We start from the raw sequence: 127,803 nt of genomic DNA, 5'->3' as shown, positions 1-127,803 counted from the left end.
CAACGTGCCTGCCCTAGCACCAAATGTGTGCGACTTCTGTAGACACGCACATATGCAAATGCAATGCATACAGCGATACAGGTTACACTGACGGTGCACGTATAAATATCTTTAACACTGTTAGAAATATGCGCCACACTATGAACCCACACCAAACAAGAATGACAAACACATTTCTGGAGAACATCCGCACCGTAACACAACATAAACACAACAAAACAAATACCCAGAATCCCATGCAGCCCTAACTCTTCCGGGCTGGAATATACACCCCCGCTACCACCAAACCGCCCCCCCCCACACACACACACACACACACCCCGCCCCTCCTCTGTGCGTCGGTTGAGGTGGGCTGATTTGGTCTTTGAATAATATCGCTATGTCTGATAATGTTACTGTATATATTTGTTTTTCTGAAAAATACCACTTAATATACTTTGGGTAACAACAGTCAATATTTATTTTATTTTATTTTATTTTTTTAGGGGGGTAACAGTCAATATTTATTTATTTATTTATTAGATTTTATTTTTTTCTTATATAATAAAAGTGAGCTTTTGTTAAACCAAATATTGTGTTTTTTTCCATATACAACAACCTATCTGGATTCGATAAGAGAATCGATAAGGAATCGGTTCGATAAGAGGATTCGATAATAGGCTCAAACTCGATAATTTCTTATCAAACATCATCCCTAGTTATTAGTTATGTCCACTCTCGGTTGTCAATTTTTGTAGACTTTGACAACGATACATAACGCTTCTTTGTAGACTTCTTGACCTGGCTGGATGTTGCAAAAATGTTTATTTTCCCCTAAGAAAATAGTTCTGTGATCACTTACTTTAGTTGTCCTCAGTGGTCTTTCAGGTATTTTGGTGTTGCTGTGCTGGCCAGTACATTCTTTCCAGATTATAGATTTTGTCTCCTCCAATTTCTGCTTATTTTGGGTCTATTCCACGGCTTAATGAGCTCCTTTCACTTGCATTGACACCTCTTTGGACCACATATTGAGAGTTCCCCTGCTACCACATGCAAATTTTTCAACTTGGAACCAATTGAAGACCTCTGACGAATTTGTGGTTAGGAAATTTGCATCTGTCGTCAAGGGAGCGTTCTCTAGACTTGTCTCGCAACATCTGTTGCAAGCAGCGCAGGAAGGCCGTTGAACTTCTTGTGAATGTTGTGGGACCTCCAAGTTTGAACGATAAATACGCCTTAAATCAGAATAGCTCTTGCTAAATATTTACAGAATAAAATCTGGTCCACATGTGCGTAGTTATGTTAACAATGACCAAATTTTACAATCTTTATTACTAATACAGTTCACGACTCTACTACCAGACTGTAACTAAATGAAACTGCTTACAGTTCACATGGTCTTGTTTTAGGCTTTTTGAAGAGGTTTCAGAAAAACAAAACTGTTTGGACAGTCTTAAGCATTAATTTTCAAGGAAAGCATTAAATATAATGTTTTATTGCCTTACTGGCTTGATGCTCTTATGATGTAACTGAGTAGGATAACACCCATCTTGACTCAATTAGTGTCCTTATCTTAAAAGTTTACTCCATTTTTATATCTTCCTGAAAACTAACTTGTAACAGGGCTATTTTTCCACTGGTTTTCAGTAGGACGTACAGTATACTTTTTTTTAAAGGGGAACATTATCACCAGACCTATGTAAGCGTCAATATATACCTTGATGTTGCAGAAAAAAGACCATATATTTTTTTAACCGATTTCCGAACTCTAAATGGGTGAATTTTGGCGAATCAAACGACTTTCTAATATTCGCTCTCGGAGCGATGATGTCACAACGTGGCGTCACATCGGGAAGCAATCCGCCATTTTCTCAAACACCGAGTCAAATCAGCTCTGTTATTTTCCGTTTTTTCGACTGTTTTCCGTACCTTGGAGACATCATGCCTCGTCGGTGTGTTGTCGGAGGGTGTAACAACACGAACAGGGACGGATTCAAGTTGCACCAGTGGCCCAAAGATGCGAAAGTGGCAAGAAATTGGACGTTTGTTCCTCACATTTTACCGACGAAAGCTATGCTACGACAGAGATGGCAAGAATGTGTGGATATCCTGCGACACTCAAAGCAGATGCATTTCCAACGATAAAGTCAAAGAAATCTGCCGCCAGACCCCCATTGGATCTGCCGGAGTGTGTGAGTAATTCAGGGACAAAGGACCTCGGTAGCACGGCAAGCAATGGCGGCAGTTTGTTCCCGCAGACGAGCGAGCTAAACCCCCTATCGACCCTAGCTTTCCTGGCCTGCTGACATCAACTCCAAAACTGGACAGATCAGCTTTCAGGAAATGAGCGCGGATGAGGGTATGTCTACAGAATATATTAATTGATGAAAATTGGGCTGTCTGCACTCTCAAAGTGCATGTTGTTGCCAAATGTATTTCATATGCTGTAAACCTAGTTCATAGTTGTTAGTTTCCTTTAATGCCAAACAAACACATACCAATCGTTGGTTAGAAGGCGATCGCCGAATTCGTCCTCGCTTTCTCCCGTGTCGCTGGCTGTCGTGTCGTTTTCGTCGGTTTCGCTTGCATACGGTTCAAACCGATATGGCTCAATAGCTTCAGTTTCTTCTTCAATTTCGTTTTCGCTACCTGCCTCCACACTACAACCATCCGTTTCAATACATGCGTAATCTGTTGAATTGCTTAAGCCGCTGAAATCCGAGTCTGAATCCGAGCTAATGTCGCTATAGCTTGCTGTTCTTTCCGCCATGTTTGTTTGTGTTGGCTTCACTATGTGACGTCACAGGAAAATGGACGGGTGTATATAACGATGGTTAAAATCAGGCACTTTGAAGCTTTTTTTAGGGATATTGCGTGACGGGTAAAATTTTGAAAAAAACTTCGAAAAATATAATAAGCCACTGGGAACTGATTTTTAATGGTTTTAACCATTCTGAAATTGTGATAATGTTCCCCTGTAACAGTTTTTGCATGTTATTATGGCATTATTATCTTTAAGAAAATCAGGCATTAGCTAATACAGATAAAATAAGAATGCATTTCTGAAAGTAGCTTATTTATAAAGACTTCCAAAATCAGCCATCAGTGTCATTATTTTGTAACAAATACAAATGGCTCCATTTAAAAATATATCTTTTAGTTATTGCAGTCCAACATGAAAGATAAGTGGACACTTTCAAATGACTGACAGAGGCATTTGGACAGAACAAAACATTTTAATCCATCAGTCAACACCATTTACAAAAGTATATTCCATTTTATATACAATATATACACAGACATATAAACAACAATCATTTTACCACATGTATGCATTCATGCAGTAACTCGACAATGGCACTATCATAAAACACATCACTAATATTCTGCAGGGATGCTGTAGTGCAAAAGTGTGCAAAATCTATAGTGCTGTTGCTCTGTGAATACCTTAGAACTGTAAGCCTAGAACAGGGGCCGGCAACCTTTACTGTCAAAGGAGACATTTTGCTCCTCTTCCACGATAGAAAATAGTCTGGAGCTGCAAGACATAATTTCTCTCATATATATATATATATATATATATATATATATATATATATATATATATATATATATATATATATATATATATATATATATATTAGAGATGCGCGGATAGGCAATTATTTCATCCGCAACCGCATCAGAAAGTCGTCAACCATCCGCCATCCACCCGATGTAACATTTGATCAGAACCGCACCCGCCCGTTGTTATATATCTAATATAGACGATGCAAGGCATTAGTGAGGTTATAAAGCTTTTGCCTGTTAAAGAAAGGAGACTGATCCAATGCAGCACAGACATTCGCGTGCCACGCTGTCACGACCCAGACGCACACCAGTGCGCAATCATATGGGAGCCGCGCTGAGCGCACCTCCAAGCGCATCTCGCTGCCGGCGACGGCCGGGTATGGGCCCGACGCTCCAGCGCCATCCATTTTCAGGGCTAGTTGATTCGGCAGGTGGGTTGTTACACACTCCTTAGCGGGTTCCGACTTCCATGGCCACCGTCCTGCTGTCTATATCAACCAGGGTGAGCCCCACCCCTTTCGTGAGCGCACTGCGTGCGGAGTGACCCCTGTTACGCGCCCCCGGCAACAGGGGTGGCGGGCAGGTAAGCTGCGCGGGCGGAGCGCGCGGAGTGACCCCTGTTACGAGCCCCCGGCCACGGGGGTGGCGGGCAGGTAAGCTGCTTACCTGCTGCGCGTGACGCCGGCCGCGGCGAAGGCGGACGAGGCGGGGTGTTGGTGCGGTGGGCGCGGTGGTGACCCTGGACGTGCGTCGGGCCCTTCTCGCGGATCGCCTCAGCTACGGCTCCCGGTGGGGCCCTCTCGGGGGAAGGGGCCTCGGTCCCGGACCCCGGCGAGGCGTCGGGGGCCTTCTCCGCTCTGTAAAAGTGTCCATCCCTTTTTTTTTTTTCTTCTGTTGTGGCATATGCTGCAGGTGCCTGCTCGTTTTTCGTATGTGGGTAACAACATTTAACTATGTATATATATTTCCGGGGCTTCACGGTGGCAGAGGGGTTAGTGCATCTGCCTCACAATACGAAGGTCCTGAGTAGTCTTGGGTTCAATCCCGGGCTCGGGATCTTTCTGTGTGGAGTTTGCATGTCCTCCCCGTGACTGCGTGGGTTCCCTCCGGGTACTCCGGCTTCCTCCCACCTCCAAAGACATGCACCTGGGGATAGGTTGATTGGCAACACTAAATTGGCCCTAGTGTGTGGATGTGAGTGTGAATGTTGTCTGTCTATCTGTGTTGGCCCTGCGATGAGGTGGCGACTTGTCCAGGGTGTACCCCGCCTTCCGCCCGATTGTAGCTGAGATAGGCTCCAGCGCCCCCCGCGACCCCAAAAGGGAATAAGCGGTAGAAAATGGATGGATGGATGGATATATATTTCCGAATTGGTTTAACTGCCACCCGCCTGAATCTATTTAAAATCTTCTTTTTTTTTTAATTTCAACCGCCCGACCCGACCCGCGGATAAAATCTAATTTTTTTTAATTTCATCCGCCCGCGGATGAAATTAACCGCGGATTATCCGCGGGCACAACCGCGGATAATCCGCGGTTGTGCCCGCAAACCGCGCATCTCTAATATATATATATATATATATATATATATATATATATAACATCTATATAAAATTTACTGTAAATGTAATTTTTTTTATAGACAAATACCGTATTTTCCGGACTACAGAGCGCACCAGTATATAAGCCGCAGATATGTTGCGAAATAAGTCATTTACACACAAAGATTTTTTAATATTTATTTATACATCTTAATTGTTTCCAAACGGTTCCTGTAAGGCAGGGGTCGGCAACCTTTACCAGTCAAAGAGCCATTTTGACCAGTTTCACAAATTATAGAAAACAATGGGAGCCGCAAAAATTTTTTGAAATTTTAAATGAAATGACACTGAATACAAAGTTGTTTTTTTTGCTATGTATAAACCAGGGGTCTCAGACTCGCTGCCCACACCTTTTGTGGAATTTTTAAGCTGTTGCGGCACGCGGGTTTTAAATGAATAGCGGTTGTCAGCGTCATGCGTGTCGTGATGATACAGCATTTAGTGCCCACTACATCCAGCGTGTCTGATCAGCCACATGTTGATTGGGGCTTCCGCTTGCTCACGTTGGCGACAGCAAGGCTTACTTACTCAACAACCACACAGGTTACACTGACGGTGGCGGTATAAAAAAAAAACACTTTAACACTCTTACTAATAATGCGCCACACTGTGAACCCACACCAAACAAGAATGACAAACACATTTCGGGAGAACATCTGCACCGTAACACAACATAAACACAACAGGACAAATACCCAGAATCCCATGCAGCCCTAACTCTTATAATAATAATAATAATAATAACTGGGATTTATATAGCGCTTTTCTAAGTACCCAAAGTCGCTTTACATGTAGAACCCATCAATCATTCACACCTGGTGGTGGTAAGCTACTTTCATAGCCACAGCTGCCCTGGGGTAGACTGACGGAAGCGTGGCTGCAATTTGCGCCAACGGCCCCTCCGACCACCACCTATCACTCATCATTCAATTCACCGGTGTGAGTGGCACCGGGGGCAAAGGGTGAAGTGTCCCGCCCAAGGACACAACGGCAGCGTTTTTTTTTTTTTTTTTTGGATGGTAAGAGGCGCGGAGCGAACCTGCAACCCTCAGGTTTCTGGCACGGTTGCTCTACCCACTTCGCCATGCCGCCCCAAACTCTTCCAGGCTACATTATACACCCCCGCTACCAAACCCCGCCCACCTCAACCGACGCACAGAGAGGGGGGGGGGGGGGGGGGGTTGATGTGTGAGGGAGCAGGCTTGGGGTGGGGGCGGGGTTTGGTGGTAGCAGGGGTGTATAATGTAGCCCGGAAGAGTCAGGGCTGCATGGGATTCTGGGTGTTTGTTCTGTTGTGTTAAGGTGCAGATGTTCTCCCGAAATGTGTTTGTCATTCTTGTTTGGTTTTGGTTCAAAGTGTGGCGCATTATTAGTAAGAGTGTTAAAGTTGTTTTATATGACCACCGTCAGTGTAACCTGTGTGGCTGTTGACCAAGTATGCCTTGCTGTCACGTACGTGTGCAAGCAGAAAATGTATATTGTATAACAAGTGTTGGGCTGGCACGCTGTTAATGCAGATTGTAAAGGGCGCCAAATCTTGTACCATCATGGCACGCCCTTATTATAGCTGTAAGGGTGAAAATCGGTGAATATTAATCCCGGGAGTTTTCTGCGAGAGGCACTGAAATCCGGAAGTCTCACGGGAAAATTGGGGGGTTCAGCAGCAAGTAAGCTGCTGAGCTGCATCAGAGTGACCAAAGAGCCGCATGCGGCTCCGGAGCCGCGGGTTGCCGACCCCTGCTGTAAGGCGACAGTAAAAAAGGATGACCAAACAAAACCGAAGTTATCGTCATGGACCCACTAGCTGCGGGAGATCGCTTTCCAATCAGCTAAACAGACTCAATAAATCCATTGTCTTGGTGAATCACTGAGGAATTTGTGGAACTGAAAGAATACAAAATGAATGTCGTTCTAAGTTATTATACTAACACAGACGCTTGTAAAAATGTTAGCATTTTAGCTAATGCTAGCGACAATAGCTTTATTACATTACAATAGCACGTACAAGTATGTATGAAAACACTCCGAGGGTCATCACACATGGGACGGTTTAATAAGTGTAAACAGTTTAATTTATATTGTAAAACTTACAAACATTGCTTGGCGTGATGAATGGAGAGTCCATACGAGTTAAAACGCTAGAAGATTGAACGGCACTTCTACTTCCGGTTGGAAGGACTAAATGAAATAACGCACCTTATCAGTGTGTTTGCTTCTTGTTATTTTTTTTATACACGCATTATGGCCGTCAGCAAGGAAAATACAACTGAGCCGGACTGTTTTAGAAGCTGCAGGGTCCAAAACGTAGGAAAAAAAAGTAGCGGCTTATACAAACCCTGTTTCCATATGAGTTGGGAAATTGTGTTAGATGTAAATATAAACGGAATACAATGATTTGCAAATCCTTTTCAACCCATATTCAATTGAATGCGCTACAAAGTCAACATATTTGATGTTCAAACTGATAAACATTTTTTTTTTTTTTGCAAATAATCATTAACTTTAGAATTTGATGCCAGCAACACGTGACAAAAAAGTTGGGAAAGGTGGCAATAAATACTGATAAAGTCGAGGAATGCTCATCAAACACTTATTTGGAACATCCCACAGGTGTGCAGGCTAATTGGGAACAGGTGGGTGCCATGATTGGGTATAAAAGTAGATTCCATGAAATGCTCAGTCATTCACAAACAAGGATGGGGCGAGGGTCACCACTTTGTCAACAAATGTGTGAGCGAATTGTTGAACAGTTTAAGAAAAACCTTTCTCAACCATGCAGCTATTGCAAGGAATTTAGGGATTTCACCATCTACGGTCCGTAATATCATCAAAGGGTTCGGAGAATCTGGAGAAATCACTGCACGTAAGCAGCTAAGCCCGTGACCTTCGATCCCTCATGCTGTACTGCATCAACAAGCGACATCAGTGTGTAAAGGATATCACCACATGGGCTCAGGAACACTTCAGAAACCTACTGTCAGTAACTACAGTTGGTCGCTACATCTGTAAGTGCAAGTTAAAACTCTCCTAAGCAAGGCGAAAACCGTTTATCAACAACACCCAGAAACGCCGTCAGCTTCGCTGGGCCTGAGCTCATCTAAGATGGACTGATACAAAGTGGAAAAGTGTTCTGTGGTCTGACGAGTCCACATTTCAAATTGTTTTTGGAAACTGTGGACGTCGTGTCCTCCGGACCAAAGAGGAAAAGAACCATCCGGATAGTTATAGGCGCAAAGTTGAAAAGCCAGCATCTGTGATGGTATGGGGGTGTATTAGTGCCCAAGACATGGGTAACTTACACATCTGTGAAGGTGCCATTAATGCTGAAAGGTACATACAGGTTTTGGAGCAACATATGTTGCCATCCAAGCAACGTTACCATGGACGCCCCTGCTTATTTCAGCAAGACAATGCCAAGCCACGTGTTACATCAACGTGGCTTCATACTAAAAGAGTGCGGGTACTAGACTGACCTGCCTGTAGTCCAGACCTGTCTCCCATTGAAAATGTGTGGCGCATTATGAAGCCTAAAATACCACAACGGAGACCCCCGGACTGTTGAACAACTTAAGCTGTACATCAAGCAAGAATGGGAAAGAATTCCACCTGAGAAGCTTAAAAAATGTGTCTCCTCAGTTCCCAAACGTTTACTGAGTGTTGTTAAAGGAAAGGCCATGTAACACAGTGGTGAACATGCCCTTTCCCAACTACTTTGGCACGTGTTGCAGCCAAGTTAATTATTATTTGCAAAAAAAAAAATAAAGTTTATGAGTTTGAACATGTTGTCTTTGTAGTGCATTCAATTGAATATGGGTTGACAAGGATTTGCAAATCATTGTATTCCGTTTATATTTACATCTAACACCATTTCCCAACTCATATGGAAACGGGGTTTGTAGTTCGGAATTTACGGTAAATTTGTCCGCGCAGAATTCAGAATTTTTGGGATAAATTCATGGGAAGTTAACAGCTAGGGTTGCACACTCAAGACGCCAACATCTCTCTTGTACGGCACACAACACAGGCTCCCTCTTTCTCACACTCATACAATCACTAGTCAGGACTCCGGCCTCAAAGTTATACAACTCTTTTAAAAAAAAAAATGCACACTCCCCCTGTCTGGCGTTTTATAAAGGACACAAGAAGAAGGTTGCCGACCAATGCCCTAAAGCCTTTTTATGGCAAACTACACAACAGTAGCTATCTATTTTATATAGTTACATTAACTCTAAAAATATCACAATTTGGAATTGCTTGTTTTTTTAAGCAATACAAAAATGATTTGGCAGCGATCAAATGTTTGTATTAAGCACCTGTGTGTGCAGTATCCTTCCTTGGTATAATGAGGGAGAGATGCAGGTGACTTTACTTGATGAGCAAACAGACATTCAGCTCGTCACGGTCAATAGCACTTGCTCAGTGGAAGCACGAGCCTAAAACAGTCCGTATTGTCCTTCTTACTACAGAGTTGTGGTACTGTTTTTAACTTCATCACTGCAAATTGCCATCCTGGCAGGATCTCAGAGGCCAATGCTGCAAGCTTCTAGACACCCATCTAATCATGACGCATAGAGGTGTGAGATTGTGTAGTTATCAATTCTGCCCAGCAGATGGAGCCTCCCCTAGTCTGACACTTCCGAGGAAAGTGGTGTGGTTGGTCATACTGATGAGCGTGTCCTCATAGACTATACGGATGGAGATCCTCTGGCCAGCACGCAGCAGGCTCACCCCAGCTGTGTAGCAGGTGTTGAACTTGCGCTGGCCCGTCTCGATGCTGCAGGTGCAGCAGAGGAAGGGGGTGGAATCCACCATCACCTCGTAGCTGGCGATGTCTGTGAAGTTGAGGTAGTACACCTGGTGGAGAGGAGGGCAACTTTATGAAAGACGACAAGGGGCCGTCAATTCAAGATATACTGTGCCCAGCTGAAACAGTTAGGACAGTGGTTCTTAACCTGGGTTCCATCGAACCCTAGGGGTTCGGTGAGTCGGGCTCTGGGGTTCGGCGGAGGTCAAAACACACCCGACTCATCGTGTTAATACAAACTTCTTACGGATACGGCAACAGCTGACTGGTTTGCAGGTGTGTAATTTGTTGTGAGTTTATGCACTGTGTTGGTTTTGTTCTTTGAACAAGGTGATGTTCATGCACGGTTCATTTTGTGCACCAGTAAAAAAAATATTGTAACACTTTAGTATGGGGAACATATTCACCATTAATTAATTGTTTGTTATCATGCAAATTAGTAACATATTGGCTCTTAACTAGTAATTATTAAGTACTTATTAATGCCTTATTCGGCATGGCCTTATTATAACCCTAACCCTAACCAAATAACTCTAAATTTAGTCTTTGTTACTTAGAATATGTTCCCCTAATGTCCAAATAACTCTAAATTTAGTCTTTATTACTTAGAATATGTTCCCCTAGTGTCCAAATAACTCTAAATTTAGTCTTTGTTACTTAGAATATGTTCCCCAATTGTCCAAATAACTCTAAATTTAGTCTTTGTTACTTAGAATATGTTCCCCTAGTGTCCAAATAACTCTAAATTTAGTCTTTGGTACTTAGAATATGTTCCCCTAGTGTCCAAATAACTCTAAATTTAGTCTTTGTTACTTAAAATATGTTCCCCTAGTGTCCAAATAACTCTAAATTTAGTCTTTGTTACTTAGAATTTGTTCCCCTAGTGTCCAAATAACTCTAAATTTAGTCTTTGTTACTTAGAATATGTTCCCCTAGTGTCCAAATAACTCTAAATTGTGTCTTTGTTACTTAGAATATGTTCCCCTAGTGTCCAAATAACTCTAAAGTTAGTCTTTGTTACTTAGAATATGTTCCCCTAGTGTCCAAATAACTCTAAATTTAGTCTTTGTTACTCAGAATATGTTCCCCTAGTGTCCAAATAACTCTAAATTTAGTCTTTGTTACATAGAATATGTTCCCCTAGTGTCCAAATAACTCTAAATTTAGTCTTTGTTACTTAGAATATGTTCCCCTAGTGTCCAAATAACTCTAAATTAAGTATTTTTTACTTAGAATATGTTCCCCTAGTGTCCAAATAACTCTAAATTAAGTCTTTGTTACTTAGAATATGTTCCCCGAGTGTCCAAATAACTCTAAATTTAGTCTTTGTTACTTAGAATATGTTCCCCTAGTGTCCAAATAACTCTAAATTTAGTCTTTGTTACTTAGAATATGTTCCCCTAGTGTCCAAATAACTCTAAATTAAGTCTTTATTACTTAGAATATGTTCCCCTAGTGTCCAAATAACTCTAAATGTAGTCTTTGTTACTTAGAATATGTTCCCCTAGTGTCCAAATAACTCTAAATTTAGTCTTTGTTACTTAGAATATGTTGCCCTAGTGTCCAAATAACTAAATGTAGTCTTTGTTACTTAGAATATGTTCCCCTAGTGTCCAAATAACTCTAAATTTGGTTTTGTTACTTAGAATATGTTCCCCTAGTGTCCAAATAACTCTAAATGTAGTCTTTGTTACTTAGAATATGTTCCCCTAGTGTCCAAATAACTCTAAATTTAGTCTTTGTTACTTAGAATATGTTCCCCAAGTGTCCAAATAACTCTAAATTAAGTCTTTGTTACTTAGAATATGTTCCCCTAGTGTCCAAATAACTCTAAATGTAGTCTTTGTTACTTAGAATATGTTCCCCTAGTGTCCAAATAACTCTAAATGTAGTCTTTGTTACTTAGAATATGTTCCCCTAGTGTCCAAATAACTCTAAATTAAGTCTTTATTACTTAGAATATGTTCCCCTAGTGTCCAAATAACTCTAAATTTAGTCTTTGTTACTTAGAATATGTTCCCCTAGTGTCCAAATAACTCTAAATTTAGTCTTTGTTACTTAGAATATGTTCCCCTAGTGTCCAAATAACTCTAAATTTAGTCTTTGTTACTTAGAATATGTTCCCCTAATGTCCAAATAACTCTAAATTTAGTCTTTGTTACTTAGAATATGTTCCCCTAGTGTCCAAATAACTCTAAATTTAGTCTTTGTTACTTAGAATATGTTCCCCTAGTGTCCAAATAACTCTAAATTAAGTCTTTGTTACTTAGAATATGTTACCCTAGTGTCCAAATAACTCTAAATTTAGTCTTTGTTACTTAGAATATGTTCCCCTAGTGTCCAAATAACTCTAAATTTAGTCTTTGTTACTTAGAATTTGTTCCCCTAGTGTCCAAATAACTCTAAATTAAGTCTTTGTTACTTAGAATATGTTCCCCTAGTGTCCAAATAACTCTAAATTTAGTCTTTGTTACTTAGAATATGTTCCCCTAGTGTCCAAATAACTCTAAATTATGTCTTTGTTACTTAGAATATGTTCCCCAAGTGTCCAAATAACTCTAAATTTAGTCTTTGTTACTTAGAATTTGTTCCCCTAGTGTCCAAATAACTCTAAATTAAGTCTTTGTTACTTAGAATATGTTCCCCTAGTGTCCAAATAACTCTAAATTTAGTCTTTGTTACTTAGAATATGTTCCCCTAGTGTCCAAATAACTCTAAATTATGTCTTTGTTACTCAGAATATGTTCCCCTAGTGTCCAAATAACTCTAAATTTAGTCTTTGTTACTTAGAATATGTTCCCCTAGTGTCCAAATAACTCTAAATTTAGTCTTTGTTACTCAGAATATGTTCCCCTAGTGTCCAAATAACTCTAAATTTAGTCTTTGTTACATAGAATATGTTCCCCTAGTGTCCAAATAACTCTAAATGTAGTCTTTGTTACTTAGAATATGTTCCCCTAGTGTCCAAATAACTCTAAATTTAGTCTTTGTTACTTAGAATATGTTCCCCTGGTGTCCAAATAACTCTAAATTTAGTCTTTGTTACTTAGAATATGTTCCCCAAGTGTCCAAATAACTCTAAATTTAGTCTTTGTTACTTAGAATATGTTCCCCTAGTGTCCAAATAACTCTAAATTTAGTCTTTGTTACTTAGAATATGTTCCCCTAGTGTCCAAATAACTCTAAATTTAGTCTTTGTTACTTAGAATATGTTCCCCTAGTGTCCAAATAACTCTAAATTTAGTCTTTGTTACTTAGAATATTTTCCCCTAGTGTCCAAATAACTCTAAATTAAGTCTTTGTTACTTAGAATATGTTACCCTAGTGTCCAAATAACTCTAAATTTAGTCTTTGTTACTTAGAATATGTTCCCCTAGTGTCCAAATAACTCTAAATTTAGTCTTTGTTACTTAGAATTTGTTCCCCTAGTGTCCAAATAACTCTAAATTTAGTCTTTGTTACTTAGAATATGTTCCCCAAGTGTCCAAATAACTCTAAATTTAGTCTTTGTTACTTAGAATATGTTCCCCTAGTGTCCAAATAACTCTAAATGTAGTCTTTGTTCCTTAGAATATGTTCCCCTAGTGTCCAAATAACTCTAAATTTAGTCTTTGTTACTTAGAATATGTTCCCCTAGTGTCCAAATAACTCTAAATTAAGTATTTTTTACTTAGAATATGTTCCCCTAGTGTCCAAATAACTCTAAATTTAGTCTTTGTTACTTAGAATATGTTCCCCTAGTGTCCAAATAACTCTAAATTAAGTATTTTTTACTTAGAATATGTTCCCCTAGTGTCCAAATAACTCTAAATTTAGTCTTTGTTACTTAGAATATGTTCCCCTAGTGTCCAAATAACTCTAAATTTAGTCTTTGTTACTCAGAATATGTTCCCCATACTAAAGTGTTACCAAAAACATGTAACTTTGTCTTGAATTTGAAAAAAAAAACTTTTTATTTTTCACTAAAGAAGGGTTCGGTGAATGTGCATATGAAACTGGTGGGGTTCGGTACCTCCAACAAGGTTAAGAACCACTGAGTTAGGATAACTGAGTGGCTGACATGGATTTGCATTACGAAATGATACAATTAGACACAGATGGTAGAATCCAAATGAGCAGACATGTATGGCTGGGTGAAGTGAAGAGGATTTTGGTGGTGAATTACACCAGTAAGAGTTATAAGAGTTACGTCAAGGACCGTACTCACTTCTACCTGACTATATATGAAGTAGACGCCATCCATTAGCACCTCAAGCTCTCCGGAGCGAGAGTGCATTTTAAACACACGGTGATGGATGGACACGGTCTTCCAGTTCCTGAGGATGCCTTCAGAAAGATCTAAACACAGCAAAAAAAAAAAAAAACATTCAATCAATCATCGGGGGGCGTGGTTAAGATACATATATAAGAAATACTTGACTTTCAGTGAATTCTAGCTATATATATTTATTTTATTACACACACACATATATATATATATATATATATATATATATATATATATATATATATATATATATATATATATATATATATAAATAAATAAAAGAAATACTTGAATTTCATTGATAATTTATTTACACATATACACACACATAACACTTATCTACTCATTGTTGAGTTAAGGGTTAAATTGTCCATCCTTGTTCTATTCTCTGTCACTATTTCAGAACACACACATTATACAAATATACATGATAAAATCAATAAGAAAACGGGAGCTCTAATTTGGGAGTCTGAATTAGGATCAGAAGTTCCTATATAAACATTGCGCACTCACGTCGCCTTTTTGTATTGATTACTGCAGCTGTGCACTGGATTCATTCACAAATACAAACTACAACTCACAAACACTTTAGAGTTAGGCTCCACCATCAGAATGTGTACTTAAACTTATAAAGATCACATGGATATTATTCAGTGAGTTGATTCACCAAAACTAACCTGTTATACAGGAGGAAAAAGCACACAGGACGTTTCAATTGTTCACATACTGGTCGCGCTCATCAGAATGACAAGACACTTCCGGTCTGCAGGTGATAGCATTCAATTGGGAAGAAACGCCCTACTGCCCCCTACTGACCAATGTGAATACTGATAAATGTGTAATGACAGCTCCAAAAACGAATTCAAACCACAAAATAAAATAAATAAATCAACACAAAAATGTGACACATTATGGGTGGGTCACATATGCATGTACAGTAGATGGCAGTATTGTCCTGTTTAAAAGTGTTACAACACTGCAGACGAACTGCTTTACGGTAGACGAAAACTTGACTGCTGTAGTTGTGTGTTGTTACCGCGCTGGGAGGACGTTAATGAAACTGCCTAACAATAAACCCACATAAGAAACCAAGAACTCGCCCTCGATCATTAGCTGTTTATATTGTGAGAAAGCGGACGTGTGAACAGGCTGTCAACGCGTCACTCAGGTCCGCATGGAGCTGGAGGGGGCGTGGCCTCCAGTTCCGCCTGAATTTCGGGAGATTTTCGGGAGAAAATTTGTCCCGGGAGGTTTTCGGGAGAGGCGCTGAATTTCGGGAGTCTCCCGGAAAATCCGGGAGTGTTGGCAAGTATGCCACTCACCTTCTCTCACTTGGATGGTTGTCTCCTGCCCTTGCAAATGGACCACTGCGGGCTGAAAAACAAAGATGTCAGGTGAGTGACTGGGCTGAAATAGTGTTCAAATCAACGGTATTGCGTGGGGATATACTTTTGTTTTGTAGGTGACATATTGTACCTGGAATTCTTTTGTTTTTGTCCTATCAGTCCTAACAGGAACCCCTGCAACAAAAAGGGAGACACAGTTCTGAGTGCACTGGAAGCAAAACCGACACCACATTGACTCAAAGAAAACAAGCAATGTTCTAGACTAAATAAAGATCATTGCTATCCCACACAATTTTTTGACACCTTGCATTAGGAATTCCCACTGTAAAGTGATAGGTTTATTCATTTTGACAACTTGAGCCTTCTCTGAACGTGGGAACATGGCTACAAACAGGCTCATGCTGTGTAATACAAGAATGGGGTTTGAGTACCTGCTGGGCCTTGAGCGCCTGGAGGCCCCTGTGGCCCAGGGGGGCCGGGCGGTCCTGCAGGACCCACGGCGTTGCTTCCTGGGATACCGGGGATACCAGGAATGCCCGGTGGGCCTTGTGGGCCCTGGGGACCTGGAGGACCAGGGGGGCCTGGTATTGCTCGTTTTTTCCCTAAGAAGACAGAATCCAAAATGAGTGAACTGTATTTGACAGCAAAGTTGATTTTATTAATGGTCTCAGAGGCGAATTGGTTTAGCATTCACACAAGATGTATGGTAAACTAGAAATTAAATTGAAGATAATGAAGCATGGATAAATGGTGGAACTGCCATTATCAAGTTTGTATTTGTAGTTAAAGGGGAACATTATCACAATTTCAGAAGGGTTAAAACCATTAAAAATCAGTTCCCAGTGGCTTATTATATTTTTCGAAGTTTTTTTCAAAATTTTACCTATCACGCAATATCCCTAAAAAAAAAGCTTCAAAGTGCCTGATTTTAACCACCCGTCCATTTTCCTGTGACGCCACATAGTGAAGCCAACACAAACAAACATGGCGGAAAGAACAGCAAGCTATAGCGACATTAGCTCGGATTCAGACTCGGATTTCAGCGGCTTAAGCGATTCAACAGATTACGCATGTATTGAAATGGATGGTTGTAGTGTGGAGGCAGGTAGCGAAAACTAAATTGAAGAAGAAACTGAAGCTATTGAGCCATATCGGTTTGAACCGTATGCAAGCGAAACCGACGAAAACGACACGACAGCCAGCGACACGGGAGAAAGCGAGGACGAATTCGGCGATCGCCTTGTAACCAACGATTGGTATGTGTTTGTTTGGCATTAAAGGAAACTAACAACTATGAACTAGGTTTACAGCAAATGAAATACATTTGGCAACAACATGCACTTTGAGAGTGCAGACAGCCCAGTTTTCATCAATTAATATATTCTGTAGACATACCCTCATCCGCGCTCTTTTCCTGAAAGCTGATCTGTCCAGTTTTGGAGTTGATGTCAGCAGGCCAGGGAAGATAGGGTCGATAGGGGGTTTAGCTCGCTCGTCTGCGGGAACAAACTGCCGCCATTGCTTGCCGTGCTACCGAGGTCCTTTGTCCCTGAATTGCTCACACACTCCGGCAGATTCAATGGGGGTCTGGCGGCAGATTTCTTTGACTTTATCGTTGGAAATGCATCTGCTTTGAGTGTCGCAGGATATCCACACATTCTTGCCATCTCTGTCGTAGCATAGCTTTCGTCGGTAAAGTGTGCGGAACAAACGTCCAATTTCTTGCCACTTTCGCATCTTTGGGCCACTGGTGCATCTTGAATCCGTCCCTGTTGGTGTTGTTACACCCTCCGACAACACACCGACGAGGCATGATGTCTCCATGGTACGGAAAACAGTCGAAAAAACGGAAAATAACAGAGCTGATTTGACTCGGTGTTTGAGAAAATGGCGGATTGCTTCCCGTTGTGACGTCATCGCTCCGAGAGCGAATATTAGAAAGGCGTTTAATTCGCCAAAATTCACCCATTTAGAGTTCGGAAATCGGTTAAAAAAATATATGGTCTTTTTTTCTGCAACATCAAGGTATATATTGACGCTTACATAGGTCTGGTGATAATGTTCCCCTTTAAGAAAAACAATCATCCCTCAGTTGAACAGGTTCATTACCAACAAAGGGTGAGTCAAAGGCATCTAGACTTCTTCTTGGTTACTTCTTTTGAGGCCCGTTCAGTTATTTTCAGAACTAAAGACGTTTATTCCTTTTTATTACTGATCCATTTTTTATTGATTATCATGACCTGGAGTAGTGAGGTAATCTACACAGACAAACATGGTTTAGTCCAGTCTCCCTCAGTTCAACCCTTCCTTAGATAACACAGGTAACATAGCCTGACTGAATATCCGATTACCTTTTTTCCTCTCTTTTCTTCTTTCTTTTCCTGTCGATTCTGAAATAAAAGAAAAACAAAGTGATTTAGCATCGAAATACTCCACTGATGAATCATAATCGCCTCGGATTGCATCTCAAGAGTCTGGCTTGTTGCGCACAGGTATCTTCTCTATGCTGACATGTTGGGCGCTGAGCACTGGAGTAAGTCCTGTGGGTTTGTCTAGTGTAGCAATTTGTAAGTGTGGTTTCACCTCATCTGTATGAACAAGTGCCTTAAGCATTCACAGGCAATGGAACTGGAGAAGATCATTAGAGAGATACTTTATCCTGCCAAAATCCCTTTCTTTGAATTAAGCCCAGATGGAGAATGCAGATGAAAGTGTGTAAATGTGCATGCGTTTATGTGTGTCTTTCTTTTACGGCCGTGTGCACATGTGGGTCCGTGTAGATGACGGTGGGGCATCTATGTCAGTGTGTGAAAGACAACATGCCCGTGTGCATACCTTCTTTCATGCAGATGAAGAATCGTTTTCAAAAGGCCGTCTCGCTGATCTTGTGTTTACCATGCCATTACAACTACAAAGGCCATTTAACCTTAAAACCTCACAGTTTGAGTCCCCTGTGAACATATGGCCGCAGTTTTTCCTCTGGCTATATGACTGGATGCACCCGCATATATTTTTCCTAACGAGCAGCCCTATCTAAAATCTGGTGCCCGTTAGGAGGGCAGCGAACACACACTGACGCACCCATACATACACACACATCTCAGACTTGGATTAGAAAAGTCTTTGTCTCAGTGCACGCAGAGGAAAGAGCTGGGAATGATTAGTGTTTAGAGGTTCGGGACTTTACTGATTTATGTAGGTATTAGAAAGTCTCAGGTGAGTTTATTCTTCTAATTTAACCACAATCATCAATTCATCTCCTTACATGTAACGCCACAGACTTCAGAATGCCTTGTGATCAATGTACTAGTTGCACGTCCACATGAAACTTCAAAGACTTTACTATTTTTTTTGTTTTTGCATAGCTCAAATTCTAAGCAAAAACAGCTACTAAAGCAAATTTAAACATATTGGCCCATGTGGTCTGCCATTGAGTCATCGATTATGATGAATTAGTTCCAGCGGATTTAATTTATGAAAGCCACAACAGTCCCAGATGATGACCTCCTTGGAGGAGTGCATGGTTGATTGAAAAAGTGCATGCTATAAAAAAAAAAAATCATCGCTTTTATATCGTATCTATTGAAAGGGGAGATTGATCCACAACATTGAGCCTATATGCTCAGTAGAAATCTCCAAAATATGTTTCAGGGACATAATATTATTCTAGGGCGGGGAAATAAACATAGGTTTTTCTGTCTTTCAAAAATGGTGAACCTCCTAGTAATAATGTCTATTAGGGATGTCCCGATCCAGGTTTTTGCACTTCCGATCCGATACCGATATTGTTTTTGCACTTCCGATCCGATACCGATACTGACCGATACTGGCCTATCCGAGCATGTATTAAAGTTTAAAGTTATTTAGCCTACTTAGTTGTCAGAATCATGTTGAAAAGGGTTTTAGTACTCTTGATAACAACTAGCCAGCTGAATTAGGGGAGTTTGAATAATACACAATGGTTGGTAACAAGAAACTGACCTGTTTATTCAAGGATAAACACAAAATAGACAAAATTATACATGACAAACAGAAAAGGCATCATTGAAACTAGGGCTGGGCGATATGGCCTTTTTTTAATATTGCGATATTTTAAGGCCATATTGCGATACACGATATATATCTCGATATTTTGCCTTAGCCTTGAATGAACACTTGATGCATACAGGTAAAAGCCAGTAAATTAGAATATTTTGAAAAACTTGATTTATTTCAGTAATTGCATTCAAAAGGTGTAACTTGTACATTATATTTATTCATTGCACACAGACTGATGCATTCAAATGTTTATTTCATTTAATTTTGATGATTTGAAGTGGCAACAAATGAAAATCCAAAATTCCGTGTGTCACAAAATTAGAATATTACTTAAGGCTAATACAAAAAAGGGATTTTTAGAAATGTTGGCCAACTGAAAAGTATGAAAATGAAAAATATGAGCATGTACAATACTCAATACTTGGTTGGAGCTCTTTTTGCCTCAATTACTGCGTTAATGCGGCGTGGCATGGAGTCGATGAGTTTCTGGCACTGCTCAGGTGTTATGAGAGCCCAGGTTGCTCTGATAGTGGCCTTCAACTCTTCTGCGTTTTTGGGTCTGGCATTCTGCATCTTCCTTTTCACAATACCCCACAGATTTTCTATGGGGCTAAGGTCAGGGGAGTTGGCGGGCCAATTTAGAACAGAAATACCATGGTCCGTAAACCAGGCACGGGTAGATTTGGCGCTGTGTGCAGGCGCCAAGTCCTGTTGGAACTTGAAATCTCCATCTCCATAGAGCAGGTCAGCAGCAGGAAGCATGAAGTGCTCTAAAACTTGCTGGTAGACGGCTGCGTTGACCCTGGATCTCAGGAAACAGAGTGGACCGACACCAGCAGATGACATGGCACCCCAAACCATCACTGATGGTGGAAACTTTACACTAGACTTCAGGCAACGTGGATCCTGTGCCTCTCCTGTCTTCCTCCAGACTCTGGGACCTCGATTTCCAAAGGAAATGCAAAATTTTCATGGTTGGGTGATGGTTTGGGGTGCCATGTCATCTTCTGCTGTCGGTCCACTCTGTTTCCTGAGATCCAGGGTCAACGCAGCCGCCTACCAGCAAGTTTTAGAGCACTTCATGCTTCCTGCTGCTGACCTGCTCTATGGAGATGGAGATTTCAAGTTCCAACAGGACTTGGCGCCTGCACACAGCGCAAAATCTACCCGTGCCTGGTTTACGGACCATGGTATTTCTGTTCTAAATTGGCCCGCCAACTCCCCTGACCTTAGCCCCATAGAAAATCTGTGGGGTATTGTGAAAAGGAAGATGCAGAATGCCAGACCCAAAAACGCAGAAGAGTTGAAGGCCACTATCAGAGCAACCTGGGCTCTCATAACACCTGAGCAGTGCCAGAAACTCATCGACTCCATGCCACGCCGCATTAACGCAGTAATTGAGGCAAAAGGAGCTCCAACCAAGTATTGAGTATTGTACATGCTCATATTTTTCATTTTCATACTTTTCAGTTGGCCAACATTTCTAAAAATCCCTTTTTTGTATTAGCCTTAAGTAATATTCTAATTTTGTGACACACGGAATTTTGGATTTTCATTTGTTGCCACTTCAAATCATCAAAATTAAATGAAATAAACATTTGAATGCATCAGTCTGTGTGCAATGAATAAATATAATGTACAAGTTACACCTTTTGAATGCAATTACTGAAATAAATCAAGTTTTTCAAAATATTCTAATTTACTGGCTTTTACCTGTATAATCACAGCAGTATGATGATTCTATGTGTCTACATTAAAACATTATTCTTCATACTGCATTAATATATGCTACTTTTAAACTTTCATGCAGAGAGGGAAATCACAACTAAAAAAAAATCACTATTTTTTTCATACAGTGTTGATGTGGAAATGTTTGCCTCGGCATTTTGATGGTGTGGACGTGTGGCACCGAATGGAGATAAGCGTCTCGACAGACGTTACAATATTTGAACAATGATGAAGAAAACCGTTTTCTCTGTCGTGTCCGTGTGTCGAAAATTGTTATGCGCTTATTTTTTTATTTGATTTTGTGCGTGGCATGGATTTGCCTTGCGCGGAGGACGCTGGTGCAGGCGCGCACCTTAGCGGCTGCGCTAGCATCACAGCTAACGTTAGCCATGCTGCTACCTCGCTCTCTGCTGGGAGAGGGCGTATACGTATGTGACGTATGACGTGACAGTATGTGATGTGTGTAAGAAGGTGCGCTCGCTGTCTGTAAGAGGGAGACACAGGAATGAGTGAGAAGAGCCTGTCGTGTAATGCCAGCAGCTAAAAGTAACTGCGTGAGAATCCACAGACCTGTGGATGTGTTGAAGGTGTGCTGGAAAATGCGGAACGGAAATTAGGGAGCAGCAGAAAAGTGGAATGTATTATTTAAATCGGTGCGTTGGAAAACACGGACCAGAGTTTTTTAAAAACTGGATCTGGATCGGCATTTTCCCATGCCTTGCCGATACGCATTTTTTTGCAAATATCGGCGGCCGATCCGATCCAAATATCGGATCGGGACATCCCTAATGTCTATGAAGGTTCTCCTTCATCCAGGTCATTGTCATCTCGGGGCATTCAATCGATTTCAACTGGACTACCGTATTTTTCGGAGTATAAGTCGCACCGGCCGAAAATGCATAAAAAAGAAGGAAAAAAAACATATATAAGTCGCACTGGAGTATAAGTCGCATTTTTTGGGGAAATTTATTTGATAAAACCCAACACCAAGAATAGACATTTGAAAGGCAATTTAAAATTAAAGCTGCAAGCAGCATTGGTCGGGCCCGCGTATTTGGCAGGTGCTAGTCCTAAGTGTCCCAATACTTTTGTCTACTTTTAGTCTTAAGTGTCCCAAGACTTTTGTCTAGTGTACCTACCTTGTCTGCATTGTGTGGGCACGTTGGTGCTTCCTGCTTTTAAGCAGCCATCTTAAAAAAACAGCAGCGCAGCAGCATCAGCGCAGCGGGTCTTTGAAGGGTCATAAAATCAAAACCGGAGCAGTTAGAAAAAAAGCGCTTCTGTCATTGTAATCACAAGGGTTCAATCTCTCTCCTGTGTTAGTTTGAAGGCGAAACGACAAACGCGCTCAGAGGAGTTCGTTTTAGAAGGAAGGTGACCGGTTTTTACAAAAAATGTGTTTTGAAGGGGGAATAGCAAACTTCCTGTTGATTTTTGCTGGGGGTTGTCAATTTATGAAATGTAGGTCTAAGTGAGACCTACGGAGAGGTTTTTGTTTCATGTCTCTCCGACCTTCCCAGTGGGAGTTACAGGCAGTTTTGTCATTTTTTTCTTCCGAGGAGCAGTTTTTTCTCCGTTTTATTCAAAAATTGCTCTAGAGCGCAATTTTTAAATTTGGGGTTAGGTTTTTTTATTAGATCGCAATTTTTGCCAGTCCTGATGTGTGCGTTCAGTTTGGTGAGTTTTGAAGCGTGTTAAGGGGGTCAAATTACAACTCAAAGAGGCAAAAGTTACTGTTTTTAGCACTTTTTTGTCTTGAAGCTGGAATTGCCAACTTCCTGTTGATTTTAGCCCGACAATGTACTATTATGAAATGTAGGTCTAAGTCAGACCTACATAGAGGTTTTTGTTTCATGTCTCTCCGACCTTTCTAGTGGGAGTTACAGGCAGTCTAGTTATTTCTTTTCCTAGGGGGCGCTAGAGCGCAATTTTGAGTTTTGTGGTTCGGTTTTTTTAAAAAAAGGCAATTTTCGCAGGTCCTGATGTGTGGGTCAAATATGGTGAGTTTTGAAGCATGTTAAGTGGGTCAAATTACAGTTTAATGTGGCGGCGGAAGAATAAAGAATAAAACCTTACAAATACAATAGGTCCTTATGTCCCATTGCATTCGGGAGTCCTTTTGCAATGGGCCATGCGGGCCCTAATAAATAAAGAATAGTGAACAACAGGCTGAAAAAGTGTACGTTATATGACGCATAAATAACCAACTGAGAATGTGCCTGGTATGTTAACGTAACATATTATGGTAAGAGTCATTCAAATAACTATAACATATAGAACATGCTATACGTTTATCAAACAATCTGTCACTCCTAATAGCTAAATCCCATGAAATCTTATACGTCTAGTCTCTTACGTGAATGAGCCAAATAATATTATTTGATATTTTACGGTGATGTGTTAAAAATTTCACACATAAGTCGCTCCTGAGTTAAGTCGCACCCCCGGCCAAACTATGAAAAAAATTGCGACTTATAGTCCGAAAAATACGGTACTTGGTTTGTCTTGGAAGACGTTACGGCGCTCATCCGAGTAGGCTTTATCAGTTCATGCTCATAGACTTAGAATGGTCAGATCTAGTCCAGCGGCTGGTGCCTAGTAATAATCGACCCCATTTCATTTGATCTCTTAGTGCATAACCTCAGTAAAATAACACGGAACAACAGCTTTATTCAGTATGAGCAGAACAATCGATTCTGCTCATAATAATGTGAGAACCCATTAACAATCTCTTTTCAATATTTCATATTCTAAATTTGTCACACTCTTCATTACTGTATACTGAACCCCCTCCAAAGAAACATTAAACCAGGGGTGCTCATTACGTCGATCGCGAGCTACCGGTCGATCGTGGAGGGTGTGTCAGTCGATCACCAGCCAGGCATTAAAAAAATAGTCCTAAAATGAGCGATCATAAAGCTTCACTATGACGTCACTTTCGTCACTTGATTGACATTCACGGCACCCGAGGGTCTTCTGAGATGACGCTGGCTGCTGCCAGCTCATTAAAATTACCGACTGGAAGGCGAGAAACACTTTATTTCAACAGACTCTGGCGCCGTACCTGTCGTCAAAACTCCAAAGACCGACTGCACAGTTGCACAATAAAAGTGCTGCTTTATCCTGCCTGCCTTACAAAATAAGAGTCTCAGAAAGCTGGCGTGCACAAGCTAGCAAGCTACGGAGTTTGCCAACAATGTATTTCTTGTGAAGTGTATAAAAAGGAGTATGGAAGCTGGACGAATAAAATGGCAAAAACCAACCACTTTCATGTGGTATTGGACAGAAAGGAGGACTTTTTTTCTCCTCCATTCGAAAATGCGGACATTATCAGCACCACTGTCTGATTCCTATCAATGCAAAAGTCATCAGAATCAGGTAATACACCAACTTTTATTCTTGTCTTCATGAAAGAAAGGAATCTATATGTGTTAAACATGCTTGTATTATCTTTAAACACTTTTAACTTATTAACAATATTAACTATATGTGTTAAACATGCTTGTATTATCTTTAAACACTTTTAACTTATTAACAATATTAACTATATGTGTTAAACATGCTTGTATTATCTTTAAACACTTTTAACTTATTAACAATATTAACTATATGTGTTAAACATGCTTGTATTATCTTTAAACACCTTTAACTTGTTAACAATATTAACTATATGTGTTGAACATGCTTGTATTATCTTTAAACACCTTTAACTTATTACCAATATTAACTATAAGTGTTAAACATGCTTGTATTATCTTTAAACACTTTTAACTTGTTAACAATATTAACTATATGTGTTAAACATTCTTGTATTATCTTTAAACACCTTTAACTTGTTAACAATATTAACTATATGTGTTGAACATGCTTGTATTATATTTAAACACCTTTAACTTATTACCAATATTAACTATAAGTGTTAAACATGCTTGTATTATCTTTAAACACTTTTAACTTGTTAACAATATTAACTATATGTGTTAAACATTCTTGTATTATCATTAAACACCTTTAATTTATTAACAATATTAACTATATGTGTTAAACATGCTTGCATTATCATTAAACATCTTTAACTTGTTAACAATAGTAACTATATGTGTTAAACATGCTTGCATTATCTTTAAACACCTTTATCTTATTAACAATATTAACTATATGTATTAAACATTTTTGTATTATCATTAAACACCTTTAACTTGTTAACAATATTAACTATATGTATGAAACATGCTTGTATTATCATTAAACACCTTTAATTTATTAACAATATTAACTATATGTGTTAAACATGCTTGTATTATCATTAAACACCTTTAACTTGTTAACAAAAACATATATTTCATAAATAAGTAAATATAAATTATATATATGAATGAGGTAGATCCCCACGACTTGATCAATTGAAAAGTAGCTCGCCTGCAGAAAAAGTGTGAGCACCCCTGCATTAAACCATATAAATAATTGATCTATCACTAACCCATGTATTACCAGCCCAATAAAGCTTCAGATACACTTGCTTCTCTTTTCAAAAATAATAAAAGGCAGGCAGATTTTGCGAAATCAAAACAAAAAAACATCCCAAACTTTTGGGTAATAAGGATCCTTAACATACAGTACCTGTGTGTAGCTGCTTTCCTGGACTTCTTTTTGCCCTCTGAGTTATGCCCCTGTTATCTTCTGTGGCTAGTAAGTCTCTGATTTGATGCAGTGAGTTATCCTAGGGAACAGAAAATAAGCAAATATTACACACATCTTTACACAATGTCCCTTTTCTTTCATTTATTCAATGGAAACTGTTCAACGATAACAAATCTCCCTGTCTGCCTTTTCAAAGGTAATAAGTCAACACTGTTCATTTTGCCTATCCACTTGGTCAAGACACGGCAGGTTATACAGTATTCAAACAGTAGTCATACTATATTGGCATTGACAAATTATACAAGGTATGTCTCAGCTGATTGAAAGTCGTCCTATCCGTACTGTTGCGTTCGGACCAGATGTTCCTCCCAGGGAATTTAAGTTGCTGGTCACTCCCAAGTTCTTTTGATGACACATAAGCTGAGTTCAATTTGACCACCAGACAGAATAGGTATTTTGTGATTTATTTTCAAAGCTTTGAAAATAAACATGAGACCAAGCCAGTACAGCAAGCGTTCCCTAGCGCAGCTAAAATGATCTAATCTCAAATACGGAAACCTTCTCATCTATAAAGTGTCTCTTGCTCCCACCCTAATTGTCTCTTCCTCCAGCCCGAACACTTACCCCTTGTCCTCCTCAGCTGGGCACAGGAACAGATAAGAGAAAGGAGTTATGGCTACTCCCTGCATACCACAAAATCAAGGTTGACACATACAGTACTTGCATACAACCAAAAGAGAACACTAGGTGTCTTGTAATATGACTATAATAAGTAAAGAAGTAACACTTAAATATGGATATATGTAAATATCTGCCTCCGACAGTACCCAAGTTTTTGGTCAGGGAATTCTGAAGTGCTGATGCCTAAAGTCGTTGGTTAATGTCCAGGTCTCACAGGTGCATGATACATGAGCAGGGCGGAATGTGAGAAACTATAAGACCATAAGGTAGGAGTAAGGATTGAAAAAAGGATTCATGCTTGAGACAATGAGCCACTTTGGACAAACTTATTATAAATGATGGTGATATAAAATTTGAGAAAGAAGCCTGAGCAAAGGCTGTTTTGTTGTTTTTAACCTTTAAGGTTTGTTCTGTAAACTCAAGGCATTTGAGTGTGAAACACTCAAGTCATTGTCTGTCCCACTGGGTCTGTAACTTACCCTGTAACTTAAGTCACCTTTGTCTGTCTGCTTTAGACATCCGCCTGGTCACAAATAATAACTCACGTTCATTTACAAAAGAAGGACATGAATTGTGTTTTGTCTGAGATCATTGCTCATTCACATAGCACCTGGTCCCATGCCTGCCCAGATGCAGCATTAATGGGCTAAAATGTGAGTCAACAAAACGGCTGACGTGGTTTGGTGAGCCCATCCTTTGAAAGAGTAAAGCCACTCCCAGGGGTCATGACTAACTCCTGCCTTTGTATCTACATTAACATCAAGTCTTTTGTCAGCTACGATGACACATTTTTTTTTTTCAATTGCTCGGAAGCAAACTGCATACCTGCCAACTTTTGAAATCAGAAAAACCTAGTAGCCAGGGTCCAGGGGCCGCAGGCCCCGGTAGGTCCAGGACAAAGTCCTGGTGGGGGGTTCCGACGCAAAATGATTATTAGCATTCAGACAGGTTAAAATGTTGCTAAAACCATCACTTTTCTATCAGTCACAGTGACTTTTCAAAACAAAAATATTACAGCAAAAATCATATGGGTTGATTGACATGTTTATTCTGTAAGCTAACTTCAATAGTTTGAAATTATTTTGACAGTTAATGCCAGTTATCCTGTCAACCTTTCACAAGACTTCAATTTGTTAATTGAAAGTATAAACAGTATAAACACTTTTTACAGTAAACAAATGGTAAAACAGTACTAAACAATTCCATAAAAAAAATAATTGGTGTCATTATTAACTTTCTGTCCAAGCTTGTATAATCTACTGCCTTGTTCAATTGTAAAAAATATTCTGTGCCTAAAATTCACATTTCTATCACAATTATCATACTGTAAACATGGTAAACTAACTTCATTAAAATTAATAGTCCTGTCAATAGCATGGAATTACAATTCAAATGTAGTTTTTTTGTAAGCCTTTCAAAAGAATTCAAAATATGAAAAATTAATGAAAATTAATTTAAGCCATCAGACACTTGAAAAGTGGCACATCACATCTCTAATGTAATCATTTGAACTTTTCAACAGAAATAGCACTGCAAAAATATTAAGGACATACTTCTGTATTTTGGTAGTTATGCTGTCAACATTTAACAAGATTTCTTCAACTTGGACTTGAAAGCATAAATAGTATAAACACTTTTAACAGTATAACAGTACTAAACAATTCCAATAGATAACATTGGTGTCATTACCTTTTTGTGGCTAAAATCCAAATTCTTCGGCATTTATCACATCCAAAGAATCTGTTTGGGCGACGAAAAACGTTGAAAGTTTTCCACTTGTATCGCTAGCAACGGCATTAGACTTGTGTTTTTTTGTCCCAACGTGGTCTTTTACTTCGCTAATTCCTCCGTGTCCGATCGAAAAATCTTGTCTGCACAAGGTGCAATTCGCGTAGTTTTCACCCTTTTTGGAACGGATAATTATTCCCGGATAGGCTTTTGAATATTCTTCACGGAATGACTGCAGTTTTCTTTTCGGTTTAAGACTCGTTTGCGATTTTTCTCCGGCTGATTCCATGATCGTTCGCTCGTTTGGAAACAATGGCAACTGATGCCTCGTGCTTGGCAGCGGTGCTATAAATAGCCTCGCGCATGGCATTCGGAATGGCTCGATAGGAAGTTACGGGAAGCAGTGTCGATTGTCGTTGTTACGCGATTTCCTGAATAAAACTTTTAAAAATATATATTTTTTTAATTAATGAAAAACTGTATTTTTTATCACTGCAACCGTAACCCGGAATAGGTTGATGAAAACCGTACTAATTACGGGAAAACCGGAGTAGTTGGCAGGTATGAAACTGGCAGCAGTCTTAATGGTCATAGCAAGTCTTTTGCTCAGTTTTTTATTTGTCCATTGTCGGCCACCTCCTGTTCCCATAGAAATATTCTGAGGGTCCTTACTGCTGTCCAAAAGAATCTGAAAGTGAAGAGACTAGCTGGAAACTCAATAGACCACCCATAGCTCAACTAAGAGGTGGGTTGCACTTTGTCAGCATAAATGATGGTCCAACAGTGAGAGGCTTAACATCTGCTTGGAAGTTGTGCAATAGACATCCCCAAAGCAGTGACACGTGCAGCGTCTAAACATGGTTATAAAGGTCGTAAATAACTCTGCATTATTTAGTCATCTGGCCACGAATAAAGTTAACATAACTCAATTTAATATTCCTAATCTCCAATGGAGAAGAAAAAGTATTCTTTGTGTTGGATGAACTTCCAGAGCCTCTTTTTGTGGTTGCATGCAGAGCAACCGAAACGCCGCAATAGGAAAGTAGACAAGAGCTCACAGTAGTTAGATGGTGTTTGTCAATGTCAATGAAGGATCCTCAAGCAGATGAATTTCAAGGATGACGCTATGTAACAGAATCCTGCCAACGGAATTTCCAGGGTCCTTCGAAATTGACTGACAATGTGGTCTTTTTTTCTGAGAATGTTTAAGGACGCGGCCTTTGTTCTTGGCAATGGTAAATCACACACGATCCTCTGAGCACCTTAACAATTCTGGTGCAAGTGAAAGGGAAGCAAAGCTGATTGTGTATCGCACCTTGGAGGTTTTATGTTGTGCAGTTTCCTTTTCCAGTGAAAGCCCAACTACTTCTTTGTGTTCATTAATTTGAAAGTCATATGACACTATCCAGGAGTTCAATGTTATCATGACTAGGGATGTCCCGATCCAGGTTTTTGCACTTCCGATCTGATACCGATATTGTTTTTGCATTTCCGATCCGATACCGATACTGACCGATACCGATACTGGCCTATCCGAGCATGTATTAAAGTTTAAAGTTATTTAGCCTACTTAGTTGTCAGAATCATGTTGAAAAGGGTTTTAGTACTCTTGATAACAACTAGCCAGCTGAATTAGGGGAGTTTGAATAATACACAATGGTTGCTAACAAGAAACTGACCTGTTTATTCAAGGATAAACACAAAATAGACAAAATTATACATGACAAACAGAAATGGCATCATTGAACTAGGGCTGGGCGATATGGCCTTTTTTTAATATTGCGATATTTTAAGGCCATATTGCGATACACAATATATATCTCGATATTTTGCCTTAGCCTTGAATGAACACTTGATGCATATAATCACAGCAGTATGATGATTCTATGTGTTTTGATTGGTTGATTGAGACTTTTATTAGTAGGTTGCACAGTGAAGTACATATTCCGTACAATTGACCACTAAATGGTAACACCCCAATAAGTTTTTCAACTTGTTTAAGTCGGGGTCCACTTAAATTGATTCATGATACAGATATATACTATCAGATATATACTATCATCATAATACAGTCATCACACAAGATAATCACATTGAATTATTTACATTATTTATAATCCAGGGTGTGGAGGGGGGCGCCTGATGTAAGTGTCAAAAAGACAGCCAAAAGAGTTTGATATGAGAATAAATCTAAAGTTAAAATATAGGGTAGAAATGCACCCATTTGCAGGAAATGTAGTCTTGATTTTCAACATTTTCTTTCAAGGCTTGCATGTCTACATTAAAACATTCTTCTTCATACTCCATTAATATATGCTACTTTTAAACTTTCATGCAGAGAAGGAAATCACAACTAAAAAAATCACTAATTTTTTCATACGGTGTTGATGTGGACATTTTTGCCTCTGCATTTTGATGGTGTGGACGTGTGGCACCGAATGGAGATAAGCGTCTCGACAGACGTCACAATATTTGAACAATGATGACGAAAACTGTTTTCTCTGTTGTGTCCGTGTGTCGAAAATTATTATGCGCTTATTTTTTTATTTGATTTTGTGCGTGGCATAGATTTGCTATGCGCAGAGGACGTTTAAACAGTGCACAATTGCACAGGCGAGCACCTTAGAGGGAGCGTTGCTTGCACGGCTGCGCTAGCATCACAGCTAACGTTAGCCATGCTGCTACCTCTCTGCTCGGGGAGGACGTATACGTATGTGACGCATGACGTGACAGTATGTGACATGTGTAAGAAGGTGCACTTGCTGTCTGTGAGAGGGAGACACAGGAAAGAGTGAGAAGAGCCTGTCGTGTACTGCCAGCAGCTAAAAGCAACTGCGTTAGAATTCACAGACCTGTGGATGTGTTGAAGGTGTGCTGGAAAATGCGGAACGGAAATTAGGGAGCAGCAGAAAAGTGGAATGTATTATTTAAATCGGTGCGTTGGAAAACACGGACGGGAGTTTTTTTTTTAAACTGGATCTGGATCGGCATTTTCCCATGCCTTGCCGATACGCAATTTTCGGCAAATATCGGCAGCCGATTCGATCCAAATATTGGATCGGGACATCCCTAATCATGACACAATTCATGATTCAGTTATCCGGAAACTATTCCACTTTTTGTTATGTTATAGTTGTATTCCACAATAGAATACATTCATTTTGTCCTAAAAAATCTGCAGACAATCCCTTTTATGATGTATTAAAAATAAAAAACCTGAAAAATCACATGTACGCAAGTATTCACAGCATTTGCTCAATACTTTGATTCACCTTACGCAGCAATTACAGCCTCAAGTATTTTTGAATACAATTCCACCAGCTTGGTACACCTATCTTTGGGCAGTGTTGCCCATTCAGTGTTTCCCACAGGGCAGGCATCTATTTGTGGTGGTGTGGTCGGGGGGTGGCGGCGGCAGCGGCGATGACCAAGAAGAACGCGGAGTTGGAATATAATTAAATACAGATTTGAAAAATTAGTTATTCACTGAAATATATTTATTAATTGTGGTTCTTACAAAAAATATATCTTATAAAATATAAAAGCTAAAATGTCTCTTAAAGCTCTGCCCCTTTAATTAGTGCATACTAAATAATTTAACTTTAGCCTACTACTACAACCATATTATTTACCAGCAACATAAAGTGAAACAGAGGCAGAGGTGTCCTGCCACAGTCAGTCAACCTCCTCCTCCTCCTGCTGCTGCTGAACAGGTCGCACTGGAGCTAGTCGCTCTATGTTTTGTCGTGGTCCTCTCTATAAGGCACATAAGAATATAAATTAGGACCCTTTTCATGAGAAAAGTGCATTTCTGATCTGACCCTGCTTTATTTTTCAGTGTTTGCTGAGTCTCACCTGTTCCCTCCGCCCTAATTTTTCTACTTGCCCGACTTCTCAAATCTACTTGCCCCAATATTTTTACTTGTCCTGCCTAGGTTTTTTTCTGGCTGTGTAGTGCTCATGGCTTATATCTTACTAAAATCCTCCCCGTTGACTATTTACAACACTACACAGTATTTATTATTATTATTATCTATAATTACATTTAAATGGCATTGCATACATGTAAAATTAAATGCTATTTCACATTATTTGACCAGTAGCAGTTACACCCATCTGAACAGGTCAGCCACCTGTTTAAAGCCCGATCACAGTTGAAATCTTGAAATGAAGGGCCTTTAATGGCCAAAACATTAACCTGGACAACATTTTAACAGCTGGTTGGCTCAGATGTTATTCTTTTCATTGCATTCACATGCTGCAGTGAACAGTGGACATTTTAGCTTGAGTATTAATGTAGTATCTGAAGCACCGTCTCCACGTGTGTTTATTGACAACAGGGTTATAACCTGGACACGTTAGCTCGTCGGTATGAAAACAGGTGATTGTTATTACGTGCGTCTGCCCCGGCCCCCGAGTCAAACAGCGGCGGTGTTAATGAAGCAGCGTCAGGCTGCTCACCGTCAGTGAAACGCTCGGTGAAATCGCGGATTAACGTTAAATATATGACGAGCCGCGAGCGATGCAGCTAAAACCTATCTACCTCCATCCATCCATCCATCCATTTTCTACCGCTTATTCCCTTCGGGGTCGCGGGGGGCGCTAGAGCCTATCTCAGCTACAATCGGGCGGAAGGCGGGGTACACCCTATAACCTATATTACCCTCGTATTTTGATCCCGTCCGTCCGTCCGTCCGTCCGTCCGTTTTCGTCTTCGTCTTCTGGCCCACCAGGTGAATTAAAGTGCTATTGGCGGAGTTACAATGCATAGTAGGCTACCGCCACCTACTGCACCGGAGTTGTAACTACAAGATACATTCACAGACAGAGTCCCATTGCTTTTATGAGCGGTCGAGCGAGTCAAAAGCCGAAAAATCCATTTGTGGCGGACGTAATTCTTTCGTGGCGGGCCGCCACAAATAAATGAATGTGTGGGAAACACTACCATTACTCTTTGTAGCACCTTTCAAGCTCCATCAGGTTGGATGAGAAGCATTGGTTTTCATCCAGGATGTCTCCGTACATTGCTGCATTCATCTTAGTCTAGTCAGGGAGGAACGGACTCTTATCAGTGACACTGAATCTGTGTAACATCTGGTTGACCTTTAACGGGGGCCCTCCTAACAAGGAATGTATATCTTGACCAGCTGACATAATGTATATGTACATGTCTGACCTTCTGAGCATTAGAGGCTGATTGAGTAGTGTGGCAACTCGGGTTTAACCGACACACAGATCTCCAGATGTTTGCTGTTCATTTGGTGTGCAGGTGTCTCCACATCTCCTGTCCAGCTGTTTGAATATAAGGGCCTGTTACCGCTCAAAGAATTGTGTGCGTACGTTCAGGCAAATGGCAGCACACTTTCTTCTGTTCTGACAGCCAAACATCGTTCCACAGCCAGTTTCTGGCCCGAGATGAAGCTGCACCCCAACGCCAAAAACAAACAAGCTATCTGCCAGACTGCTACTAAGGTGAAGCTGGTGTTTTAGATGAAAGCAACATGAAATTAATTCATGAAAAGACTATTGGAATGCCTTCATTCAACCATTTAAAGCCTTTGTACCCTTCAAAGGCATGCAGTGTTACTGTAAATCACGACGACAACGTGCTGGTATGTGTGTCAAGTTCCAACTTTTGAGTAAACCATTCTTTTCAGAACAAGGAGAAATTGCTAATAATTAGAGGGCTTTCGAACTTTCAAAGCGAAGAAGGTGATAGTGTACACCCAGGACATGATTCCCTGTTGTTCTGTGAGGATAGGACTAAATATCAATCACCCCAGGAATGTGTAATTTTGTTCTCTCAAGATTCTTTTTGCCCTCTTACCACACCAGCTTGTCTTTTTCTTTCATTACTAAACTCAAACTACTGAATGCTCCAACATTTTAAGATGATTAGGAGAGGGAATCACAACCATTCAATCATGATACTCTCACATGGATTCTGGTGGTGATAATCCAAAACGCCAGAAAAGCACCACAATTTTGCAGTTGGTTGGGTAAAACTGAGAGTTGAAATTGAGGATGACAGATGCACAGTGGGAGTTAATGGGTGCCTATCACTGCTATGTTGGTAGTATGAGCTTAGAGAAGCAGGTAACATTCTGATTCCTCAGCAGTGAGTCCCTGATGGGTCACACTTAAGGTTGCCAAGTGCATGGAAAGAATATAAAGGGACACCTTGAAGGGCAGGTTAACCTGATTCCTTTTGCCTTTTTATTTTGTGTGAAAGGAGTCTTACTATCCACAAAGGTTACGTGGAGGCAACTGGACTCTCCCTGTTTGTTGAAAACGTTTCAGAAGAGTCCAGTTGCATCGATTTAACCATTGTGGATTACAAGACCTGATGACTGGAAATCTACACGGACATATTTTTACTATTTGACTCCAACCAGAATTTAATTAGATGCATAGGTTTTAGAGTGACACATATACACGGGAAACACATTTTTCAATAACCACCTTTTTTGTGCAAAATAACAAAATAAACACAACAAAACACATATTTTTCTTAAAGGGGAACTTCACTTTTTGGGGAATTTTGCCTATTCTTCACAATCATTATGAGAGACATGACTAGGGCATACTTGCCAACCCTCCCGGATTTTCCGGGAGACTCCCGAAATTCAGCGCCTCTCCCGAAAACCTCCCGGGACAAATTTTGTCCCGAAAATCTCCCGAAATTCAGGCGGAGCTGGAAGCCACGCCCCCTCCAGCTCCATGCGGACCTGAGTGACGTCAGGTGCGCAACACCACGTAAATCGTTGGCCAACCAAAAAGTAACCCCAGTACGCTATAGCCAACATTCACCAGGAGATGGCAACAGACAAACATAGATCACTATTACATTCCTCCCCTTTTAGAAATGTATAGAAGTTACTCAAAATAAATAAACAACCCAACCAAAAAATGCAGCAGCTCAATTAAAAAACTGTACTTAAGCCATATTCTTTTCTTTTTTTTTTTAGTACTGAACTCTTAACCCTCATTTAAAAAATAAACATGCTTATTATACAAACAGTATTTGTACACCTTTAACACAGATTTTTATACTGTCTTCAGAGATTCAGTTTTTTTGGTGGTACTCGAAACCTTTCTGGGTACCTGCGAAAGGGTGTTCAGCATGGTTAGAAAAATAGTGACAGAGAATAGAACAAGGATGGACAATTCAACCCTTAACTCAACAATGAGTAGATGAGTGTTATGTGTGTGTATATGTGTAAATAAATGAACACTGAAATTCAAGTATTTATTTTATTTATATATATATATATATATATATATATATATATATATATATATATATATATATATATATATATATATATATATATATATATATATATATATATATATATATATATGAAATACTTGACCTGGTGAATTCTAGCTGTAAATATACTCCTCCCCATTTATTTAAAGACACATATTTGTATTTTTGTTAATAGTATCAATGTGTCAGCTTATATTTAGTACATGTACTAAATGTATGTACATGTACATGCTCTCGGGAGAAATCCATTAAGAGTTTGAGCAGAAATATGTCGTATAGGAATCAACTATACACCATAAAACATTAAACAAAGTGCTAGGTAGAGGTGGGGCAAATAATCGATTTGTAGATGCATCGCAATTCGGACATGGACGATTATAGAATCGGCGACCGGTGCAATGGACGTCGAGTGGATCTAGCATGACATTGTGAGAGTCCAGTCCATAGTGGATCTAACATAATAGTGAGAGTCCAGTCCATAGTGGATGTAACACAGTGGTTCTTAACCTGGGTTCGATCGAACCCTAAGGGTTCGGTGAGTCGGCCTCAGGGGTTCGGCAGAGCCTCCGCCGTGGAGGTCAAGACACGCCCGACTCATCGTGTAAATAAAAACGTATCCCTATCGGCGTATTGTGGATACCCCCAAACAATGTTCCTTCTAATTTTCCATATGTGTGAGCAAACGCAAAAACTCCTTGAGCATTCGGTGGAGCACATGTGGTCACACCTGCAGCACACCTGTCCCAAACCTGACTAAATAACAAGTTAAATGTTTTATTATTGTAATCAAATAACAGTCATTTCCATGAGATTATTTTCTAATATAAGTGTTTTGGCCCACTTACAATGACTATAACATTGTTTTTCATGAGCTGTGTACTAGTATTATATGTCTGTGTGGGGGTCCTACTTTGGAAATAATGTGTACCCCTTTCAGATATCGCATTTAGTTTCCACTAAAACATTCACATGTTGCACAATGAGATGTAAACATGGGATTATGTGTACATTCCTGTATCTTTCTGTTTGTAAAATATATATCTATTAGTATTTCTTTAATATAATAACATCATTTTATGATTACGGTTCGGTGAATGCGCATATGAAACTGGTGGGGTTAGGTACCTCCAAGAAGGTTAAGAACCACTGATCTAACATAATAGTGAGAGTCCAGTCCATAGTGGGGTTTTATTTATATGACTTGCAACATTTGAATTGAAGCAGATGTTCCCGCCATGCTCGTGTACGTGTTTCGCTTCAAGATGGTATTTTAAAATGTGCGCCGATGATAAAAACGTTTGTCGTTGCACTACCAATAAGTTACCTTAGTTTTATTTAAAGTTCTGTTTTGAAGCGAAATGGGCCGTCCCTCCTCGCAATCACAGACCGTGTAAGAAATTAACGTGTCTTCCAGGTTAAGCCTTAATCACATGAGATAACGCGTTAACGTTGACAGCCCTAATATATACTGTATATTAGGGATGTAATGGCAACGAGGTGGCGACTTGTCCAGGGTGTACACCGCCGTCCGCCCGAGTGCAGCTGGTATAGGCTCCAGTACCCCCCGCGACCCAGAAAGGGACAAGCGGTAGAAAATGGATAAATGGATGGATGGGATGTAACGGTAAATGGTGTCATGATAAACCGTGGTAAATTCAAGACGGTTAGTAATACCGTTTACATTTTTAATTATCCAAAAACCATCATTTATTAATGCATTTAGGCAACACTGCTTACTTCCTGGAAAAAGGAAGTCGCCGCATGCGCAAAAGCGCCGTTTTACGTGACAAAACATGGTGGAAAGCAACTACACGGACCTTGGATGGATGGATATATATATATATATTAGGGGTGTAACGGTACACAAAAATGTCGGTTCGGTACGTACCTCGGTTTAGAGGTCACGGTTCGGTTCATTTTCGGTGCAGTAAGAAAACAACAAAATATAAATTTCTGGGTTATTTACCAAATTTGCAAAATTTTCCACCAAAAATATTTTTCTTAGTGGAATATTTGATGTGAAGTAATCGGAACCTTGGATAGGTCAATAATTCATAATAACATTGATTTTGATTCAATATTATGTTTTGAGCAATGACAGTTTGATTGAAAAAAAAACCCAGCTTTGTTTTATTAGTCAACATTGCAACTTTTTCTAAATTACATTTCACCTTTAAGCTTTTTTATTTCACTTTTGTTATGTTTTTGTTTATTGTAATAGTATTTTTAGAATGTGCCGTGGGCCTTTAAAACATTAGCTGTGGGCCGCAAATGGTCTCCGGTGCACACTTTTGACACCCCTGCTATAGATAATAAAAAATAACATCTGATAAATCTATGGATAAAAAGCAGAGCCTGGCGACGCATGCGCATTTATCATAACTCTCTCTCTCTCTCTGTCTCTGCCCCTCTCTCACGAATGCTGCTGCGCGGACAATTTGTTTTGTTTTTAACCCCTTCTTAACCCTGAAAGTACATTGAAAATACACGCAACCCTAACTCAAAATGCCGGACATTTGAGGCATTTAAGAAACTCCGTCCGGTGAAAAGAGGACGTATGGTCAGTCTATCGTAGCCCGTTAGCTGCTAGCATGCCGTGTGTTGTGCCTCGGTGTGCATTGTTTACACAACGTTCGTTACGCTACTTAATATATCCGTGTGGAAACTCGTTCGGTACACCTCCGAACCGAACTGGAACCCCCGTATCGAAACGGTTCAATACAAATACACGTACCGTTACACCCCTAATAAATATATATAAATACACTTCCACACATGAAAATAATGCTAATTTTGATGATCGTTTTCCCTTATATTTATAAAACACATATCATATACAAAAAGAACAAGACAATGAAAAAAAAAAAAAAGAGTATTGTTAGCACTTTACCTTCTTCTCGACACAAAATACTACAAACATGAATCAAGACAGAATTTGTAATTTCTCAGTGCCTGAGGGACTGCTTGTCATAGACGGTGTCTTTGGACGACAACTCTGTTCAGCTTGGTCTGTGTTTTTCTTTTCATCACTTTCTGGTTTTGGTAAGACGTTTGTACGGGCCACTTTTCAACACAGTCTCTTTACTGTCGATTATACATCTGCATGTCGCTAGCAACGACTTGTTTCCTCAATGTTTTGCAGATTACAGTGGTTTGGTTGGTGTCTGACTTTTTAAAATCCAAACAAAGCAGTTCCTCTTCCGCTTTTTAGCACCAATTCCTCTTTGCATTTTGTTGATTATTGTGCTTTCCTCCTCTGCTAGTACCAGACTGCTGTGTTGTTGACATCCATACTGACGCCGGCTCTCACTGTAAAGTTGTTTCAAGTAAAAATGCTACTGCAGTTACATTAGCCGCAGACCAGATGTTAAGATTACAATATGAACAATAGAGAGTGATCTTGTACAATAGACATTTTTATGTTCAACCCGTCACACTGCCAGGGGTTTGAACTAAGATCTGCTGATTGAGAGACAAGAGTGCTCGACTACAAGCCAAAAGCTGGACCTGTCAGCTTGATGTCCAGTCCTTGATGCTCTTCAAGCATCAGCCAATGAGGTTGACACACGTACTAACTAGGGATGTCCCGATCCAGGTTTTTGCACTTCCGATCCGATACCGATATTGTTTTTGCATTTCCGATCCGATACCAATACTGGCCTATCCGAGCATGTATTAAAGTTTAAAGTTATTTAGCCTACTTAGTTGTCAGAATCATGTTGAAAAGGGTTTTAGTACTCTTGATAACAACTAGCCAGCTGAATTAGGGGAGTTTGAATAATACACAATGGTTGGTAACAAGAAACTGACCTGTTTATTCAAGGATAAACACAAAATAGACAAAATTATACATGACAAACAGAAATGGCATCATTGAAACTAGGACTGGGCGATATGGCCTATTTTTAATATTGCGATATTTTAAGGCCATATTGCGATACACAATATATATCTCGATATTTTGCCTTAGCCTTGAATGAACACTTGATGCATATAATCACAGCAGTATGATGATTCTATGTGTTTTGATTGATTGATTGAGACTTTTATTAGTAGGTTGCACAGTGAAGTACATATTCCGTACAATTGACCACTAAATGGTAACACCCCAATAAGTTTTTCAACTTGTTTAAGTCGGGGTCCACTTAAATTGATTCATGATACAGATATATACTATCAGATATATACTATCATCATAATACAGTCATCACACAAGATAATCACATTGAATTATTTACATTATTTATAATCCGGAGTGTGGAGGGGGGCGCCGGATGTAAGTGTCAAAAAGACAGCCAAAAAAGTTTGATATGAGAATAAATCTAAAGTTAAAATATAGGGCAGAAATGCACCCATTTGCAGGAAATGTAGTCTTGATTTTCAAAATGTTCTTTCAAGGCTTGCATGTCTACATTAAAACATTCTTCTTCATACTGCATTAATATATGCTACTTTTAAACTTTCATGCAGAGAAGGAAATCACAACTAAAAAAAATCACAAATTTTTTCATACGGTGTTGATGTGGAAATTTTTGCCTCAGCATTTTAATGGTGTGGACGTGTGGCACCGAATGGAGATAAGCGTCTCGACAGACGTCACCATATTTGAACAATGATGACGAAAACTGTTTTCTCTGTCGTGTCCGTGTGTCGAAAATTGTTATGCGCTTATTTTTAGGGCCCGCAATGGCCCATTGCAAAAGGACTCCCACAGGGAGTCCTTATGCAATGGGACATAAGGACCTATTGTTATTCTAAGGTTTTATTATTATTCTTTATTCTTTCTTTATTCTACCGCCGCCTCTTTGAGCACTAATTTGACCCACTTAGCATGCTTCAAAACTCACCATATTTGACCCACACATCAGGACCTGCGAAAATTGCCTTTTAATAAAAAAACCAAACCCCAAAACTCAAAATTGCGCTCTAGCGCCCCCTAGGAAGAAAACAAAACTAGACTGCATGTAACTCCCACTAGAAAGGTCGGAGAGACATAAAACAAAAACCTTTATGTAGGTCTGACTTAGATCTACATTTCATAATTGTATATCTTTGGGCTAAAATCAACAGGAAGTTGGCAATTCCCCCTTCAAGACAAAAAAGTACTAAAAACAGTCACTTTTGCCTCTTTGAGCTGTAATTTGACCCCTTTAACACGCTTCAAAACTCACCGAACTCAACGCACACATCAGGACTGGCTAAAACTGTGATCTAATAAAAAAACCTAACCCCAAATTCAAAAATTGCGCTCTACAGCAATTTTTTAATACAACGCACAAAAAACTGCTCTTCGGATGAAAAAACTTACAAAACTGCCTGTAACTCCCACTGGGAAGGTCGGAGAGACATGAAACAAAAACCTCTCCGTAGGTCTCACTTAGACCTACATTTCATAAATTGACAACCCCCAGCAAGGAAGCACCAACGTGCCCACACAATGCAGACAAGGTAGGTACACTAGACAAAAGTCTTGGGACACTTCAGACTACAAGTAGACAAAAGTATTGGGACACTTAGGACTAGCACCTGCCAAATACGCGGGCCCGTCCAACGCTGCTTGCAGCTTTAATTGTATTTGATTTTGTGCGTGGCATAGATTTGCTATGCGCAGAGGACGCTTAAACAGTGCGCAATTGCACAGGCGAGCACCTTAGAGGGAGCGTTGCTCGCACGGCTGCGCTAGCATCACAGCTAACGTTAGCCATGCTGCTACCTCTCTGCTCGGGGAGGACGTATACGTATGTGACGTATGACGTGACAGTATGTGACGTGTGTAAGAAGGTGCACTTGCTGTCTGTGAGAGGGAGACACAGGAAAGAGTGAGAAGAGCCTGTCGTGTAATGCCAGCAGCTAAAAGCAACTGCGTGAGAATTCACAGACGTGTGGATGTGTTGAAGGTGTGCTGGAAAATGCGGAACGGAAATTACGGAGCAGCAGAAAAGTGGAATGTATTATTTAAATCGGTGCGTTGGAAAACACGGACCGGAGTTTGTTTTTAAACTGGATCTGGATCGGCATTTTCCCATGCCTTGCCGATACGCAATTTTTGGCAAATATCGGCAGCCGATCCGATCCAAATATCGGATCGGGACATCCCTAGTACTAACTCACAGTCACACTAGCTGGCATCCATTACACTTACCCCAGTAAACCCAACTCTCAATCCGGCTCACGGCACCTGCCTGGATTCGCCCCCTTCACAATACATTTCTGAGTCAAGTCTGGAACGCACGCTAATGACACTTACCAGAATAACAAAGGACCCAAACATACAGTGTCAAGTGGTGGCCTTCAGTTTGTCCGTACTATGTGAGCGTCTATCTTATCTTTGACTTTCCATCCGAGGCAAAATAGTCCGACAGTGCGAGTTGGATTTTCAAATCATCACTTTCCCAACAGGCTGCAGGTTCTATTTAAAAAAAAAACATGGTGCTCCTGATTACTGAATAATGTTTTTTTTAATTGGAGGTTGACTTTTAAATTAGATGCTGGTGACAACCCACCCTAGTGCCCACACAGCATGCATGCTGGACTTGGTGCCCAATTCAATCCGACTTTCTGATAGCCGTTAACGGCACTCCAGATGTTTCAACATCTGGTTTGTTGAGGACTTTGAAGGCACACTTCTAAGCAGATAATTATTTTGCAGAAAATTATTTAATGCAATAGTTTGAAGAAACATACCAGTCTCAAGTCTAGAACTTCCAGATCACTTAATGTCTTGAAATTGAATCAAATAGCTTGAAACATTTCCAGGGAGATTTAGAGTCCTACTGACGCTGTTATTCTGCATCAGCTAGATTCGTGTTTATCTCTAAACTTGAGCGCAACCCACCGCCGGGAAGTTTTACTGTTCAAAACCGGCCAGGTCTGCTGGACAGCTGGCATTTACTGTGTTACCAGAGGGTTTACTAACGGCGCATGTTGAGTGGGGGGCTGTTTGTGCACTGTGTGAGATCATACACGACCAAATCATCTGCAAATCATCATTATGAGTACGATCATGTGTAAAATGTTACTATAAAGTTGACCTCATGCCCAAAATGAATAAATACTAGATTTATTTTAAAGTCTGAAACTCTCAGGCTCAATGAACCTTCCATAATAATAATAATATTATTATTCATAATAATAACAACACATTCAATTTATAAGCGCCTTTCAAAAAATGCAAGGACACTTTACAATATACAAATAAAATAACTAAAACCTGATAACAACAAAGAATACAATTGTAAAGACAGTTACAATGTGTATGTCATTTTAAAGAGGTGGCTTTTGAGTCTAGATTTAAATGTACAAACCCCGTTTCCATATGAGTTGGGAAATTGTGTTAGATGTAAATATAAACGGAATACAATGATTTGCAAATCATTTTCAACCCATATTCAGTTGAATGCACTACAAAGACAAGATATTTGATGTTCAAACTCATAAACTTTATTTTTTGTGCAAATAATAATTAACTTAGAATGTCATGGCTGCAACACGTGCCAAAGTAGTTGGGAAAGGGCATGTTCACCACTGTGTTACATGGCCTTTCCTTTTAACAACACTCAGTAAACGTTTGGGAACTGAGGAGACACATTTTTGAAGCTTCTCAGGTGGAATTCTTTCCCATTCTTGCTTGATGTACAGCTTAAGTTGTTCAACAGTCCGGGGGTCTCCGTTGTGGTATTTTAGGCTTCATAATGCGCCACACATTTTCAATGGGAGACAGGTCTGGACTACAGGCAGGCCAGTCTAGTACCCACACTCTTTTACTATGAAGCCACGTTGATGTAACACGTGGCTTGGCATTGTCTTGCTGAAATAAGCTGGGGCGTTCATGGTAACGTTGCTTGGATGGCAACATATGTTGCTCCAAAAGCTGTATGTACCTTTCAGCATTAATGGCGCCTTCACAGATGTGTAAGTTACCCATGTCTTGGGCACTAATACACCCCCATACCATCACAGATGCTGGCTTTTACACTTTGCGCCTATAACAATCCGGATGGTTCTTTACCTCTTTGGTCCGGAGGACACGACGTCCACAGTTTCCAAAAACAATTTGAAATGTGGACTCGTCAGACCACAGAACACTTTTCCACTTTGTATCAGTCCATCTTAGATGAGCTCAGGCCCAGCGAAGCCGGCGGCGTTTCTGGGTGTTGTTGATAAACGGTTTTCGCCTTGCATAGGAGAGTTTTAACTTGCACTTACAGATGTAGCGACCAACTGTAGTTACTGACAGTGGGTTTCTGAAGTGTTCCTGAATCCATGTGGTGATATCCTTTACACACTGATGTCGCTTGTTGATGCAGTACAGCCTGACGGATCGAAGGTCACAGGCTTAGCTGCTTACGTGCAGTGATTTCTCCAGATTCTCTGAACCCTTTGATGATATTACGGACCGTAGATGGTGAAATCCCTAAATTCCTTGCAATAGCTGGTTGAGAAAGGTTTTTCTTAAACTGTTCAACAATTTGCTCACGCATTTGTTGACAAAGTGGTGACCCTCGCCCCATCCTTGTTTGTGAATGACTGAGCATTTCATGGAATCTACTTTTATACCCAATCATGGCACCCACCTGTTCCCAATTTGCCTGTTCACCTGTGGGATGTTCCAAATAAGTGTTAGATGAGCATTCCTCAACTTTATCAGTATTTATTGCCACCTTTCCAAACTTCTTTGTCACGTGTTGCTGGCATCAAATTCTAAAGTTAATGATTATTTGCAAAAAAAAAATGTTTATCAGTTTGAACATCAAATATGTTGTCTTTGTAGCATATTCAACTGAATATGGGTTGAAAAGGATTTGCAAATCATTGTATTCCGTTTATATTTACATCTAACACAATTTCCCAACTCATATGGAAACGGGGTTTGTAGTCCAGGGTTTATTTGATGATGCCAATGGATGAGAGTCTATTGAGGAGGATTGGATGAGAGATGGTGTCATGTTCAAATACACTTTTTTTTTTTTTTACCCTTTTTTTGACTGGAAACCTTTGATACAATACGAGACCTCCTGACTACAATTCAATAAATGGGAATAATTTTTAGGTATTGATCTAAGATCGTTTTAAAAGGGAGTCGATCGATGTTGTTGATACTACAAAAGGAAAACATTGGATTTAAGAACGGCAGACTTTATATGAAGCATTACACTTATATAAATAAGGACGTTAAACATTAGGTTTATTTCGCCAAAACAAAAATGGCAGAAAACTATGGTGGCTGAGAAAGGTCACAAAAAAAAAGCAAACGCCACAAGACCATATAATTAATTAGAACACAACAACTTTCAGCCACAGCACGATCGCAAAAGCCACAATAGAGCTTCCATCTTTAGATAAAGTCATGATCATATCATTTTTATATGGCTAAAATTAGACATTACTGGATAATAATCAATTGGTATGTTTGACACAGAGCTCCAAGCTGAATTTTCTTTAAAGCAGTCGTCACATTTTGTGGCTCCTACACAACACAACCGCCGTCAAGAGCCCAAAGACCAACCTCACAGTTCTGACCGTCACAACAAAAGCCTTGCATGCTACTGTACATCATCTCTGCCTGCGCTAAAAAAATAAGGGTCTCACGAAAATATCTTTATGCAAGCTTCTGAACTATGAAGTTAGCCTTTAGTTTATTCATTCTAGAGCAGGGGTGCTCACACTTTTTCTGCAGGCGAGCTACTTTTCAATTGATCAAGTCGTGGGGATCTACCTCATTCATATATATAATTTATATTTACTTATTTATGAAACATATGTTTTTGTTAACAAGTTAAAGGTGTTTAATGATAATACAAGCATGTTTAACACATATAGTTAATATTGTTAAGTTAAAAGTGTTTAAAGATAATGCAAACATGTTTAACACATATAGTTAATATTGTTAATAAATTAAAGGTGTTTAATGGTAATACAAGAATGTTTAACACATAGTTAATATTGTTAACAAGTTAAAGGTGTTTAAAGATAATACAAGCATGTTTAACACTTATAGTTAATATTGGTAATAAGTTAAAGGTGTTTAAAGATAATACAATCATGTTTAACACATATAGTTAATATTGTTAATAGGTTAAAGGTGTTTAAAGATAATACAAGCATGTTTAACACATATAGTTAATATTGTTAATAAGTTAAAAGTGTTTAGAGATAATACAAGCATGTTTAACACATATAGTTAATATTGTTAATAAGTTAAAAGTGTTTAGAGATAATACAAGCATGTTTAACACATATAGATTCCTTTCTTTCATGAAGACAAGAATATAAGTTAGTGTATTACCTGATTGTGATGACTTGCATTGATTGGAATCAGACAGTAGTGCTGATAAGGTCCGCATTTTTGAATGGAGGAGAAAAAAAGTCCTCCTTTCTGTCCAATACCACATGAAAGTGGTTGGTTTTTGGCATTTTATTTATCCAGCTTCCGTACTCCTTTGTATACACTTTACAAGAAATACATTGTCGGCAAACTCCGTAGCTTGCTAGCTTGTGCACGCCAGCTTCCTGAGACTCTTATTTTGGTAGCGCAGGCAGGATGAAGTAGCGCTTTTATTGTGCAACTGTGCAGTCGGTCTTTGGAGTTTTGACGACAGATACGGCGCCAGAGTCTGTTGAAATAAAGTGTTTCTCGCCTTCCAGTCGGTAATTTTAATGAGCTGGCAGCAGCCAGCGTCATCTCAGAAGACCCTCGGGTGCCGTGAATGTCAATCAAGTGACGAAAGTGATGTCATAGTGAAGATTTATGATCGCTCATTTTTAGGACTATTTTTTTAATGGCTGGCTGGTGATCGACTTACACACCCTCCGAGATCGACCGGTAGATCGCGATCGACGTAATGAGCACCCCTGTTCTAGAGAGTATAAAAATGAGTAGGGGAGCTGGTTAAAGTAAGAAGATAAAAAAAAATGAACCACTTCCATAGGGAATGTACGGAGCCCCTGAAGGGACATGGGGGAAATTTTTTTTTTTAATAATTTTTTTTTTTTTTTAGACATGTAAAAATTAAAAAAACGTATAATTGTTTTAAATTTTTTTTAGACATGTCTAAAAAAAAAAGTCTCCAAGTCCGAGTCCATGGTTCTCGCCCGGAAAAGGGTGGAGTGCCATCTCCGGGTTGGGGAGAAGATCTTGCCCCAAGTGGAGGAGTTCAAGTACCTCGGAGTCTTGTTCACGAGTGAGGGAAGAGTGGATCGTGAGATCGACAGGCGGATCGGTGCGGCGTCTTCAGTAATGCGGACGCTGTATCGGTCCGTTGTGGTGAAGAAGGAGCTGAGCCGGAAGGCAAAGCTCTCAATTTACCGGTCGATCTACGTTCCCATCCTCACCTATGGTCATGAGCTTTGGGTTATGACCGAAAGGACAAGATCACGGGTACAAGCGGCCGAAATGAGTTTCCTCCGCCGGGTGGCGGGGCTCTCCCTTAGAGATAGGGTGAGAAGCTCTGTCATCCGGGAGGAGCTCAAAGTAAAGCCGCTGCTCCTCCACATCGAGAGGAGCCAGATGAGGTGGTTCGGGCATCTGGTCAGGATGCCACCCGAACGCCTCCCTAGGGAGGTGTTTAGGGCACGTCCGACCGGTAGGAGGCTGCGAGGAAGACCCAGGACACGTTGGGAAGACTATGTCTCCCGGCTGGCCTGGGAACGCCTCGGGGTCCCACAGGAAGAGCTGGACGAAGTGGCTGGGGAGAGGGAAGTCTGGGCTTCCCTGCTTAGGCTGCTGCCCCCGCGACCCGACCTCGGATAAGCGGAAGAAGATGGATGGATGGATGGATGTCTAAAAAAAAATATATATATTATTATTTTATTTTTTTATAACTTTATAAAAAGTTTCTCCTGCGCACGAGATAGTTTCTCGTGTGTACGAGATACATAAATAAAAAAATAAATAAAAATGATTTAAAAAATAATTTCCCCCATGTCTCTTTAGGGGACATGGGGGAAATTAGGAATGGGATCAGGACTTTTTTTTTTGCCCACAATGTTATATTCGAAGTTGTGGAACTCCTCAGCAACCACTGTAATACTCCTGTGTTTCTAACCAAGTATTGATTGGGATTCGAGAAATAATTCTGAATCATATCGTCATCGTCATCTCCCGCAACCAGGAGAGGGACAAGCGGGAGAAAGTGGATTGATGGAATCTTATGTCAGGGTTTCCCCTTAATGTAATTTATTGTGTCGCACCGCCATGGCAAAATAAAAGCCAGCACACCTTTAAAATTGAGGGTTTTTTTTATGTGAAAACAAATTAAATTCATATAATGTATGTGGCCTCCAGAAGAAGCCAAGGTCTGACATTCTTTTTTACTAAGTAACAAACACTTAATTTAGAGTTATTTGGACGCTAGGGGAACATATTCTAAGTAACAAAGACTTAATTTAGAGTTATTTGGACACTAGGGGAACATATTCTAAGTAACAAAGAATTAATTTAGAGTTATTTGGACGCTAGGGGAACATATTCTAAGTAACAAAGACTTAATTTAGAGTTATTTGGACACCAGGGGAACATATTCTAAGTAACAAAGACTTAATTTAGAGTAATTTGGACACTAGGGGAACATATTCTAAGTAACAAAGACTTAATTTAGAGTTATTTGGACACTAGGGGAACATATTCTAAGTAACAAAGACTTAATTTAGAGTTATTTGGACGCTAGGGGAACATATTCTAAGTAACAAAGACTTAATTTAGAGTTATTTGGACACTAGGGGAACATATTCTAAGTAACAAAGACTTCATTTAGAGTTAGTTGGACGCTAGGGGAACATATTCTAAGTAACAAAGACTTAATTTAGAGTTATTTGGACACTAGGGGAACATATTCTAAGTAACAAAGACTTAATTTAGAGTTATTTGGACACCAGGGGAACATATTCTAAGTAACAAAGACTTAATTTAGAGTTATTTGGACACTAGGGAAACATATTCTAAGTAACAAAGACTTAATTTACAGTTATTTGGACACTAGGGGAACATATTCTAAGTAACAAAGACTTAATTTAGAGTTATTTGGACACTAGGGGAACATATTCTAAGTAACAAAGACTTAATTTTGAGTTATTTGGACACCAGGGGAACATATTCTAAGTAACAAAGACTTAATTTATAGTTATTTGGACACTAAGGGAACATATTCTAAGTAACAAAGACTTAATTTAGAGTTATTTGGACACTAGGGGAACATATTCTAAGTAACACAGACTTAATTTAGAGTTATTTGGACACTAAGGGAACATATTCTAAGTAACAAAGACTTAATTTAGAGTTATTTGGACACTAGGGGAACATATTCTAAGTAACAAAGACTTAATTTAGAGTTATTTGGACACCAGGGGAACATATTCTAAGCAACAAAGACTTAATTTAGAGTTATTTGGACACTAGGGAAACATATTCTAAGTAACAAAGACTTAATTTACAGTTATTTGGACACTAGGGGAACATATTCTAAGTAACAAAGACTTAATTTAGAGTTATTTGGACACTAGGGGAACATATTCTAAGTAACAAAGACTTAATTTAGAGTTATTTGGACACTAGGGAAACATATTCTAAGTAACAAAGACTTAATTTACAGTTATTTGGACACTAGGGGAACATATTCTAAGTAACAAAGACTTAATTTAGAGTTATTTGGACACTAGGGGAACATATTCTAAGTAACAAAGACTTAATTTAGAGTTATTTGGACACTAGGGGAACATATTCTAAGTAACAAAGACTTAATTTAGAGTTATTTGGACACCAGGGGAACATATTCTAAGTAACAGATACTTAATTTAGAGCTATTTGGACACTAGGGGAACATATTCTAAGTAACAAAGACTTAAGTTAGAGTTATTTGGACACCAGGGGAACATTCTAAGTAACAGAGACTTAATTTAGAGTTATTTGGACACCAGGGGAACATTCTAAGTAACAAAGATTTAATTTAGAGTTATTTGGACGCTAGGGGAACATATTCTAAGTAATAAAGACTTCATTTAGAGTTATTTGGTTCGGGTTAGAGGGTCAGGGTTATAATAAGGCCATGCAGAATAAGGCATTAATAAGTGCTTAATAATGACTAGTTAAGAGCCAATATGTTACTAATTTGCATGTTAATAAGCAACTAATTAATGGTGAATATGTTCCCCATACTAAAGTGTTACCATGTTTTTTTTTACTGGTGCACAAAATGAACCGTGCATGAACATCACCTTGTTCAAACAACAAAACCAACACAGTGCATAAACTCACAACAAATTACACACCTGCAAATCAGTCTGACTTCTGCTGTCGCCGTATCCGTAATACGCCGATAGGGAGAAGTTTTTATTTACACGATGAGTCGGGTGTGTTTTGACCTCCGCCGAACCCCTGAGCCCGACTCACCGAACCCCTAGGGTTCGATCGAACCCAGGTTAAAAACCACTGCTCTAGACACTTGAAGTACATTGTACAATAAGCAGCAACAATTGAAAAATAGAGCAAAACGATATTATTAATTAGTAAATACATATATTGTTTTATAGTATAACATATTTGAATGCTTGTCTGTCAATATGCGATGAAGTGGCAACTTGTCCAGGGTGTACCATCCCTTCCGCCCGAGTGCAGCTGGGATAGGCTCAAGTCCCCCTGCGACCCCGGAAGGGACAAGCGGTAGAAAATGGATGGATGGATGTTTTTAAATGTGTGTATACGTTTTTTTTAGCCTTTTAAAAAAAATAAAAAAAATCATATCATCATAAACAATTACGCAAATAATAGGATGACGTCATGGTGACCGCGCCTCACCACACCCCCATTGCCAGAGGTATCTTGGCAATCCGGGGGAAACCCTGTAAATTATCAAAATAACATCTCTACATTTTAGTATACAGTACAATAAATTCAGCATCAAGGCTGAACACCATTGTATAAGAACCAACTACTTAGCACGCTCTACTGGTCGTATGGTGGCATGACATTTGTTGTAAAAATGTAATGTGTAAATAGAAATATCTGTGGAAAGAGTTTTTAAATTGGCACATTTTTGTAAATATAATCTAAATAGTCAGAATACCCATTTTGTTTAGCTCTCAACACTAAATTGTCCACTTATGTAAACAACACCTACCGTATTTTTCGGACTATAAGTCGCAGGTTTTTTCATAGTTAAGCCGGGCTCCAGTGCAATTTATATATGTTTTTTTCCTTCTTTATTATGCATTTTCGGCAGGTGCGACTTATACTCCGAAAAATACGGTACTTATTCCTAAATTGTAATGGGTGGAAATGAAGACTTTCACGTATTTCAAAGGATTTGTTTAAAATTCTGTAACAAGCTGCTTTAGAGAAAAATAATATTCAAAATACCCCTGGGAGTACCTTGTCTGAGGCTGAATTATATTCAACACTGCTCAATCTGACATCTGAATGAACTGTGACACGCTCTAAATGTGGTATCTGAAGTTGTTTTCACACAAGTCACACTTATGGAGTGCTGCTACTTTACAGTAAAACAAGCAGGAAACCTTGTGTCTGGCGTTTTCAAGGTAAAATATGCTTGGCTTTCCTAGTAATTTGTTTGTACATTTCAGTTGTTTCACATCTCCGTATACCAGTGGCGGGCTGTGCGTTTCCCACCTAGGCCTTCAGTCATGTCCGACTTCAGTGATTACCTCTCAAAATACCATAATTTATGTGCCCACATGACCATAGCTGGAGAAATACTATACAGAAACACATTTACGCACTACCGTGCATTGAATCTCATCAACAGTGTACAAAACGGGTTATTTTCTGGCGCATTTAAAAATCAATAAATCCGCGTCAGCAATTGAAACATATCTTATGTGGTACTGTCAAAATTAAAATGGCAAAAAAATAGGGATGTCCGATAAGATCGAACTGCCGATGTTATCGGCCGATAAATGCTTTAAAATGTAATATCGGAAATTATCGGTATCGGTTTCAAAAAGTAAAATGTATGACTTTTTAAAACGCCGCTGTGTACACGGACATGGGGAGAAGTACAGAGCGCCAATAAACCTTAAAAGGCACTGCCTTTGCGTGCCGCCCCAGTCACATAATATCTACGGCTTTTCACACACACAAGTGAATTTAAGGCGTACTTGGTCAACAGCCATACAGGTCACACTGAGGGTGGCCGTATAAACAACTTTAACACTGTTACAAATATGCGCCACACCGTGAACCCACACCAAACAAGAATGGCAAACACATTTCGGGAGAACATCCGCACCGTAACACAACATAAACACAACAGAACAAATACCCAGAAACCTTTGCAGCACTAACTCTTCCGGGACGCTACAATATACACCCCCTGCTACGCCCCCGCCCCACCTCAACCTCCTCGTGCCCTCTCAGGGAGAGCATGTCCCAAATTCCAAGCTGCTGTTTTGAGACTTTCGGTGCTGAAAACCTAAATGCTTTCTTGCCCAGTTCAGTTCTTACTTTGGGGACGACAATTGCAGAACATTCATTGAACGCTACCCCTACCCCCTGCCCCCTCACCCCAACCCCGCCCACCTCAACCTCCTCATGCTCTCTCAGGGAGAGCATGTCCCAAATTCCAAGCTGCTGTTTTGAGACATGTTAAAAAAAAATAATGCACTTTGTGACTTCAATAATAAATATGGCAGTGTCATGTTGGCATTTTTTTTCCATAACTTGAGTTGATTTATTTTGGAAAACCTTGTTACATTGTTTAATGCATCAAGCGGGGCATCACAACAAAATTAGGCATAATAATGTGTTAATTCCACGACAGTATATATCGGTATCGGTTGATATCGGAATCGGTAATCAAGAGTTTGAAAATATGGGATATCGGCAAAAAAGCCATTATCGGACATCTCTACAAAAAACATATTCAACGTGAAAAAATAAAGACATTAAATATTTGAACTCACAATTTGTAGAACCCATTCGACGCCGTACAGCCCCTCATAGTTGGTTGATTTGAGTGGAAAAGGCGGGCATTTCCCCATTTCTTTGCCGACCGCGTCTCACGACATGTAGTTTCTCTTAAGCATCCTTCTTGAAAATGGCCTTGCAAATATATATCTGCCACCTAATCAACATGTTGCTCTCCTTCTTTGTGAGTTCCGGCAAGTTTTCTGTGGCTTCCTATGGCTCCTGTGCCATTTCCTGTTTTCGCAACTTGTGATTGGATACTCACTTGCGACTCCCAAGTGAGTATCCAATCACAGCGTAAGGCCAGCTAGAAGGCCTTACTGACAACAACTCGTGATCTGATTGGCTATCGTAACTGTCTATCACCTGTATGTGTCCCTTCACCGACAGTTAATCGTTGATTCTGAAGGCCCCGGGCAGATTTCGTACAGCATGGCAACATAAGCCAGCTGAATTCTGATTGGATACAAACTGTAACCTAAAAACAACAGCATAATATGACATGAAGATAATATGAATACTTTTAGATATTTAGTAGAGATGTCCGATAATGGCTTTTTTGCCGATATTGTCCAACTCTTAATTACCGATTCCGATATCAACCGATACCAATATATACAGTCGTGGAATTAACACATTGTTATGCCTAATTTTGTTGTGATGCCCCGCTGGATGCATTAAACCAGTGGTTCTCGACCTTTTTTCAGTGATGTACCCCCTGTGAAATTTTTTTTAAATTCAAGTACCCCCTAATCAGAGCAAAGCATTTTTGGTTGAAAAAAAAGAGATAAAGAAGCAAAATACAGCACAATGTCATCAGTTTCTGATTTATTAAATTGTATAACAGTGCAAAATATTGCTCATTTGTAGTGGTCTTTCTTGAACTATTTGGAAAAAAAGATGGGTTTTTATTTATATTTATAAAGGATTTTTGAATTGTTGCTATTTTTTTAGAATATTTAAAAAAAAATCTCACGTACCCCTTGGCATACCTTAAAGTACCCCCATTTGAGAACCACTGCATTAAACAATGTAAGAAGGTTTTCCAAAATAAATCAACTCAAGTTATGGAAACAAATGACAAATGCCAACATGGCACTGCCATATTTATTATTGAAGTCACTAAGTGCATTATTTTTTTTAACATGCCTCAAAACAACAGATTGGAATTTGGGACATGCTCTCCCTTAGAGAGCATGGGGGGGGGGGGGGTAGCAGGGGGTGTATATTGTAGTGTCCCGGAAGAGTTAGTGCTGCAAGGGTTTCTGGGTATTTGTTCTGTTGTGTTTATGTTGTGTTACGGTGCGGATGTTCTCCCGAAATGTGTTTGTCATTCTTGTTTGGTGTGGGTTCACAGTGTGGCGCATATTTGTAACAGTGTTAAAGTTGTTTATACGGCCACCCTCAGTGTGACCTGTTTGGCTGTTGAAAAGCCGTAGATATTATGTGACTGGGCCGGCACGCAAAAGTAGTGCCTTTAAGGTTTATTGGCCCTCTGTACTTCTCCCTACGTCCGTGTACACAGCGGTGTTCTAAAAAGTCATACATTTTACTTTTTCAAACAGATACCGATAATTTTGAAACAGATACCGATAATTTCCGATATTACATTTTAAAGCATTTATCGGCCGATAATTATCGGCAGTCCTATATTATCGGACATCCCTAATATTCAGGGAAAGTAAATAAAAAAAATACTTTTATCTTTAATTATGATCATGATTTCTGGTTATGTTAGGCCAGCAGAGAAGGCCTTGCTGGCCCTGTCGGCACACCACTGCCGTATACCTATCTATTTAAATTGCATACCTGCCAACTTTTTAAATCAGAAAAACCTAGTAGCCAGGGTCCAGGGGCCGCAGGCCCCGGTAGGTCCAGGACAAAGTCCTGGTGGGGGGCTCAGGCTTCGCCCCCCCGACGCAAAATGATTATTAGCATTCAGACAGGTTAAAATGTTGCTAAAACCATCACTTTTCTATCAGTCACAGTGACTTTTCAAAACAAAAATATTACAGCAAAAATCATATGGGTTGATTGACATGTTTATTCTGTAAGCTAACTTCAATAGTTTGAAATTATTTTGACAGTTAATGCCAGTTATCCTGTCAACCTTTCACAAGACTTCAATTTGTTAATTGAAAGTATAAACAGTATAAACACTTTTTACAGTAAACAAATGGTAAAACAGTACTAAACAATTCCATTAAAAAAAAATTGGTGTCATTATTAACTTTCTGTCCAAGCTTGTATAATCTACTGCCTTGTTCAATTGTATAAAATAGTCTGTGCCTAAAATTCACATTTCTATCACAATTATCATACTGTAAACATGGTAAGCTAACTTCATTAAAATTAATAGTCCTGTCAATAGCATGGAATTACAATTCAAATGTAGTTTTTTTTGTAAGCCTTTCAAAAGAATTCAAAATATGAAAAATTAATGAAAATTAATTTAAGCCATCAGACACTTGAAAAGTGGCACATCACATCTCTAATGCAATCATTTGAACTTTTCAACAGAAATAGCACTGCAAAAATATTAAGGACATACTTCTGTATTTTGGTAGTTATGCTGTCAACATTTAACAAGATTTCTTCAACTTGGACTTGAAAGCATAAATAGTATAAACACTTTTAACAGTATAACAGTACTAAACAATTAACGTGTCATTACCTTTTTGTGGCTAAAATCCGAAAAACGTTGAAAGTTTTCCACTTGTATCGCTAGCAACGGCATTAGACTTGTGTTTTTTTGTCCCAACGTGGTCTTTTACATCGCTAATTCCTCCGTGTCCGATCGAAAAATCTTGTCTGCACAAGGTGCAATTCGCGTAGTTTTCACCCTTTTTGGAACGGATAACTATTCCCGGATAGGCTTTTGAATATTCTTCACGGAATGACTGCAGTTTTCTTTTCGGTTTAAGACTCGTTTGCGATTTTTCTCCGGCTGATTCCATGATCGTTCGCTCGTTTGGAAACAATGACAACAGGTGCCTCGTGCTTGGCAGCGGTGCTATAAATAGCCTCGCGCATTTTAAAAAAATATTTTTTTTTTAATGAATGAAAAAACGTATTTTTTATCACTGCAACCGTAACCCGGAATAGGTTGATGAAAACCGTACTAATTACGGGAAAACCGGAGTAGTTGGCAGGTATGAAATTGTAGCATTGCTGCTAACATGCCTTTGATGGAGACTTCAGTGAACAATCCATAAGCAAAAAATTCTTCAAAGGGAAAGTCTCAAAAGCTAGCAAGTGCAGCAGCTGCGTCCAAGCGCCACATGCTCCTGTTTCTCCAACTATGTAAACTGTGGGATGTGTAATCAGAGTTGTTTAATGCAGACATCTGGAAAGGACAGCATCACAGTGCTGTTAAATATTTACAGCTGGCCCACAGTCTTTCACATCTTGAAGCGTCACCATCTGGATGGAATACTCGTCCCATCTCCTTTGGCTTAATCCCGGGAAACCTCCACTATCTAAAATAGGCTTAGCAAAAGACAGACTAAATTGAGAGTCATCGCTAAGGAAAACGTTACAAAGCCAACACGAGCGTCAACAGACCCACAGCCGTACTTTCTTTCCTATTATCCTGCTTGTTTCCCGTGGCTTCAACTTCCATGAAAAACAAAATGATCTCGCGCAGCTTCCAGTCCGCTGGTCTTTCGCAACAGTCGGGAAACATCAGCGTGACAGGCAGCCCGGCGAGTCGCATGTCACGTGGTTCAATTAAATAGACATGAGAGAGATTGGACATGAAGATGTCAGGGAAGGCACGGCACCTAAACAACAGCAGGGTCGGATGCACTAATGCTTTTTGTTTTTGTAATTTTAGTACACCACAGTGTACTAAAATTGATTATTTTAGTCATCGAGTGATCTATTGATTACCGTATTTTTCGGACTATAAATCGCAGTTTTTTCCATAGTTTGGGGGGTGCGACTTATACTCAGGAGCGACTTATGTGTGAAATTATTACCACATTACCGTAAAATATCAAATAATGTTATTTAGCTCATTCACGATTCTGTTCATAACTTTTATGGACAGAATTTCTAGGCGCAGTCAAGGCGTTGAGGGGATCCGGTTTTGGTGGCTGCAGGATTAGGTCTCTGCTTTTTGCGGATGATGTGGTCCTGATGGCTTCATCTGGCCAGGATCTTCAGCTCTCACTGGATCGGTTCGCAGCTGAGTGTGAAGCGACTGGGATGAGAATCAGCACCTCCAAGTCCGAGTCCATGGTTCTCGCCCGGAAAAGGGTGGAGTGCCATCTCCGGGTTGGGGGGGGAGACCCTGCCCCAAGTGGAGGAGTTCAAGTACCTAGGAGTCTTGTTCACGAGTGGAGGAAGAGTGGATCGTGAGATCGACAGGCGGATCGGTGCGGCGTCTTCAGTAATGCGGACGCTGTATCGATCCGTTGTGGTGAAGAAGGAGCTGAGCCGGAAGGCAAAGCTCTCAATTTACCGGTCGATCTACGTTCCCATCCTCACCTATGGTCATGAGCTTTGGGTTATGACCGAAAGGACAAGATCACGGGTACAAGCGGCCGAAATGAGTTTCCTCCGCCGGGTGGCGGGGCTCTCCCTTAGAGATAGGGTGAGAAGCTCTGCCATCCGGGAGGAGCTCAAAGTAAAGCCGCTGCTCCTCCACATCGAGAGGAGCCAGATGAGGTGGTTCGGGCATCTGGTTAGGATGCCACCCGAACGCCTCTCTAGGGAGGTGTTTAAGGCACGTCCGACCGGTAGGAGGCCGCGGGGAAGACCCAGGACACGTTGGGAAGACTATGTCTCTCGGCTGGCCTGGGAACGCCTCGGGGTCCCACAGGAAGAGCTGGACGAAGTGGCTGGGGAGAGGGAAGTCTGGGCTTCCCTGCTTAGGCTGCTGCCCCCGCGACCCGACCTCGGATAAGCGGAAGAAGATGGATGGATGGATGGATGAATGCTAATAATCATTTTGCGTCGGGGGGCGAACCTGAACCCCCCACCAGGACTTTGTCCTGGACCTACCGGGGCCTGCGGCCCCTGGACCCTGGCTACTAGGTTTTTCTGATTTCAAAAGTTGGCAGGTATGTAAATCCCATTTAGTGGTTATTTCAGGGACATTTTTTTTTAATTTATAAACTAAAAAATTATTTGAACAATAAGTGCACGCAGAGTTTTTTAGTACATGTTGTTTCTGATGAGTTGAATCAGTTTTTTTTCTTATTAAATTTGTCTGTGTGTTTATTCTCCCAGTTGGGACCAATACAGTAGTTCAGTCACAACGACATGCTGTGATTGCCTGCGGGTTCGCATTGAGGGCAGGATTGCTGGTGAGCTGCAGCAGTTAGTGAGACTAAAGTCTGTCCCTGAAGTTACTGCTCCTTGTAAATCTTGTTTTAATTCCTATGCTAGTGTTAGCCATATTTCATTCTTCTGGGCTCCACTTCCAGCTGTGTGAGGGGGAAGAGGCACAGCGCTGATTGAACATTAATTACGTCGTGACGAGCCTGACTTTCGCCCCGGTGGACAGGGATGGTCGCCCACACACGTACATAAACACACACACACATGGCCATCATCAATAGAGGCGGATTGTTCCGTGCAGGATTACACCAAGCACCGTTGCATCCCTACAGTTTACTACTGCGGTATCTTTTCACAAACATTTCAGCCATGTTTGATCAAGGAAATATATGCCAACAGCTGATCACCGTGAACAACAGTGATCAGCTGTTGAGACGCTAGCTGTCCAAAGTCGGGACCCAAGGTGGACCACTCATCTGTTCATCAGTTGCGGACGTCTCTGCGCTGCTGACCTGTCTCCGCTCAAGATGATCTCCTACTGGCCCTACTATGGACTGGACTCTCACTATTATGTTAGATCCACTATGGACTGGACTCTCACTATTATGTTAGATCCACTATGGACTGTACTCTCACTATTATGTTAGATCCACTATGGACTGGACTCTCACTATTATGTTAGATCCACTATGGACTGTACTCTCACTATTATGTTAGATCCACTATGGACTGGACTCTCACTATTATGTTAAATCCACTATGGACTGGACTCTCACTATTATCTTAGATCCACTATGGACTGGACTCTCACTATTATGTTAGATCCACTATGGACTGGACTCTCACTATTATCTTGGATCCACTATGGACTGGACTCTCACTATTATGTTAAATCCACTATGGACTGGACTCTCACTATTATCTTAGATCCACTATGGACTGGACTCTCACAATATGGGGTCCCCACATATGCGGTCCCCACCAAGGTTTCTCATTGTCATCCCATTGGGTTGAGTTTTTTTCTTGCCCTGATGTGGGATCTGAGCCGAGGATGTCGTTGTGGCTTGTGCAGCCCTTTGAGACACTCGTGATTTAAGGCTATATAAGTAAACATTGATTGATTGATGGATTGATTGATCAAACTTAAACTAATCACGACCATCGATCACGATCATATACCGTATTTTTCGGACTATAAGTGGCAGTTTTTTTCATAGTTTGGCCGGGGGTGCGACTTATACTCAAGAGCGACTTATGTGTGAAATTATTAACACATTACCGTAAAATATCAAATATTATTTAGCTCATTCATTTAAGAGACTAGACGTATAAAATTTCATGGGATTTAGCGATTAGGAGTGACAGATTGTTTGGTAAACGTATAGCATGTTCTATATGTTATAGTTATTTGAATGACTCTTACCATAATATGTTACGTTAACATACCAGGCACGTTCTCAGTTGGTTATTTATGCCTCATATAACGTACACTTATTCAGCCTGTTGTTCACTATTCTTTATTTATTTTAAATTGCCTTTCAAATGTCTATTCTTGGTGTTGGCTTTTATCAAATAGATTTCCCCCTAAAATGCGACTTATTCTCCAGTGCGACTTATATATGTTTTTTTTTCCTTCTTTATTATGCATTTTTCGGCCGGTGCGACTTATACTCCGGAGCGACTTATACTCCGTAAAATACGGTAGTTTGTTAGATTAATCAATTAATCGGCTAATCGGATAAAACACACTTTATAGCTTCAATGCGTATTTTAGGGCAAATACCGTATTTTTCGGACTATAAGTCGCAGTTTTTTTCATAGTTTGGGGGGGTGCTACTTAAACTCAGGAGCGACTTATGTGTGAAATTATTAACACATTACCGTAAAATATCAAATAATATTATTTATCTCATTCACTTAAGAGACCAGACGTATAAGATTTCATGGGATTTAGCGATTAGGAGTGACAGATTGTTTGGTAAACGTATAGCATGTTCTATATGTTATAGTTATTTGAATGACTCTTACCATAATATGTTACGTTAACATACCAGGCACGTTCTCAGTTGGTTATTTATGCCTCATATAACGTACACTTATTCAGCCTGTTGTTCACTATTCTTTATTTATTTTTAATTGCCTTTCAAATGTCTATTCTTGGTGTTGGGTTTTATCAAATAAATTTCCCCCAAAAAATGCGACTTATACTCCAGTGCGACTTATATATGTTTTTTTCCTTCTTTATTATGCATTTTCGGCCGGTGCGACTTATACTCCGGAGCGACTTATACTCCGTAAAATACGGTAGTTTGTTAGATTAATCAATTAATCGGCTAATCGGATAAAACACACTTTATAGCCTCAATGCGTATTTTAGGGCAAATACCGTATTTTTCGGACTAGAAGTTGCAGTTTTTTTCATAGTTTGGCCGGGGGTGCGACTTATACTCAAGAGCGACTTATGTGTGAAATTAACACATTACCGTAAAATATCAAATAATATTATTTAGCTCATTCACGTAAGAGACTAGACGTATAAGATTTCATGGGATTTAGCGATTAGGAGTGACAGATTGTTTGGTAAACGTATAGCATGTTCTATATGTTATAGTTATTTGAATGACTCTTACCATAATATGTTACGTTAACATACCAGGCACGTTCTCAGTTGGTTATTTATGCCTCATATAACGTACACTTATTCAGCCTGTTGTTCGCTATTCTTTATTTATTTTTAATTGCCTTTCAAATGTCTATTCCTGGTGTTGGGTTTTATCAAATAAATTTCCCCCAAAAAATGCGACTTATATTCCAGTGCGACTTATATGTTTTTTTTCCTTCTTTATTATGCATTTTTCGGCCGGTGCGACTTATACTCCGTAAAATACGGTAGTTTGTTAGATTAATCAATTAATCGGCTAATCGGATAAAACACACTTTATAGCTTCAATGCGTATTTTAGGGCAAATACCGTATTTTTCGGACTATAAGTCGCAGTTTTTTTCATAGTTTGGGGGGGTGCTACTTAAACTCAGGAGCGACTTATGTGTGAAATTATTTACACATTACCGTAAAATATCAAATAACATTATTTAGCTCATTCACGTAAGAGACTAGACGTATAAGATTTCATGGGATTTAGCGATTAGGAGTGACAGATTGCTTGGTAAACGTATAGCATGTTCTATATGTTATAGTTATTTGAATGACTCTTACCGTAATATGTTACGTTAACATACCAGGCACGTTCTCAGTTGGTTATTTATGCCTCATATAACGTACACTTATTCAGCCTGTTGTTCACTATTCTTTATTTATTTTAACTTGCCTTTCAAATGTCTATTCTTGGTGTTGGGTTTTATCAAATACATTTCCCCCAAAAATGCGACTTATATATGTTTTTTTCCTTCTTTATTATGCATTTTCGGCCGGCGCGACTTATACTCCGGAGCGACTTATACTCCGAAAAATACGGTAATCGCCCAGCCCTAAATATGATCGTTGGTTATGTGGGCAGATAATTATTGTAATAATAATTTGACCAGAAGGACCAGAGGATTTTCCTCGGCCATTTCCCATAGCTAATTATAAGTCCAGAAAAATAATATCCCTGCACTGTCAGAAATATGGATAGTGTTGTTCAGTCATCAACACTATTGTACCCCACCGGGCTAATAATTGGACTTCAGGTAATTATAGATTTTCCTAAAAGTGTCAAAAGGTACAAAGACCTACAGTACGCCAGTGACGAGCCATTGTACACCTTAAAGTAGAATGTGACGATGACATGTTGAATCGGAGTAAAGAGGTTACACAACCATGAACAAAAGAGCCATTGGTGTGTGTAATGCAACATGTTGATGGAACTAGGAGAGTGTGTGGCGGTGGTATATTGTGAAGCAGCGAAATTAGACTAGCTGGTAGTGGTGGAGGGAGAGTGTTCCAAGGCAACAAACAACACAATGACAAATTAAAACATCCGCCACCTCACATCAAAACACATGTGAGGTGAGCCTGGTTCCACTCCCAACTGCACCATCTCACTGCCAATGAATGTCAATCCAGCCTGGGGCTCTGCACCTGCTTCGTTTTCTGACCACCTGTTCCAGGACATTGACTTGACTCTCTTTGGGGAGAGTTTCAGCATCAGTTTGGAAGCAACACACTGGTGTTTAAATGTGATTTGAATGAGCAGATAATAAAGCCGGAGCACAGTGAAACCTACGGGTCAATTCGGAGTACAACTGAAATAATATAAGCCTTCAAAGCTTTAAGACAGTGATTTAATATTGCTCAGTCTTTGACCTTTCAATGTTTACCAGTAGCAATGATGGCAAAGAGAAAATGCGTGATGACAAACCGGGAAGTGAATTTATTGAATTTGCAGTGAAATATCTTCCTGGGTAGAATTATTTGAATGATACAATAGGGGTGTAAAGGTACACAAAAATTTCGGTTCGGTACGTACCTCGGTTTAGAGTAGGGATGTCCCGATCCGATATTTGGATCGGATCGGCCGCCGATATTTGCCAAAAAATGCGTATCGGCAAGGCATGGGAAAATGCCGATCCAGATCCAGTTTAAAAAAAACCACCGGTCCGTGTTTTCCAACGCACCGATTTAAATAATACATTCCACTTTTCTGCTGCTCCCTAAATTCCGTTCCGCATTTTCCAGCACACCTTCAACACATCCACAGGTCTGTGGATTCTCACGCAGTTGCTTTTAGCTGCTGGCATTACACGACAGGCTCTTCTCACTTTTTCCTGTGTCTCCCTCTCACAGACAGCAAGCGCACCTTCTTACACACGTCACATACATAGAGGTAGCAGCATGGCTAACGTTAGCTGTGACGCTAGCGCAGCCGTGTGACCTACGTTCCCTCTAAGGTGCGCGCCTGTGCGCATAGCAATTATATGCCACGCACAAAATCAAATAAAAAAATAAGCGCATAACAATTTTCGACACACGGACACGACAGAGAAAACAGTTTTCGTCATCATTGTTCAAATATTGTGACGTCTGTCGAGACGCTTATCTCCATTCGGTGCCACACGTCCACACCATCAAAATGCCGAGGCAAAAATTTCCACATCAACACCGTATGAAAAAATTAGTGATTTTTTTAGTTGTGATTTCCTTCTCTGCATGAAAGTTTAAAAGTAGCATATATTAATGCAGTATGAAGAAGAATGTTTTAATGTAGACATGCAAGCCTTGAAAGAAAATTTTGAAAATCAAGACTACATTTCCTGCAAATGGGTGCATTTCTACCCTATATTTTAACTTTAGATTTATTCTCATATCAAACTCTTTTGGCTGTCTTTTTGACACTTACATCCGGCGCCCCCCCTCCACACCCTGGATTATAAATAATGTAAATAATTCAATGTGATTATCTTGTGTGATGACTGTATTATGATGATAGTATATATCTGTTGAAAAACTTATTGGGGTGTTACCATTTAGTGGTCAATTGTACGGAATATGTACTTCACTGTGCAACCTACTAATAAAAGTCTCAATCAATCAATCAAAACACATAGAATCATCATACTGCTGTGATTATATGCATCAAGTGTTCATTCAAGGCTAAGGCAAAATATCAAGATATATATCGTGTATCGCAATATGGCCTTAAAATATCGCAATATTAAAAAAAGGCCATATCGCCCAGCCCTAGTTTCAATGATGCCATTTCTGTTTGTCATGTATAATTTTGTCTATTTTGTGTTTATCCTTGAATAAACAGGTCAGTTTCTTGTTACCAACCATTGTGTATTATTCAAACTCCCCTAATTCAGCTGGCTAGTTGTTATCAAGAGTACTAAAACCCTTTTCAACATGATTCTGACAACTAAGTAGGCTAAATAACTTTAAACTTTAATACATGCTCGGATAGGCCAGTATCGGTCAGTATCGGTATCGGTCAGTATCGGTATCGGATCGGAAGTGCAAAAACAATATCGGTATCGGATCGGAAGTGCAAAAACCTGGATCGGGACATCCCTAGTTTAGAGGTCACGGTTCGGTTAATTTTCGGTACAGTAAGAAAACAACAAAATATAAATTTCTGGGTTATTTATTTACCAAATTTGCAAAATCTCCCACCAAAAATATTTTTTTCAGTGGAATATTTGATGTGAAGTAATCGGAACCTTGGATAGGTCAATAATTCATAATAACATTGATTTTGATTCAATATTATGTTTTGAGCAATGACAGTTTGAAAGAAAAAAAAACCAGCTTTGTTTTATTAGTCAACATTGCAACTTTTTCTAAATTACATTTAACCTTTAAGCTTTTTTGTTTCACTTTTGTTGTTTTTGTTTATTTTAATAGTATTTTTTAGAATGTGCCGTGGGCCTTTAAAACATTAGCTGTGGGCCTCCGGGGCACACTTTTGACACCCCTGCTATAGATAATAAAAAATTAAATCTGATAAATCTATGGATAAAAAGCAGAGCCTGGCGACGCATGCGTGTCTATCATAACTCTCTCTCTCTCTCTGTCTCTGCCCCTCCCTCACGAATGCTGCTGCGCGCGCACAATTTGTTTTGTTTTTAACCCCTTCTTAACCCTGAACGTACATTGAAAATACACGCAACCCTAACTCAAAATGCCGGACATTTGAGGCATTTAAGAAACTCCGCCGGGACAGCTCCGCAAAAGAGGACATATGGTCAGTCTATCGTAGCCCGTTAGCTGCTAGCATTCCGTGTGTTGTGCCTCAGTGTGCATCGTTTACACAACGTGCGTTACGCTACTTAATATGTCTGTGTGGAAACTCGTTCGGTACACCTCCGGACCGAACCGAAGCCCCCGTACCGTAACGGTTCAATTCAAATACACGTACCGTTACACCCTTATGATACAATGAAATACATACGATTTATACGCACATTTTTCCAGGCATGTGTTAATTTGAATACTGTGCAGTGTAGCTTAAAGCATAGTGGCTAATGACTATCATGAATGAATGAATGAATGAATGAATTACCGTATTTTTCGGAGTATAAGTCGCACCGGAGTATAAGTCGCACCTGCCAAAAATGCATAATAAAAAAGGAAAAAAAACATATATAAGTCGCACTGGAGCCCGGCCAAATTATGAAAAAAACTGCGACTTATAGTCCGAAAAATACGGTAATTTATTTATTTATTCCGGCAGACAGAAATATATAGCAACACTTCATCAATCAATCAATCAATCACTGTTTACTTATATAGCCCTAAATCACGAGTGTCTCAAAGGGCTGCACAAGCCACAACGACATCCTCGGCTCAGATCCCTTTGCAGTCAATTCAATTAAATATAAGTTGAAAAGGATTTGCAAATCATTGTATTCTGTTTTTATTTACGATTTACACAACGTGCCAACTTCACTGGTTTTGGGTTTTGTATAACATTTTGGGCAGGCCAAATGAAACGACTAAGCGGGCCGATATTGGCCCCCGGGCCCCACTTCTTTTTTTTTTTTGTCCTGTCCAGCTTCTCAGGTAAGTCACATACAGTAGTTGATGTAGATGCCCATATTGGCTGTTCAGATTTACTCTACAAAAGAGAAGTGTGGGATACTTCTCTTGTTGCCTTATATTTGTATTTGACTTTATTAAATGTATTTACGTATATTATCATTTGGTGCAGCCGGGCCGGAGCAGGAGGGGATAGAAAGAGGGAAAAAAAGGAAGACAGAGGGGGAAATTGTGGGGACAAGAAGGGGATAAGACAGAGAGACAAAAACAACAACAACAAACACAACAACAACAACAATAGAGCAACATCAGCAAATAGGATATGTACAAATATGATGGTAAAAGTGATAGCAATGAAGCAGTTAGTGAAATAAATAATAATAATACGGGCCCCACTTAAGGCACCCCTGTTCTAGCAATACAAGTGTCAAGACCCTTTGTAACACTAGTGTGCATTTTCTAAGAGAGCGCCATATAATCTAATCTACAAACCCCGTTTCCATATGAGTTGGGAAGTTGTGTTAGATGTAAATATAAATGGAATACAATGATTTGCAAATCATTTTCAACCCATATTCAGTTGATTATGCTACAAAGACAACATATTTGATGTTCAAACTGATAAACATTTTTTTTTTTGGCAAATAATCATTAACTTTAGAATTTGATGCCAGCAACACGTGACAAAGAAGTTGGGAAAGGTGGCAATAAATACTGATAAAGTTGAGGAATGCTCATCAAACACTTATTTGGAACATCCCACAGGTGTGCAGGCTAATTGGGAACAGGTGGGTGCCATGATTGGGTATAAAAACAGCTTTCCAAAAAATGCTCGGTCTTTCACAAGAAAGGATGGGGCGAAGTACACCCCTTTGTCCACAACTGCGTGAGCAAATAGTCAAACAGTTGAAGAACAACGTTTCTCAAAGTGCAATTGCAAGAAATTTAGGGATTTCAACATCTACGGTCCATAATATCATCAAAAGGTTCAGAGAATCTGGAGAAATCACTCCACGTAAGCGACATGGCCGGAAACCAACATTGAATGACCGTGACCTTCGATCCCTCAGACGGCACTGTATCAAAAACCGACTTCAATCTCTAAAGGATATCACCACATGGACTCAGGAACACTTCAGAAAACCACTGTCACTAAATACAGTTGGTCGCTACATCTGTAAGTGCAAGTTTGAGTTTGAGTTTATTTCGAACATGCAAGTATACAACATGATACATCACAATCTCCAGTTTCTCTTTTCAACATGTTCGAAAAGGAGTAGGAAGAAGCAGAGCTTATTTAATCCTACCCCTTTTCTTTTACATAACAGTTGCTAAAACTTTTGTTCACTTCCTGTTCTCAATTTATTCACAATATGCTCCATAAGTAATCACAATAAAATAAGTCAATAAATGACAATTGGTGAAGTAAGTTACATTTCATATGTTGAGATAAGTAAGATTATTTTGTGAGTGAAAGAATGAAAGAATGGATGAGTTAAATAAATCCAGAATGTTTATCATGGTTCTTCTTCTTTGTACTTTGTAAACACTTTAAGTTTGAAGAGTTTCTTGAAGTGGATCATATTAGTACATTGTTTGATTGCTTTGCTTAATCCATTCCATCATTTAATTCCACATACTGATATACTGAAGGTCTTAAGTGTTGTACGTGCATACAAATGTTTTAAATTACATTTCTCCCTAAGATTATATTTCTCCTCTTTTTTTGAGAAGAATTGTTGTATATTCTTGGGTAGCAGGTTATAGTTTGCTTTGTGTATAATTTTAGCTGTTTGCAAATTCACTATGTCGTAGAATTTCAGAATCTTTGATTCAATAAATAAAGGATTTGTGTGTTCTCTATATCCAACATGATGTATTATTCTAACTGATCTTTTTTGTAACACCGTTAATGAATGAAGTGTACTTTTGTAATTATTTCCCCATATTTCTGCACAATAACTCAGATATGGTAACACTAGTGAGCAGTAGAGAATATGAAGTGATTTTTTTGTCTAGAACATGTTTTGCTTTATTCATTATTGACGTGTTTCTTGCTACTTTATGTTGTATATTTTTTACGTGAGATTTCCAGTTCAATTTATCATCAATCATTATACCTAGAAATTTGGTTTCATTTACTCTTTCAATTTCTATTCCGTCTCTATTTGTATTTGTGTTTGACTTTCTCTTCTACTGTTACCAAATAGCATTATTTTAGTTTTACTGAGATTCAACGATAGTCTGTTTTTGTCAAACCATCTTTTTAATTTGTTCATTTCTTCTGTTATTATTTGTAGTATCTTCTGTGTGTTCTCTCCTGAACAAAACGCTGTTGTATCATCCGCAAATAATACTAACTTTAAATCTTTTGTAACTTTACAAATGTCATTTATATATAGATTGAATAATTTAGGTCCTAGTATTGATCCCTGAGGTACACCACAGGATATATTTAGCGTTGTAGAGGTGTGTTCGCCTACCTTCACGTATTGTTTCCTGTTCATTAGATAACTTCTTATCCAGTTTAAGACTAACCCTCTGATGCCATATCGTTCTAGTTTTTTGATTAAAATATTGTGATTAATTGTGTCAAATGCTTTAGTTAGATCCATAAAAACTGCTGCCGCACATTTTTTATTATCTATAGCATTGGTAATTTCTTCTGTAATTTCAATTAAAGCCATCGAAGTTGAAACATTAGCTCTGTATCCATATTGATTTTCTTCGAGTATTCTATTTTTATTTATGAACAGTTTTTCAATGATTTTAGAAAATTGTGGAAGTAAGGAAACAGGTCTATAGTTTGTAAATTGATGTTTAGAATTTGATGCCAGCAACACGTGACAAAGAAGTTGGGAAAGGTGGCAATAAATACTGATAAAGTTGAGGAATGCTCATCAAACACTTATTTGGAACATCCCACAGGTGTGCAGGCTAATTGGGAACAGGTGGGTGCCATGATTGGGTATAAAAACAGCTTCCCAAAAAATGCTCGGTCTTTCACAAGAAAGGATGGGGCGAGGTACACCCCTTTGTCCACAACTGCGTGAGCAAATAGTCAAACAGTTTAAGAACAACGTTTCTCAAAGTGCAATTGCAAGAAATTTAGGGATTTCAACATCTACGGTCCATAATATCATCAAAAGGTTCAGAGAATCTGGAGAAATCACTCCACGTAAGCAGCATGGCCGGAAACCAACATTGAATGATTCGATCCCTCAGACGGCACTGTATCAAAAACCGACATCAATCTCTAAAGGATATCACCACATGGGCTCAGGAACACTTCAGAAAACCACTGTCACTAAATAAAGTTGGTCGCTACATCTGTAAGTGCAAGTTAAAGCTCTACTATGCAAAGCGAAAGCCATTTATCAACAACACCCAGAAACGCCGCCGGCTTCTCTGGGCCTGAGCTCATCTAAGATGGACTCATGCAAAGTGGAAAAGTGTTCTGTGGTCTGACCGAGTCCACATTTCAAATTGTTTTTGGAAATATTCCACATCGTGTCATCCGGACCAAAGGGGAAGCGAAACCATCCAGACTGTTATCGACGCAAAGTTGAAAAGCCAGCATCTGTGATGGTATGGGTAACATACACATCTGTGAAATTCTATATTAATTATTATTTGCAAAAAAAATACAAGTTTATGAAGTTTGAACATCAAATATCTTGTCTTTGTAGTGCATTCAACTGAATATGGGTTGAAAAGGATTTGCGAATCATTGTATTCCGTTTATATTTACAGGTAAAAGCCAGTAAATTAGAATATTTTGAAAAACTTGATTTATTTCAGTAATTGCATTCAAAAGGTGTAACTTGTACATTATATTTATTCATTGCACACAGACTGATGCATTCAAATGTTTATTTCATTTAATTTTGATGATTTGAACTGGCAACAAATGAAAATCCAAAATTCCGTGTGTCACAAAATTAGAATATTACTTAAGGCTAATACAAAAAAGGGATTTTTAGAAATGTTGGCCAACTGAAAAGTATGAAAATGAAAAATATGAGCATGTACAATACTCAATACTTGGTTGGAGCTCCTTTTGCCTGAATTACTGCGTTAATGCGGCGTGGCATGGAGTCGATGAGTTTCTGGCACTGCTCAGGTGTTATGAGAGCCCAGGTTGCTCTGATAGTGGCCTTCAACGCTTCTGCGTTTTTGGGTCTGGCATTCTGCATCTTCCTTTTCACAATACCCCACAGATTTTCTATAGGGCTAAGGTCAGGGGAGTTGGCGGGCCAATTTAGAACAGAAATACCATGGTCCGTAAACCAGGCACGGGTAGATTTTGCGCTGTGTGCAGGCGCCAAGTCCTGTTGGAACTTGAAATCTCCATCTCCATAGAGCAGGTCAGCAGCAGGAAGCATGAAGTGCTCTAAAACTTGCTGGTAGACGGCTGCGTTGACCCTGGATCTCAGGAAACAGAGTGGACCGACACCAGCAGATGACATGGCACCCCAAACCATCACTGATGGTGGAAACTTTACACTAGACTTCAGGCAACGTGGATCCTGTGCCTCTCCTGTCTTCCTCCAGACTCTGGGACCTCGATTTCCAAAGGAAATGCAAAATTTGCATGGTTGGGTGATGGTTTGGGGTGCCATGTCATCTGCTGGTGTCGGTCCACTCTGTTTCCTGAGATCCAGGGTCAACGCAGCCGTCCACCAGCAAGTTTTAGAGCACTTCCTGCTTCCTGCTGCTGACCTGCTCTATGGAGATGGAGATTTCAAGTTCCAACAGGACTTGGCGCCTGCACACAGCGCAAAATCTACCCGTGCCTGGTTTACGGACCATGGTATTTCTGTTCTAAATTGGCCCGCCAACTCCCCTGACCTTAGCCCCATAGAAAATCTGTGGGGTATTGTGAAAAGGAAGATGCAGAATGCCAGACCCAAAAACGCAGAAGAGTTGAAGGCCACTATCAGAGCAACCTGGGCTCTCATAACACCTGAGCAGTGCCAGAAACTCATCGACTCCATGCCACGCCGCATTAACGCAGTAATTCAGGCAAAAGGAGCTCCAACCAAGTATTGAGTATTGTACATGCTCATATTTTTCATTTTCATACTTTTCAGTTGGCCAACATTTCTAAAAAATCCCTTTTTTGTATTAGCCTTAAGTAATATTCTAATTTTGTGACACACGGAATTTTGGATTTTCATTTGTTGCCACTTCAAATCATCAAAATTAAATGAAATAAACATTTGAATGCATCAGTCTGTGTGCAATGAATAAATATAATGTACAAGTTACACCTTTTGAATGCAATTACTGAAATAAATCAAGTTTTTCAAAAATATTCTAATTTACTGGCTTTTACCTGTACATCTAACTCAATTTCCCAACTCATATGGAAACGGGGTTTGTAGATGAGAGACGTGTTGATTCAATAGTGAGTAGTGGAAACATCCCACAACAAACCCCGACGGTGCTTTCATGTACCTCGGGATCATCTGTGGCGCGGCTGCTGCTGCTGCTGCTGCTGCCGGGGTCGAGCCGCGGGGGTCCGGGCGGGAGGACCGCAGACGCCGGGCTGGCCAAGTCACTCCCCACGAGTGTCAACATGGAGTCCCGCTTCTGGTGGATTAGTTCCCTTTTGACCTCGGAGCGCAGGTCCAAATAGCAGAGCAGGGTGACGGCGTGAAGGGAGAGTGACAGCGTGAATAATCCCAGGAAGAAGACGCTGCTGCTGCTGCTGCTGCTGCGGTTCCGGCACTTGGCGCTGCACGTGCAGGAGTCACCTCCGGGCATCACTTTACGCGGGAAATCCTCCACGGGTAGAACATCGAGTGCCATCATTGGACAAGTTAGACGCACTTTAACTCGGCATAATCCGCTATTTATTGACGTGGACACTCATACATGCAACAGCGGCGGCGGCAGGTCGGCGCGAACTTCTTCTGTAGTCATACTGTGGGACACGCCCACCTCTTCCCTGATTGGTCTGACGCTTCGAAGCCTCACACTCGGTGATAGTGCGACACCTAATGGACAATCTGTATGACACCTGTGGTTTATTAGCTAATGCTAAGGGCGCCGTCCATTAGGGGGCGCCACGCCAGTGCCACAAATGTTGGAGAAAAAAAAAACAAAAAAAAACAAAAAGTTGGTACTATTTCTAAATACAAAAAATACTCCCACGTTAATTAAAATGCAAAGTAAAGCCTATTTAATAGAAATATTATTTGTTACAACATTACGCCCCCCCCTCCTCCCCCCGCACAGTGCGCCCCCTCCCTTCCCGTATCATGACTCTTTTTGGACGTCACCACATCAAAAAATCAACACAAGATGTCAAAACGGCCAAAACTGTCAGGTGCCCAGGGAAGAAAAAAGAGAAAAGAAGGAGGAGAAACGAGAAAAGACAGAGGTAGCAGGTAGGTAACGTTAGCCTACATTCCGTATTTTCCGCACTATTAGCCGCACCTAAAAACCACAAATTTACTCAAAAGCTGACAGTGCGGCTTATAACCCGGTGCGCTTTATATATGGATTAATATTAAGATTCATTTTCATAAAGTTTAGGTCTCGCAACTACGGTAAACAGCCGCCATCTTTTTTCCCCGTAGAAGAGGAAGTGCTTCTTCTTCTACGGTAAGCAACCGCCAAGGTAAGCACCCGCCCCCATAGAAGAAGAAGCGCGCGGGTATTACGTTTCATTTCCTTTGTGTGTTTACATCTGTAAAGACCACAAAATGGCTCCTACTAAGCGACACACTGTGGTTCTAGCTTGCCATGCTAATGGCCAGAAACTTCCACCCATGGTGATATTCAAAAGGAAGACCTTGCCAAAAGAGAACTTTCCAGCCGGCGTCATCATAAAAGCTAACTCGAAGGGATGGATGGATGAAGAAAAGATGAGCGAGTGGTTAAGGGAAGTTTACGCGAAGAGGCCGGGTGGCTTTTTTCACGCAGCTCCGTCCATGTTGATATACGACTCCATGCGCGCCCACATCACAGATGGTGTCAAAAAACAAGTGAAGCACACAAATACAACACTCGCCGTCATTCCGGGTGGATTAACCAAAGAACTCCAACCGCTCGATATTGGTGTCAACAGGGCATTTAAAGCATGACTGCGAACGGCGTGGGAACAATGGATGACCGAAGGCGAACACACATTCACTAAGACAGGGAGACAGCGCCGGACGACATACGCCAACATCTGCCAGTGGATCGTAAATGCCTGGGCGGATATTTCGGTCTCAACTGTGGTCCGAGCTTTCCGGAAGGCAGGATTCACGGAACTGCTGGAAAAACAATAGCGACACTGACTCTGATGACTTCGACGAGACGGAGCCGGCCATTTTGGATCCCGTAATTCGCCCAACTTTTTAATTCGGACACCGTAGGAGAAGAATTCGAGGGATTTATGAATGAAGAATAACTTCAGAAAGTGAGTGTTATGTTTATTTTGTGTGTTGTGACATTAACGTTCGAGCAACATTAAGTTATTGCTATTGCTCTGCACTATTTTGAATTTTACTATGTTTGTGATTGCACATTTGCACATTACCGTACATGTTGGGAGTGAACAGAGTTGTTAGAACGCTGGTTTTTAATATATTATTAAAGTTTAATTGACCTATCTGACTGTTTTTTCGACATTCCCTGTAGCGCAGTTAGATGCGGCTTATAACACGGGGCGGCTTATGGTGCGGAAAATACGGTAAATTATTTATCTGTTACAGAATGTGATAGTAACCTGGCTTTTTAGCATTAAGCTAATGCTACATGATTCGGCAATTGCTAATCAATAAATAGCTAGTTCTGTTTTAACGTCGGGTTAATATTGTGGAGGGGGCTAAATTGTTATGGAAAATAATAATGTAACGTTAGGTAATTACAGTACTCCCACCAGAGGTGGGTAGTAACGCGCTACATTTACTCCGTTACATCTACTTGAGTAACTTTTGGGATAAATTGTACTTCTAAGAGTAGTTTTAATGCAACATACTTTTACTTTTACTTGAGTATATTTATAGAGAAGAAACGCTACTTTTACTCCGCTACTTTTATCTACATTCAGCTCGCTACTCGCTACTAATTTTTATCGATCTGTTAATGCACGCTTTGTTTGTTTTGGTCTGTCAGACAGACCTTCATAGTGCCTGCGTTTCAACAAATACAGTCACTGGTGACGTTCACTCCGTTCCACCAATCAGATGCAGTCACTGGTGACGTTGGACCAATCAAACAGAGCCAGGCGGTCACATGACCTGACTTAAACAAGTTGAACAACTTATTGGGGTGTTACCATTTAGTGGTCAATTGTACGGAATATGTACTGTACTGTGCAATCTACTAATAAAAGTTCCAATCAATCAATCAAAAGTGTGAAGGAAAAAAGACCCTTTTTTTTTATTTCAACCGTACTTCCCGTCAAAAGCCTAAAGACTGACTGCACAGTTCCTGTCTTCACAATAAAAGTGCCGCTCCATCGCGCCTGCGCTTTCAAAATAAGAGTCTCCGAAAGCCAGCGCAAACAAGCTAGCAAGCTACGGAGTTTGCCGCCAATGTATTTCTTGTAAAGTGTATAGAAACGAATATGGAAGCTGGACAAATAAGATGCCAAAAACCAACCACTTTCATGTGGTATTAGACAGAAAGGAAGACTTTTTTTTCTCTTCCATTCGAAAATGTGGACGTTATCATCACCACTGTCTGATTCCAATCAATGCAAGTCATCAGAATCAGGTAATACACCAACTTATATTCTTGTCTTCATGAAAGAAAGGAATCTATATGTGTTAAACATGCATGTATATTCATTAAAACACCTTTAACATGTAAACAAAAACGGCAAAATAAATAAATATAAATTATATACTGTATATATCAATGTATGTATATATATATATGTGTGTGTATGTTACTCATTAGTTACTCAGTACTTGAGTAGTTTTTTCACAACATACTTTTTACTTTTACTCAAGTAAATATTTGGGTGACTACTCCTTACTTTTACTTGAGTATTACATCTCTAAAGTAACAGTACTCTTACTTGAGTACAAATTCTGGCTACTCTACCCACCTCTGCTTAATAATCAAATTAGAACAGTATGGCATCAGAGGCCTGGTGTTAAACTGGGCAAAAAGCTACCTAACCAACAGAAAGCATTACGTGAAGCTTTGTGAACATCAAGTTAAAGGGGAACATTATCACAATTTCAGAAGGGTTAAAACCATTAAAAATCAGTTCCCAGTGGCTTATTTTATTTTTCGAAGTTTATTTCAAAATTTTACCCATCACGCAATATCCCTAAAAAAAGCTTCAAAGTGCCTGATTTTAACCATCGTTATATACACCCGTCCATTTTCCTGTGACGTCACATAGTGATGCCAACACAAACAAACATGGCGGATAGAACAGCAAGTTTATAGCGACATTAGCTCGGATTCAGACTCGGATTTCAGCGGCTTAAGCGATTCAACAGATTATGCATGTATTGAAACGGATGGTTGTAGTGTGGAGGCAGGTAGCGAAAACGAAATTGAAGAAGAAACTGAAGCTGTTGAGCCATATCGGTTTGAACCGTATGCAAGCGAAACCGACGAAAACGACACGACAGCCAGCGACACGGGAGAAAGCGAGGACAAATTCGGCGATCGCCTTCTAACCAACGATTGGTATGTGTTTGTTTGGCATTAAAGGAAACTAACAACTATGAACTAGGTTTACAGCATATGAAATACATTTGGCAACAACATGCACTTTGAGAGTGCAGACAGCCCAGTTTTCATCAATTAATATATTCTGTAGACATACCCTCATCCGCTCTCTTTTCCTGGGGGTCTGGCGGCAGATTTCTTTGACTTTATCGTTGGAAATGCATCTGCTTTGAGTGTCGCAGGATATCCACACATTCTTGCCATCTCTGTCGTAGCATAGCTTTCGTCGGTAAAGTGTGCGGAACAAACGTCCAATTTCTTGCCACTTTCGCATCTTTGGGCCACTGGTGCAACTTGAATCCGTCCCTGTTCGTGTTGTTACACCCTCCGACAACACACCGACGAGGCATGATGTCTCCAAGGTACGGAAAACAGTCGAAAAAACGTAAAATAACAGAGCTGATTTGACTCGGTGTTTGTAATGTGTTTGAGAAAGGCGTTTAATTTGCCAAAATTCACCCATTTAGAGTTCGGAAATCGGTTAAAAGAATATATGGTCTTTTTTCTGCAACATCAAGGTATATATTGACGCTTACATAGGTCTGGTGATAATGTTCCCCTTTAAAGTTAAAATACCAATGATTGTCACACACACACTAGGTGTGGCACAATTATTCTCTGCATTTGACCCACCACCCTTGATCACCCCCTGTGAGGTGAGGGGAGCAGTGAGCAGCAGCGGTGGCCGCGCCCGGGAATCATTTTTGGTGATTTAACCCCCAATTCCAACCCTTGATGCTGAGTGCCAAGCAAGGAGGTATTGGGTCCCATTTTTATAGTCTTTGGTATGACTCGGCCGGGGCAGACACTCTAACCACTAGGCCATACCAAATATATATTGTGGAGTACCCCAGGGATCAATACCGGGACCAAAATGGTTCAATCGCTATATCGGGCCAGGGCAATTTAGAGAAAAAAATGTGTCTGGGGTGCCGTATATCTGTTTTTAAGGAACACTAATACAAAACTTCACAACCCATTTTTATTCACTGGCTTTTAACCCAGCATGAGACTTTAAACTGTTTTTAACTGTTTTTAACTCTTTTTTTTTACTGCTTTTTACCTGACAAATTGTTCTTAAGGTGATTTGTATTTGCTTTTTCAATGTGTATTTTATTTCTGTTTTAAATGTTATTTTTTAGTCTGTCCTTTGCCTCTATTTTCTTTGTGGTGTACAGCCCTGTGGTTGTTTTTAAAGGGCTTCATAAATAAAGTTGGTTTGGTATGGTATGGTATAATGTCTGATTGAAAGCTAAAATTGTTATGACAGACCGCCTTAAACAACGGAATGGAATTTTATTTTATTTTACTGAATGAGACACCCAGAATATACATGAAAATAAAGAATGTGGGATTTACAATTTTAACTATGAACGATAAAACTTTGAATATTGACAACTAGTGTTGTCCCGATACCAAATTATTTCTATACTTTTCGGTACTTTTCTAAATAAAGGAGACCACAAAAATTGCATTATTGGTTTTATTTTAACAAAAAAATCTTACCGTACATTAAACATATATTTTTTATTGCAAGTTTGTTCTTAAATAAAATAGTGAACATACTAGATAACGTGTCTTTTATTCGTAAGTAAGCAAACAGAAGCTTCTCTTATTTATTCTGCTGACATATGCAGTAACATATTGTGTTAATTTCCATTCTATTATTTAGTCAAAATTATTAAGGACAAATAGCAGAAAATTAATTATTAATCTACTTGTTCATTTACTGTTAATATCTGCTTACTTTCTCTTTTAACATGTCCTTTCTACACTTCTGTTAAAATGTAATAATAATTTATTCTTCTGTTGTTTTATACTTTACATTAGTTTTGGATGATACCACAACCGGTACTTTTCAGAGGCGGTAAAGAACCGAATATGATTCATTGGTATCGCGGTACTATACTAATACCGGTATACCGTACAACCCTATTGACAACATATGAATTATATGTTCTCTCTTAATAATAGAGGGAGAAATGAACTGGAAATCTTAAAATATGCAACATAAGGTGGCAAGAAATATTTCTATATGTTCCAGACCAAAACTCACTCCATATTTTCTACTGCACAGCAGTGTTACCATATCTGAGTTAATGTGTGGAAATATGGGGAAAAAATTCCAAAAGTAGGCTTCATTCACTAAACGTGTTACAAAAAAGATCGGTTAGAATAATACATGATGCCGGATGTAGGGAACACAAAGCCCCTTTATTTATTAACTCCAAAATATTGAAATTCAAAGATTTGGCACATTTGCAAACAGTTAAAGGCCTACTGAAACCCACTACTACCGACCACGCAGTCTGATAGTTTATATATCAATGATGAAATCTTAACATTGCAACACATGCCAATACGGCCGGGTTAGCTTACTAAAGTGCAATTTCAAATTTTGCGCGAAATATCCTGCTGAAAACGTCTCGGTATGATGACGCCTGCGCGTGACGTCACGGATTGTAGAGGACATTTTGGGACAGCATGGTGGCCAGCTATTAAGTCGTCGGTTTTCATCGCAAAATTCCACAGTATTCTGGACATCTGTGTTGGTGAATCTTTTGCAATTTGTTCAATGAACAATGGAGACAGCAAAGAAGAAAGCTGTCGGTGGGAAGCGGTGTATTGCGACAGGTGTTGTGCCGGATAACGCACCCCCGCCGTAGAATGCACCCCTTGACTGTTGTGCCGGATTAGACAGCCGGTGTTTCATTGTTTACATTCCCGGAAGATGACAGTCAAGCTTTACCATTGGCCTGTGGAGAACTGGGACAACAGAGACTCTTACCAGGAGGACTTTGAGTTGGATGCGCAGACGCGGTACCGTGAGTACGCATGCAGCTGCGGCTTCCAAACATTTGATCGCTTGCCCGTACGTGCGTGCCGCTATGTGCATGTCACGTACGTAACTTTTGGGACTTTGGGGAAATATATGTGCTGTATGAACTTTGGGGAGGTGAACGGTACTTTGGGCTGTGGGATTGAGTGTGTTGTGCAGGTGTTTGAGTTGTATTGGCGATTATGTGGACGGGAGGGGGGAGGTGTTTGTTATGCGGGATTAATTTGTGGCATATTAAATATAAGCCTGGTTGTGTTGTGGCTAATAGAGTATATATATGTATTGTGTTTATTTACTGTTTTAGTCATTCCCAGCTGAATATCAGGTCCCACCCGCCTCTCACAGCATCTTCCCTATCTGAATCGCTCCCACTGCCCTCTAGTCCTTCACTCTCACTTTCCTCATCCACAAATCTTTCATCCTCGCTCAAATTAATGGGGAAATCGTCACTTTCTCGGTCCGAATCGCTCTCGCTGCTGGTGGCCATGATTGTAAACAATGTGCAGATGTGAGGAGCTCCACAACCTGTCACGTCACGCGCATATCGTCTGCTACTTCCGGTACAGGCAAGGCTTTTTTATCAGCGACTAAAAGTTGCAAACTTTATCGTCGATGTTCTCTACTAAATCCTTTCAGCAAAAATATGGCAATATCGCGAAATGATCAAGAATGACACATAGAATGGACCTGCTATCCCCGTTTAAATAAGAAAATCGCATTTCAGTAGGCCTTTAAAATTATGTGCAAAGCAAATTATAACCTGCTACCCCAAAACTGTACAGCAATTCTTCTCAACAAAAGAGGATAAATATAAGCTTAGAGATAAATCACACTTAAGACCTTTAGCATATGAGTATGTGGAATTAAATTATGGAATGGAATAAGCACATAAGTCAAACAGTGTACTAATATGATCCACTTCAAGAGGCTATTCAAGCTACAAGTGTTTGCAAAGTATAAGGAAGAAGAACTATTCAACCTATTGAAAATAAGATATTATTCATCTGAAGAGAACTGTTGTATTAAGAATGAGTTGATTGTAAATTGTGTACAAATTAAGAACAGGAAGGTGTTAGTGATTGCTATGAAGTAGAAAAGGGGGCCTGATTAAATACGATTTGCTTCTTCCGACTCCTTTTTCGGACATGTTGTAAAGAAAACAAAATAAAATATGTGATGTAACATACTGCAACTGTACACATGTTCGAAATAAACTTCACCCGTCCGACCAACATTCAGTGATTCATTCCGTATTGTGAACACGCCAGAGTGTGAACACGCCATGCGTGATTGAGAAGGCTTTCAACATGCTGGTTTTCACTCCTCTTCTTTGTTTAGCACCTTGTATTGTGTTGTGTGGGTGGTTCAAAGGCTCAGTGAGGAACTGGACAGGTGTGACTGAAACCAAGCATTTAACAAGCAAGGGATTCTTATGCACACTGACTGCACGGTATCTGTTCATTGTCCATGCTGTTTGTCCTCGTTATGGTCAGAGCATACTTGCCAACCTTGAGACCTCCGATTTCGGGAGGTGGGGGGTGGGGTGGGGGGCTTGGTTAAGATATATATATATATATAAGAAATACTTGACTTTCAGTGAATTCTAGCTATATATATATATATATATATATATATATATATATATATATATATATATATATATATATATATATATATATATTATTACATATATATATATATATATATATATATATGTATATATATAAATAAATAAAATAAATACTTGAATTTCAGTGTTCATTTATTTACACATATACACACACATAACACTCATCTACTCATTGTTGAGTTAAGGGTTGAATTGTCCATCCTTGTTCTATTCTCTGTCACTATTTCAGAACACACACATTATACAAATATACATTATAAAATCAATAAGAAAACGGGAGCTCTAATTTGGGAGTCTGAATTAGGATCAGAAGTTCCTATATAAACATTGCGTACTCACGTCGCCTTTTTGTATTGATTACTGCAGCTGTGTACTGGATTCATTCACAAATACAAACTGCAATTCACAAACACTTTAGAGTTAGGCTCCACCATCAGAATGTGTACTTAAACTTATAAAGATCACATGGATATTATTCAGTGAGTTGATTCACCAAAACTAACCTGTTATACAGGAGGAAAAAGCACACAGGACGTTTCAATTGTTCACAGACTGGTCGCGCTCATCAGAATGACAAGACACTTCCGGTCTGCAGGTGATAGCATTCAATTGGGAAGAAACGCCCTACTGCCCCCTACTGACCAATGTGAATACTGATAAATGTGGAACGACAGCTCCAAAAACGAATTTAAACCACAAAATAAAATAAATAAATCAACACAAAAATGTGACACATTATGGGTGGGTCACATATGCATGTACAGTAGATGGCAGTATTGTCCTGTTTAAAAGTGTCACAACATTGCTGTTTACGACAGACGAACTGCTTCACGGCAGACGAAAACTTGACTGCTGTTGTTGTGTGTTGTTACCGCGCTGGGAGGACGTTAATGAAACTGCCTAACAATAAATCCACATAAGAAACCAAGAACTCGCCCTCGATCATTGGCTGTTTATATTGTGGGAAAGCGGACGTGTGAACAGGCTGTCAACACGTCACTCAGGTCTGCATGGAGCTGGAGGGGGCGTGGCCTCCAGCTCCGCCTGAATTTCGGGAGATTTTCGGGAGAAAATTTGTCCCGGGAGGTTTTCGGGAGAGGCGCTGAATTTCGGGAGTCTCCCGGAAAATCCGAGAGGGTTGGCAAGTATGGGTCAGAGACAGGGATGGGTATCATTTACATGTTAACTGACTAGTACCAAAACAGTGCCGATGCTTAAACGGTGCCTAAAAATCGAAGAACACGCACATTATTGCAAAAATAACACAAAACCCTTCTTATTCTCACAGAAATGTGTGACATTCAAGTTAAAAATACGAGTAATTTAAATACTTAAAATATATCGATTACATGATAACTAAGCAATACATTCAAGAATAAGAAATACAATCAAATTGTCGTAATTATTGCAGAAATACCGTATTTTTCGGAGTATAAATCACTCCGGAGTATAAGTCGCACCGGCCAAAAATGCATAATAAAGAAGAGAAAAAAAACATATATAAGTCGCACCGGAGTATAAGTCGCATTTTTGGGGGAAATGTATTTGATAAAAGCCAACACCAAGAATAGACATTTGAAAGGCAATTTAAAATAAATAAAGAATAGTGAACAACAGGCTGAATAAGTGTACGTTATATGAGGCATAAATAACCAACTGAGAACGTGCCTGGTATGTTAACGTAACATATTATGGTAAGAGTCATTCAAATAACTATAACATATAGAACATGCTATACGTTTACCAAACAATCCGTCACTCCTAATCGCTAAATCCCATGAAATCTTATACGTCTAGTCTCTTACGTGAATGAGATAAATAACATTATTTGATATTTTACGGTAATGTGTTAATAATTTCACACATAAGTCGCTCCTGAGTATAAGTCGCACCCCCGGCCAAACTATGAAAATAACTGCGACTTTTAGTCCGAAAAATACGGTACTATAGAACATAAAAAACTTTCTGAATCGCACAACGTGAGAATCGCGATTCGAATTCGAATCGATTTTGAAATGACTGGGTCGCATAGTGATGCGGGTGTGGTTCTCCCAAGGATGCAGACGGCTTCGGACATAGCTTGCAGGTACGAGTATGATTTATTTAAAATATAAATCATACGTTGGATAAACAAAAAGACATGCACGTAGCACAAAAGGCAAGAAACAAAAGGACTAGCGTGGGAGCTAGCAGGCAAAATGGCATAGCGTGAAAACTAGCAGCTAAGGAACATGAAATAATCGTCGTCATCAGTTGTATGGGAACAAACTAGGAAGCCAGACCGAGTGAGGCCAGAGCAAAGACTAAATAGCCCTCTGATTAGCGCCCGGGCAACAGGTGCGCGTCCCGAACACTAACCAGAGGCAGGTGCGTACAATCTGCCGTCATGGCAACAGAAACAAACTAAACTCAAGGTGCTGAAAACACGTGACACAAACATAAACAAACTCTGATCCGGGCAGCGGATCGTAACAGATTTTTCCCCACACCCCTAAAAACAATAGTAGATTTTATTTGTTACACACTTTTCATTCAAACAAATCTTAAAGTGAACAATAAAAGCATGTTACTAGCCACCTCTGCAAAAGGTGCACGACAGAACCCTCTCACAGGGCACATATAGACAAGCGTCTACATTTACCTTCGCATCAATCGACAATTAACCTAAAATGCATGTTTCGGGGACGTACAATAAAAACAAAGTACTGGCCATATGTTCAGTATACATCTAAAAAAAACACATGCACATTTTCTGGACCACGTCAGTCACCAGTGTATCAAGTAAGTGAGCGGTGCAGCATTGTGTTCCTTAGACATGTGCGATTCAGCTGGACTAGCTAGAGTTACCCCCAAAATGCCAACAGAGGACAATGTTTTATCATGATTGAATGTTTCTTTTTTCAATAAGTTTTCATCAAATGCTCCAACGTATAGTATTACAAACCCCGTTTCCATATGAGTTGGGAAATTGTGTTAGATGTAAATATATACGGAATACAATGATTTGCAAATCCTTTTCAACCCATATTCAGTTGAATATGCTACAAAGACAACATATTTGATGTTCAAACTGATATTTTTTTTTGCAAATAATCATTAACTTTAGAATTTGATGCCAGTAACACGTGCCAAAGGAGTTGGGAAAGGTGGCAATAAATACTGATAAAGTTGAGGAATGCTCATCAAACACTTATTTGGAACATCCCACAGGTGAACAGGCAAATTGGGAACAGGTGGGTGCCATGATTGGGTATAAAAGTAGATTCCATGAAATGCTCAGTCATTCACAAACAAGGATGGGGCGAGGGTCACCACTTTGTCAACAAATGTGTGAGCAAATTGTTGAACAGTTTAAGAAAAACCTTTCTCAACCAGCTATTGCAAGGAATTTACGGATTTCAACATCTACGGTCCATAATATCATCAAAGGGTTCAGAGAATCTGGAGAAATCACTGCGCGTAAGCAGCTAAGCCCGTGACCTTCGATCCCTCAGGCTGTACTGCATCAACAAGCGACATCAGTGTGTAAAGGATATCACCACGTGGGCTCAGGAACACTTCAGAAACCCACTGTCAGTAACTACAGTTGGTCACTACATCAATCAATCAATCAATCTTTATTTATATAGCCCTAAATCACAAGTGTCTCAAAGGGCTGCACAAGCCACAACGACATCCTCGGTACAAAGCCCACATACGGGCAAGGAAAAACTCACCCCAGTGGGACGTCGATGTGAATGACTATGAGAAACCTTGGAGAGGACCGCATATGTGGGTAACCCCCCCCCTCTAGGGGAGACCGAAAGCAATGGATGTCGAGTGGGTCTGACATAATATTGTGAGAGTCCAGTCCATAGTGGATCCAACATAATAGTAAGAGTCCAGTCCATAGTGGGGCCAGCAGGACACCATCCCGAGCGGAGACGGGTCAGCAGCGCAGAGATGTTCCCAGCCGATGCACAGGCAAGCGGTCCACCCCGGGTCCCGACTCTGGACAGCCAGCACTTCATCCATGGCCACCGGACCTGTGCCCCCCCCCCCTCAAGGAAAAGGGGAGCAGAGGAGAAAAGAAAAGAAACGGCAGATCAACTGGTCTAACAGGGGGGCTATTTAAAGGCTAGAGTATACACATCTGTAAGTGCAAGTTAAAACTCTCCTATGCAAGGCGAAAACCGTTTATTAACAACACCCAGAAACGCCGTCGGCTTCGCTGGGCCTGAGCTCATCTAAGATGGACTGATACAAAGTGGAAAAGTGTTCTATGGTCTGACGAGTCCACATTTTAAATTGTTTTTGGAAACTGTGGACGTCGTGTCCTCCGGACCAAAGAGGAAAAGAACCATCCGGATTGTTCTAGGCGCAAAGTTGAAAAGCCAGCATCTGTGATGGTATGGGGGTGTATTAGTGCCCAAGACATGGGTAACTTACACATCTGTGAAGGCGCCATTAATGCTGAAAGGTACATACAGGTTTTGGAGCAACATATGTTGCCATCCAAGCAACGTTAGCATGGACGCCCCTGCTTATTTCAGCAAGACAATGCCAAGCCACGTGTTACATCAACGTGGCTTCATAGTAAAAGAGTGCGGGTACTAGACTGGACTGCCTGTAGTCCAGACCTGTCTCCCATTGAAAATGTGTGGCGTACTATGAAGCCTAAAATACCACAACGGAGACCCCCGGACTGTTGAACAACTTAAGCTGTACATCAAGCAAGAATGGGAAAGAATTCCACCTGAGAAGCTTAAAAAATGTGTCTCCTCAGTTCCCAAACGTTTACTGAGTGTTGTTAAAAGGAAAGGCCATGTAACACAGTGGTGAACATGCCCTTTCCCAACTACTTTGGCACGTGTTGCAGCCATGAAATTCTAAGTTAATTATTATTTGCAACATCAAATATCTTGTCTTCAATTGAATATGGGTTGAAAATGATTTGCAAATCATTGTATTCCGTTTATATTTACATCTAACACAATTTCCCAACTCATATGGAAACGGGGTTTGTAGATTATTTCATGAATAACTGCATGTTTGGCCTTGATGGATGAACAGTGTGGGTTACTTTTCTGGGAAGGGTTACGGTATATTCATTGGAACTGATGCATCACTGATATGCCAGGACATGATTATTTGATATTGACTCACACAAATGATGCTGAGTGATTGTGTGTTTTTTTTTTTAAAACACAGTAATCGAAAACAACAAGACTTTTGGACATGAAAAGCTAGTCCCTGTCACGGAGATGTTCTCAACATGGAGTTGATTTCTTAAGAATGCACGCGGCTCTGAGTAAGTCTATTGTGGTCGATTCTCTTCAAACTATCCCTGTATTGCTTTATTTTCTGTTTCTCATCTCTGGGGTTGTGTCCCAGGCCTATAAAAAAAAAAAAGAAAAGTGATTCTACTCATTTGCCACTGAAGGGCAGTATTGCCAAGCCATAAATCAATAACACTATTATGGTGTTAACAGACATCAGAATGACAGCAATCACTGCTTAATTTATGCAGATGAGATGAAAAGACCATGTTGTGCCAGTTGTGGTTTTAAATTCTGATTTACCGTTTCACATAGCATCACTTTGCATTAGTTGCAGCATCTTCCCACTTTTTTTTTTTTTTTTTTTTTAGCGGGAAGAGGATGAGGTGGGATCACGGAGGAGGGTTGCAAGAAAAGTAACCCTTATAGGGACTGCGAGTGAGTGGGCTCAGTCTAAGCCTGTTTGTTATGCTCTTCATCTCAGCAACACGCACAATGACTGGGAGAAATAGTTCATTCACAATAGATGGACGGGCACATGCCTTTCCTATTTGGGTGAAAACATTAGGGCACATTTGCATATGATAAATTATGGAATGGTATAAACCCAGCAACTATATATTATTGTTAGTTTGCGTAGAGTCACAAAAAGCACACAATTAAAACTGTTTTTCTGAGGCAAGAGCAAGCACAAGTAATTCCTTTTACCTCCTCCAGGCTTGGATGCGGCATGTATAAATGGTGTGTCACGATCCTCTCTGAGCTTATAACACGATTTAGAGGCTTTCCCTGCCAGATGAGGTTTGCAGGATAGATGTGTTACGTTTTAACCGTGAAGACTTGCGGGATGGGCCAAAGCTCACTAATGGAAGATGATGCTCGCCTTGGACTCAGATATAAGGTCCTCTTTCATCAAAGTGCACACTAGAATGGACATCTAATTACAAACCCAGTTTCCATATGAGTTGGGAAATTGTGTTAGATGTAAATATAAACGGAATACAATGATTTGCAAATCCTTTTCAACCCATATTCAATTGAATATGCTACAAAGACAAGATGATCAAACTCATAAACTTCTTTTTTTTTTTTGAAAACAATAATTAACTTAGAATTTCATGGCTGCAACACGTGCCAAAGTACTTGGGAAAGGGCATGTTCACCACTGTGTTACATGGCCTTTCCTTTTAACAACACTCAGTAAACGTTTGGGAACTGAGGAGACACATTTTTTAAGCTTCTCAGGTGGAATTCTTTCCCATTCTTGCTTGATGTACAGCTTAAGTTGTTCAACAGTCCGGGGGTCTCCGTTGTGGTATTTTAGGCTTCATAATGCGCCACAAGTCTGGACTACAGGCAGGCCAGTCTAGTACCCGCACTCTTTTACTATGAAGCCACGTTGATGTAACACGTGGCTTGGCATTGTCTTGCTGAAATAAGCAGGGGCGTCCATGCTAACGTTGCTTGGATGGCAACATATGTTGTTCCAAAACCTGTATGTACCTTTCAGCAATAATGGCGCCTTCACAAATGTGTAAGTTACCCATGTCTTGGGCACTAATACACCCCCATACCATCACAGATGCTGGCTTTTGAACTTTGCGCCTATAACAATCCGGATGGTTCTTTTCCTCTTTGGTCCGGAGGACACGACGTCCACAGTTTCCAAAAACAATTTGAAATGTGGACTCGTCAGACCACAGAACACTTTTCCACTTTGTATCAATCCATCTTAGATGAGCTCAGGCCCAGCGAAGCCGACGGCGTTTCTGGGTGTTGTTGATAAACGGTTTTCGCCTTGCATAGGAGAGTTTTAACTTGCACTTACAGATGTAGTGACCAACTGTAGTTACTGACAGTGGGTTTCTGAAGTGTTCCTGAGCCCATGTGGTGATATCCTTTACACACTGATGTCGCTTGTTGATGCAGTACAGCCTGAGGGATCGAAGGTCACGGGCTTAGCTGCTTACGTGCAGTGATTTCTCCAGATTCTCTGAACCCTTTGATGATATTACGGACCGTAGATGGTGAAATCCGTAAATTCCTTGCAATAGCTGGTTGAGAAAGGTTTTTCTTAAACTGTTCAACAATTTGCTCACGCATTTGTTGACAAAGTGGTGACCCTCGCCCCATCCTTGTTTGTGAATGACTGAGCATTTCATGGAATCTACTTTTATACCCAATCAAGGCACCCACCTGTTCCCAATTTGCCTGTTCACCTGTGGGATGTTCCAAATAAGTGTTTGATGAGCATTCCTCAACTTTATCAGTATTTATTGCCATTTTTCCTAACTTCTTTGTCACGTGTTGCTGGCATCAAATTCTAAAGTTAATGATTATTTGCAAAACAATTTTTTTTTTATCAGTTTGAACATCAAATATGTTGTCTTTGTAGCATATTCAACTGAATATGGGTTGAAAATGATTTGCAAATCATTGTATTCCGTTTATATTTACATCTAACACAATTTCCCAACTCATGGAAATGGGGTTTGTATAAAGCCTCTCAGTACAGTGTTATAAAATGCTACTATATGTGTATTAGTTTCTATCACAGCATTTCACAGTTGAGTAAATAAACATCACTGCCATTATATGAAGAAATTTGATATGCATGGCTTTGTCCTTCTGCATGGATCATATTTGGAGTGTGCAAATATCCTTTAGTTCTATTTTATATCTTTGAATTAATTGTACATAAGTCCTACAATTGCCCATTTAGGAAAGTCACACACAGCAGTTAAAGGGGAACATTATCACCAGACCTATGTAAGCGTCAATATATACCTTGATGTTGCAGAAAAAAGACCATATATTTTTTCAACCGATTTCCGAACTCTAAATGGGTGAATTTTGGCGAATTAAACGCCTTTCTATTATTCGCTCTCGGGAAGCAATCCGCCAGTTTCTCACTTTCGTCGGTGTGTTGTCGGAGGGTGTAACAACACGAACAGGGACGGATTCAAGTTGCACCAGTGGCCCAAAGATGCGAAAGTGGCAAGAAACTGGACGAAATGTGTTCAAAATACGAGGGTGTGGGGAAAGCCGACGAAATGGTCAGTCGTTTGTTCCGCACACTTTACCGACGAAAGCTATGCTACGACAGAGATGGCAAGAATGTGTGGATATCCCGCGACACTCAAAGCAGATGCATTTCCAACGATAAAGTCAAAGAAATCTGCCGCCAGACCCCCATCGAATCTGCCGGAGTGTGTGAGCTATTCAGGGACAAAGGACCTCGGTAGCACGGCAAGCAATGGCGGCAGTTTGTTCCCGCAGACGAGTGAGCTAAACCCCCTATCGACCCTAGCTTCCCTGGCCTGCTGACATCAACTCCAAAACTGGACAGATCAGCTTTCAGGAAAAGAGAGCGGATGAGGGTATGTCTACAGAATATATTAATTGATGAAAACTTTATTCATTACTCGCGGTTTTATGTAAATTATTATACATAAACTGTGTTTACCAATAATTTAGCTTAAAAATATTTTTTTTTTTCAATCATTCGAGTACATTCGGGTTGTCTTGTGTAATGCAGTATTTTGTGTCTATTTAGGTATGGTTAACCTGAGTGCTGAAATCGTGGAAAAATATATGTTCTTAGCGCGCCTGAAATGGGCTGTCTGCACTCTCAAAGTGCATGTTGTTGCCAAATGTATTTCATATGCTGTAAACCTAGTTCATAGTTGTTAGTAATTATCTTATCAGACAGTGTTAAGCCGCTGAAATCCGAGTCTGAATCCGAGCTAATGTCGCTATACCTTGCTGTTTGTTTGTATTGGCATCACTATGTGACGTCACAGGAAAATGGACGGGTGTATACAACGATGGTTAAAATCAGGCACTTTGAAGCTTTTTTTAAGGATATTGCGTGATGGGTAAAATTTTGAAAAAAACTTCGAAAAATAAAATTGTTTGTTTGATTTTTAATGGTTTTAACCCTTCTGAAATTGTGATAATGTTCCCCTTTAAAACAATACAGACCTTTGTCTTCCTGTAGACACTGTAAAGCCGAGTCCAATAAGTAGGTGAAATATGAGTGTGACGCATGTTTAAATGAGTTTTATAATGTATGTGTCAGGATGATAGTTATGGTCTCTTTGTTCCAAGGGTGTTTGCCCGTGCTGCTTTTAGGACTCGTATGAGGCTGCGTCGTCGTCTTCGCCAGCCCCAATAAACAGTCACCCCGCATATCAGCAACAGCAAAATCGAGAGAAACCCCTAAGGTGAACCCAGAGGTAATCGAGCCTTCTTCCTGTCCCTTTTCAGTCTTTTTTGTAGTACATACGCTCTTAGTTCCTTGCACTGCATTTTGGTGTCTGATATTCCTGGTCATAAATTTGTACTGGAGAAACTGTGCAAATATGGGATCGGAGGAGCAGAGGTGGGTAGAGTAGCCAGAAATTGTACTCAAGTAAGAGTACTGTTACTTTAGAGATTTATTACTCAAGTAAAAGTAAGGAGTAGTCACCCAAATATTTACTTGAGTAAAAGTAAAAAGTATGTTGTGAAAAAACTACTCAAGTACTGAGTAACTGATGAGTAACATACACACTCATATCATATATATAATATATATATATATATATATATATATATATATATATATATATATATATATATATATATATATATATATATATACATATACATACATTGATATATACAGTATATAATTTATATTTATTTATTTTGTTGTTTTTGTTTACATGTTAAAGGTGTTTTAATGAATATACATGCATGTTTAACATATAGATCCCTTTCTTTCATGAAGACAAGAATATAAGTTGGTGTATTACCTGATTCTGATGACTTGCGTTGATTGTAATCAGACAGTCGTGATGATAACGTCCACGTTTTCAAATGGAGGAGAAGAAAAGTTCCTCCTTTCTGTCTAATACCACATGAAAGTGGTGGGTTTTTGGCATCTTATTTGTCCAGCTTCCATATTCGTTTTTATACACTTTACAAGAAATATATTGGCGTCAAACTCCGTAGCTTGCTAGCTTGTTTGCGCTGGCTTTCGGAGACTCTTGTTTTGAAAGCGCAGGCGCGATGGAGCGGCACTTTTATTGTGAAGACAGGAACGTCCTCATGTGCGGTCAGTCTTTAGGCTTTTGACGGGATGTACGGTTGAAATAAAAAAGTATATTTTTTCCTTCACACTTTTGATTGATTGATTGAAACTTTTATTAGTAGATTGCACAGTACAGTACATATTCCGTACAATTGACCACTAAATGGTAACACCCCAATAAGTTTTTCAACTTGTTTAAGTCAGGTCATGTGACCGCCTGGCTCTGTTTGATTGGTCCAACGTCACCAGTGACTGCATCTGATTGGTGGAACGAAGTGAAACGTCACCAGTAAGGCAGGCACTTTGAAGGTCTGTCTGACAGACCAAAACAAACAAAGCGTGCATTAACAGATCGATAAAAATTAGTAGCGAGTAGTGAGCTGAATGTAGATAAAAGTAGCGGAGTAAAAGTAGCGTTCCTTCTCTATAAATATACTTAAGTAAAAGTAAAAGTATGTTGCATTAAAACTACTCTTAGAAGTACAATTTATCCCAAAAGTTACTCAAGTAGATGTAACGGAGTAAATGTAGCGCGTTACTACCCACCTCTGCGGAGGAGTGGGTTAGAAGTTATATGAAGACGAGAAAACAGTTAGTAGAAGTTAACAATAGTAAATCTGCTTTACATACCATATTTACGGACCATAGGGCGCACTGGATTATAAAGCGCACTGCCGACGAATGGTCTATTTTTGATCTTTTTGCATATATTAGACGCACCGGGTTATAGGGCGCATTAAAGGGGTCATATTAACATACATTTTTTCTAAATTGAAAACCCTTCCTTGTGGTGCTTCCAAATGGTGGTTCTTTGGTCAAAATGTTGCATAGATTATGTTTTACAGACCATCTTCAAGCCGCTTTCTGACAGTCGCTTCAGGATGCGCCGTTTTGTGGGCGGTCTTATTTACGTGGCTCACCTTTGACAGCGTCTTCTCCCCGTCATCTTTGTTGTAGCGGTGTAGCGTGCAAGGACGGGAGTGGAAGAAGTGTCAAAAGATGGAGCTAACTGTTTTAATGACAGACTTTACTTAAATCAATAAAGGAGCAGCATCTCCTAGTGCAGGGGTCGGCAACCCGTGGCTCTCTTTAGCGCCGCCCTAGTGGCTCTCTGGAGCTTTTTCAGAAATGTATGAAAAATGGAAAAAGATGAGGGGAAAACAATCTATTTTTTGTTTTAATATGGTTTCTGTAGGAGGACAAACATGACACAAACCTCCCTAATTGTTACAAAGCACACTGTTTATATTAAACATGCTTCACTGATTCGAGTATTTGGCGAGCGCCGTTTTGTCCTACTAATTTTGGCGGTCCTTGAACTCATCGTAGTTTGTTTACATGTATAACTTTCTAGGACGTGTTTTATGCCACTTCTTTTTCTGTCTCATTGTGTCCACCAAACTTTTAAGGTTGTGCATGAAAGGTGAGTTTTGTTGATGTTATTGACTTGTTGGAGTGCTAATCAGACATATTTGGTCACTGCATGACTGCAAGCTAATCGATGCTAACATGCTATTCAGGCTAGCTATATGTACATATTGCATCATAATGCCTCATTTGTAGCTATATTTGAGGTCATTTAGTTTCCTTTAAGTCCTCTTAATTCAATTTATATCTCATGACACACTATCTGTATGTAATATGGCTTTTAATTTTTTGTGGCTCCATACAGAATTTTTTTGGTACCACAATGCTTCATTTGTAGCTATATTTGAGGTCATTTAGTTTCCTTTAAGTCCTCTTAATTCAATTTATATCTCATGACACACAATCTGTATGTAATATGGCTTTTAATTTTTTGCGGCTCCAGACAATTTTTTTTTGGTATTTTTGGTCCAATATGGCTCTTTCAACATTTTGGATTGCCGACCCCTGCTAGTGCAACAACACCGGAAATGTGTCCCGTGAAAAACTGTCCGACCGAAACTCTAATAACTAAAGTTCCTTGGGTGAATAATGTAAACTCACTACACCGGTATGTTTTAGCCCTTTCATGGTGAGTTTACTGACAGATATAAGTAAGAACTTTACACTACTTTATATTAGAAATGGCAACAGCGGGGGATGAATGTCCCATAACAAGAAGATAGAGAAAAAGAAGAAGCTTATCGACTACGGTGTTGGTGCGGACGTGCTTAATTTTTCAGGATTTATGCAGATCCCAAATACAGATCAGCAGGTACCAGAAGGTAAGAAATGTTGCTTTTGCATAATATTGCGAAACAAAATGCCAGCTAATATGTCTTACCTTATACACACACCATAATAATACTCGTATGTTTAATGCTCTGACAATCCTTCAAGCAGTGCGGCTTCGTCGCTTACCAAAGTCGTACTAAAACACGTTGATAGATTTTTGAGCGCCGTGTGTAATGTTCTTTATTTTCAATGGAACATTTAAAATGTTGGTGTTGTTTACTTGAGTCATATTGCCATCATAGTGGCAATATACACTTATCTCTTATGTTTGTCTGCCATCTACTGGTCACACTTATCATTACACCGTGTACCAAATAAAATAGCTTTGAGGTGGGTAAGCTCAACCAAACGTATTCCTTACATTAGGCGCACCGGGTTTTGAGGAAAAAAAAGGATTTTAAGTGCGCCTTTTAGTCCGGAAAATACGGTACTATAATAACATTAATGAATTAGATTTATGCTGCGCTGTTTTCTATAGTAGTTTAAAGCGTGTTACACAGAGAACCCACTTCACATTTACACATTGATGGTCGTAAGCCATATTTATTGCAACAGTATATGAACAAAGCAGATGAAAGCTTCAATAACGACTTCTTAACTATTGAACCAAATCTGAAAGGAAATTATTCCAGATCCCAGGTCAGTTGAAGACTTGAAGGACACATTAGACCACGGGTGTCAAACTCATTTTAGCTCATGGACTGCATGGAGCAAAATCTATTCCTACGTGGGCCGAACTGGTGAAAATAAAAATAAAAATACAACTACAACAACTTCAGATTGTTTGTGAGAACAAGTACATTCTGAAAGTGTACATGTCACAAATAATCCTCTTGACAAAAAAACTTCAAGTTTGTTGAAAGTTCTGTGGAAAACCTTGGCACAGGTGTAAAAACACAATGAAGAACACAATGAACTTTGTCTTAGTGTATCTACAAATCAGTCAATCAATCAATCAATGTTTATTTATATAGCCCTAAATCACAAGTGTCTCAAAGGGCTGCACAAGCCACAACGACATCCTCGGTACAGAGCCCACATAAGGGCAAGGAAAAACTCACCCCAGTGGGACGTCGATGTGAATGACTATGAGAAACCTTGGAGAGGACCGCATATGTGGGTAACCCCTCCCCCCTCTAGGGGAGACCGAATGCAATGGATGTCGAGTGGGTCTAACATAATATTGTGAGAGTCCAGTCCATAGTGGATCCAGAATAACAGTAAGAGTCCAGTCCACAGTGGGGCCAGCAGGAAACCATCCCCAGCAGAGACGGGTCAGCAGCGCAGAGATGTTCCCAATCGATACACAGGCGAGCGGTCCACCCCGGGTCCCGACCCCGGACAGCCAGCACCCCATCCATAGCAAAATGGAACGAATTTCAGCGATATTACGGACATGAAAGAAGGCCGTTTTAGTAACACTCTTAATGTGTGACTCAAAGGAGAGAGTTGGGTCGAAGATAATACCCAGATTCTTTACTGAGTCGCTTTGTGTAATTGTTTGGTTGTCAAATGTTAAGGTGGTATTATTAAATAAATGTCGGTGTTTAGCAGGACCGATAATCAGCATTTCCGTTTTCTTAGTGTTGAGTTGCAAGAAGTTAGCCGACATCCATTGTTTAATTTCATTAAGACACGCCTCCAGCTGACTACAATCCGGCGTGTTGGTCAGCTTTAGGGGCATGTAGAGTTGGGTGTCATCAGCATAACAATGAAAGCTAACACCGTATTTGCGTATGATGCGCAGGGCCAAGAACCGAACCCTGGGGGACTCCGCACGTTACCTTAACATAGTCCGAGGTCACATTATTATGGGAGACGCATTGCATCCTGTCAGTAAGATAAGAGTTAAACCACGACAAGGCTAAGTCTGACATACCAACACGTGTTTTGATACGCTCTAATAAAATTTTATGATCGACGGTATCGAAAGCAGCGCTAAGATCAGGAAGCAGCAACATAGATGACGCGTCAGAATCCATCGTTAGCAGTAGATCATTAGTCATTTTTGCGAGGGCTGTCTCCGTAGAGTGATTTGCCCTGAAACCGGATTGAAAAGGTTCACAGAGATTGTTAGACACTAAGTGTTCATTTAGCTGCTGTGCGACAAGTTTTTCGAGGATTTTCGAGATAAACTAAAGGTGGGACACCGGCCGGTAGTTTACCATGAGGTCAGGATCGAGGTTAGGTCTTTTGAGCAAAGGATGAATAACCGCTTTCTTGAATGCTAGTGGAACAGTGCCGGAGGAAAGTGATAAGTTTATAATATTTAGCACTGATGGACCTAATAATACAAAAAGCTCCTTGATAAGTTTCCCAGGAAATGGGTCAAGTAAACATGTTGTTTGTTTTGTCCCATTAACACATCTTAACAATTCCTCTAATGTTATTTCATCAAAGAGAGAGAAACTATTTTGGAGGGCGGTATCCGTCGTAGATACAGTCGTATCTGTGTTAATAGAACCCAGTTGTAGCTGCGATGCGTTGTCTTTAATCTCCTTTCTAATGAGTTCAATTTTCTTATTAAAGAAATTCATAAAATCCATTAAACTATAAGTCACAGCCTATCTGGGATTGAACAGCATACAAAATAAATAAACCAAACGTATGAATTTAAGAGACTGACTGTATTGCAGTAAAACACACACACTATTCACAGAACTATATCAAGGTGCAGTGTCTCATGCAACATTTTAAGTGGGGTTACCAATTGTTTTACACCTGAAACCTGCCATCTTTAAGCTTTCACAAGTGCATCAATATCAGGTGTCACATTGTGAGCAGCAGACAATTTCAGGATGTTATTCAAGTGCCTGTGCATGAGCCTTGGGCATAGCTTTGTTTTGTTGCTGCTCATTACAGAGAAAACTTGCTCACAAAGGATATGTGGTTTCCAACTCATTTCCACTCATGTGTTCGAAGCAGAAGGTGTAAAAAAGCAGGTTTTGCATTGGGTCGATGGGGAGGAGCTGCAGCCCCACCTTACTGTGCACCTGTTGCTTGCTCGGCCCCGGTATAAACCCTTTGCTTGCCTAACAGAATTGCTATTGTGACATCCAGTGGGTATATTGAGAACAATGGTTTCCTTCATTTAAAATTGCAGCTCATTTTTCCACTTAGCTAACTCATCTCGCCTGATTGGACCGCATGTTTGACATACCTAACATAGACAGTGATCCTAACCTACTCAGTGGCCTAGTGGTTAGAGTGTCCGCCCTGAGATCGGTAGGTTGTGAGTTCGAACCCCGGCTGAGTCTTACCAAAGACAATAAAAATGGGACTCATTCCCACCCTACTTTTATACCCAATCATGGCACCCACCTGTTCCCAATTAGCCTGCACACCTGTGGGATGTTCCAAATAAGTGTTTGTTGAGCATTCCTCAACTTTATCAGTATTTATTGCCACCTTTTCCAACTTCTTTGTCACGTGTTGCTGGCATCAAATTCTAAAGTTAATGATTATTTGCGAAAATCAAATATGTTGTCTTCGTAGCATATTCAAATGAATATGGGTTGAAAATGATTTGCAAATCATTGTATTCCGTTTATATTTACATCTAACACAATTTCCCAACTCGTATGGAAACGGGATTTGTATAACAATTGTCTTCGAGCTGGTTCAAAATGGATTCGTTAAAAGTCAGTATATCTCCAAGGAGTTGCGATTCCACCCTTTTTTTTGTATTCAAAGAAAGTATTTACAACCTTAAAGGAACTGGGATCTGAAAAAAAAAAAAAATCAAGAGAAATCAAGATTTAGAACAGAGACAATGGAAATGTGCATTTCAGTTAGTCCAGTTACTTTATGGAACAAACTGTACATTTTTAAAAAAACAGTAACAAAAATCATAATTTTAAGAAGACGAGACTTTGAGTAATTGATGTTGTAGTTTATCCCTTTGTTCTATGTTATGAAATATAAATATGGTCTTAATAATCTTCTGAGTGAATAAGGGTCGATATTATAAACGTGTAATTCCACTGAGCACTTTGTCGCCCACCTTGCTCCTTCTCCCTCGATCATTGGTGTTGTTAGGCCTATTTTAGGGGGGCTCAAGCCCCCCTAAAATATTCTTAAGCCCCCCTAAATAATTTGGTGTTTTTTTTTTGTTTTTTTTTACAAATAAATGCCGACATATTCATTATAAAGTGGCCCAAATATGAGTTCAAATAAATAATCATATAACCTGTTATTATTCACTCAGTTTCCCCTCGCTTCGTAGCGTAAGGTAGAGAGCCCCTTTAGTGCGTCGGTATCCAATCCATTCCACTTGTTCATATAGAAAATGCCCACATCACTCAAATTCCAGCCCGCATTTTCTCCGCGACCTTGCTTGCGGTCCTGCAGGTGTACGAAGTACATTATCTTCCTTTACAATGAGTGAAGCTGCACAAAACCTTGTGTGTGCAATTGTAAATCATTTATTTTTTAAGTTTTGTGTTTCTTGTAGAATCTATATAAAGTAATATACATAAGCCTATTGTTAAAATAATGAAAAAAAAACATGATTAAATATATTTGTTTTATTGTATTGTTACATTATAGCTGTTTTATTATTATAGGATGGCTTGTTAAACATTTAATAGGGTTTTCAGAGGGAGGAAAAACCAAGACATTTAATATAAAATGTAAAATGAATAAATACATAGAAAGAAAAAGAAAATATATGGTTAAAAGCCATCGTCCCGGGGAGCATTTCATTTCGTCCCGTGCATTTTTTCAAAATAATAATAATAACAATGAATAATTTCTAAGTCTTTGTTAGCCGTTTGTGAAGTTTTGTGCTCGTGCGTAACATTCGCTCGCATCCTGTGCATCTCCTGGGGGCAAAGCCCCCCCTGTCCTTAAAAGCTCAAATTCACTCAAATTCCAGTCTGCATTTTCTCCGCGACCTTGCTTGCGGTCCTGCAGGTGTACGAAGTACATTATCTTCCTTTACAATGAGTGAAGCTGCACAAAACCTTGTGTGTGCAATTGTAAATCATTTATTTTTTAACTTTTGTGTTTTTTTTGTAGAATCTATATAAAGTAATATACATAAGCCTATTGTTAAAATAATGAAAAAAACATGATTAAATATATTTGTTTTATTGTATTGTTACATTATAGCTGTTTTATTATTATAGAATGGCTTGTTAAACATGTAATAGGATTTTCAGAGGGAGGAAAAACCAAGACATTAAATATAAAATGTAAAATGAATAAATACATAGAAAGAAAAAGAAAATATATGGTTAAAAGCCATCGTCCCGGGGAGCATTTCATTTCGTCCCGTGCATTTTTTCAAAATAATAATAATAACAATGAATAATTTTTAAGTCTTTGTTAGCCGTTTGTGAAGTTTTGTGCTCGTGCGTAACATTCGCTCGCATCCTGTGCATCTCCTGGGGGCAAAGCCCCCCCTGTCCTTAAAAGCTCAAATTCACTCAAATTCCAGTCCGCATTTTCTCCGCGACCTTGCTTGCGGTCCTGCAGGTGTACGAAGCACATTGTCTTCCTTTACAATGAGTGAAGCTGCACAAAACCTTGTGTGTGCAATTGTAAATCATTTATTTTTTAAGTTTTGTGTTTCTTGTAGAATCTATATAAAGTAATATACATAAGCCTATTGTTAAAATAATGAAAAAAACATGATTAAATATATTTGTTTTATTGTATTGTTACATTATAGCTGTTTTATTATTATAGGATGGCTTGTTAAACATTTAATAGGATTTTAAGAGGGAGGCAAAACCAAGATATTTAATATAAAATGTAAAATAAATAAATACATAGAAAGAAAAAGAAAATATATGGTTAAAAGCCATCGTCCCGGGGAGAATTTCATTTCGTCCCGTGCATTTAAAAATAATAATAATAATAACAATGAATAATTTCTAAGTCTTTGTTAGCCGTTTGTGAAGTTTTGTGCTCATGCGTAACATTTGCTCGCATCATGTGCATCTCCTGGGGGCAAAGCCCCCCCTGTCCTTAAAAGCTCAAATTCACTCAAATTCCAGCCCGCATTTTCTCCGCGACCTTGCTTGCGGTCCTGCAGGTGTACGAAGTACATTATCTTCCTTTACAATGAGTGAAGCTGCACAAAACCTTGTGTGTACAATTGTAAATCATTTATTTTTTAAGTTTTGTGTTTCTTGTAGAATCTATATAAAGTAATATACATAAGCCTATTGTTAAAATAATGAAAAAAACATGATTAAATATATTTGTTTTATTGTATTGTTACATTATAGCTGTTTTATTATTATAGGATGGCTTGTTAAACATTTAATAGGATTTTCAGAGGGAGGAAAAACCAAGACATTTAATATAAAATGTAAAATAAATAAATACATAGAAAGAAAAAGAAAATATATGGTTAAAAGCCATCGTCCCGGGGAGCATTTCATTTCGTCCCGTGCATTTAAAAAAAATAATAATAATAACAATGAATAATTTCTAAGTCTTTGTTAGCCGTTTGTGAAGTTTTGTGCTCGTGCGTAACATTCGCTCGCATCCTGTGCATCTCCTGGGGGCAAAGCCCCCCCTGTTCTTAAAAGCTCAAATTCACTCAAATTCCAGCCCGCATTTTCTCCGCGACCTTGTTTGCGGTCCTGCAGGTGTACGAAGTACATTATCTTCCTTTACAATGAGTGAAGCTGCACAAAACCTTGTGTGTACAATTGTAAATCATTTATTTTTTAAGTTTTGTGTTTCTTGTAGAATCTATATAAAGTAATATACATAAGCCTATTGTTAAAATAATGAAAAAAAACATGATTAAATATATTTGTTTTATTGTATTGTTACATTATAGCTGTTTTATTATTATAGGATGGCTTGTTAAACATTTAATAGGATTTTCAGAGGGAGGCAAAACCAAGACATTTGATATAAAATGTAAAATGAATAAATACATAGAAAGAAAAAGAAAATATATGGTTAAAAGCCATCGTCCCGGGGAGCATTTCATTTCGTCCCGTGCATTTAAAAAAAAATTAAAAAATAACAATGAATAATTTCTAAGTCTTTGTTAGCCGTTTGTGAAGTTTTGTGCTCGTGCGTAACATTCGCTCGCATCCTGTGCATCTCCTGGGGGCAAAGCCCCCCCTGTCCTTAAAAGCTCAAATTCACTCAAATTCCAGCCCGCATTTTCTCCGCGACCTTGCTTGCGGTCCTGCAGGTGTACGAAGTACATTATCTTCCTTTACAATGAGTGAAGCTGCACAAAACCTTGTGTGTGCAATTGTAAATCATTTATTTTTTAAGTTTTGTGTTTCTTGTAGAATCTATATAAAGTAATATACATAAGCCTATTGTTAAAATAATGAAAAAAAACATGATTAAATATATTTGTTTTATTGTATTGTTACATTATAGCTGTTTTATTATTATAGGATGGCTTGTTAAACATTTAATAGGATTTTCAGAGGGAGGCAAAACCAAGACATTTAATATAAAATGTAAAATAAATAAATACATAGAAAGAAAAAGAAAATATATGGTTAAAAGCCATCGTCCCGGGGAGCATTTCATTTCGTCCCGTGCATTTAAAAAAAATAATAATAATAACAATGAATAATTTCTAAGTCTTTGTTAGCCGTTTGTGAAGTTTTGTGCTCGTGCGTAACATTCGCTCGCATCCTGTGCATCTCCTGGGGGCAAAGCCCCCCCTGTTCTTAAAAGCTCGAATTCACTCAAATTCCAGCCCGCATTTTCTCCGCGACCTTGCTTGCGGTCCTGCAGGTGTACGAAGTACATTATCTTCCTTTACAATGAGTGAAGCTGCACAAAACCTTGTGTGTACAATTGTAAATCATTTATTTTTTAAGTTTTGTGTTTCTTGTAGAATCTATATAAAGTAATATACATAAGCCTATTGTTAAAATAATGAAAAAAACATGATTAAATATATTTGTTTTATTGTATTGTTACATTATAGCTGTTTTATTATTATAGGATGGCTTGTTAAACATTTAATAGGATTTTCAGAGGGAGGAAAAACCAAGACATTTAATATAAAATGTAAAATAAATAAATACATAGAAAGAAAAAGAAAATATATGGTTAAAAGCCATCGTCCCGGGGAGCATTTCATTTCGTCCCGTGCATTTAAAAAAAATAATAATAATAACAATGAATAATTTCTAAGTCTTTGTTAGCCGTTTGTGAAGTTTTGTGCTCGTGCGTAACATTCGCTCGCATCCTGTGCATCTCCTGGGGGCAAAGCCCCCCCTGTTCTTAAAAGCTCAAATTCACTCAAATTCCAGCCCGCATTTTCTCCGCGACCTTGTTTGCGGTCCTGCAGGTGTACGAAGTACATTATCTTCCTTTACAATGAGTGAAGCTGCACAAAACCTTGTGTGTACAATTGTAAATCATTTATTTTTTAAGTTTTGTGTTTCTTGTAGAATCTATATAAAGTAATATACATAAGCCTATTGTTAAAATAATGAAAAAAAACATGATTAAATATATTTGTTTTATTGTATTGTTACATTATAGCTGTTTTATTATTATAGGATGGCTTGTTAAACATTTAATAGGATTTTCAGAGGGAGGCAAAACCAAGACATTTGATATAAAATGTAAAATGAATAAATACATAGAAAGAAAAAGAAAATATATGGTTAAAAGCCATCGTCCCGGGGAGCATTTCATTTCGTCCCGTGCATTTAAAAAAAAAAAAAAAAATAACAATGAATAATTTCTAAGTCTTTGTTAGCCGTTTGTGAAGTTTTGTGCTCGTGCGTAACATTCGCTCGCATCCTGTGCATCTCCTGGGGGCAAAGCCCCCCCTGTTCTTAAAAGCTCAAATTCACTCAAATTCCAGCCCGCATTTTCTCCGCGACCTTGCTTGCGGTCCTGCAGGTGTACGAAGCACATTATCTTCCTTTACAATGAGTGAAGCTGCACAAAACCTTGTGTGTACAATTGTAAATCATTTATTTTTTAAGTTTTGTGTTTCTTGTAGAATCTATATAAAGTAATATACATAAGCCTATTGTTAAAATAATGAAAAAAAACATGATTAAATATATTTGTTTTATTGTATTGTTACATTATAGCTGTTTTATTATTATAGGATGGCTTGTTAAACATTTAATAGGATTTTCAGAGGGAGGCAAAACCAAGACATTTAATATAAAATGTAAAATAAATAAATACATAGAAAGAAAAAGAAAATATATGGTTAAAAGCCATCGTCCCGGGGAGCATTTAATTTCGTCCCGTGCATTTTAAAAATATAATAATAATAACAATGAATAATTTCTAAGTCTTTGTTAGCCGTTTGTGAAGTTTTGTGCTCGTGCGTAACATTCGCTCGCATCCTGTGCATCTCCTGGGGGCAAAGCCCCCCCTGTTCTTAAAAGCTCAAATTCACTCAAATTCCAGCCCGCATTTTCTCCGCGACCTTGCTTGCGGTCCTGCAGGTGTACGAAGTACATTATCTCCCTTTACAATGAGTGAAGCTGCACAAAACCTTGTGTGTACAATTGTAAATCATTTATTTTTTAAGTTTTGTGTTTCTTGTAGAATCTATATAAAGTAATATACATAAGCCTATTGTTAAAATAATGAAAAAAAACATGATTAAATATATTTGTTTTATTGTATTGTTACATTATAGCTGTTTTATTATTATAGGATGGCTTGTTAAACATTTAATAGGATTTTCAGAGGGAGGCAAAACCAAGACATTTAATATAAAATGTAAAATAAATAAATACATAGAAAGAAAAAGAAAATATATGGTTAAAAGCCATCGTCCCGGGGAGCATTTCATTTCGTCCCGTGCATTTAAAAAAAAAAATAATAATAACAATGAATAATTTCTAAGTCTTTGTTAGCCGTTTGTGAAGTTTTGTGCTCGTGCGTAACATTCGCTCGCATCCTGTGCATCTCCTGGGGGCAAAGCCCCCCCTGTCCTTAAAAGCTCAAATTCACTCAAATTCCAGTCTGCATTTTCTCCGCGACCTTGCTTGCGGTCCTGCAGGTGTACGAAGCACATTATCTTCCTTTACAATGAGTGAAGCTGCACAAAACCTTGTGTGTGCAATTGTAAATCATTTATTTTTTAAGTTTTGTGTTTTTTTTGTAGAATCTATATAAAGTAATATACATAAGCCTATTGTTAAAATAATGAAAAAAAACATGATTAAATATATTTGTTTTATTGTATTGTTACATTATAGCTGTTTTGTTATTATAGGATGGCTTGTTCAACATTTAATAGGATTTTCAGAGGGAGGCAAAACCAAGACATTTAATATAAAATGTAAAATGAATAAATACATAGAAAGAAAAAGAAAATATATGGTTAAAAGCCATCGTCCCGGGGAGCATTTCATTTCGTCCCGTGCATTTAAAAAAAATAAAAAAAATAACAATGAATAATTTCTAAGTCTTTGTTAGCCGTTTGTGAAGTTTTGTGCTCGTGTGTAACATTCGCTCGCATCCTGTGCATCTCCTGGGGGCAAAGCCCCCCCTGTCCTTAAAAGCTCAAATTCACTCAAATTCCAGCCCGCATTTTCTCCGCGACCTTGCTTGCGGTCCTGCAGGTGTACGAAGCACATTATCTTCCTTTACAATGAGTGAAGCTGCACAAAACCTTGTGTGTGCAATTGTAAATCATTTATTTTTTAAGTTTTGTGTTTCTTGTAGAATCTATATAAAGTAATATACATAAGCCTATTGTTAAAATAATGGAAAAAAAACATGATTAAATATATTTGTTTTATTGTATTGTTACATTATAGCTGTTTTATTATTATAGGATGGCTTGTTAAACATTTAATAGGATTTTCAGAGGGAGGCAAAACCAAGACATTTAATATAAAATGTAAAATAAATAAATACATAGAAAGAAAAAGAAAATATATGGTTAAAAGCCATCGTCCCGGGGAGCATTTCATTTCGTCCCGTGCATTTAAAAAAAAAAAAAATAATAACAATGAATAATTTCTAAGTCTTTGTTAGCCGTTTGTGAAGTTTTGTGCTCATGCGTAACATTCGCTCGCATCCTGTGCATCTCCTGGGGGCAAAGCCCCCCCTGTTCTTAAAAGCTCAAATTCACTCAAATTCCAGCCCGCATTTTCTCCGCGACCTTGCTTGCGGTCCTGCAGGTGTACGAAGTACATTATCTTCCTTTACAATGAGTGAAGCTGCACAAAACCTTGTGTGTGCAATTGTTAATCATTTATTTTTTAAGTTTTGTGTTTCTTGTAGAATCTATATAAAGTAATATACATAAGCCTATTGTTAAAATAATGAAAAAAAACATGATTAAATATATTTGTTTTATTGTATTGTTACATTATAGCTGTTTTGTTATTATAGGATGGCTTGTTAAACATTGAATAGGGTTTTCATAGGGAGGAAAAACCAAGACATTTGATATAAAATGTAAAATGAATAAATACATAGAAAGAAAAAGAAAATATATGGTTAAAAGCCATCGTCCCGGGGAGCATTTCATTTCGTCCCGTGCATTTAAAAAAAATAATAATAATAACAATGAATAATTTGTAAGTCTTTGTTAGCCGTTTGTGAAGTTTTGTGCTCGTGCGTAACATTCGCTCGCATCCTGTGCATCTCCTGGGGGCAAAGCCCCCCCTGTCCTTAAAAGCTCAAATTCACTCAAATTCCAGTCCGCATTTTCTCCGCGACCTTGCTTGCGGTCCTGCAGGTGTACGAAGCACATTATCTCCCTTTACAATCAGTGAAGCTGCACAAAACCTTGTGTGTGCAATTGTAAATCATTTATTTTTTAAGTTTTGTGTTTCTTGTAGAATCTATATAAAGTAATATACATAAGCCTATTGTTAAAATAATGAAAAAAAACATGATTAAATATATTTGTTTTATTGTATTGTTACATTATAGCTGTTTTATTATTATAGGATGGCTTGTTAAACATTTAATAGGATTTTCAGAGGGAGGAAAAACCAAGACATTTAATATAAAATGTAAAATGAATAAATACATAGAAAGAAAAAGAAAATATATGGTTAAAAGCCATCGTCCCGGGGAGCATTTCATTTCGTCCCGTGCATTTTTTCAAAATAATAATAATAACAATGAATAATTTCTAAGTCTTTGTTAGCCGTTTGTGAAGTTTTGTGCTCGTGCGTAACATTCGCTCGCATCCTGTGCATCTCCTGGGGGCAAAGCCCCCCCCTGTCCTTAAAAGCTAGTGACACCCCTGCCCTCGATCACTCGCCATATTCTCAACTCAGATATCTCTGCATCCCAGCAGTCATTGTGGAGGGAAAATGTCTGTTTACTGGGGTCAGTGTGCACATTATTTGTACCCGTTCACCTGCGCTCCACAAAGATAAATGACCCGAGCTTTCGGAGTGGGAAATGGTTGCAGTGCGTTAAATCCAACAATCACACTTCCTCTGAACAGTCGAATGGACAAGGACAAAAAATGTGAATGGGAAAGAGAAAGGGGCCCGCCAAAGAACATAATTGCCGCTGTGTTCACCAGAGAGAAGAAATAACCTGAAGGAAGTTGTTTGCAGGAAAAGAGCAACATATTAAATTGCCCATGCCAGCGGAAGGGCACAGGTTCAATCCCTGGAAATGAACTAATTCTCTTTAAAGCGCTCACTTAATCCAACGGGCTCACTGAGCGAACTATTGTGTGTCAGGTACAACACTCTGCGGGTGACCTGTGCTCTGATGTTTTGTACGAAACGCAGGTTTTTTTGCTGATCAAATTGCTTAGACGTGGATGATGTTTCAACTCGATGTTTTCCAAGTTTAGCAATCTACCTGTCTAGGCTTCATGGTGCACTGCAGTCCATTAAATATTCATATTTAGCAGCTCAGGTTAAAAAGAAAATTCACATCACTCGAATGTATAAAGATGCTCAAAGGCATACTTGCCAACCTTGAGACCTCCGATTTCGGGGGGTGGGGGTGGGGGGCGTGGTCGGGGATGGGACTGGGGCGTGGTTGTGGGCGGGGGCGTGTATATTGACAGCTAGAATTCACCAAGTCAAGTATTTCATACATATATATATATATATATATATATATATATATATATATATATATATATATATATATATATATATATATCTACATCCTGAAAATATGCAAACAAAACTGTGTTTAGATAATTGATACTTCAAACTTGCATAAATAAATATTAAGGAATATAACATAATTTGGCTTCTGAGAGCTTCAAAATGTAATGAATAAAATGCTAAAGTTGTTGATAAATAAGCAATTATTTTAATAATTAAATATGGTCATTTTAAATGAATTATTATAATCATTTAAAATTAATTATTTCATATATGTTTATTTGAATGTATAACTCTATGTAATAAGGAGTCAGAAAAAACACAAAAACACAATTAATTTTGATGTTTTTAGCAAAATATAGTAAAAATGTATTTAGGTTTTTTGTTTTTAATAAATATATTTATTTTTAGGTAAGAATAACATAATAATACAATTTATCTCTAGTCTGGATGATTTAGTTCTTGTCACCCTGTTGTCCTCTGTCATAAAAAAAAAGGCTGTCCTCACTCAGGTCCGCATGGAGCTGGAGGGGGCGTGGCCTCCAGCTCCGGCTGAAAATCGTGAGATTTTCGGGAGAATATTTGTCCCGGGAGGTTTTCGGGAGAGGGGCTGAATTTCGGGAGTCTCCCGGAAAATTCGGGAGGGTTGGCAAGTATGCTTAAAGGTGACTTTTAAATAAATTCTGAAAAACATTTACTTTAGTTACCTGCTGTGTGCAATGTACAAACCCCGTTTCCATATGAGTTGGGAAATTGTGTTAGATGTAAATATAAATGGAATACCATGATTTGCAAATCATTAAGACGACATATTTGATGTTAAAACTGATAAACATTTTTTTTTTTTTTTGCAAATAATCATTAACCTTAGAATTTGATGCCGGCAACACGTGACAAAGAAGTTGGGAAAGGTGGCAATAAATACTGATAAAGTTGAGGAATGCTCATTAAACACTTATTTGGAACATCCCACAGGTGAACAGGCAAATTGGGAACAGGTGGGTGCCATGATTGGGTATAAAAGTAGATTCCATGAAATGCTCAGTCATTCACAAAGAAGGATGGGGCGAGGGTCACCACTTTGTCAACAAACGCGTGAGCAAATTGTTGAACAGTTTAAGAAAAACCTTTCTCAACCAGCTATTGCAAGGAATTTAGGGATTTCACCATCTACGGTCCGTAATATCATCAAATTGGTTCAGGGAATCTGGAGAAATCACTGCACGTTAGCAGCTAAGCCCGTGACTTTCGATCCCTCAGGCTGTACTGCATCAACAAGCGACATCAGTGTGTAAAGGATATCACCACATGGGCTCAGGAACACTTCAGAAACCCACTGTCAGTAACTACAGTTGGTCACTACATCTGTAAGTGCAAGTTAAAACTCTACTATGCAAACCGAAAACCGTTTATCAACAACACCCAGAAATGCCGTCGGCTTCGCTGGGCCTGAGCTAATCTAAGATGGACTGATACAAAGTGGAAAAGTGTTCTGTGGTCTGACGAGTCGACATTTCAAATTGTTTTTGGAAACTGTGGACGTCGTGTCCTCCGGACCAAAGAAGAAAAGAACCATCCGGATTGTTTTAGGCGCAAAGTTGAAAAACCAGCATCTGTGATGGTATGTGGGTGTATTAGTGCCCAAAACATGGGTAATTTGCACATCTGTGAAGGCGCCATTAATGCTGAAAGGTACATACAGGTTTTGGAGCAACATATGTTGCCATCCAAGCAACGTTACCATGGACGCCCCTGCTTATTTCAGCAAGACAATGCCAAGCCACGTGTTACATCAACGTGGCTTCATAGTAAAAGAGTGCGGGTACTAGACTGGCCTGCCTGTAGTCCAGACCTGTCTCCCATTGAAAATGTGTGGCGCATTATGAAGCCTAAAATACCACAACGGAGACCCCCGGACTGTCGAACAACTTAAGCTGTACATCAAGCAAGAATGGGAAAGAATTCCACCTGAGAAGCTTAAAAAATGTGTCTCCTCAGTTCCCAAACGTTTACTGAGTGTTGTTAAAAGGAAAGGCCATGTAACACAGTGGTGAACATGCCCTTTCCCAACTACTTTGGCACGTGTTGCTGCCATGAAATTCTAAGTTAATTATTATTTGCAAAAAAAATATAAAGTTTATGAGTTTGAACATCAAATATGTTGTCTTTGTAGTGCATTCAACTGAATATGGGTTGAAAAGGATTTGCAAATCATTGTATTCCGTTTATATTTACATCTAACACAGTTTCCCAAACTCCTATGGAAACGGGGTTTGTATATCAATCAATCAATCAAAGTTTACTTGTATAGCCCTGAATCACAAGTGTCTCAAAGGGCTGCACAAGATCCCACATCAGGGCAAGAAAAAACTCAACCCAATGGGATGACAAGTATACGCAAACGTTTAGTAAATCAGGCCTTAAGTAAATATCTAAGTAACTGACCGAATCAATTCATTCATAAATCACCCCAAAAAAACACTTTTAAAAGAAATCCTCAATTTCTTTGTGCATAAGCTTGCTGGAGGTAATAAAACACAAACTGGAAAGGAAATTGCTGTTCATATTCATGATGTATACAGTAGATAGAGGTTGCAAAAACATTAAAAGTTGAAGGTCAAGAACCTTTTTGGTCTTTTTAAGTGTTACTGATGGTTAGTTGTCATGCTCAGCTGCCTATTAGTAAGACCTTTTTGGAGACATTGTGCTTCAGGCCTCCACTGGAAAAGGGTCATCTCAAGTTTAGCTTGGCATAGCATTTAAACTCTTAATCAAAATGTAAATCCCTGCGACTGGACACAACCAAAAAGTGACAGTGGAGGGGGAAAAAAAAACCCTAATCTGATACGCTCATATTCCATTTTTTTCCTCAGTTCAAAGGCTCAACACCAGGCAAGCATATGTTATTGCATCCTAAAATAACTATGCAGATGCCACTGTCATTCCACCACTTTGGTCCCAAGTGAAATGTGGCACTGGATAGATCACATGAAAGTGTGGCATAAACATATCCAGTCCTTCAGAATGCTAGAGCTTCATGTTTGTAGGCACAGTCATGGAAAGAAACTTCATTTTCAATCGCTTTTTCAAGGGTGAGCTGGAGCCTAACCCAGCGGATAGAGGTGGATCAGCTGGGCAGTCAATAAGCGGACACAAATAGACAACTATTCTCATACTTGCCAACCCTCCCGGGAGACTCCCGAAATTCAGCGCCTCTCCCGAAAACCTCCCGGGACAAATTATCTCCCGAAAATCTCCCGAAATTCAGGCGCTTTCCCACAATATAAACGGCGTGCCTGCCCAATCACGTTATAACTGTAGAATGATGGAGGGCGAGTTCTTGGTTTCTTATGTGGGTTTATTGTTAGGCAGTTTCATTAACGTCCTCTCAGCGCGGTAACAACACACAACAACAGCAGTCACGTTTTCGTCTACCGTAAAGCGGTTCGTCTGCCGTAAACAGCAATGTTGTGACACTCTTAAACAGGACAATACTGCCATCTAGTGCATTTGATGAAAGCACTTTTGTGTGTGCCACACAGCAATGCATCATCAGAGAGGGTGTTCAGCATGGTTAGAAAAATAGTGACAAAGAATAGAACAAGGATGGACAATTCAACCCTTAACTCAACAAGTATATGTGTAAATAAATGAACACTGAAATTCAAGTATTTATTTTATTTATATATATATACATATATATATATAAATAAAATTCAACCCTTAACTCAACAAGAAAAAAATTGTTGAATTAAAATTCAAGTATTTCTTTTATTATATATATATATATATATATATATATATATATATATATATATATATATATATATATATATATATATATATATATATATAAATAAATAAAAGAAATACTTGAATTTCAGTGTTCATTTATTTACACATATACTTGTTGAGTTAAGGGTTGCATTTTTTTCTTGTTGAGTTAAGGGTTGAATTTTATTTATATATATATATATATATATATATATATATATATTATATATATATATATATATATATATATATATATATATATATATATATATATAATAAAATAAATATATATTTATAGCTAGAATTCACTGAAAGTCAAGTATTTCTTATATATATATATATATATATATATATATATATATATATATATACATATATATATATATATATATATATATATACATATATATATATGTGTGTGTGAAATACTTGACTTGGTGAATTCTAGCTGTAAATATACTCCTCCCCTCTTAACCACGCCCCCAACCACGCCCCCTCCTCCCATCCCCCGAAATCGGAGGTCTCAAGGTTGGCAAGTATGACTATTCTTCACACTTTTAGAGTCTCCAATTAAAGGACCTGTAGCGTCTGGATGACCAACATTTAAAAAAAAAAAAGTTTTCTATGTATTTTTAGTCCCTGAAAATGACTAATTTCCCATAATCTCAATTTTATTTTTTTGTAATCGGTAGATAACTAACTGTACTTTGAACCGCCCCTTCGCGTCGCTAGACTGCATATGTTGCCCGTGACGTCATCTACAGAACCGCAGCCCATTTCCCTGCTTAGCTGGTGTGGATAAGGCATATACAATTATTATTTTGATCATTTAATTGCATGTTTTTGTCTCCTTGGTCCATAACTTCATAACTGATAAGGTTAATGTGGTGTAATTTCTGACCTTTGTACCATATTTTACACTACAGTAGCATCGCTAACCCAACAAGGGACTCCTCCCAATAGCTCCACCCACTCGGCAGATGACTTTATGAATTTCTTTAATAAGAAAATTGAACTCATTAGAAAGGAGATTGAAGACAAAGCATCCCAGCTACAACTGGGTTCTATTAACACAGATACAACTGTATCTACGACGCATACTGCAATACAAAATAGTCTCTCTCTTTTTGATGAAATAACATTAGAGAAACTATTACGGCGTGTAAGTGGGATAAAACAAACAACATGTTTACTTGACCCACTTCCTGGGAAACTTATCAAGGAGCTTTTTGTATTATTAGGTCCATCAGTGCTAAATATTATAAACTTATCACTTTCCTCTGGCACTGTTCCCCTAGCATTCAAGAAAGCGGTTATTCATCTTCTGCTCAAAAGACCTAACCTCGATCCTGACCTCATGGTAAACTATCCGCTCGGGATGGTGTCTGGCTGGCCCCACTATGGACTGGACTCTTACTATTATGTTGGATCCACTATGGACTGGACTCTCACAATATTATGTCAGACCCACTCGACATCCATTGCATTCGGTCTCCCCTAGAGGGGGGGGTTACCCACATATGCGGTCCTCTCCAAGGTTTCTCATAGTCATTCACATCGACGTCCCACTGGGGTGAGTTTTTCCTTGCCCTTATGTGGGCTTTGTACCGAGGATGTCGTTGTGGCTTGTGCAGCTCTTTGAGACACTTGTGATTTAGGGCTATATAAATAAACATTGATTGATTGATTGATTGATTGATATTTTGTGTCTGTCAAAGTCCGGAAAGAGAGCGTGGTCGAAAAGCATTAAGGAGGACACGACAGTAGTGGAATGTCTGCTTGTTTCTCTTTTTTCTATTCTGTACCATTGGAAGAGCATATGTGGGTTAGAGTTGAACGTATGGCCGGCCTGACCATTGTACGAAATGTTTTGATTGTTTGTTATGGCTAAAGGATTCAAGGATGTTGCAGAACAAACAGGTCCAAAACAACTGGACCTTGACACACGAGGGAAACACATAAATAACCAAGTAGACCAAGTCTATGCATAATTCGCATGATTCTCGATTGATCCAACGTTTCCGGAGACGTTGTCTGTTTGCATGGCAATTCAATCCAACCTTGTACCGTTTGATTATGGGTAAATAACACTTTTGTACTAAATTCACTTGTTTAAAAGGGAACATTATCACCAGACCTATGTAAGCGTCAATATATACCTTGATGTTGCAGAAAAAAGACCATAAATTTTTTTAACCAATTTTCGAACTCTAATTGGGTGAATTTTGGCGAATTAAATATTCGCTCTCGGAGCGATGACGTCACAACGTGACGTCGCATCGGGAAGCAATCCGCCATTTTCTCAAACACCGGGTCAAAACAGCTCTGTTATTTTCCGTTTTTTCGACTGTTTTCCGTACCTTGGAGACATCATGCCTCGTCGGTGTGTTGTCGGAGGGTGTAACAACACGAACAGGGACGGATTCAAGTTGCACCAGTGGCCCAAAGATGCGAAAGTGGCAAGAAATTGGACGTTTGTTCCGCACACTTTACCGACGAAAGCTATGCTACGACAGAGATGGCAAGAATGTGTGGATATCCTGCGACACTCAAAGCAGATGCATTTCCAACGATAAAGTCAAAGAAATCTGCCGCCAGACCCCCATTGAATCTGCGGGAGTGTGTGAGCAATTCAGGGACAAAGGGCCTCGGTAGCACGGCAAGGAATGGCGGCAGTTTGTTCCCGCAGACGAGCGAGCTAAACCCCCTATCGACCCTAGCTTCCCTGGCCTGCTGACATCAACTCCAAAACTGGACAGATCAGCTTTCAGGAAAAGAGCGCGGATGAGGGTATGTCTACAGAATATATTAATTGATGAAAATTGGGCTGTCTGCACTCTCAAAGTGCATGTTGTTGCCAAATGTATTTCATATGCTGTAAACCTAGTTCATAGTTGTTAGTTTCCTTTAATGCCAAACAAACACATACCAATCGTTGGTTAGAAGGCAATCGCCAAATCTTTCCTCGCTTTCTCCCGTGTCGCTGGCTGTCGTGTCGTTTTCGTCGGTTTCGCTTGCATACGGTTCAAACCGATATGGCTCAATAGCTTCAGTTTCTTCTTCAATTTCGTTTTCGCTACCTGCCTCCACACTACAACCATCCGTTTCAATACATGCGTAATCTGTTGAATCGCTTAAGCCGCTGAAATCCGAGTCTGAATCCGAGCTAATGTCGCTATAGCTTGCTGTTCTTTCCGCCATGTTTGTTTGTGTTTACTATGTGACGTCACAGGAAAATGGACAGGTGTCTATAACGATGGTTAAAATCAGGCACTTTGAAGCTTTTTTTAGGGATATTGCGTGATGGGTAAAATTTTGAAAAAAACTTCGAAAAATATAATAAGCCACTGGGAACTGATTTTTAATGGTTTTAACAATTCTGAAATTGTGATAATGTTCCCCTTTAAGATTCGGACATTCCACCACATTAACATTATGAACAAAAAATAAATATGAAATAATCGCTATTTCCGGTCTTCCCTGCTCTTCCATAGACACCATAGTTTCATGCTCTTTTAGCATTTCCTTCCTTCTTGAGGAAAAACATCAGTAGAAGAGGACACAAAATAAAATACCAGCAGCTTACTTTCTTTTTCTCTAGTTTGTGATTGCTGGGTCTGCTCGTGTCTATCTTTTTTTGTCGCAGGTTCTGACACAGTCTTTCTCCTCTCGAGGGTGCCCTTGATTTTCGGGATCACACTTGGTTTTCAATTCAATTAAATTCAAACAATTTTATTAATCCCTCAAGGGGAAGTTCATTTTGAGCAGCAGGTTGCCGTGGTTCACAAAGCCTACATGGCTCCCAATAAATAAAAAGTCAATAAGTACATAAACAATGCAACACTCTGAAAAATGTAAAAGTTTAAGAGTTTAAGAGTCTGGGTGCAGAGGGGACGAATGATTTGGAAAAGCGATTTGTTTTACACAAAGGAAGGGCATAACGTTGCCCTGAAGGCAACAGAGAGAATTCCCCCGCAAGGACATGGCTCTGGGAGGCTAAAGTGCTCTTTGCTTTTCGGAGGATTTGCTGGTTCAGAAGAAGTCTCTTAGTTCTACTCCGGTAATCCTAGAGCAAGACTTAACAATACTAGTCAGGCTGTTTCGGTCTTTAACTGAAAGACAGTGAAACCAACAAATAAAAGAAAAACACATAAGACTCTCAATAAATGTTTGATAAAAACGTCAGACTATAACAGACCTGACAGAGGAATAAGTCAAGTTTAAAGGCCTACTGAAATGACATTTTTTTTATTTAAACGGGGATAGCAGATCCATTCTATGTGTCATACTTGATCATTTCGCGATATTGCCATATTTTTGCTGAAAGGATTTAGTATAGAACAATGACGATAAAGTTCGCAACTTTTGGTCGCTGATAAAAAAAAGTCTTGCCTGTACCGGAAGTAGCGTGACGTCATAAGTTGAAAGTCTCCTCACATTTTCCCATTGTTTACACCAGCAGCGAGAGCGATTGGGACCGAGATAGCGACGATTACCCCATTAATTTGAGCGAGGATGAAAGATTCGTGGATGAGGAACGTGAGAGTGAAGGACTAGAGTGCAGTGCAGGACGCATCTTTTTTCGCTCTGACCGTAACTTAGGTACAAGGGCTCATTGGATTCCACACTCTCTCTTTTTTCTATTGTGGATCACGGATTTGTGTTTTAAACCACCTCGGATACTATATCCTCTTGAAAATGAGAGTCGAGAACGCGAAATGGACATTCACAGTGACTTTTATCTCCACGACAATACGTCGGCGAAGCACTTTAGCTACGGAGCTAACGTGATAGCATCGGGCTTAACTGCAGATAGAAACTAAATAAATAAATCCCTGACTGGAAGGATAGACAGAAAACCAACAATACTATTAAACCATGGACCTGTAACTACACGGTTAATGCTTTCCAGCCTGGCGAAGCTTAACAATGCTGTTGCTAACGACGCCATTGAATCTAACTTAGCTACGGACCTCGACAGAGCTATGATAAAAACATTAGCTCTCCACCTACGCCAACCCTCATCTGCTCATCAACACCGAAGCTCACCTGCGTTCCAGCGATCGACGGAGCGACGAAGGACTTCACCCGATCATCGATGCGGTCGGCGGCTAGCGTCGGATAGCGCGTCTGCTATCCAAGTCAAAGTCCTCCTGGTTGTGTTGCTGTAGCCAGACGCTAATACACCGATCGCATCTGCAGCTTTCTTCTTTGCAGTCTCCATTGTTCATTAAACAAATTGCAAAAGATTCACCAACACAGATGTCCAGAATACTGTGGAATTTTGCGATGAAAACTGATCTTTTTGTATTGGATACAATGGCGTCCCAATACTTCCGTTTCAACCATCGACGTCACGCGCATACGTCATCATACATAGACGTTTTCAACCGGAAGTTTCGCAGGGAATTTAAAATTGCACTTTATAAGTTAACCCAGCCGTATTGGCATGTGTTGCAATGTTAAGATTTCATCATTGATATATAAACTATCAGACTGCGTGGTCGGTAGTAGTGGGTTTCACTAGGCCTTTAAGGCCCCTTCTACACTATCCAGGGTAAATCCCACCTAACCTTATCCTTGTCCACACACACACAATGGTTGTTTAAGACCCCCTCCATAGTCACCTCTAGTGTTGCTTTGTGTGCAAGTTCTTCAATTAAATGTAACTTATCTGAACAATATCCAGTGTTGTGGTATTTCAATTAACTGGAATCCAGTGTGCTGTGGGGCCCTATTGTAGTGAATCACACCTGAGACATCATAAATGAATCAAATCTTTATTAGACATGTAAACAATGTGATAAATAACATTCTACATCAATCAAACTAGGGATCTAGATGTATGGTCAGGACACTCATCACTCTTTTGCCTTCAACTTCATTGTCAATTCGTTTTTGGTGACTTTACATACTCTGGACCGAGACGTTGAGTCAGCGACATACATGGCGGACAATAACTGATACAGTCTGCTTTGCCAGTCCAAATGCATTCAATGTTTTCGGTAGTCTTCCCTCGACGGCCACCTTATACAAAGCACACGCTACCCTTTTTATCACATCCACGGGAGCCCGCATTCTCGTTGATTCTCTTTCGACATATGGACAAAGTTTTTCGGCAAGTAGAATCACAGCTGATCCGGACATTTGAAAGTTCTCTTGCCGTCTGAGATGTGTAGTATCCCAAATAGCTGCAATTGCGCGTTTTCTTCTCTTAAGGTATTCATGTGTGATTTCCACAAGCGTCTGTACATGTAGAAGAAGGAGAAACACAAGCATGTCTGGATGACTCGCCTCCATACTTCCAGTGGTTAGCTCCGGTTGTTATGAAGCTGCGGCGCGTTCTTTCTGACGTCACTTCCTGTGTGGGGCGCGGTCTTTCTGACATCACTTCCTCTCTGAACTCAGTTTGTAAACGATCAATGAGTCCATACAAAGCTAAGAGCCGGAGATTCAAGAAATACATGGCACACTTATCAAAGGAGGGAAACTTAAACGCTGGTTTAGTCTGGCTGAAACAGGTCCGCTCCCTGTATGATCAGTGTCAGAGCTTGGTCTGCATTGCCGGCAGTAAGTCGGACACGTTTCCAGTGAGGGTTGGACTCCGCCAAGGCTGCCCTTTGTCACCGATTCTGTTCATAACTTTTATGGACAGAATTTCTAGGCGCAGTCAAGGCGTTGAGGGGATTCGGTTTGGTGGCTGCAGGATTAGGTCTCTGCTTTTTGCAGATGATGTGGTCCTGATGGCTTCATCTGGCCAGGATCTTCAGCTCTCGCTGGATCGGTTCGCAGCCGAGCGTGAAGCGACTGGGATGAGAATCAGTACCTCCAAGTCTGAGTCCATGGTTCTCGCCCGGAAAAGGGTGGAATGCCATCTTCGGGTTGGGGAGGAGACCCTGCCCCAAGTGGAGGAGTTCAAGTACCTCGGAGTCTTGTTCACGAGTGAGGGAAGAGTGGATCGTGAGATCGACAGGCGGATCGGTGCAGCATCTTCAGTAATGCGGACGCTGTATCGATCCGTTGTGGTGAAGAAGGAGCTGAGCCGGAAGGCAAAGCTCTCAATTTACCGGTCGATGTACGTTCCCATCCTCACCTATGGTCATGAGCTTTGGGTTATGACCGAAAGGACAAGATCACGGGTACAAGCGGCCGAAATGAGTTTCCTCCGCCGGGTGGCAGGGCTCTCCCTTAGAGATAGGGTGAGAAGCTCTGTCATCCAGGGGGAGCTCAAAGTAAAGCCGCTGCTCCTCCACATCGAGAGGAGCCAGATGAGGTGGTTTGGGCATCTGGTCAGGATGCCACCCGATCGCCTCCCTCGGGAGGGGTTTAGGGCACGTCCGACCGGTAGGAGGCCACGGGGAAGACCCGGGACACGTTGGGAAGACTATGTCTCCCGGCTGGCCTGGGAACGCCTCGGGATCCCCCGGGAGGAGCTGGACGAAGTGGCTGGGGAGAAGGAAGTCTGGGCTTCCCTGCTTAGGCTGCTGCCCCCGCGACCCGACCTCGGATAAGCGGAAGAAGATGGATGGATGGATGGATGGAAACAGGGCTTGGGCTAAATAATTATTCGTTTAAGGGGTTATCTGGCTTAGTGTTAGACTACTCTTGTCCCGATACCAATATTTTGGTACCGGTACCAAAATTATTTTGATACTTTTCGGTACTTTTCTAAATAAAGGGGATCACAAAAAAAATGCATGATTGGCTTTATATTAACAAAAAATCTTAGGGTACATTAAACATATGTTTCCATTGCAATTTAGTCCTTAAATAAAATAGTGAACATACGAGACAACTTGTCTTTTAGTAGTAAGTAAACAAACAAAGGCTCCTATTTAGTCCGCTGATGTATGCAGTAACATCCATTTTCTACCGCTTGTCCCTTTCGGGGTCGGGGTGTGTGCCGGAGCCTATCTCAGCTACAATCGGGCGGAAGGCGGTGTACACCCTGGACAAGTTGCCACCTCATCGCAGGGCCAACACAGATAGACAGGCAACATTCACACACTAGGGCCAATTTAGTGTTGCCAATCAACCTATACCCAGGTGCATGTCTTTGGAGGTGGGAGGAAGCCGGAGTACCCGGAGGGAACCCACACAGTCACGGGGAGAACATGCAAACCCCACACAGAAAGATCCCGAGCCCAGGATCTTCGATTTTAAGGCACATGCACTAACCCCTGTTCCACCGTGCTACATGTCATTTATCATTCTATTATTTTGTCAACATTATTAAGAACAAGTGGTAGAAAATTAATTATTAATCTACTTGTTCATTTACTGTTAATATCTGGTTCTTTTCTCTTTTAACATGTTCTGTCTGCACTTTTGTTAAAATGTAATAATCACTTATTCTTCTGTTGTTTGATACTTTACATTAGTTTTGGATGATACCACAAATTTGGGTATGAATCCGATACCAAGTAGCTACAGGATCATACATTGGTCATATTCAAAGTCCTCATGTGTCCAGGGACGTATTTCTTGAGTCTAAAAAACATAATATGGATTTAAAAAAAACGAAAGAAGATGTTGTGATTAGAGATGTCCGATAATATAGGCCTGCCGATATTATCGGTCGATAAATGCGTTAAAATGTAATATCGGAAATTATCGGTAGCGTTTTTTTATTTATTTATCGGTATTATTTTTTATTTTTTATTAAATCAACATAAAAAACACTCATTCACACAAAAGGGTTGTTTCTTTCTGTTATTAATATTCTGGTTCCTACATTATATATCAATATATATCAATACAGTCTGCAAGGGATACAGTCCGTAAGCACACATGATGGTGCGTGCTGCTGGTCCACTAATAGTACTAACCTTTAACAGTTAATTTGACTCATTTTCATTAATTACTAGTTTCTATGTAACTGTTTTTATATTGTTTTACTTTCTTTTTTATTCAAAAAAATGTTTTTAATTTATTTATCTTATTTTATTTTTTTATTTTTTTTTAAAGTACCTTATCTTCACCATACCTGGTTGTCCAAATGAGGCATAATAATGTGTTAATTCCACGACTGTATATATCGGTTGATATCGGTATCGGTAATTAAAGAGTTGGACAATATCGGAATATCGGCAAAAAGCCATTATCGGACATCCCTAGCTGTGATGCCAAAAAATATCAACGTAACCATAGTAGTATCGACTAGATATGTGCCTGTACTTGATATCATTACAGTGGATGTCAGTTATAGATCCACCAATGGCGTTTGTTTACATTTTGACGCCGGTGAGATATGATGTGTAGTGTCATGTTTAGCTATTCCTCGTCCTCCATCGATAATGATACTTGTAAGAAACGTACTTTATTGTTGCCATGGAGACCAGGATTAGTGATTTCTAAGTAGCTAAAACACTGCCGACGGCGGATGGACGTTAGCCGCTAGCTAGCTAGCCATGTCTTAAAGCACCTCTTCCTGAGGGCGTTTCAGTGTTATAACTTCACATTTATCGTTAGTTTTTAAGCCAAAATGCGTCCGTTCTCCCTTTTCTGTCTACACACTGTGTCTGCTTGTAAGTACTCCGTGATTGATTCATTGTGTACTTGTCTATCAGCGTTGCGTGTGTCAGCTGGTGTGGTCTCAGTACAACAGCCAATCAAATTAGATCTACTTTGTTTTCATCACACAGCATTCATCCAATCAAATTGCAGGACAACCAACGAAGAAGACATGTCCAAACCACACGCCAGTGAACAAAAAATGATACCTAAAATAATTTTGTTTGGGTATAAAAATTACGAGGTGGTCAACACAAAACGGTTTGCAGTATGCAACACATGCGGTTCGAAAATGACTGATGGAGAGGCAACAACTTCCAACTTCGTCCGGCATTTGAAGTTGCACAAAGAACGGTAAGTTTTGAATGTAAGATAACGTTTATTGGCTAAGTAACGTGACTTTTATTTGCTGTGTAGTTAAATCAGTGAGGCTGTAAACTCACTGCTAACGTTATAACGTTATTGCAAACACGGGAATCTGTTGCAGTTCACTACCTTATTCATACTTTTTGTTCAGTGATTTTTTTTTAAGCAGGGTTACGTTAGTCAATATATCACACGTAACGTTAGACGGCGGTCAGCAGCACCGCGTATTTTAGCCACCTAAAAAAAGACAAAAATAGTCAAATAAAGGTCAGTTAAAATGTATACTATATTATGAATATGTGTACCGTTTTAGCAAGCTTTCTGACATACTGTTGGTTGTTTACCTCAGTGGTCCCCAACCACCGGGCCGCGGCCCGGTACTGGTCCGTGGGTCGATTGGTATCGGGCCGCACAAGAAATAATTTTTTTTTTCTTTCTTTTTTTAATTAAATCAACATAAAAAACACAAGATACACTTACAAGTAGTGCACCGACCCAAAACAACTCTCTCCCCCTTTTGTTCTGGGCATTGAACATGAAGACTCTTCCTTCACTGTTCCGAGTGGCCATGAGAGTCTTGGCAGTGCCTGCCTCCAGTGCTCCAGTGGAGCGAGTTTTCAGCCATGGTGGCATCATACTACGCCCCCATCGTGCACAAATGACTGACAGACTCTTGGCTAATTTGGTCTTTTGCAAATGCAATGCAGCATAGGGCCCTGACATATAAAAAGTACAACTTTTTTGTTATGTTCACGTATATGTCATGTTTTTTCAATGTTAACACTTTTGTACAAATAAGTACATTTGCACTTTATTTTTCAATGTGTTTGTTCTGTAAAGGAATGAGTTAATGTTTAAAATGACTGGTTAATAGTGCTATTATAAAGTGCAATGTCAGCACAATTTTCTTTCCTGCAATTTAAAATGCACTTGTTTTAATAAATAAATACAGCGTTTGAAAAGCATACACAATCTGTGTTAATATATTAGTCTGTGGTTAAAAGGACTTGAAAGGACTCGAAACTCAAAATGCAGGACTTAGGACTTGACTTGAGACTTTCCAGTCTTGACTTTGGACTTGACTCGGGGCTTGCCTGTCTTGACTCGGGACTTGACTCGGACTTGAGGGCAAAGACTTGAGACTTACTTGTGACTTGCAAAACAATGACTTGGTCCCACCTCTGTTTCTTTGTCATATTTGAAAACAGCTCGTGTTTTCCATTTATTCTCTTGATGCTCTGTCAGCAAGTATACTATGTGTGATAACCTTGAGTTCTTTGGAATGTGTTTAGACTAGCATTTTGTTTTGGCTACAGAGATGGGACGAGAGAGAGGGTGGTGGGATCGGGAAGACAGACCATTTTGGGAGGCGCAATAGAATGTTCTATATGGTTAGACTGGTCTCAATCAATGTATATTGGCAAAGCTTTGAGAATATACAACAAAATACCTATTCTGTCTGGTGGTTTTTCAACTCAGCTTTAAGTGTCGGAAAGAACTTGGGAGCGAATTGTGACTTGAATTCCCTGGGAGGAACAACTGGTCCAAAACGCAACAATTGACATAGCCTACGTCTTTTACCTTTTTTAACCGAAACTCCGACCAAAATCCTTCTTCTTCAAAGCCACAATCATTAAAATGATTGCTCTTCTGGCTTGTCCCGTCACATTTTGCCCAAGTCAATTTGACTCAAAAGGTCCGTACTTTCCTCATATTTCCCATAATTTGGAAATGTAGAATCACTACTGTCTGGTTTTTTTTGGGGGGGGGGAAAGGGGTTAGCTGATTTAAGCTGTAGACATATTTTTAGATCCAGAACTTTGAAATAAGGGCCAACATTGTCAGCATTAGAGGGTTTATTTAAGCTAACACGCGAGAGTACACAGACAAAACCCGCACACGCACGGAAAAAAAGAACATGCAACTCCACACACAGAGAGGTTAAAGCCGAGATTCAAACCCAGAAGCTCCGGTCTGTGCGGCAGATGTGCTAACCGCACTTCCACTGTGCGGCCGAGGAAAAATAAATCTGTTTAAAGTGAAATATCTTTTGTGCCTCTTTAGATGGGTTCATCTTATGTGAAGTATGGCACATGGATGGCATCCATCCCAATACTGTAGTTTAACAACGGTTTGACACCTGCTGGACTGAAGTGGATGAAACCAGTGTTGGGGCTTTCAGTCCTTCTGGATTTTACGAGTTGTTGCATTTCTATCACATGCAATTAACACACAAGCAATGTTCCCTCTAATTTTTCATGTGTGTGAGCAAACTCAAAAACTCCCTGAGCATTCAGTGGAGCCCATGTGAGCAACATCAGACGTGCACACTGTGGCTACACCAGCAGCACACCTGTCCCAAACCTCACTAAATAACAACTTCAATCTCCATCCATCCATCCATCCATTTTCTACCGCTTGTCCCTTTCGGGGTCGCGGGGGGTGCTGGAGCCTATCTCAGCTGCATTCTGGCTTGTCCAGGGTACACCCTGGACAAGTCCCCACCTCATCGCAGGGCCAACACAGATAGACAGACAACATTCTCTTATTATTATAATCAAATGACAGCAGTCATTTCCATGAGGTTATTTTCTAATATAAGTGTTTAGGCCCACTTACAATGACAATAACAAAAAATATTGTTTTTCCTGAACTGTGTACTTGTATTGTTTGTCTGGGTGGAGGTCCTTAATGGAAATAATTTGTACTCCTTTCAGACATTGCATTTAGTTCCCATTAAAACATTCACATGTTGCACAATGAGATGTAAGCAGGGGATCATGTGTACATTCCTGCAACTTCCTGTTTGTAAAAAATATATTTGTATTAGTATTTATTTAATATACTAATAGCATTTCATGATTAATATTTATAAATTAAGATTCCTAATAAATGACACTAGAATAAGCACACATTTGATTGGTAAATCATAGTGTAACGACCTGGAATGACACTTTATGTGTGGTGTTGGAGTTGTCTGACTTTTTGTGTGGCTGTAAACGCATCACTGGCTAAGTACCATATGTGCATGTGTTGGCGCAAGTGAGAAAGAGCGAGCGGCTGCTGTTGATATAACAAAGTTGCTTTTGGTCTGGTTTGTACTGCAGAAAATGACCAGTTTTGCTAGATATAATTTTTTTTACTAATGTTTTGGTGATGTGTTTATGGCCCTTTGTCACCGATTCTGTTCATAACTTTTATGGACAGAATTTCTAGGCCCAGTCAAGGCGTTGAGGGGATCTGGTTTGGTGGCTGCAGGATTAGGTCTCTGCTTTTTGCAGATGATGTGGTCCTGATGGCTTCATCTGGCCAGGATCTTCAGCTCTCGCTGGATCAGTTCGCAGCCGAGTGTGAAGCGACTGGGATGAGAATCAGCACCTCCAAGTCCGAGTCCATGGTTCGCGCCCGGAAAAGGGTGGAGTGCCATCTCCGGGTTGGGGAGGAGATCTTGCCCCAAGTGGAGGAGTTCAAGTACCTCGGAGTCTTGTTCACGAGTGAGGGAAGAGTGGATCGTGAGATCGACAGGCGGATCGGTGCGGCGTCTTCAGTAATGCGGACGCTGTATCAATCCGTTGTGGTGAAGAAGGAGCTGAGCCGGAAGGCAAAGCTCTCAATTTACCGGTCGATCTACGTTCCCATCCTCACCTATGGTCATGAGCTTTGGGTTATGACCGAAAGGACAAGATCACGGGTACAAGCGGCCGAAATGAGTTTCCTCCGCCGGGTGGCGGGGCTCTCCCTTAGAGATAGGGTGAGAAGCTCTGCCATCCGGGGGGAGCTCAAAGTAAAGCCACTGCTCCTCCACATCGAGAGGAGCCAGATGAGGTGGTTCGGGCATCTGGTCAGCATGCCACCCGAACGCCTCCCTAGGGAGGTGTTTAGGGCACGTCCGACCGGTAGGAGGCCGCGGGGAAGACCCAGGACACGTTGGGAAGACGATGTCTCCCGGCTGGCCTAGGAACGCCTCGGGGTCCCACAGGAAGAGCTGGACGAGGTGGCTGGGGAGAGGGAAGTCTGGGCTTCCCTGCTTAGGCTGCTGCCCCCGCGACCCGACCTTGGATAAGCGGAAGAAGATGGATGGATGGATGGATGGATGGATTTATGGCCGACAATAAAGAGTTTTGCTCAGTAAAGTGATGGATGGAATTCATGTCCTCAAAGCGTCTCGACAGACGTTACAATATTTGAACAATGATGACGAAAACTGTTTTCTCTGTCGTGTCCGTGTGTCGAAAATTGTTATGCGCTTATTTTTTTATTTGATTTTGTGCGTGGCATAGATTTGCCGTGCGCAGAGGATGCTTGAGCAGTGCGCAATTGCACAGGCGCGCACCTTAGAGGGAACCTTGCTTATATGTGTCAGTAAACTCGCCATGAAAGCGCTAAAACATACCGGTGTAGTGAGTTGAAATTATTCACCCAAGGAACTTTAGTTATTAGAGAGTTACGATCGGACGCTTTTTCACGTGAGACATTGTTATTATTCATTTTGGGCGCTTTTGGTATTGTTAGAACAATATGACAAGAACATTGGTTATAAGGGTATTATTTTAACCCAATTTCTGGGTTTTCAAAATTATGAACCATTTTTGGGTTGTTTTTCAACGAGTAACATTCAGTTAGCATAACGCAACGTTTGGGTTAACTAATTCAACCCAATTGTCAAAACGAGGACTATGGTGTGTTTGTTTTCCCGAGATGCAAGTAAAGCTGGACTGGTCATGGCGTGAAGGTGAATACATATTTATTTACAACACTCAAAGGAACAAAAAGCGCGCTCAAGGCGGATGTACAAACTTGACTAACGAAACAAAAAGACTTGCACGTGGGCAAAAAACTGTGAACAATTAAACAAAAACACTAACTGTGGCATTAATAAACAAAAAATTTACTTGGCATGGACTATGAAGTGCGCAGAGGTAAAAGTGTGACAGGGGTATGAATGCATACTTGCCAACCCTCCCGAATTTTCCGGGAGACTCCCGAAATTCAGCGCCTCTCCCGAAAACCTCCCGGGACAAATATCCTCCCGAAAATCTCCCGATTTTCAGCCGGAGCTGGAAGCCACGCCCCCTCCAGCTCCATGCAACCTGAGTGAGGACAGCCTTTTTTCATGACAGGAGGACAACCGGGTGACAAGAACTAAATCATCCAGACTAGAGATAAATTGTATTATTATGTTTATCTTACCTAAAAATAAATATATTTATTAATTAAAAAAAAAAACAACTAAATACATTTTTACTATATTTTGCTAAAAACATCAAAATTAATTGTATTTTTATTTGTATTTTTTCGTGACTCCTTATTACATCCAGCCATAGAATTATGCATTAAAATAAACATATTTGAAATAATTGATTTTAAATTATCATAATAATTCATTTAAAATGACCATATTTAATTATTAAAATAATTGCTTGTTTATCAACAACTTTAGCATTTTATTCATTACATTTTGAAACTCTCAGAAGCCAAGTTATGTTATATTCCTTAATATTTATTTATGCAAGTTTGAAGTATCAATTATCTAAACACAGTTTGTTTGCATATTTTCAGGATGTAGCTATCTATATATATATATATATATATATGTATGAAATACTTGACTTGGTGAATTCTAGCTGTCAATATACTCCTCCCCTCTTAACCACACCCCCAACCACGCCCCGCCCCACCCCCGACCACGCCCCCAACCCCCACCTCCCGAAATCGGAGGTCTCAAGGTTGGCAAGTATGTATGAATGCGGGATGTCACCAGCAAGACAAACTGAAAACAATGAACTTAAATACTACAGACATGATTAACGAAAACAGGTGCGTGACTCAAAACGTGAAACAGGTGCGTGACGTGACAGGTGAAAACTAATGGGTTGCTATGGTGACAAACAAGAGTGCACAATGAGTCCAAACGTGAAACAAATGGGTAATCATGGAAACAAGACAAGGGAGTGAAAAGCCAGAAACTAAAGAGTCCTGTTACGATCCGCTGCCCGTATCATAGTTTGTTTGAGTCACGTGTTTTCAGCACCTTGATTTTGTTTGTTTTCAGTTGCCATGTCAACCGATTACATTCACCTGCCTCTGGTTAGTGTTCGGGACGCGCACCTGTTGCCCGGGCACTAATCAGAGGGCTATTTAGTCTTTTCCCTGGCCTCACTCGGTCTGGCTTCCTAGTTTGTTCTTACACAACTGTAACGACGTGGTCGCATCGTGATGCGGGTGTGGTTCTCCCAGGGATGCAGACGGCTTCGGACACAGCTTGCAGGTAGGAATATGATTTATTTAAAATATAAATCATACGGTGAATAAACAAAAGACATGCACGTAGCACAAAAGGCAAAAACAAAAGGGCTAGCGTGGGAGCTAGCAAACCAAAATAGCTTAGCGTGAAAACTAGCAGCTAAAGAACAGGAAATAAACGTCGTCATCAGTTGTGTAAGAACAAACTAGGAAGCCAGACCGAGTGAGGCCAGGGCAAAGACTAAATAGCCCTCTGATTAGTGCCCGGGCAACAGGTGCGCGTCCCGAACACTAACCAGAGGCAGGTGAATGTAGTCGGTTGACATGGCAACTGAAAACAAACAAAATCAAGGTGCTGAAAACACGTGACTCAAACAAACTATAATCCGGGCAGCGGATCGTAACAAGTCCAATAACTAAACAAAACATGACTAAAACAAAACATGATTACACAGATATGACACCAATATTTTGGCTGGGAATAACCCAACATTAAGTTATGATAACTCAACTTTTTGATTAAATAATTCAACGCAAAAGTTGGGTTGAAAAAAATTTACCCAAAATGTTGAATTAAAATAACTTCAATAAGAAGTTCGTCCTTTTCTGAACCAGCAGTTGGGTTAAAATTGGGTAATTTTTCAACCCAACATTTTTTAGTGTGTAGTTTCTGCGATGAGGCGGCGACTTGTCCAGGGTGTACCCTGCCTTCCGCCCGAATGCAGCTGAGATAGGCTCCAGCACCCCCGCGACCCCGGACGGAACAAGCGGTAGAAATATGGATGGATGGCAAACTCATCCCGCGGCCCGGATAAAACCTGTTCGCGGGCCTGATCACCACATGGGCTCAGGAACACTTCAGAAACCCACTGTCAGTAACTACAGTTGGTCGCTACATCTGTAAGTGCAAGTTAAAACTCTCCTATGCAAGGCGAAAACCGCTTATCAACAACACCCAGAAACGCCGTCGGCTTCGCTGGGCCTGAGCTCATCTAAGATGGACTGATACAAAGTGGGAAAAGTGTTCTGTGGTCTGACGAGTCCACATTTCAAATTGTTTTTGGAAACTGTGGACGTCGTGTCCTCCAAACCAAAGAGGAAAAGAACCATCCGGATTGTTATAGGCGCATCTGTGATGGTATGGGGGTGTATTAGTGCCCAAGACATGAGTAACTTACACATCTGTGAAGGCGCCATTAATGCTGAAAGGTACATACAGGTTTTGGAGCAACATATGCCATCCAAGCAACGTTACCATGGACGCCCCTGCTTATTTCAGCAAGACAATGCCAAGTCAACGTGGCTTCATAGTAAAAGAGTGCGGGTACTAGACTGGCCTGCCTGTACGGCCCAGATCAGGCCCGCGGGCCGTACGTTTGACACCCCTGTGCTAAAAATAGCTCAGCTACAGGAAAAGCTACCCGTTCAGCTACCGCCAAGCTTGGCTACATGGAGCTTGTTACTGCCCATCACTGGGCGTGAGTACGAACTTACAATAGTTTCAAAATGAAATGATGATACATTAAATGCAAACTTCATTTCATTAGTTTGACCTTGAAAAGTGCTTCAAACCCCCATCTGTCATTTTTGCGTTCAACCATTCCTGCTGACAATCACAGCTCCTTTGTCTTCCCCAATCAGTACCCCCCCCATCTCATTATCTCTCCAAATATCATAACTTATTCAGAAGCCCCTTAAAAGGCAGACTATACCCTGACACAGCAATATTCTGGGGAAGTTTGCCAGTTCATTAAAACAATACCCATCAAAGATGCACAACACAAACATGCACACACTCTCGCAAATACTTGCACAACATAATCCCGCTTTCTGGGTGGGGGGGACGGCCCGATTGGCGCCGATAAACTCCTACGTGATGTCACTATCACGTTGTACCACATCTTGTCTTTCTGATAGCCTTGCCAGAACACCCGAGTTGGCTTTAGGCTGCCAGTGAATGTCGCAAGTGTCTTGTTTACTAAAAAAAAAAAAAAAAAAAAAAGGCAGATTTTGTGTTAAGACGCCGCTGACTGCAAAGCTGGACACTGCAAAAAGTCAGTGTTCAAAAACAAGAAAAACAAAAACAAAAATGAGGGGTATTTTATTTGAATTAAGCAAAATTATCTGCCAATAGAACAAAAACATTTGGCTTGTCAAGAATTTCCAAAATAAGTGAAATTAGCTAACCTCAATGAACCCAAAAATACCTTAAAATAAGTATATTCTCACTATTAACAAGTGCACTTTTCTTGGTAGAAAGAAAAAATTAGACCTTTTTGCTCAATATGTTGAAAAATATTCTTAAATTAAATAAATGCTAGTGCCATTATCTTGACAAAATGATATCCGCTCGGCATCATGATTTTTTTTTTCATGCTTGAAGAAAGAAATTATTAGTTTAAAAAGTTAGTTTTATACTTGTGAGTGTTGATGACACAGCTTTGCAAGAGTTGATATTCTAGTTTCAAGCATGTTTTACTTAATATAGGTCATACAATCTCAGCAACAAGCTGTAATATCTTACTGAGATCAATTCGGACCAAAACCCTTAAAACAAGTAAAGCACTCTAACATAAAATCTGCTTAGTGAGAAGAATTATCTTATCAGACGGAAAAGAAGCAAATATCACCCTTATTTGAGATATTTAATCTTACAAACCCCGTTTCCATATGAGTTGGGAAATTGTGTTAGATGTAAATATAAACGGAATACAATGATTTGCAAATCATTTTCAACCCATATTCAGTTGAATATGCTACAAAGACAACATATTTGATGTTCAAACTGATTTTTGCAAATAATCATTACCTTTAGAATTTGATGCCAGCAACACGTGACAAAGAAGTTGGGAAAGGTGGCAAT

At 39.6% G+C, this 127,803-nt stretch overlaps 1 protein-coding gene across 2 annotated transcripts; it reads right to left on the bottom strand.

Moving 5' to 3' along the window:
- Positions 1-9,036: 9,036 nt before the first annotated feature.
- Positions 9,037-71,239, bottom strand: eda (ectodysplasin A). 2 transcript variants are annotated; one of them, XM_061927945.2, is made up of 8 exons: positions 70,793-71,239; positions 25,953-26,052; positions 17,918-17,956; positions 15,998-16,168; positions 15,697-15,740; positions 15,543-15,594; positions 14,161-14,291; positions 9,037-10,003 (listed from the first exon to the last, which is right to left on the bottom strand). In XM_061927945.2, the coding sequence occupies exons 1-8, from the start codon at positions 71,147-71,149 to the stop codon at positions 9,743-9,745; spliced, it is 1,155 nt and encodes a 384-aa protein (XP_061783929.2). In that variant the 5' UTR covers positions 71,150-71,239; the 3' UTR covers positions 9,037-9,742. The 2 variants fall into 2 exon arrangements, with proteins under 2 accessions (XP_061783929.2, XP_061783930.2); XM_061927946.2 differs by having other exon boundaries at positions 14,167-14,291.
- Between the last annotated feature and the right edge of the window lie 56,564 nt (positions 71,240-127,803).

Source organism: Nerophis lumbriciformis, linkage group LG35 (assembly GCF_033978685.3).
Source record: "Nerophis lumbriciformis linkage group LG35, RoL_Nlum_v2.1, whole genome shotgun sequence".
Taxonomy (NCBI): domain Eukaryota; kingdom Metazoa; phylum Chordata; class Actinopteri; order Syngnathiformes; family Syngnathidae; genus Nerophis; species Nerophis lumbriciformis.
Note: the sequence above shows the minus strand (reverse complement) of the source record. Positions and strands in the feature narration are given on the sequence as shown.

What these genes read in the sequence shown, in the direction of transcription:
- eda (XM_061927945.2), bottom strand. Translation starts at nt 71,149, where the DNA reads ATGATGGCACTCGATGTTCTACCCGTGGAGGATTTCCCGCGTAAAGTG. An exon ending in AAGAAAAGAGAGGAAAAAAG is followed by an intron (nt 16,169 to 17,917) that starts GTAATCGGATAT and finishes CTGTCTTCTTAG; the next exon opens with GGAAAAAACGAGCAATACCA. An exon ending in CAAAAACAAAAGAATTCCAG is followed by an intron (nt 15,595 to 15,696) that starts GTACAATATGTC and finishes TTTGTTTTTCAG; the next exon opens with CCCGCAGTGGTCCATTTGCA.